We start from the raw sequence: 144,179 nt of genomic DNA, 5'->3' as shown, positions 1-144,179 counted from the left end.
CATGCACATATGTGTATGCCTTAAAGACTACTAGGATATTTTTGATTACAGATTTTGGTTAACTTTCAGAATGCAGCAAGAGTCTCTGTTTTCCCAGTTCTAGTGACCGTCCATCACCTGCGACAGAGCTAAATAGTAGGACTTCTAGAGAAGCATTGTTAAAAGCTGAGCTGAGGATCAAGTTTCAGTTCATCCACAAGTTCCCCTCACAGCAATTCTCTTGGCCTCCACTGGTTATTTCAGATACTTTTGGCCTGTCTTTACAAGTTGTTGTCAGACTTACCAAGGCAATGAATAATCTTCAAAAATGCAAGGACAATTTACATTTAAAAAGGAAGGAGAGGAATATCCCAGATTATTTGTCCCCATGGTTTCTTTTATTCTGTGTCCATCTGAGAACAGAGAACTTAATATGTCTGATGCAGTGACCTTTAATCCTCAAGTGCTTAGGCCACGTAAGTATGTTGCACTTTAAAGTAACACAAAGCATTTTTTAAAGAGTGCAATTTACAAATTTTACTAGCACCAGCAATTTGGGGATGGAAAGAAAACAACAGAAATAATGCCTTTGACTGATCTGCTGTCTTCTCTATTCTCTACCCCTCCTCCTCGACTCCCACCGACTCCCACCTACTTCCGTAAAGGGTACTCTGCCCAGCCCACCCCTCCTGCACTCACGCACTGCCCACACATACATACATCACCACGGTCATAACCACCATCAGTTTGGAAGCTGCCTGCCTGTGCAAGGATTGGGACTGTGCGCCTATGGCTGGACTGCTACAGAAACAGGTAGTGGGAATCCTTCCATCCCTCTCAGCCTCTCTATCAGTGATGGAGAGGCAGCTTGGAACATACCATCTCATGGGCCGGAGGGAGGGGAAAAGCAGCCATCAATGAAGTTCCAGCTATAGATCCGTAGGTGTCTCTTGATTTCGAGAAGTGGGGAGGAGTCGGAGGGATGGACCTGGTTGAGGTGGAGGGTGGGGCAGGAGGTTCAAATTTCTATCATTGGCTTTCGCCTGCTTTCACCATTCCCACCCCCACCCCACCAAGCCGTGGTTCCCCTCCTCTTTCTCCTGCCTCCCCCTCCCCCCTCTGCTGAGATTTGCAGCTGGACCAGTGCTCCGCGAGCCCTCTCCATCCTTGCAGGATGTAGGCGCTGCGATGTCGAGCCGCAGCATCCCCGGGGCTGTAGTCAACTAGCAGCCCCCACCCTCGCCCTCCCCCCCTTCCCCTCCAATCCTCCCTTGAAAGGGGGCAAATTGAGCTGAGGAAGTTCCCCCGCTTCCCCGATTCTCGACTGGATCCGGGCCAAGCTAGAGAGAGAAAGGGGGGACCCCCTAGTTCCACCACCTCTCTCTCTCTCTCTCTTCAGCGGCCGTACAGCCTTCCTGCTCCCCTGCCCAGTTTCTTCTGCTTCTGGCATGGCCCGGTGAGTACCCTGCGGAGAACCTTCCTGGGAGGTTCTCCGGGGGGGGGGGGAGGGAGAGATCGGGATGGAAAAGTCTGTGCGATTGATAGATAGAGGCGTGTATGCAATATATAATCTCATAGCGCCCAGCGGGGTTTGAGGAGACTTCCCCTCCTCCTCCTGAGAAGGGAACCCGGGCAGCCTCCGTCATAGGTAATGCAGAAGGGGGGAGGGGAGCGGAATGCGGTTGGGATGGCGTGGGGACAAGTCACTGCAGAAAGCAAAGCTTGGTGGCCGTCAAATGGCGCCCCTCCCACTATTTTTATTTTTTTTTTTAAAAAAAAAAAGGTACTCTCCCAAATGCAGCCTAAAATTACCAGGGGAGAGAAGCGCTTGGTATACCTGCAGAGGTCCAGCTTTCAAAAACGGCTCTAGGATACTGATTATTGGTATGCCCAATGTGTGTGTGTGTGTATGTGTGTGTGTGAGTGTGGCGGTGGGGGGGGGGATGGTTGCAAAGTCCTTTGGCCGCTTGAGATCCCTTCCCAGTCATCGCCAGCTTTCTTTTGCAGCCGACCTCCTCAATGTCGACTTGCCTTGGCTTTCTCTCTTGCTGCACCTTGCGCGCTCGCCTGCCGGCATCTCAAGGTGACAGCGACGTATTCTTGAGGGGCGTGTGTGTGTGTGTGTGTGTGAGAGAGAGAGAGAGAGAGAGAGAGAGAGAGAGAGACTTTGCGCGCGCGCACACATGCTCAAGGAGATGGAGGGAGCGCCGGTGACGTCCCTGGCCAGATCAGTAAAGGGGTGTGGGTGGGTGGGTGGGTGGATGGGTGGGGGCATATTTCAAAACCAATAGGGCTCTCCCGCCCACCTACCCACTGCAGAGAGGTACCTGCATTAAGTGGGGGGCAGGAATTGGGCTGGGGGGGGGTTAAATCGGCAGCTTTAGCAGCAGCAGCCTTGCCCATCCGCCACGCCATCCCCACCTTCTGCCCCCTTGGTAACTGGGAAAAAGAGGTGGAGAGTCAGATCACCTAGCACGTGAATGTGCGAACATGAGAGGGGTGCGAAAGCGCGAACCTTCCAGCGATCCTCTGGAGTCTGGCAGGACCTTTTCAATGGCTCGTTTCGGGGGGGGGAGGGGGGCAACGGATCCCGGTGTGGACCGAGCGGAGACGGAACGATTAAGACTTTAAGGGACCGGGTGGACAGGCGGCTTGGCGGGATAGATAAAAAAACGAAAGGAAGAGCTAGATTCAGTGGGGGAGAGGGGTGGTGGAGGACAGAAGAAAAGCAGTTCGCTCGAACTTCAGCAAACGGAACCGCCAGGCCTTGAAGGGAAGGACGAGAGGAAAAATTCGGGGAAACTGAGGTCAGGCAAGGGTATTGCCTTGCCTAACCCCAGGGGGAGCGGCATTAGGATAAGGAGGGGAGGAGGGGGCGACATCAGCCTAAGGTTAAAAGAGCCTTGGTGGAGCAGTGGGCTAATGTGCCTCCTCAAGTAACACCAGCTGCCTGCAATCAGTGCAGGTTCGAGTCCCACCAGGCTCAAGGTTGACTCAGCCTTCCATCCTTCCGAGGTAGGTAAAGTGAGGACCCAGATTGTTGGGGGCAATTAAGCTGACTTTGTAATAATGCCGCTTGGGGTGTGTGTGTGTGAAAGCCCTAATAAGCAGGCATATCCATAGAATGAAGGCTACTGCTAAGCACATTGGTTTGTGCTTAAATTGTAAGCCGCCCTGAGTCTTCGGAGAAGGGCGGGATATAAATGGGATTAAAATAAAATAAATAAATAAATAAATAAGGAACCTAACTGCCAGGTCTGGTCTGGGATAGGATCCCAAGGCTTCTTTGGTCCTGCCGTCTGTCTCGACAGTTGGAGCGGGTCAAAGCAGGACAAGAAAAGAAGGGACGGGCCGCCCCATTTGGGCCTTGTATTCGGCGCCTCTTCCCCCTTGCCCAGCAATGCCGCCTCGATATCTGAGGGACACATACACACACACACACACACACACACACACACACACACACAAACACACCCGCAGCGATCACGCCCCTCCCGCGGGAGTCGCCTCCCCGCCCCCAGCCGGCCGCCTCAAAAGCGAAGGGGCGACCGTCACGACCCCGTCGCCGCCTTGAGCCCGTATGGCTCTCGGGAGAGGCGAAGGTCTCGTAGTAGAGAAGCCCCTGGGTGACCGGCAAGGGCTTGGGCCTCCCCGACTGCTCTGAAGGCCGGGAGCAGCGGTGAAGATGAGGGAAGCGGTGGTGTAAAAAGAAAAAAAAAAAGGGGGGGGTGGGTGAGGAGGGCCTCGCGCTGGGCCTGGCGCGGCCTCCAAGCCTGCCCGCGAATCGCCAAGGGCAACCGGGGGAAGCGTCTTATTTCCGCGCGGTCTGCTTTTGGCGCATTGCTCGGGATGGGAAGGAAGCAAGCAAAAGCGCGTTCCGGCTCTGGCTTTTTTTTTTTTTTTTCCAAGGCGACTGCAGGGGAGGGGGCGGGATCCACAGGCTGCCGGGGTGGGGGGTGGGGAAGAACTGCCTTTCCCCCGTTTCTGATTGGTCGAGAGGTGCTGAGTGGCAGCAGGCGCGAGGGGTGGGGTGGGAGAAGAGGCGGAGGAGAGGGGGGGAGGAGAGGGCTCCGCCGGGAGGGGGCTGGGCTTGACCCCCCTCCCCTCCCCCCTCCCCCGGCGGTGGACCGGGGAGGGGGCCGGAGGACCGCAAGACGCCCGGCTGCAGCGCCCGGCCGGTAGCGAAGGGCAGGCTGGGCTGGCGGGAACGATCGCGATGTCACCGTGCTATCTGGAAACCGGATCGAAGGGGGGGTGGGGGAGGGGACTCTTCAGCCCAGGCATTCGAGGAACGCGGGCTTTCTGTGGCACGTACCCCCCCCCACAGATGCTGACCCCCCCCACAGAAAGCCCTTCGCTCGTGGCAAAGGCAATCCGAGTCCTCCTCCCCCGCCCGGCGCCCCGAGTCGTGGCGAGGACATAACTCCGCTCGGAGAGAAAGCTGTTGCGATCGTGACGCTGGAATATTGCGCTTGGAAGGAACCGAGCCTCCTGGCTCAGGGACAGTCTATCTCCAACCGGCAGGGGGCCGAAGACGAGGCTGGGGGAGGTTGGCGGTGGCGCGTCCGCCTCTTGTCTGCTTCCCTGATGGAAACGGGACTAAGCTGGCCCTTGAGGCGGGATGTACAGTAGACCAGCGCCTAACTAGGGCACAGGGATTGCACCAGCACTGCCGCAATCGTTTTGGGGAGGTGGGAGAGAGAAGCAGAGGACGAGGAGGCGAGGCGGAGGGGGGAACCCAAGAGGAAGAAAAATGTAGGCAGAGGAGAGGGAAGAGGGAGGGGCCAAGAAATACTGGCAGTTGCCTCCACCTCCCCAGCAGTAGAAGTTCACTGGGTGATTTGGGCAGCCAGCCCATCCACCACCACCCCTCTCTCCCTCTCTTTCTCTCTGCCAACCTACCTCCCAAGGTTGTTGTGACAAAAAAAAAAAGAAATCGGAGGAAGGAGTGATGTATACACCATCTCGAGCTCTGGAATGAAAGGCAGGGTATTAATTTAATTAACCAATGCACCAGAAAGCTTTATTAGAGCATAAGCGCCCGGTCGACCAGAGACTCAGATTAGTTCATCAGCCTGGTAAATGCATAAAACGTTCTTTTCTAACACCCCCTCCTCTCTTTTCTCTTGTGAACCCCATATGCCAATTTTATTTTTATACATTCTCTCCCCCCCCCAATCTTTGCCTAATGTTCTCTGATCCATCTCTGCATGCTATGGAGCTTTGTTAGACCATTCATCCTTTTCTTCCCCACTGATCTGGGGGGAGGGAGGAGGAGGGAATGGAAAACTCCTCTTGAACAAACAGAAACTCAGCTCTCCCTCCTTCTCTCTCCCTCTCTTTCTCTCCTTATATAACCCTGCATTAAGTAACCTACTCATGATTTCCCACTCATTTTCATTCTTGTGTCACTCTTCCTATCCCACTCCTCCACTCAGGATCGCTAGGTCCCGGAGCTAACCAGGACAGTGCCTCCCTCCCCTCTTCCTGAGAGGAGACCACAGCTGGTTATTCTCTGCCAATATTTCCAAGGCGTGTTCAGCCCTGGGGATGAGGGCAGGCGGTATGATTTGCACCAGGCTGCCTGCCTTTGCTGTGAGTTTGCAAAGAGCTGGCTGAGAGATACTGGGCTTTTTATTTAATCGTACAAAGAATCTTACCCTTGAAAGCAAACCAAACAAAACAACAGGATTTGTGCATCTGGCCTAAGTGGTCAGTTCGCTGGGCTTTAAATGTTTCGACTGGAGTTGTGGACTGTACAGAACCCCAATACTGACAAGCAGCACCAATTCTTCTCCGCAATAGGGACACGCCACCTGAAACTGGAGAAGGGGTCGATGTCTCTGTCCCAAAATGACTCGGGGATTGTTTGTCTCTGCTGACCCCTCAGACCCTTTTGCTTTTCTCTTCTTTCCCTTTTGTGAGCTTTCCCCCCCCCCCAGTGGATCTGACCGCAGCACAAATATAATCTGGCCACTTCTTTTTATTGCCATGACCTCTTGACTTGTCTTCACCTCCCAAGCCCATGAGACAGACAGGCCTAAGCCATCCATAGTTGTACCACTGTTGTAATGGCATTTTCTCCCTCATTCCAACACTGTCCAGCAGCAGCCTACAAGTGTATACCAATCGGTTTGGCTTTGTGCTCTGTAAAATGACTGCCAGTGACCAGGAATGGGAAATTGATGTGGGGATGGGGTTCATCAATAGGGACAGCAGATTTCCTGCTGGTCCCTGCAGTTTTCAACTGATTTAGTGGGGAAAAGTCCCTTGGGATTTCTGTGAACTATAAGCTGCACAATTTACAACCCCCTGCCCCAAACTCTTGGAGGCATCATCCAGAACAGAAACTTTTCATGAGCTTCTTGCAAAATATTAACTTCCAAAAGCAGAGGAATATATTAAGTACTGGGAACAAATGTCAAAGACATGTGCATAGAAATACCAGAACATGTTAATTGCATTTGTTCATCTTAATCACATTCACAAATGAAGAGAATTCAAGGAAATGTTAGGATATTTTTTTAAAAAAAAATTGTCCTGGCTTTGTCCACTTCTTGCTGTGCTGTTCCTGGCATCGCATTTAAGAGCTAAGCACCAAGCCAGACTTATGCTGTATGTCAAAATGAGCCAATTTGGAAGAGATTGCCCTCAGAGCCCATAATCCAGGTCTATACACTTCTGTGCCCCCCAATATCTCTGCAGATCCAAGTGGATCACATTCAGCCCTCAAACTCTCACACTGGCTGCCTGATCCGTATTGGTACAGGGATCCTTTCCTTTCCTTGAGAATTCTCCTCTTCACCCACCTGGGTTCAGAACATCTGGGAGCTTCATTTCATGGTTTCTTGGGGAGGTGAGATGGTGGGGATCTGAGAGTTTCAGTGAGCATGAAGAAGGAGGCAGCCTTTTTTAGACTGGGTTCTTGGCTTTCTTAATTGCCTTAGGCAGATTTTAAGCATATCGTTTTCATGGACTGCCTACCTCAAAATGATGGGATACGCAATTCAGCGGTGCAACCACATGGAACTTCAGGGCGATATGCAACTTGCAAGTTGCCCAGTCCGATCCTACATATTGTTTGCAAAATGCTTTTCACAAACCAAAAGACTTAAACGTTACATCTTGCTATAGTGATGCCTAACAGTATTGCAAAACTAATTTCATTCTTGTTTGCTACTCAACTACCTAAGCCAGCGGTTTGCATATTTTGTTATGTCAAAAGGAAGACCTTTGTTTTTATTTATGTATTTTATCATTCTGAGTTCCACCTTGGTCTGGTTGTCTCAAGCCCCATTTAGGGGGCACCGTAATCTTCTGCTGCAGCCATACAAACAGACAGCCAATTCTGCTAGATATCTCCTAGCTATCTACTGTTGTTCCAGCTGTTGCTCTGATAACTCAATACACACTTTTTTTAATGCAAGTGCCCATTTTTGAAATGCATTTCTTTCCTTGGCAATGCCATGTAGATCTGTAAGGGCAATTGCCACTGGGCCCAACTGGCCCTTAAAGGTGATCCTTGCTGGCAAAGACCTTATAGATTTCCTGTCAGTCTTGACTCCTCTAGATGTATTTGATCACAGTTCCCAACATCCTAGCTGAAAATGATGCTCTTGTAACTTCTCATCCCATCACTGCAATGTGATCTACATGGGGCTGCCCTGGAAAAGCATTCAGAAGTTTCAACTGGTGCAGAATGCAGCTAGACAGGTAGTAACTGGTGTCAGATATTTGACACATGTAACACCACTGCTGTGTGAGCTGCATTGGCTGCCAATGAGCTCTTCCAGGTGCAATTCAAGGTGCTGATTGTCACTTTTAAAGCACTTCATGGCTTGAACCCAAGCTACCTAAGGGATTGTCTTCTCCCGATCATTTTTACTTGTAGAATTTGGTGCAACAGGTTGGACAAATTACAGATCCTGTCAGCCAAAGAATGTTGGCTGGTGGGGACTAGAAGACCTTCTCTGCCATAGTTTTTGCCCTCTGGAACATTCTCCCTTCAGAGATTAGAATGATGTCAACCCTGTTGGCCTTTCATAAGGCTGTGAAGACCAGATTATGTACCCAGACCTGGGTCTACAAGTGTGTTAAGGATCCCATTTCTTGGATATATCAACACCTGCAGCAATAGTTTTACTTGGCAACTGTGTATTGCTTCAATTTTAAAAATTGTCTTATGTTTTTATGAAACACACTGCCCAGAATCATTTGTTCAGATGGGCAGCTATAGAAATCAAAGCAAATCAATCAAATGTCTTTTAAAAGAATGAAATGCAAAGTATCTTGCAGTGAGAAGCATCAAGTCCAAATGATTCCCAGCGGGTTCAATTCAGTCCAGGAAACTGATGCTGGGCCTTCTTCTTGGCGGGCAATGTTGTTGCTCCATCATGCAACTCGCATTCTCTCCCTTAGCATTGGTGATGGGTTTATAGGCAGGCTCGGTGATTCTGGATTTCAACTCCAGGTTCATGCCTTGGCTGAGTACTTCATCCTTCCAGAAAGTGCCTCCATACATTCTCATTTGTCTTGTAAAGAAAATGTTGAATTAGGAGTCCCGTGTTGCCCTCACGTTATGCGTTAGTCTGTAAATACATTCACTCTAAAATGATCTCTGGTCTATCCGCTACAAATGGGAGCTCATTCTACTTCATTGGCTCTTCCGCCCCTTTCCCAAATATTGCAAGTTTCATCCAACCAGATCCACAATAATATAAGTGAAAGACCTGGCTTCAGATGCTATCTCAACACAAACACACACACACCACAAACTGTCCTATTTATGCACTGATGTATTCATCAGTGTGGAAGATGATAATGAAGATGATGAATTATTCCCCACTTTTTATTAAGGAGCTGAAAGAGGCATACATGTCTTTCAAAACAGGAACATCCCTTCCTATTTTTCTGTCTCTACCTTACGGTGTTGAGAATGACCGATCTAAAGTCATTCAATAGGTCTCTGTGGCTGTGGGGAGACTAGAAGCTCAGTCTTCCCTTTCCTAATTCAGTACTTTCACCACTATCATCACCATCATGGTTTTCATCAGGTTGGGGCAGGTCCCTTATGCTTTAAGACACTGCAAGAGGGGGCCAATATTCAGCTTGGCTGAATGTATGGCAAGAGATCATTCACCTCCATCAGAAACCGAGGCAGGGTACATCACTTCTGCCATAAGCGTAGGCGTTCTTTGTCCTCTAATCTTCAAGAATTCTGCTCCTAGAAGCAGAATTCTCTGACCTATTTAGCTTATGCAGATTCATTGTCATTACGTTGCATAATTCATTCTGTTTTTCTTTAGTGAGGGAGAGGAGGGGAAAAAAAAGAGGTAGTTCATTTTGGGACCACCTGCTACCCTAATCAACAATTTATTCAGCTTTTGAGATTTCATCAGACACTGGTCTCATGTTCAGTATAGCCTACAGCTCCCCACAGGCTGGAAGTCAAATTTTACGTTCTGTTTTTACCCTCATGTCCATGAAATGACAGGATACTTTTTAGTCCTCATTATATCATACAGCTGGGTATTATATCATACTGTTGCAGAGTAAGTCCCTGTTCTTCAAATGCAAGCTATGGAGTTTGATCTATAAAGGGCAGGTTGTTCAACCTGATAGTTTCTTGCTTTAATTCATCTGCCTGTGACATAAAATCCACATTGGACTATTGTAAAAGGTAACGGTTTCCCTGTCAGTCATGCCTGACTCTAGGGCAGGGCTTTTCAACCTTTTCACCCATTGTACCCCTTTTAGGATATGGCAACATCCGAGTACCACCAGTCACCTAGCAAGGTGTCAAAAACTTGATGACCAAAAAAAAAAAAGTCCTCAACTTACAACAGTTTGCCTAGTGACTGAAAAAAAGTGCCCCCCAAGCCACAGCCAAGCAAGACACCAGCCTTCTGGGCTCAGAAGTGCCAGGATCAGTGTCAAGCTCCAGCTGGAGCCTGGTGCTGATCCTGGCACTTCCACTGAGCCCTGACAGCCCTGCAGCTCCAGCCGTCTCTCAATCAGGCTTGTGCGGTGTACCACCGGTTCAGCTCATTCCCCTCCCCCACTACCACTTTTCTAGGATGGTCGGGTATCACCTGCCAGGTGCCAATGTACCACAGGTGGTACCCGTACCACTGGTTGAAAAGCCCTGCTCTAGGGCACACTGCTCATCTCCATTTCTTGACCGAGGGAGCCGGTGTTGTCTGAAGACAATTTCCATGGTCATGTGGCCAGCCTGGCTATATGCCAAAGGTGCACGGAACGCTGTTACCTTCCCACCAAAGTGGTACCTGTTTATCTACTTGCATTTGCATGCTTTCGAACTGCTAGGTGGGCAGCAGTTGGAAGCAAATTGAGAAACTCCGTATGCTATTGAACAAGAGCTAACTGGCGTTATCATTCTGGGTAACGATCGAGGCTGATGGAGGTTACAACTGAGTAATATCTGAAAGGTTACAAGTCTGTTACTTATTTACTTACTTACTAAATTCATATGCTGCTCATCTTGCTAGGAAGAGACTTTTATCATAGATATACAAGAAACTGAAATGTGAATCTTGGCCGAAGTGGAACCAGAGAGAGAGCCTCGGAGCAGAGTGCTCTGTGGGCCAGAATTCAAGCTCAGAAATGCATTCGGGAAGGGTGAGAAATAAGATGCAGGGAAGAGAAGTTGGCAGCAGCAAAAGGCAATGGAGCACAGATAAATAAAACGGTGGTTAGCAAGACTGATGGAGACACTAATAGGGCCAGATATGGTGGGTGTTTCCTAGGAAATGATCCAGAAGGATCGACAGGTGCACCATATCAGGAGTAGACGAGAGACAGCTTGGAAATATTGGGGGCAGAACCATACTGGAACCTGAAGCCAGGCCGCAGTGCTGCCAATGGCTTCCTCTCCATTGTGATCTCAAGCAAACCAGCATGCAGAGACTAAAGGACTCCTACTTTTTAATTCTCGGTAGCTCCTAGTAGCCAAATGTTCATCCATCAGATAGCTTCTTTTCTCCTTCTTTCATCTACTGCTTGCTACCATTTATTATTTGACTTACTTTCTGGAAGCCAAGGGGACAATCTATTCCTGATGACTCTCCTTCTCTCTTAGGATAGTCTCGCTTAGGGCTTGCCTAAGCAATCACTGGCATTACTGGTCTTTTTTTTTTCTTCCTTTTGGCCTAATGCAACCGACCTTCCCAGGCTTTATTAACCAGTAACAGTTCATGCGTGATCTAGGCAGGCAGTGCCAATTTGCATCAAAGTATTTGATGTTGGCGAGGGAGAGTAGTTGCTGTCCAGAAGCAATGAGGATAGTTCTTAAAGGCAAGACGGCCATGGAACTATTGAATGTGTATGTGTGTGTGTGTGTGTGTGTGCGCATGGGGTTGGGGGAGCTCCGTCTGCTGCAAGAGGGAGGCTGAAGCAACTTGCGTAGCTCTTCATTAGTTGGCCATGAAGCCTGAAAACAGTCTCCAAAACAACTCCTAAAAATGCTTTTATTTTTTTCATGAGACAACAGAAGAATAAACAAAGGCTCATTTGGTGCCTTTAAAAAGACAAACGCATGACCTTCCTCACGCAGGAAAGAAAGGAGAGAAGCCAGTGATCTACAATCTGAGCTGGGAATCTTCTCATCTGTCCTGAAAGGAACCCAAATGCCCGACACGGGATGGGAGGCAATTGCCCCCTCTTGAAAGGCTGCTCTCTACTCCAGGGCAGGGTCTGGGGAAAGAAGAAGGCTGCTCAGGGCAAATAATGCTTCTCTATAGAGGTTATTTTAAAAGGATGGGCTGGAGAAAATTCCCACACAGAAGCTGCTGTGTTACAGACAATGTGGCAAGATTCTGCTACGCAGCAAGTAAAGACAGAGCACGCCTGCTATAGGGACGTTAGTAGGAAGCAGCAGATGTTTCATTTGTTAATTGTTATACTCTCTCTGCTTTTAATATGGCAGAGGTGTTTCCTTTCTTGTGAAAGCTGGATTTTGACTACAGTTAATAACATTTAAAGCTGCATATGAGTTATGAGAGAAGACAGCATTTGGGGTTTCTGACCAAATAGACCAATTGGGGGGGGCACTCCAGGACAACTCCCCAAATCATCATCTAGCACAGCTATTTGGGAGGCAACTAGCTGGGGAAATCTAGCCTAGGCCCAATTATCCCTGTCAATTACAAGTCCAGTACCAAAAGGCACAATACATTATTATATACACAAAGATGTGAAAACAGAACTGCCAATTCTTTAGCTGGTGTTGGCCTTCATATGTATCGACTACTTCTCAAGAACCTAGGATGTTGTGATGTATGGGTGTAGTATCTCCAAGCAATGGAGTCTTCTGTAACTGGGAGGTAGAAAGGCACAGATTTTTCTAAGTGCCGTCCAAGAATTTTTGGTATGGCACCCAGTGTGCCAATAAACACCAGGACCATCACAACTGGTTTATGCCATAATCTTTCAACTTCAGTTTTCAGATCTTGATGATTTGTGATCTTTTCCAATTCTTTGTCTTCTGCTACCTCCTGGCATTGCCACATCAATTATCTGTTTCCCAACCACAGTTAAATCTGGTCTGCTTAACTAGCCATGACTTTTGTCAGTTAGGATTCAGAAATCCCACAGTATTTAACCTGCTCAGTTTCAGCTACTTTTTCAACCGTGTTCCCACCATTTTTTTTCATTACCGAACATGATAATGTTTACAGATGTTCCAGTGAATCATTTTCATGACTGTTAATATAGTTGCTTATAATCAGTTTTTGTGATCATTATTAAAATTGATATACCGCTCAATTCCCAAAAGTTTTGTTTGGGATTCGTGTGTGAACTATTTCCGTCTAGATGAGTTAATGCCATTGCACATCACTCCTTTCAAAATGCGGTATATGACCCCATAGGCATCTGGTAGAAGCCAGAATGACATGCATCATAACATCATTGCATAAATGACTCAGGTGATGCAATTTTTCAAATTATGACATTATGATACAAATAACATATAGTACTTAATCCATGCCTAATGCACCTGCTATCACTTGTTTCTTCTTAGTACTATTGCAGACACCCATATTCCTCTAAATGCTGTTCTCATGGCACCAATGAGGATGCCAAAGAATGTTTGGCAGGTGCTTAACCCTGATCTCTGTTTTTCAGTTTATGCAAATGAAACAACTTTCCGAAAAGCCTGTTCCTTGTGATGCCTCATGCTTTTCCTCCTTCATCCACGGCTGTTTCAATACTGTCTTTTGATAATGACATTTCTTCATGAAAGTCATAGGGAAAAAACTAGCAAATTGAAATGGACACTGGGGGGCAATTAAGGAAAATTATTCAAAGGAGAATAGGTAATCCATTATTAATCCCCTACTTGTTTTCATTAGGAAGCAAACACCAAACAGGAAGTTTTTCATTAACTTGCCAAAACTCCACTGTTTAATCGAATTGTGCCTGGATAGTACAGTACAGCACTGTAGTTTTCTTCTAGCTATCTAGAGAGTACTATAGAAAATGTTTGCACATTTTTGGTGACTACCATTCTCCTCTGAGCATTCATTAATTTCTTTCTCCTCCGCCCTCAAATACAGAATCCATGAGGTCCATACTGAAGTGGGCAGTTGACCCTGGTTCTTGTCCTATCCAGAAACTTCAATGTTACCCATTGAAAGTCTGTTTGAAAGTCTCTTCCAATCACAGTCTTAATATTTTATAAACTTTTGATTAGCATGCAGAAAATCTCAAGGTCAATTTATATCTTCTCCAGTAAAAAAAAAAACAACACCAGGATTAAGTAGCAAGCAAAGCCATGGAAAGATTTTTCCTTTAGAAGATTTTGGAGAACAAATTCTCAAGCAAAGGTAGAACGTATCCAAATACAAGGCAAATTCCTATGCTCCTCTGAAAAAATAATAATAATAATAATAATAATAATAATAATAATAATAATAATAATAATAATAATAATAAAGTTGGAAGGGACCTTGGAGGTCATCTAGTCCAACCCCCTGCTCAGGCAGGAAACCTTATACCATTTCAGGCAAATGGCTGTCCAGTCTCTTTTTAAAAACCTCCAGTGTTGGAGCATTCACCACCTCTGGAGGCAGGTTGTTCCACTGGTTAATTGTTCTAACTGTCAGGAAGTTTCTGCTTAGTTCTAGGTTGCTTCTGTCCTTGACTAGTTTCCATCCATTGCTTCTTGTCCTGCTTTCAGGTGCTTTGGAGCACATATTTTCTAGTTTCATAACTGAATACATCTGGGTGAAATCAGGGGGAAGGAGACTGTTTTAGGGCCTTTACTTGACTTTTCTGTGCTGATTATGAAGCTCTCATTTGTTCAGCTTCGTCATGCTTTAATGGAGTCTGTTTCCTGTGCCAAGCTCCCATCAAAACCTTGGCACTGCACCCTATGGCCAGACCTCATGGCCATCAAAGGCCATCCGCTACAATTATGGTATGTTCTTTCCTTGACTCATAGAAAATCAAAGTATTTTTCAAAAGTGCAACATCATTTCATGTTAAATAAGAGTATGCTAGATGAGTACAGTAGAACTAGGAACATTACCTCTATCTCATTACATTTTCACATGGTTTTAACAAGAACGAACTATTCCCAAACATCCTTGGAGTGGAATAACACAACAGCAACATATTGGTACATGATAATGATGATGATGATAATAATAATAATAATAATAATAATAATAATAATAATAATAATAATAATAATAATCTGAGCTAACTTTGTACTCTGTGATACTAACGTTATTAACTCAAGTGCAGGTTTTTTTTTTGTTATGCCTACCTTATGGATGCATTAGAGCAAGAAGCAATAGCTGACTTTATATATAGCATACGAAAGCATCTTTCATAATAAAAGATGATTGCAGAATGAGTACAGAATTGCAATTGCAAGATGGGCAGCTCTATAAATCAACACAATACATAAAATCAATATAATGATGCTAATATCTTTTCTGGATGAGAAGGAACAAGACAATGTTTTAAAATAAATTGTAGCAGTTTTATTTTCTTCCTTAATGTAAAAAAATGCCATTATGAAATTTGAAAGTGATGCTAATAGAAATCCTTTACAGTGAATTTATGAAAATCTATGAAATTTGCTTTGAAGTAAGTACCACTTAGTTCAAGTCTGTACCCTCCCCGTGGATTTCGAAAGCAACCCTAAATACTTATTTGGAAGCATGCATACATTGGGTCTACTTACTAAGTAAGGCAGGTATACTTAGGAAATGTCATTTCGGTGATCAGGAAGTTGCAGAGGGAAGTGCTCTAATGCCAACTTTTGCAATTCCACTTTTTTTTTTCTTTTAAAGAAAAAAATGGGGCCCAGGTTTTTCTTGGGATTGATTTTGGGATACCAATATGCTTTTGGTAACATGCTTCCAATGTTGCATATTGATTCTAATGGTAAAATCCCAATCTTAACCCAGCTAGACAGTGTAGCTTTTCTCCCTCCCTTCCATATAAAGTTATTTTGCTTTGCTTTATGCCAATGAAGTGGGATCTGATCAGGATTAAACTGAAGTCTCTTCAAGATGTTTAGCTCCTTGAATGCCACAAAGGAGAAGCAAGATCTTCATTTATGCAGTTACTTTATCCATTTCTTCAAGAGTGAGGATACCTGTGGACCCAGGGATGCCCCGAGTCCTCCTTGAAAGCATTTTGGAGGTCTGTAGAGTGTCTCATGATGCTACTGCTGACTATATTCCCACCCCCATTTTGAGGCAGAAATCCAAGGAAACAATAATGTAAACTAAAAATAGACTTCAACGCAGCTCGCAAAACCGAAGACACCCTCTACCATCATCACAAACTAAGGAAAAGCCAGAAATTCCCACATGCCTAATACATTACAACGCTCTGAGAGTTGCTCTCCCTCCATTAGTCTATCACAAGTATGTTCGTTACTAAATTAATTACTTAAAATTAACTCGGGACAATGTCTCCAAATGGTGAGTGGAAAAAGACATACAGCCTTGCTTTAAATTTGCTAGATGGGGTTGTTTTCCTCTGCTTTTACAAGGGACCAGCATCAGTTTGAATTACGTCGGGTCTTTCAGTGGATTACGTCCAACTTGTCCATCAAAAAGAAAAAAGACTTGTATGCCATCTTCAGTTAAGGCATCCATTTCAGGTTTCTCACATGGTTTGGGAGGAGAGATGGGACTGGAGGGAGCATCCTCTCTCTTCCGAAGATGGGTCCATTTCTAAAGGAAGACTGTTCAGTGCAGAAACATCATAGGCACTCAGTATTTAAACTAGTCATTCCCAAAGTGGGGGAAGGTGCCTCATTGACTGTGCCACCTTGAAAAAGCAATCTGTCAGGCGTAATATGGGATCTGTCCTCCTGGGGCAAGGAGTCATTTTGCCCCTCCCGCTCCTTCAAAAATCAGTGACATCATTCAGAGGGAGGGAGGGAGGGAGGGAGGGAGGACACCCAGGGATTTCCAGAGGCAGCTAACAGCTGCAAGGAATTCCTGCAGCATCACCATTATTAACTGGGCTTCTATCCTTCAGCTGCAGGAGAATATCTGCCCGTTGTACCAGAAAGCGGCCAGGCGGATGCACAAATCAGAGTGGGGTGGGGGGGGGAGGGTTGTTTTCTTTTTTTAAGCACAGGATAAAAGTGCATCACCAGTTTTTATCAAGGAAAAAACAACTCTCTTGGGCTTCAACTCCCAGAAATAATCTTGACTTCCTTTCTGGTCGGCTTCGGCAGAGGAAATGGCTGGTGCTTTGGGAAGGCAGGAGCAAAACCAAAGGCTGTTGCTGCTTCTGCTGCTGCTATCTGAGCCACATCCTGGGGTCAGCAAGCCAAGGGGGTTGGGAGGAATGGCGTGTTGGTCTGCTTCCCCTTTCAAGCTATAGGCAGAGGAGGATCAGGGTGAGCAACCGAGGGGCTGGCAATGAAGGAGATGAATGCTATGGTTCCCCCCCCACACCGCTTTCTGTTCTGTTAGAGCAGACATGTCAAACACAAGGCCCGGGGTCCAGATCCGGCCCGCGAAGTGGTTTCATGCAGCCCGCGAAGCCATCCTGGAAACAGTGAGGGAACGGCCCCCACTACCTTGGCCCTGGCCCAGAGACCCTCCTTCTGCCAGAGACCCTCAGATCTGTCCCACTCCTGCCCAGGCCCCCATAGGCAACCTTGATGTGAACGATGTAGAGCTGGCCACGCCCACCCAGTAGGCCATACGCACTCTAGCCACGCCCACCCAGTAGGCCACACCCACCCAGGCCACACCCACCCGGCCCCCTGAGGGCAACCGCAATGCTGATGCGGCCCTCAGTGAAATTGAGTTTGACACCCCTGTGTTAGAGTATAAATTGGTGCCACCGTTGGAGGAACGCAGGTGGAGCCAAGCCTTCTGGATGTCGCATATACCTCTGGCAGAGGAGACAAGATGACCCACGTCTTGGACTTGAGCCTGATTGGGTTGTAAACCTGTAGTCAGCCCTCCATCCTCCGTGTGGCAGTTTTGATAAAGCTTTCTCAGAGCTTGTTCCTGCTCCTGTACAAAATTTAAAGGACTTATTTCCAGAAACTGACATCATGCATGCAATGATGGCAATTGCCTCAAGGTTGTGTGCCAGTTCAGTGCTGCTCCTAAAATACAGCCCTTCTAACTAAGCATCCACATGCATGAAGTTCCTAATAAGTCCCTAACACTCTTCATTTGCAGCGCAACTGAAAGGAAACCAAAACAGAATACAGTCTGATAAAAGATTACTTCAACCGTTCACACGATCAAATGGTTATCAGTAACAATTCCATTGAAGCTGTTAATGCATGTTAGGGGTGGATCCCAGCATATAATGTCTCCCCTTCCATTTCCACCATGCAATATATTGCCATTCCTATTTTATTAAGGAATTACTGGGCATTCTGCAATTCTCACAATCTTTTAAGTTTCTAGATCAGCATCTTGCCTTCTTGATCTTGAAGTCTTAATCTTCTCCCTTGTTTCTCAACCTTGGCAACTTGAAGATATCTGGACTTCAACTCCCAAAATTACCCAGCCAGCTATGAATTCCTATGCCAGCTGGGGAATTCTGAAAGTTGGAGTCCAGACATCTTCATGTTGCCAAGGTTGAGAAACCCTGATCTATGCTATTTGATCTATTAATTTACTTTGTAAAAACGATAGAAAAGTTCTGTCTGCAGTGGTAGAATTATAATGTTCCATTCATATACACAGGTCGCCAGTGCAATAATTGCTAATATATAAGTAGTTTTACAACAGAGTGAAGATCATGAAACTAATAGAGTCATGCTATTCAACACAAATTGCTTTCTGACACCCTTACGTTGTGAACCGTCATCACCCTTTTAGTGAGTGTGTAAGTCTTCTTATAAAGATAGTGGAACTGAAGCACAGAGAACTGAGAATCTGCATTTTGCTGGGGCTGGCAGAAATGTGTACCTAAATGTAATTCATTTCACCCGTGGTTGCTTCTATATTATTGAATTGCACAACACTTGTAGACTCCACTGCCAGTGTATAGACTGAGATGTGTTGAGCTTTCAAGAGATGTAAAAATTTTTCTATAGCAATCCATAGATCGGTTTCATAATATAGTTGGAATGAATTTTAGGAAACAAGGCTACTTTTTTAAAGCCTTACTAAAATGCATTATTAAATGTGAGGTGGATTTTGTTGACAATTTTCATAACAGTTCAAAGAAACCTATCTGCTGTTTTGCTTTTTTTTTTTTTTACTTTTGACAAAATGTATATAAGGGCTGGAAATATTTGTTTCACAAAGAAAGAATATACAGTAAATCAGAACGAGACATTGAGGTTATTACATATATGTTAGCTATTCCGAAAGGGAATATTTCGGAGGTATTACAATGTCTACTCACTCACTGAAATACAAATGTAGTCTGGTCCATCTTGGCAGGTAACCATACTTAGTGGAGACTTTTTGGGCTGAGGAGGGAACAAAACTTTGAACATGGGTCAGAGTCAGAGGCAGTAATCTAGAATGGGAAAGGAGGTAGAGCCAGCACGTCTGGATTCTGTTTGAACTAGTGCCAGAGCACTTGGGATCTTTGCAGTGTTTCTCGTTTGCTTGTTTCATCTGGCTGTCTTGCACTTTCACTTGGGGACCAGAAATGGTTGTATGGTTTTCTTGAGACTGTGATCCCTTAACCCTAGCTGTCACCATTTCCAAACTTCAGCCAATCCCAACAGGTACAATAGAAGATTGTAGATCAGATTGTGACCTGCTCAGGGTGCAGTGGGCAGCTGGTAATATGAAAGAAAAGCCCTGACCAAGATAGGAAAGGCTTCCTCTTCCTCCTTCTCCCCCTCCTCTTCATTAAAGAATTCAGATTACAACCTTTTCACGTCACTACTGTTGGCATTACTTTTTGGAATATCACTGGCATTGCTGAGGGAGACTTCTCCAAATGGAGCCAAAGAGCTGGAGAAGAGACTGGAAAGAGAGCATTTCAACAGCAGAAAGGGACAAAAGAGTTCCCTTACTATTGAGATTTTGCTGCTTTCCAGATGTGCTGGCCCTCCCAGAATAGAGCCTTGGTGGAGCAGTGGGTTAATCCTTAAGTAACACCAGCTGCCTGCAATTAGTGCAGGTTCGAGTCCCACCAGGCTCAAGGTTGACTCAGCCTTCCATCCTTCCGAGGTCGGTAAAGTGAGGACCCAGATTGTTGGGGGCAATTAAGCTGACTTTGTAATAATGCCGCTGGGGCCCCCCGAAAGCCCTAATGAGCAGGCATATACATAGAATGAAGGCTACTGCTAAGCTTGTAAGCCGCCCTGAGTCTTTGGAGAAGGGCGGGATATAAATGGAATTAAAATAAATAAATAAAATAAATAAATTCCCTTCCAAGGTGGCCACAAGAAGTTGCTGATTCCTGCTCTAATCCCATCCAGATGAGTGTGAGTGGGCACGTGTATCCATAGCACTGTCTACACAGCATTGTGCAATATAAAATATCAAAACTGGGGAGGTTGAAAACTGCTGGGGATAAAACTTAAGGAATGTTCAAAAATATTTTATGAGAACTAGCAGATTGCTAAATACCTGAACGAGCCCTGCTTAGTTTGGTGCCCTCCAGATGTAATGAGGTTATACAGTCAGGAAGAAGTTGCTTAGAAACAGTCCTCTACCCACTATCCTGGCCCTTAGCAAAAGTCATGGTGGCTGAGGAACTCTAGGAATTATGTTCCCAATATGGCTGGGGGGGAAGGCACCAATTATTTAATGATTTATTATTAGTTTTATATCCTATTTTTATTTTGTTCAGCTGAAGGTACAATCTATAACACTCCCACCTATGACTTGAAGGACAAACTTGAGAAGGGGGCAAATCTAAAAGAGAGTTATAAGGATAAAAAAAAAATGTTCATGTTCATAACTTCCTTTCTGAAGATTCAAAGGCAAAACCAATACAATGAAATTTAAATAAATCTATCAGATAGCTTTCTCAAATAAAGGGCTGTCTTTTGTGATAAAGGATGTATGGTCGCTGTACCCACAACAACAATCCTGCAAGGTGAGATGGGCTGAGATAGAGCGACTGACCCAACTCACTCAGCTTGCTTTCGTGCCCAAAGCAGGATTAGAACTCACGGTCTCTTGGTTTCTAGGCCAGCATCTTAACCACTACACCAAAGTGGCTCTCAATTTGAAGATGGCTACTCTGAAGTCAGGGCCTTTGATATATGAGTAGACCATGATGGAATGTTATAAATTAGGAAATTTGGAGCTTTAGTGCTCTCTGACCTTGGTTGTTTGCTTGCGGGCATTTCATTACCCAAATACCATCATCACTTTTCTCCCTTTTCTCCACCAATCCTAAAATTCCTAGTCACCAAGCAAATCAACAACAACAAAAAAGTTTAACAAAATGCCCCCTCTGCACCAAAAGGGGGTGGGATGACCTGAGAGAGCCAATTACCTCAAGGGATCAATTGCCACAGAAGATGAAGCCATCTTTGACAGAGATGATCATGGAGGAAAAGTATGCCTAGCTGATAGAGGAACCTCTACATTCAAAGGCACTCTACCTTGAAATGTGACACAGATGCACCTGCCCATCTCAAAAGAAAGCTGAGATGAGCAATGGAATGTGATGTTTCTAACATCAAATCTGCTGAGGGGCTATTATTTGCCAGCAATGCCTGTGATACCCCTCCCCCCAGCTCCCTTTCATCTCTACCCTGCACACCCCATTCCACGCACTGGGTGTTTTGCCAAGCTGGGGAACGTTGCTGGAAACAGGCAGCTCCATCACCCATCGCTTGGCAACAAGCAGTAAAAATAGCTCAGGCTTCAGAGAAATCTGGCTCCACTGACACTGCCGATTCAGAACACTGGCCTGAAAGTCAGGGGTTGTTTTGGGCTGCAGAAGGCTGCAATGTAGAGCATCTCAAACTTTTTCCTGCCTTTGCCTTTTGGATTTCCCTAATTAGCAAGGAGCAGCTCTTCCTGCTGGGATCTGGGCCTGAAGTGAGCAACAACCCTGCATACAGAGACCTGTCACACTTTGGCCCAGAGGCCCTGTTGTTATATGCAAGACTGGCATGCAACCTCTTGAAGGCAATGTGATCCTTCCCTAAGTCACCACCAGCAATGGTGATTAGATCATAGCCGCAGCACTGGGAAGAGACTTTTGAGGGGGAGAGGGGCAATCCCCACCCCCAAATCCCACAGGATGTTGTGATTCAGGGTCAGCCTGTGGGTTCGGCAGTTGGGTCGGACGACTCAGAGGAGGAGGGGGTGTTGAAGAGCTTGCTGAGGGGGTTGGAGAGCTTGCTGATGAGAGCCCTCAGCCAGGCCCCTCCCACCTGGTCACGACGGAGACCCAGCTGTGTGAGCCTGACAGCGTGGATGAAGATGACCCACAGCTGGCCCTGTTCAAGGATGCCCGACACAGGAGGCAGTCAATCAGGAGTAAACAGAGGAAGGCAATGGGGCACCTCGGAAGGAGGCAGAGAGAAGCCACGCCCTGAACTGTATAAAAGGGGAATGTGTGGGAGGGCTGGTTTGCTGAAGGCAACCGCTTGATTAGTTCCTGTTTCATAGCTCCTGTTTCATGGTTGGTGTCTTGTTTTGCTGTTTTATGTTAATAAATTTGGCAGGCTTAATTCCAGCCTCTTGCCGTTTGTAAAGGGGTTGTCCCTGCCTTTTCTGCAGGGCCGGTAGCAGGCTGGTACAGAACACAGGGAACCATGAGGACTTTCTCTTAGGCACCCTGGCACAGCTGATTAGAGTACAAAGGTCCACTTTGCTTAGGATCTTCTCCTTCTCTGGACTTTAACCCATGTCTTCTGATAAGACTGTGACCTTCCCCAAAGATAGCCTGACCCAACAATTTGAAAACCAACATCCTGAGAAACAGCAAATGAGGAGAGAGTGCCTTGCCTCTGGGCAGAAAATGGTACCACTGCCACGGAGGAACCAGGCCCAGTGTTGTGTCAAGCACATTTCACCTCTCTAAAATGCTTCTGAAATACATTCCACCTTCTTTGCTGAATCTGGCTCAGTTCATTCAATACACGCCCATTAACGAAACCATGGCATTCACTCCAGAATCTCTTTGCAACACCAGGCTGCTGCTGCTGCTGCTGCTGCTGCTGATGATGATGATGATGATGATGATGATGATGTTTTTCTGAGCATGTGAAGACAGTTGCCTTCACCTTTTCAGTATTAGGCACATTCAGAATAAATTTGCAGGGGCTTCTTCAGCAATGCATAGTTTTAAATTTGAAGAAGGTTGTAGGTCAACATTATCCTATCCCGAGCAGACACAAAAAGCATTGCACAGTGAAAAACTTTGAGAAGGAGAAGGAAGTCAAGGGCCATCTTCCTCTGCATGGCTGCCCTAACCAGATGTGCTCCAGGTGTGTTTGATGGCATTTCCCATCATTACAGTTTGGCAGTCAGGAAAGCTGGAAATTATGGTCCCATCAGATGTGGACAGTAGCACAAGGCAGGCCCAGTCAGTTACCTCTTGCAAAGCACCACTTACGGTGTAACCCTCAAACAAGAAGTAGATAAGGATGTCTAGCAACAAGCAGTTTAGAGAGGAATGAACTGAGGCATCTTGTATATCTCATGACTGAATTCTAGCATGGCCAGGGTGAACTATACAAAAACAATTAATAAATGCCATCTGAAAAAAGGGAGATCATGTATGTAATTATGATTTTTAAAAAAAGCAATATAACTCTGTAAGATATAGGATCCATTCTTAGATAAATGTTCAAGCAGAACTAGTGAGGGTCCTAATTTGAGATGTTTCAAGCCTCAGCTATCTGTGGTTTTGTGTGAGCTCCATCACAAATGATGGGAGAGATGGATGTGAGAGCTCAGGCATCTTCTGAATGACTAGCCAGCTTGCCTAATAGTATTCCTACTTGAAGCTTAAGTAGCAGTCTTGATGAAGCTAAGTCAGTGAAGTTAAGGGGCCACTGGGTTTCAATTAAACTCAGATAAATCCTCGTGAATAGCAGCAAGAAAATAGATCTGAGCTGGAATAAAGCTACCATATCTGAGACACACAAAAATTCAACAATCAGCAAAGAGGTACAGAAAATGCTAATCCTCTATGGCCATCTGGATGGGAACATCTGATGGTTGCACCTATGATAGCCTTAAACTTGAAAGTCTATGTAATTCCCTATCCCCTTTCCTATCTCTCGGTCTGATGAGATGCCCTTTTGTCTTCTTTGGGCACCAGAGTCAGTGCATTAAGCTGTTCTGGCCTTCCACCAAGTATCTGCTCTCAATCTAACAACAGCTAATGGTTCCATTAGAAGCTAGGCCTTGAGATTATATTGCCCTTCCCAGCACCTTCTGGAACCACTCAAGGGCTAAATAATGACCTGTATGGGGAAGAGAGGTTTAAGTCACTCCTCCTTTTCCAACTTTCCCATTTCTCTTGGCCAGACACAGTGAAAGACAAATTGTTCAATATAGCAAAGATTTATTTTGGTGCAAGAAGCTATAACTGAGGTTCAGTACTTAGAGCTTTTTAGGATTCCATTTCCAATCAGCCCCATCCTATGTAGTGTTTGGGGAGGGATGCTGGAATAGATTTGAAAAGCCACAGATTTCTCAGCCTGAGGGTAAAGAGTGGACAAGAAGGACTGTGGATTAGCAGTGACACAAAACAGAATCTTGCTACGTGCACCATGGATCCGCTACTGTGGAAGGAAGAGCCAATTTACTGAGAATAAGAGCTGATGGAAGAGGTGGACGCTCTGCTGGGCGCTGTCCTTGGTACTACTCACTGGTTGCCTGATGCTCCTGTGGGGCAAGAACAAAACAATCCGAAGAAGAGAATAGATTGAAAAGTGTATGAGATCAATAAGCAGATTTGACAACAAGAGACAAATGGCAGGGAGCATTAAACCCTAGGTTCAATACCCAGCTTTGCCAGTAAGCAAGGGACAGGCGTTGAGGGCAAGGAAGATGCTTTGGGGAAGAGCTACACAGGACTTAAAATTGGTGGCGGGGGAGCTTAAATATGTGTATGGAGCATACTGAGAACTAAAAGCTCCTGGGTCACTTAAGTCAATGAAGTGGTGGTTCCAGAATTCTTCCATGAAATACTCTCCAGTGTAAATAGAGGTACTCTTGTTGACCACTTTTACTATTTTTCAGTGTTCGCATCCAGATTGGCAGAGAGAGGCCCTTAGCTAATTTGGGTCTAATCTATGCCTCTTTCTATGAATGTTTCCTCCCGAGGAGTATGTAGGAAGCTCCCGTATTGTATTGACCCTCATGTCTTTCAAAATGTAGTCAGACCACCTGGTGACATTGGAAACCTCCTGCTGATTCAGTTTGATGGGTCCTTGGACTGCAGTCCAGAGCCACACTCTTGAGAAAGAGGAAGGATGGTTGTTATTTTTAGATGATGTATCTGGCTTTAATTTGCCCTTTTCCAAGGCTTGACCTCTAGCTGTCCACAATCCAGCCCTCCACAACTGAAGCAGGTTACATTCTGGGCTTTCCACTTGCATCACTACAAGAATGCCCTGGCAAACCCCAAGTTCTTGCACAATAATAACCAGGCTTAAACTTTGCATATCTTCGTATACTTCAAAACAATCAGTTTTTCCTGCTTAAGCTGACAAAAAGATGTGGTGTCTATTCTGTTTTCCCCCATACAAATTGGGAGAGGTACAGTATGTTAATGTGACCAAGCCAACTTTGATCAGTCACAGACTCCTAATGCCTGTGATGGAGGGTGAAGGAGGAATGGCTATATTTCATTGGAAAAAATCATCAGTCAATTATCACATTTGTCATAGTCTCCCTACCAACAATGAGGATAACACATTTTACTGTTCAACAAGAAAAGCAATATAATAGGAGAGGCATCATTTTCAGCCACCATCATGCAACTCAGCATGTCAGTGCAGGTGCAAACGTTTTTAAAAGGCTAAAAACTTTTGAGACTGTCAATTAGCCGCCAAATTAATGAGATCTAGGACTAGCAACTTCATAATGGAACATGAAGTGTGAACTCAGGCATCAGATGAAAAAAATGGCCTATCACAATGATTAGATTCACAATATGAAATGTAACAAACTATACTCTCCTCCTCTTCCCCACTCCATACCTCTTTTAATGCATGTTTGGGTGGTCGTTTGAAGCTAGCTTCATTAATATTTTTCAGGCAGCATCACTGTAGCTTCAACACTTTCTCCAATTCGAATAATGATGCCTGTGGATGGTCTGGACTCTGGAGGAACAAAACAGAACCATCTCAGGAATCGTCATCACTGTTCAAAGATGCTGGAACAGCAAAAAGAAAAGAAAAAACTAAGAGCCACACAACACTGGTGGAATCCAAGTAGCATAGTGAATCTAAGTGGCAGTCATGAATCTATCTTTCTTAAAATTGTCTTAAAAGGAGGAGGACATTTTACTTTCCTTTAGGGATAGGACAATCAGTGCTTTGACGTTTACCTGAAGTTTCGAACATTTTTTCAAGAGATCAGACAGAGCCCCTCTGGCAAAAGCTATTAGTCCTGGCAGTTACTGTGCACTACTAGGAAAGATGAAGAGAGAGTACAGAAGGAATGGTTCTGGATACCTAGCAGGATGGCCCAGCCTTCCAAAATTAGTGAACAACATCCATAGACTTTTTCTCTTATCCGGATGGGTTCACCTTTTCTTTTAGGAACCCCTTCCATGCATTCTTCTGACAGATAATACTAGTAGGAGATAAGGCATATGGGGCAATTCCATCTTTCATGAGTTATTTGGGGATGCAACCAAGATATTAGAGTTATTTGGGGGGTTTCTAGAATGCAGGGGTGTTGCAAGACATATCTGGCTAATAAACAGAGCTCCCCAAATGAAGGTTAAGTAAGGAATTTACCAAACTAGGTGTCAAACTTTAATATGCATGCACTCTGGCTCCACTATTTGATAGCTCTTTCTGAGTTAAAACTGAAGACAATTAAAATTATGCTGTAGGGAAACATATAACCAGGAGGTGAGGGAGGATCCCTTGCAGGGTCGTGCCGAGGAGTTTAGCCAACATCTGTCAGACAAAATCGCTCGGATTCGGACCGGTTTGGACTCCGACTGGGCAGAGTCTGACGATCAGGACATGGGCGGTCTTGTCGATGTTATCTGGGAGGAGTTCGATCCTGTGACTCCGGAGGAAGTGGAAAGGATTATGGGGAAGCTGAGCTCCACCACGTGTTTATTGGACCCGTGCCCTTCCTGGCTGGTTTTTGCGGCTCGGGAAGGGACACGAGGCTGGCTCCAGGCAGTGAGATCTGCATCTTTGAGTGAGGGTAGTTTCCCCACCGCCTTGAAGGAGGCGGTGGTGAGACCTCTCCTCAAGAAGCCTGCCTTGGACCCAGCTATATTAAACAACTTTCGTCCGGTCTCCAACCTTCGCTTTCTTGCGAAGGTTGTTGAGAGCGTGGTGGCGCATCAGCTCCCTTTGGTCCTGGATGAAGCTGATTATCTAGACCCGTACCAATCGGGCTTCAGGCCCGGGTACAGCACGGAGACGGCATTGGTCACTCTGGTGAATGATCTCTGGAGGGCTCGGGACAGGGGATATTCCTCTGTCCTAGTCCTATTAGACCTCTCAGCGGCTTTTGATACCATCGACCATGGTATCCTGCTGCAGTGTCTCAGGGGATTGGGAGTGGGAGGCACGGTTCTTCAGTGGTTCTCCTCCTACCTCCTGGGACGTTCGCAGTCGGTGTTGGCAGGGGGACAGAGGTCGACCTCGAGGCCTCTCGTTTGTGGAGTCCCTCAGGGGTCGGTCCTCTCGCCTCTCCTGTTCAACATCTACATGAAGCCTCTGGGTGAGATCATTCGTGGTTTTGGAGTTGGGTATCATCACTATGCTGATGATACCCAGATTTTTATTTCGACCCCAAACCACCCCAGTGATGCCCTCGACGTGATGTCCCGTTGCCTGGAGGCGGTTCGGGTCTGGATGGGGAGGAACAGGCTTCGGCTCAACCCTGACAAGACTGAGTGGCTGTACGTGCTGGCATCTCGGGAAACTCAGATTATTCCATCTCTTACTATGGGGGGTGGGTTATTACCCCCCGTAGATAGGGCCCGCAACTTGGGAGTCCTCCTAGATTCACAGCTCTCTTTAGAAGATCATATAGTAACTGTGACTAGGGGGGCCTTCGCCTAGGTTCGCCTGGTGCGCCAGTTGCGGCCCTATCTAGACCGGGATGCCTTGCGTACAGTCACTCATGCGCTCGTGACCTCTCGGTTAGACTACTGCAACGCTCTCTACATGGGGCTGCCCTTGAGGATCACTCGGATGCTCCAACTGGTGCAGAATGCAGCCGCGAGAGTCGTGTTGGGAGTCTCCCGATACTCCCATGTTACACCTCTGCTCCGTGAGCTGCATTGGCTTCCAGTTGCCTTCCGGGTGAGATTCAAGGTGCTGGTAATGACCTTTAAAGCCCTACATGGCATGGGTCCGGAGTACCTTAGGGAGCACCTGCTGCCAGCATCATCTTCCCTCCGCCCAGTGCACTCCCACAGAGAGGGCCTCCTCAGGGTGCCACCGGTCAGAGAGTGCCGACTGGTGACCCCCAGGGGGAGGGCGTTCTCTGTGGGTGTGCCGGATCTGTGGAACCGTTTACCGGTTGAGCTCTGGATGGCCTCCGACCTTCGCTCCTTCCGACGTGATCTAAAGACCTATTTGTTTGAACAAGCCGGCCTGGTCTGATGGGTTTTGGGATTTTATCACTGTTTTTATGTAAATTTATCTGTTTTATTGGGCATTATGGTTTAATCTCCTCTTAATTTTTGTATTTCTGTATTTTAGTATTTATTGCCCTGTTCACCGCCCTGAGTCCTTCGGGAGAAGGGCGGTATACAAATTAAATTAAATAAATAAATATATTACAGATATCTTTATTTGCTGGAAGTAAATTCTTCCAGTTCTAGTGAGTTGGGTGAACATATGAATTTGATAAAAAATAAATAAATAAATATTGCAGCTGACATATTTATTCTTTCTGTGCCTCGTGGCTGGTATATTTCAATGTTTAATAATGATGGTTTGATATTTTATAATGATTTTTTTATGTATTATTTGTTTTATTTGATTGTTGTATTCCACCCAGAATCATTTCATGTCAGATGGGCAGTTTATTTATAAAATATAAATAAATAAATAAATACCTGCAGCCTGACTTTGCCGTGCTGCAGAAAGAGCTGGCAGCTTGAAGCTTCCTTCCCTCCAGAGACTTCTGGTCCTAATGCCTGAGCTCCTGAAACTGCCAGCTGTCCCACTTTCAGAAACACCCAGCTGTTTATTTGTTTCTGGGAGAGCCCTTCTTGTAGAAGCCTTATCCTTAAAATGGATGGCGTTGGCAGGGAAATATATTTCAGCTGTTGTGAATGCTCTATTTATTGCATAAGGCTAGACTAGACGTTATGCCTCTCCACTGAACCTCTAGTATCCAAGAGTTCTAAGATATCAACCCAGTATTATTTCCTATGCTCTGGATATCTTGGGGGGTTTGGCAACCCCTGGGCAGTTTGAGGATTTTAATCTCATCATATTTGGAGGGTGCCAAGTTGGGGAATATTACAGGGCTGGCTTTTCTGGATCTCTGCAGACAATGCTGTAAAAAGGCCAGCCATGACCTCCAGGTTATTACTGTATTAGAGGTAAAGGTAAAGGTAAAGGTTCCCCCGCACATGCGTGCTAGTCGTTTCCGACTCTAGGGGCCGGTGCTCATCTCCGTTTCATAGCCGAAGAGCCAGCGCTTGTCCGAGGACGTCTCCGTGGTCATGTGGCCGGCATGACTAGACGCCAAAGGCGCAAGGAACGCTGTTACCTTCCCACCGTAGTGGTCCCTATTTTTCTACTTGCATTTTTACGTGCTTTCGAACTGCTAGGTGGGCAGAAGCTGGGACGAGTAACAGGCGCTCACTCTGTTACGCGGCACTCGGGATTCGACCCGCCAAATTGCCGACCTTCTGATCGACAAGCTCAGCGTCCTAACCCACTGAGCCACCGCGTCCCTTCTGTATTAGAGAAGAGCCTTCAAAACAATCTTCAGAACATTTTTTCTATCTAGCTGACAATGAGCAATTCTTCAGGGAGGCCACCTATGTGCAAGAAGAGATGCCTCATCAAATAAAGAACTAAGGACAGCATGAAATTGCATGAAATATGCATAAGATATTCATCAGGATACGTGTACGTCTGGACATAATTGCTGCAGTTTAAATAGGAATATACTATATCTTTCCATACTGGAAAGCAAATAGCCATATGACCTCCATCTACTCTCTGTTGCAGCTGCTGATTGACTGGTGCTGTCCTATTGCATTGGTTTTAAAATCAGATTTGGACTAGGCTGCATTTCAAACAGCACTAGCAACAGCATTTATATGTCACTCCACAGTACTTTACAGCCCTCTCTGAGTGGTTTACAGAATCAGCATATTACCCCCAACAATCCAGGTCCTCTTTTTACCAACCTTGGATGGGTGGAAGGCTGAGTCAACTTTGGGCCCCATCAGGACTGAACTGCTGGCTGTGGGCAGAGTTAGCCTGCAATACTGCATTCCAACCACTGCTCCACCAGGGCTCTTACTCTTAGTTGGCTTTCAGCCCTCTTAAACAGAGGACTGTCTTAAAAGAAGAGGACACATATTGATCCCAGACCTATGGTTTTGGTGATTGTACATTTAATTATTTCTGAATTAGTTGCTGAGAGATTGAACTTGAGTTTGAAGCAACATAAGGATACTTAATTTACCCTTTCCCTGAAGATGAAAGGAGCTGGTAAAGGATCAATTTCTGAAATAATGTTTTATTCTAACTTGATAGCTTCTTTGGAGAAGAGGCTTTTTGGCATGAAAACGGAGTTGTATTCCACAGAATCCTTCCTTCTCCATTACAGACCCCCTGCCTGAATTCTTAAAAATAGCAAGACTATAGATGGGAAATGGCTGATGGACATGCATGGAAAACCTTAGTGAAGGATGCTGGCTTTGGGGGAAGAAGGTCTTGGCACAGTATATATTTATTGTAGCTTTTCAACCCATTTCCAGTGGCCAGGTTCAAGAGCACTGCCAGGTTCATTTCATACAGAGATTTGATAAAGGCGAGTCAAAGGGCAACAACTAATGAGGAAGCTCTTCACTGTTTTGATTATGAAATCCCCCAAGAGTAGGCAATTAGTGGCCCATCAGGTGCTGCCAAAATGCTGTTCCTACAATTGGTAGAAAGTGTTGCTAACGGTGAAGGCAGCCTCAAGTTGTAATTCAGCAATTGCTAGAATGCCAGAGATTGCCTGGACCTGAGATAGTGATATTGTTATCACTTAGGCCCCAGATTCCAGTAGGTTGCTAGGTAGAGAGCTTTTAGTGGGTGGCATCCCTTCATTTTGTCACTGTCACTGCTGCCACTGCTTTGCCCTCTCTTTTCAGCCCAACCCACACAACTTCCAAAAGAAAAAAGGGGGTGGTGGTGGGGAGAGAGAGAGAACTGATGCTGTTACTCTGTTTTGCCACCCGTTCCAATGCTTTTTTGCTTAAACGCATCAGGGAACTAAAGTCAACAAGAGTGGCAGGACCAGGAAGTACCATGGAAGTGGGGGTGGGTGGGGGTGGAGGAGTGTTCCTTGCAGACATATTAACCTTGGCAGGTGCCTAATTACTTCTTCCATTGCACCATAAAAAACATGCATTTGAACTGCTGTGGGAACTCATTTTGTACCAATCTGAAATAAATCCTTTCTTAACCAAGCAGTATCATGAAAGAGGAGGCTGGATCAGCAGTGTGCAGCATGTTCCTAAATCTCTAGGCAACAGAAGCCCTGGTTGGTTGAGGTATCACATGCTAGTCTAGGGTGGAATCAGGTCCTTATTCAGTTCAGAAGCTGTTGGCATGGCCATGGGCCAAGCATTCTCGTTCTACCCTAATCTGAATCATGGGAGTGTTGTGAAGTGGGGGAGAAACCTGCAGGTTCCATTAGAAGAAAGATTGGAAGATAAATGAGATGGAGAGAGAGAGAGAGAGAGAGAGAGAGAGGGAGAGGGAGAGGGAGAGGGAGAGGGAGAGGGAGAGGGAGAGAGAGAGAGAGAGAGAGAGAGAGAGAGAGAGAGAGAGAGAGAGAGAGAGAGAGAGAGAGAGAGAGAGAGAGAGAGAGAGAGAGAGATTAATGGCTTGATCCTTCAACTAACCTTGCCTTATTTTCGGCTTCCTCTTCTTCCCAGCTTCTTAGCATCATGTCCTGCTGCCAGGCTCTGATCAGAATGACCCTCTAGCCAGCTACACCTGTCAGAGCATTTTAATTCCAAAAGGCATTCAATCTTGAGAGCCTTCCTTTCCTCTGCTGCAGATGGAGCATGCTCTTGGGATGAATTTGGGGAGTCCTCAGGACTCAGCTTGAGCCAGAGGTTTTTCTTCTTTGCATAATTATTTTTACAAGCTTCTGAGAAGCAAAGTGCAAAGGAAATTGAGCCTCAGCAATAAAACAGAAGAGCGGAATTTCCTGCTGACTGTTGCTAAATATGGCCAGGACTCCCAGTGTCCACAGTGGGGTGGAGCAGGTGGGCCAGCAGGCAAATAATCAGGGGGCCTTCCCAGACTATTTCTGGAGTCCGTTTAGCCCAGCAGCATCGCATGTATGAGGAACTATGGCTCCTCTTGAGCATGGACAGCTTGCATAGCTCCTGTCACCCATAGCTGACCAGGCGTGCTTGGAATTGCCAAAGACACCTGGAGATCAGTGGTTTGGTGATGGCTGTTACGGGCTTTTGTATAGCTTTTATATAGCTTTATCACTTAAGTTATGAAGTGATTGGTGATTGGTTTAGGTTTTTCTTTTTAAAGTACCATTCTATAGCTAAGGATCTATACCAGGGATAGGCAACCTTGGCTCTTTTATGACTCATGGACTTCAACTTCCAGAATTCCTGAGTCAGCTATGCTGACTCAGGAATTCTGGGAGTTGAAGTCCATGAGTCATAAAAGAGCCGAGGTTGCCTACCCCTGATCTATACCAATCAAAGCCACAACAAAAGAACAATTAAATGTGAAGACATAGAAGAGTGTAATTGTATGAATTATACAAATCATCAGGGCAAATTAAAATAATTAATAGTTTGAAAAATGCATCTTGAAAATTTGAAAAAAAAATAGAAAAGGACTAGAAAAATAGAAGAGGTAAGATTTAGGTGAGCTTTTCTTTTTTTTATTTAAAAGTTTTACAATACATTTTGACTTTAATCCCCCCCTCCCCCACCCCTATCCAACCCTCCCTATCCCTCTCCCCCATTCCCTCCTCCCCCCCCCGACTTCCCAGAGCTAAATACAGGGTATAAAATCGAAAAACAAACGTAAACACCCCTATGTTATCAACAATAAACTATAAATTCTAACTCCCTCTAGCTCACATAAAATGAATACAAACAATATTAATATTACAAATAAAGTACAAAAGAAAAAGAGGAAAACAGAAAAAGAAATTTACTCAGAATAAATTTTCTTAATCCCAGTCCTTATTCATATTAATTTAAAAAAAAAAAGAAAAGAAAAAAAAACTTTCACCCGCTATTTGCATTCTCCCACCTTTCTCTAATTTCCAAACAAATTCTCAGTTACGCGCCAAAAGCGCCTATCTCTGTTAACCTTAATAATCTCCGGCCAAACTAAACTATGATCAAAAATAGTTCTTGCATGTATCACGCCAAATATCTCACAGTTCCAAATCATCCTTGAGTTCAAATAAAAAGAGTATAAAAAGAAGGTTTAGGCAGTCTCTAAGACAACTTGTTGTTAATTAGGAGCTTGCGTACCCATTCTTAGTTCAACACATACTTTAAGTCCATAACCCTAATATACTTTTCTAGCAAGCAAATAACATCAATCTTAAATTGTGTAAAATATTAAAAAAAAAACTTTCTTTCTCCTCTATAATAATTTTACTCCATTGACATTCTAATTTAAAAATTTAATCAGCAATCTTAACGCCCCAAAACTTTTGGAGCACATCTGTCATGACCCCCAAAACTTCTTTAGACCGCTCCCCTCCCCCATCTTCACTATAAGCACACTTTGGAGATTCCATAACTTTCTGCTGGTCTTGCTCTTGCTCTCGTCTCGCTCTTCTTAGGGTGGCACGCTTCATCTTCTGGCCTCCTGCAGCAACCGATGAGACTGTGACTTGATCCCCTCCAACACCATTGTCCTCTGTCTGTCTATCTGCAACATCTTGAAACTTTCCCACACCGTATCCTTTTGCAGCTTCCAAAAATGATAGGGGGGTTGCTTTTAACACATTACTATAAAAATCACGTGCCTGAGCCACAGTAACCAAACGATGTCTTTTACCTTCGTGCGTCGCCACCAATCCATCTGGAATCTCCCATCTAAACTTAATATCACGTTTCTTAAGTTCCTGTACTAGAAATGCAAAATCTTTCCTTCTCCTTAGGATCTTCGGAGGGATCTCTTTTAAAACCAAAACTTCTTGCTCAGCCACTATCAATTTAGTATCATAAGCAGCTTGAATGACTTCATCTCTAATTACTCTCTTTGTAAAGTAGACCACCACATCTCTGGGTAGCTTCCTCTGTCTTGCAATCCATGAATTTACACGAAAAACTTTGTCCATATTTCCCTCAATTTCAGATGCTGGCTGGCCCAGTACCCCTTCCAGAGCCACAGAAATCAGCTGCTTTAAATCTTCTTTACCATTCTCCTTTAAACCCCTGATTCTAATAGCATACTGCATCTGATGATACTGAACAAGGCTCAATTCTCCGTCCATTTTATCCCTTATATTTTCATTTTCTAATACCCTTGCTTCTAATATAGAGTTCTTTTGACTGAGATCCTCCACTTTTACATCCGACTGTTGCACACATTCAGCTACGGATTCAACCATAGACAAGATGTCCACCCTCATTGCTCTCAACTTCTCTTCCATCTTCTTCTCCAATTTCTCCATTTTCTCCTCCATTTTCTCCTCCAGCTTTTTCAACTTTTCATCCATCATATCAGACATCAATTGTGCATGCTTTCCAAGAGCATCCTGTAAATCCTTAAGCGTCAATACCGGGGGAGATGCAGGAGGAAGCAAAGCTTGCAATGAGGTCTCTTGCACCAGGGAAGACCCCACATTCCGAAGAGCTTTAGAAGTTTTAGCCGCCATCTTCCCCCACTTTCACTTATTGCGCACTTTCACTTTAAAGCTATAAAATCCATTGAGCTAGAGAGTAAAAATAAAGAGTCCACTTCACCTTGACCTCCTGTACCGCTCTGCCTGCATCTTGATAATCAAAAGTATTTCCTTTTGGCAGGGGTGGTTGCTAACGCCTGGCTCTGCTCCAAAAATCCCAGAGCAAAGGCGCTGCGCAGCTCGGAGCAACCCAGGCTTCGGGGGGGCTCATCCTTCAGCAGCCCAAGCTCTCAGCTCAGGCGGCCCCGGAGAGCTCAACCCCTACCTGGGGCCTCACCCCCTCCTCTTCTCCCGAGGAGGGGGCTTCAAATCCATCTAAACAGCTGATCGGCGCTGTTTACGATGGAAAAACACAGCTGCGGAGCGGGCAGCCCGAAAACGGCTGTCTTCGGCGTCGCGTCGCCACTGGAAGTCCAGGTGAGCTTTTCTGAGGGACAGTTTCTCAAGCCCTGAAAAGGCCTCCTTTTGGGTAGCACCCCAAATTTATATAGGTTCCATCTTATAATGCGAGCTTCTATTTTAGCTCAAATTATCTTAAATACAGATTTGACAGATTCCTGAACATCTCAGAATGTATAGCTTTCTGCTTCTCAGGGTCTCCAACAGAAAGAATAAAAGTTCAGTATACCTGTTCTTAATGAAAGCTTTTGCTATCAACTCTTCCCTGCCTCATATTCACGTCATTTAAATTCCCCTCCAGAATCACTAGGCAGACCCATTTCCATGCATGGGCAATTGATGGAATTTTCGGCCTTCCAGATGTTGCTGAATTACAACTCTTAGCAGCCTGAGGTAAAGTGGCTAATGCTAAGGGATGCTGGGAGTTGTAGTTCAACAATAAATGGAAGGCCTCGTTCTTCAGACACCAATCCTATTTCATCAGCCTCAGTGCATATGTTGAGATCTGGCAAACCTACTCCAGGGCTAAATACAATCCACCAGCCCCTGTGCAGCATCATATGACAATGTTTCTGCAGCCTGTTAATTGTGATAATCTGGACTGCCACACAAACAAAATCTGTATGAACATTTTAACCTTGCAAGACTGCCATGTACATTCCAGCAAAAGGCTGGGCACAAATGGTCTATTAGTAACATTTAAATTCATGAATATTTTCAAGAATAAACAGCCAAAAAAAATAGATTGTTTCAATCGAGTGTTTTTTTTTTGTAACGTCCTGTTTCTATTGAGCCTGCTGAAGTATCAACTCTTGTTTTATCAAGAATGTCCAGTTGGTTGAGGATAAAGCAGTTCAGATTAGCTGGGGAGCTGTCCAGCGTGAAGAATAGTGTGAGAGATGTTGCTTCAGCAATGGCTAGGCTCCAGCTGAGCAGTTGTGTAAGTGACTTTGCTGCTTATGTCTTTCTTCCTTGCTTTTTCCTGGCTTGATTGGTCTCAGAAAGGCTATTTTGTCTTATCTTCATCCTAAGAAAATGATCGGGGAAGAAACCCTTTTCAAAAGTGACTATATTTATTGAGGCTTGACACGTTCTGGAAAAGAACAAGACTTTTCTCAGGGCATTCAACAACCTACAAAAGTAAAATGTATTTGTTCGTTTATTTTCTGCCTTTATTATTTTTTATAAATAACTTAAAGCAGCGAACACACACAATGCTTTTTTTCTCCTATTTTCCCCACAACAACTCCGTGAGGCGAGTTGAGCTGAGAGAAGAGTGACCGCCTCAAAACCACCCATTTGGCTTCCAGTCTCCTGGCTTCTAGTCTGGCACCTTAACCATTAGACCAAAATGCCATATGTCCCACTTTAGAGCTATATCACAGAGGCAGCTCAAAGGGAACGAGGGAGGTCTAAATTGCTGCCTGGCTTGGGATGATGTGGAACGAACAAAATACATTTTATCAACTGTAAAAACTAGAATAAGGAGAACAGATCGCGTTAAAGCTGTATGGCCTGTTTTAAAGAGAAACTGGAGTGAGGGCCGACCCAAAAGGCAATATAACAGCCATATTTATTGTGCTGTAAGTTTTCCTCAGAGGCAGGGCATGTTATTTGCTGCTGTGTCAGGGGTGCGTATGTAAGTATATTTGCCAATGTAATGAGGGAGAGGAGTTCTCTGAACAGAAGGCCTTGAAAGGTAAGGGGCCCATATTAGTGCCCTTCCTCCTCGAAGGCCTTTGGGGAATTTCTGTTAAGGGGTGTGTGTTCATAAGCTTCCAGGTTGTACTTGGCTGATCACGCAGAGTAATCGACGATTCAGGCCAATCGCTCTTTCTCATCCTGGCTCAGTGCAGGCCACGGCTGTCACTCATCACTCCTTGCCTCATGCCTTAATGAGGAACAGCAAGGCAGAGTCCGGTCTCCTGAAGTCTCTGAAGGGCTCTGTGCTCTGAAGACAGACCTGATGGGGCTGCCACTTACAGAGGGAGGAATCTCCTTGAGGAAAAGCACCTTTAACTGGAGCATTGCTGGTTTTTCAAACATTTTTTTATTAGCAGACATTTGCCGCCAGATTAAAACAATGGTTGAAGAAAGATCCAGGAGGTACAGTAACTACAGTATTTGGATGGTTGGTTTGTGCAGTTGCTGGAGACAGGGAGTGACCCTTTTTCTCAGTTTTCCAGCTTCGGGCTGCTGGAGGGACACTCCCTGCTAATAAAAATAGCACAAGAGCCAGAAGGCTACGACTTTTCCAGCCTGTTGTTCTTCTACATGCAACAATATCTTCCCTGTGAAAGAATGGGAGAGTACTTGGCCTGTGTTTTTGGATAGGACAATGACATCCAGGACTTGGGTGCCCTTCTTCAGCTGGGCAGACTCTGCAGCAGACTTCCTTGCTGACTGGGCTGATTCAGCCCATGAGCAGGAGCCTCAAGAAGACCACTCAGGTTGCTCCCTCCACATTCTCACCAGGGGTTTCCATGGTTTTAACTCCCGCTATCTCCTAGAGTGAAATGAACTTGAAATACTAATGCGGTCTGCCAAAAGTTAAAAGAACAAAAAAAAAAGGAATAAGTATCACATGATGCACTTCAGTGCAATTTGAAGTTCTCTAAATTAAGCTAATGCATTTTGAATAAAAATAGGAATTGATTGGGATAGGAGAGTCAAGAAGAAAGAAAACAGGTTGTGGCAGCCAAATATGTGCAGCAATAGTTTTTAAAGCCCCTCAGTTGGTTCACAGAATTACATTAATACATTATAAAGCCATCAGCCCAAGATTGACCTCTTAGGCCCTGCACTATGGAGAAAGTCCAGGTCCCTTCTGTTTCCTGTTTCCTCTCTTTGATCATTTGGAAGCCCCTCCCCCAATTTAATAACTAAAATTTTAGACTAGGTAGACTAGACTAGACCATATAATGGAATGGAATGGAATGGAATGGAAGAGAAGAGAAGAGAAGAGAAGAGAAGAGAAGAGAAGAGAAGAGAAGAGAAGAGAAGAGAAGAGAAGAGAAGAGAAGAGAAGAGAAGAGAAGGAGCCTGGGGGCAGAATCAAGAGAGGAATTAATCTAGAGTTGTTAGATTTCCAGAAGCAATCCAAGTCTAATCCCCCCTCCTTGAATTCCATTGACTCTTATCTAGTGCCAATTTAATGCTGAATGCTAATTGATTAGATTCATGTGTATAAAAAGGTAAAGGTTCCCCCGCACATGCGTGCTAGTCGTTTCCGACTCTAGGGGCTGGTGCTCATCTCCGTTTCAAAGCCGAAGAGCCAGTGCTTGTCCGAGGACGTCTCCGTGGTCATGTGGCCGGCATGACTAGACACCAAAGGCGCACAGAACACTGTTACCTTCCCACTGTAGTGGTCCCTATTTTTCTACTTGCATTTTTACGTGCTTTCGAACTGCTAGGTTGGCAGAAGCTGGGACAAGTAACAGGCGCTCACTCTGTTACGCGGCACTCGGGATTCGACCTGCCAAACTGCCGACCTTCTGATCAACAAGCTCAGCGTCCTAACCCACTGAGCCACCGCGTCCCTATTTCATGTGTATAGGCATGCACAATAAAACCTCTTAACTGAAACTTAACCTGTGTGGTCCTGATTATTAGCACCTGATAACAGAATAGAATGAACAGAACAGAATGCTGATGGGACACCAGCCTTGAGAGCCAGAAGCTGAGCAAATCTAGGCGAGTCTTTAAAAATCCTGTCTGAAAACAGAAGTTTTGCTGCTCCATCTAGGCAACCTACTGTAATACAGAACTATGCTTTGACTGAGTGTGGAGCTTCCTCTTATTTTTACTGTATTGGTGATACAGTGGCAACCAGAAGGAGTCCTTGTTCCATATACTTCAGGTGTTTTTCTTAGGCTGGGGGGTTTTTCTTCTAAAGTATAAATAAATATTTAAAGCCTTGTGCAGCTCAGCGACAAGCTTCTCAGTGTCACCATTGAATTAGGCATTGCTTTCGTCTTCCCTCCATTTCAGTCACTTGGTCCACCTTGAAGGCTGATAGAAGTGCTAAAGGAACTAGAAAGAAGAAAAATAACAGCTCTCAAAAGAAACCAGCATGGCTGCATAAAGAACTCTCTGATAACTTGAAAGATAAAAAGGACAAGTATAAGAAGTGGAAAGAGGGGCACATAACTAAGGCAGAATATCAGCAAATAGCCCGAGCCTGCAAAGAGAAAGTGAGGGAAGCTAAGGCTGAAAATGAACTAAGGCTTGCGACTAAAGTCAAAAATAACAAAAAAAGCTTCTTTCAACATATAAAAAACAAGAAAAAAATTAAGGAAATGATTGGTCCATTAGTGGGGGAAAGTGGCAAGAAAGTGACAAGCAACAGGGAGAAAGCAGAACTATTTAACTCATTTTTTGAATCTGTCTTTACACAAAGGGAAAAAACAGTCCAACCTACCCAAAACAGTGCCATAAAAAACAGAATAGAAATGCAAGTTAAGAAAGGCAAGAAAATGGTAAGTGAACACCTGTCCAGCCTAGACAAGTTCAAATCACCAGGACCAGATGGATTACACCCCAAGGTTCTCAAGGAACTGGCAGATGTGATTTCAGAACCACTCAACTATATTTTTCAAAGATCCTGGAGCACTGGGGAACTACCAGAGGACTGGAAGAGAGCTGATGTAGTTCCCATCTTCAAAAAAGAGAAAAAAATGGATCCAGGAAATTACAGACCTATCAGCCTGACCTCAATACCTGGGAAGATTCTGGAAAAGATAATCAAACAACAAATCAGCAAACACCTTGATGAAAACAAAGTCATCACTAAAAGCCAACATGGGTTTGTCAAAAACAGATCATGCCAGACAAATCTCATTGCATTCTTTGACCAAGTGACAAAATTAGTGGACCAGAGGAATGCTGTAGATATAATTTACTTGGACTTCAGTAAGGCATTTAATAAAGTAGATCACAACCTACTACTTGATAAGATAGAAAAATGTGGGTTAGATAGCATCACCACCAGATGGATTCGTAGCTGGCTGACAGGCACCTACATGGAAGTAAGTGTGTAGTGGGGTGCCCCAGGGCTCTGTTCTGGACCCAGTGCTCTTCAACATCTTCATCAGTGATTTGGATGAGGGGATAGATGGGGAACTCATCAAATTTGCAGATCACACCAAGCTGGCAGGAATAGCCAATACTCCAGAAGATAGGCTTAAGATACAGGAGGATCTGGACAGACACAAACGCTGGGCGCTATCTAACAAAATGAAATTCAATGGTGAAAAAAGTAAGGTTCTACATTTAGGCAGGAAAAATCAAATGCACAGGTATAGTATAGGTGGTACCTTGCTCAATAGTAGTAACTGTGAGAGGGATCTCAGAGTCCTAGTGGACAATCACTTCAATATGAGCCAGCAGTGTGCTGCAGCTGCCAAAAAAGCCAACACAGTGCTAGGATGCATTAACAGAGGGATAGAATCAAGATCAAGTGAAGTACTAATACCACTTTATAATGCTTTGGTAAGGCCACACTTGGAATACTGCATCCAGTTTTGGTCACCACGATGTAAAAAAGATGTCGAGACTCTAGAAAGGGTACAGAGAAGAACAACAAAGATGATTGGGGGACTGGAGGCTAAAACATATAGGGAACGGTTACTGGAATTGGGTATGTGTAGTTTAACAAAGAGAAGGGTGAGGGGTGACATGATAGCAGTGTTCCAATATCTCAGGGGCTGCCACAAAGAAGAGGGAGGCAAGCTGTTCTCCAAAGCACCTGAAAGCAGGACAAGAAGCAATGGATGGAAACTAGTTAAGGAGAGAAGCAACCTAGAACTAAGGAGAAACTTCCTGACAGTTAGAACAATTAATCAGTGGAACAACCTGCCTCCAGATGTGGTGCATGCTCCAACACTGGAGGCTTTTAAGAAGAGACTGGACAGCCATTTGTATGAAATGGTATAGGTTTACCTGCCTGAGCAGGGGGTTGGACTAGATGACCTCCAAGGTCCCTTCCAACTTCTTCTTCTCCTTCTTCTTCTTCTTCTTCTTCTTCTTCTTCTTCTTCTTCTTCTTCTTCTTCTTCTTCTTCTTCTTCTTCTTCTTCTTCTTCTTCTTCTTCTTTTTCTTCTTCTTCTTCTTCTTCTTCTTCTTCTTCTTCTTATTATTATTATTATTATTATTATTATTATTATTATTATTATTATTATTATTATTATTATTATTATTATTATTCAATATTCATTAAAGTGCTGTCTTTCTTGCAGGCTTAGACCTTAGTTTTAGCAGGCCTTAAGAAAGGTCTATTTTCACAAACTGAATGCCATCCAGATTATGTTCATGGAGCTCAACAGGGGGAAACTTCTGAAAGTTTTAAACTGGGCTTAAATAAATCTGGAGTGAAAGGAAGTCTCTTAAATTGAGGGTTATGGAAGGAGAGGCACCACAAACACCTTTCCCATTCTTCTCTGAACCCAACTCAAAACTAATACTCTTAAAGGTCAAAGGTATCATATTTTCCTCTATTTTTAAAATTCCAAACTGCCTTGCATTTGCATTCTGTTCAGAAATCCAATTAAATAGCTATTTAATCAAATCACTGAATCTAATTAAATTTCCACATCAGATGGTTGAATCAAATTCGTCATGGCCCTTTGTGCATATACAAGAAAACCTTTTCCCTGGTTAAATCCACTTTCCAAATAGAGTGAAATCAGTTTAAGAGGGATCACTTTTAAGAAATCCAAACATGACCAGTTGAGAAATCAAATCACAATGACTGTGAAATCTGCATCCGAATAACTAAATGGATCTGATCTGTTTCCCAAACCCTTTCCTTCGTATGGAGTAAAAGTAGCTGTAAAGATTTGTAGAGAAAAAATTAGGCAGAGGATGTAATTGCTGACAAAATGGAATCTATGCTGTACATTAAGGTGGGGAGGGGATTTTACATCAGTCTGTGTCTATTCTCTAAAGGCAGGGGTGTCAAACTCAATTTCATTGAGGGCCGCATCAGCATTGCGGTTGCCCTCAGGGGGCTGGGTGGGTGGGGCCTGGGTGGGCGTGGCCTACTGGGTGGGCGTGGCTAGAGTGCGTAGGGCCTACTGGGTGGGTGTGGCCAGCTCTACATCGTTGGCATCAAGGGTGCCTATGGGGGCCTGGGCAGGAGTGGGACAGATCTGAGGGTCTCTGGCAGAAGGAGGGTCTCTGGGCCAGGGCCAAGGCAGTGCGGGCCATTCCCTCACTGTTTCCAGGATGGCTTCGGGGGCCGCATGAAACCACTTCACGGGCCGGATCCGGCCCCCGGGCCTTGTGTTTGACATGTCTGCTCTAAGGGAAGCTTCATAGACTGGATTTGAAAGACTAAAAATCAGCTTGCAATAATCAGCTGGCCGAAAGAGACACTGGGACAGATTCCCCCAATCCCCTTGAATTTTCCAGATGCTGTTGTGCTTTTTGGCCTGGTCCTCTTTTATTTACAGCCAAGAATGCGGAGATGCCAGAGATAGAAGAGGACAGAACTGACTTTTGTCCCATAGCGTCAAAGCCAACTTTTGACTAAGATGCTTTTAATCTTGAACAGTGCTATTATTAGCAAAACACCTTGCCAGGGTGAAAGAAAATGAGCAAAGTCAGTCTCTCTTAGCCAAAGCACTGTCAGGTTAGAGATGTAACAAAATGATGAGATGACAAGCAGCAAGAGGGAAAATTGCAGATACGGTTTAGAAGGAAATAGATGCTCCTCGCCACTGCGATAATGGTGGTGCATAAGCAGGATAAGCAGGGATGCCAGTTTAAATTTAGAAAATCTCTGGAAGAATGCAATTGATTCTGAAATGTGCTTTGATGACCAGACAGACTAGTCCAAAATCCAGAATCAGTTTCCTTGAATTTTGCTTAGTAACTTTAATTCTAAGCTTAAAATGAGGACCCAGATTGTTGGGGGCAATTAAGCTGACTTTGTAATAATGCCGCTTGGGGTGGTGGTGTGAAAGCCCTAACAAGCAGGCATATACATAGAATGAAGGCTACTGCTAAGCTTGTAAGCCGCCCTGAGTCTTCGGAGAAGGGCGGGATATAAATGGAATTAAAATAAAATAAATAAATAAAAATAACCTACTGCAATAAGGTTCTTGTGAGGTTATTCTAAAGGTGGCAAAGGGATAGGATGAATCTTGATGCAAGAAAATTCCTTGGGGGAAGATAGACTAGGCAGTGGCGTAGTGTAGGGGGTGCAGGGGGGGCCGGCCGCACCGGGCACAACATCTGGGGGGGCGCACTCGCACTCGCAGCTCTCTGCCCCTGCCTGGCTCACTCACTCTCTCTCACTGCAGTGCTGGCTGTGCGAATCCAATCCGAGCTGCTGGGTCGCCGCCCTCTGTGGAGGGGGGGGTGCCAGGCGTGCGGTGCGGTGCGGAGAGAGAGCGAGGGACTATCTGGGGGAGGGACAGTGCAGCGGCCGCCCAGCGCAGTGCTGAGCACGGGTTAGGGGGTGCAAATTACTTGCCTTGCCCCGGGTGCTGACAACCCACGCTACGCCACTGAGATTAGGAAAAGGGATGCTAAATTGTTAACCGGTTGAAAGAGAAACAGCCTATCCTTTTCTTTTCTTTTCTTTTTTCCTTTCTTTTTCCTTTTCTTTTTTCTTTTCTTTTCTTTTCTTTTCTTTTTTTTCTTCTTTTCCTCTTTTCCTTCCCTTTTCATTCTGAATAGCAGCACGATTTGCAGAAATGCAAACAATTGGTATGATTTTGGTCAATTCACAGTGATAAATGCAATTGTTGCATTAATCACAATTGCTCTTCTTTTGTAAACGAAGTTTCCTTGCACGGAAGGCTAGAGTGACCTATAATGACCAGCACTTTCTTAGCACAATATTGGGCCCCGGACTTCTTAACTGAATTCCAGGAGTCTGCTCTATCTACGCTGTACTGGTAGTCCTCGGCTGATGGCCAGAATTGAGCCCAAAATTTCCATTGCTAAGCAAGACAGCAGTTAAGTGTGTTTTGTCCCATTTTACGACCTTTCTTGCCCTCATTGTTAAGTGAAATACTGCAGTTGTTAAGTAAGTAAAACAGTTGTTAACTGAATCTGACGTCCCCATTAACTTTGCTTGTCAAATGGTCTCAAAAGATGATCACATGATCCTGGGACATTGCAACCATCACAAATACATGCTAGTTGCCAAGTGTCTGAAATTCTGATCATGTGACCACAGTCATAAACGTGAGAAACAGTCATAAGTCACTTTTTAAAGTGTCATTGTAACTTCAAGGAGTCATTAAATGAAGGGTTGTAAGTCAAGGACTACCTGTATTGATAGTTATTCTAATCACAGGATTTTTGAGAAGTATGGCACCAGAAGCTCATTAAAAGTTTGCAAATATAAATCTCATTTAAAAATTTGCAACCTAAAATGCAGAAGTGACCATTCAATCATAGAACAAAACTCCTTTGGAGATCTTTTAAGATTAGGAGAACAAAATTTCAGTGGCATGACTTTATTACAGATATTCAAAGTGAAGTGCAAAGTTGCATCTGCCAGAAACCCAGTGGCGTAGCGTGGGGGGTGCAGGGGGGGCCGGCCGCACCGGGCGCAACATCTGGGGGGGCGCGCTCGCACTGAGCTGCTCAGGGAGCCCCAAGGGCTGCACAGAGTCGGCTTGGCTCCGCTCTCGAGCTGCTCTTTCTTGCAAAGCAAAATGAGTCCGGCAGGTGAGATGGGCGGCCACATAAACTGAATAAAATAAATAGAAGCGCCCAACTCTCCGCCCAGGCTCAGGCCAACCGCAAGCGCCCCCCAGGCGCCCCGGCAGGCTTGGCCGAGCGAAGACGGACCCGCCGGCCAGCTGGCCTAGCTTCGTGCGCATGCGTGGCTTTATTTAGCGGGGCTCACGTGCGAGCTTGAATGCAGCGGCTCTTGCAGGTCGGAGCCCCGCCCAGCCGCCCTCGAGAGGGACCCGGAAGCATCCCGCATGCGCGCGACTCTTCTTGGAAAGTCTACGACGCTGCGGGGCGCGTCTTTTCGGCGGTGCCATGACGTCACCGGGTTAGGGGGCGCAAATTGCCCCGGGTGCTGACAACCCACGCTACGCCACTGCAGAAACCTATCTCATATAGAAATGCATTTAAAGCTTTACTCAGTGTACCTGAGTCAAGCTGAGAAACACCCAGTTTAAATGTTCTTTTTTCCTTGAATACTGTATGATAGCTTGCTGTTTCCTTTGCCAAAGGATGATAACAACAACAACTGACTTTTTGTGGCTCTTTCAAGGGTTATTAAAAATCATATTGATATATTTGCCTCCCTTGAAAATATATTTTATGCCACCTTCTCTCAGATAAAATCTAAATTTAAAAAACACCATGCAATATTTACCAGGAGATCATATGACAGTCAGAGTGCTCCCTCCACATACACACACCCACTTCAATCAATGCTAGCAAATAATATACGTTGGGGAAAAGTATTTTAAGCCAGTCCTCTCAATGATCAATGTGCAATGATGCTGGGTCAATAGCAGAATATTAACCAGTATTTCTCCTATAATTTTTAAAGTAATGTAGTCATAGGGCACCTAGGTTGCACAGTATATAGGCTCTTTGTTTTGATCTATTGCAGCAGAACACTGGAGTCCAGTGTCACCCTATAGACCAACAAATTTAATATTGTTGCATAAATAGGTTATGTAATAGTGAATACATTAACCCTAAAGGTGCCATAAGATTCTGCTGTTTTTGTAAAGAGAAGATATAGAATCAGATGGCTGCTGTTCTCCCCAAAGTCATGGTCATTAATTCTGATTGCATTTCTTTCTGCTCTCTTAGAGTTTATGATTGATTTTCTGTTCATTATTTTATTTAACTGCTTTCAGCTGAATATTTTAATAGAACAAAATCATTTTTAAAGGATGTATGTCCTCCATAATTGATTGCAATTTCTCTATATTTTGTATCATCCCAAAAATCAGATCTGATTCTTTCTTCCATGTTATTAACAAGTGGCAAGCAGTCCTAAGAGCTTCTATAGAATTCACTTGTTCCATTCTAATGGGGGGGGGTTGTTGACACTGTTTCCAAGGAAGCTGATATGACATACATTTATTTGTTGGACAAAATTCTAGTTGTGTTTGAGTAAGCAAGTTGGTCCAATAAGAGTTTATCAATTTTCCTATTTGTTATTCTGGACAGAACTATTACATACAACAAGTTTAAATATAACTTTCCAACAAATTGTATATCCACTTTATAGCTGAAGCCTCTAACTTTCCTTTCGGTGGGTTATTGCAACCACTACTATATAATTATTACTATTGCAGTTCTTATTGATGATCCTATGATTATTTTTACATAGCCACTGCTGAATCTACAAAGTACTTAATATATATTTTTAACCCCAATATGGAAAAATGAAAATAACACACACTGTCCTACGGAATATATGCCCATGAGATATCCCAGTTGCTGCAAAGATCAAGTGCTTTAAATGGTTTTGTTTAATAGATAAAAGGAAGATTTCCTAACACCTATCTTAGTTTTCAGAGACATCATACCTCTGACTGCCTTCATCATAACAAGGGATGACCTTCTGTCTCCAGAATCATATGTAAAGAAATCTCCCGTGTCATCTGTGTGGCCATTCTCGTGGCCAAAGGGGGAGAAACAGCCAATTGATTGGACTAAGCATTGAGATTTTGGTGGGTGTATTCATTTATCCATTGTAGGGAATAGCCTCCCCAAATGATTTACAGAGGTAAAATACTTCGCCATTCTAAAGACATCCTCTTTTCCTATGGACTCTGATTATCGAGTCTTCTTGCAGCATGGTGGTGAACAGACTTTAAACTGTCTGACCACAATCTAGGCTCAGGAATTCTGGGTTTTGTGTTCCCAACAGAAATGGGAAGGCTGGCTTTATATGTTGTTTTGGAACTGTGAAATGCCACATCCATATATCAATATGTTTATCAAGCAGCTTAGTTCTTCATTTGACTACTCAGATAGCAAAATGGTTTTTGCCTTGCCTGAGGTATAAAATAATCTTAGAACATAGTGTGTGGGGAAATAGTGGCATATATTATCTCTTTGCCTGCCCTCCTTCTCCTATTGCTATGATTACTAGAGGGAGTTCTTTCCTAACAGTAATACTCAGGCTCATCCCATGAAACAAAATTGATGACGAAGAGTTTTAGGACAGAGAGTAGAAGCTTTTCTTTGATTGCTGCTAAGCAAATAGATTTAAAGAGGGACCAAACAAATTCATAGCTGATAAACCACAACCCCTAGATAGAAATCCCAGGTTTTGGGGCAGTATTTTTTTTACACGCTTATTCCTGGAAGAAAAACAGAAGAAGGAAAAAGAGGGGGAAAGAGAAGTGTGGGGTAAGGGGAACAAAAGAAGAAAGAAAATGCATTAATTTCCAACTTTTTTCAGTGCAGTAGAATAAAAATAATAAAAATGAAGCCTTAACTTTTTACTTTTTATGGTACTTAGTATATACTAGAGATGTCTATAACAACACATTTTATCTAATCGGTAAATCCCAAAGTCATAATTTCATTATTTTTCTGTCTTGAGCACACAGTCTAGAAGCGTTTTCTATTTGTGGACTTCTTCAAGGTATTTCGTCTTGGACCTGAAGCATTGCAAGTTTTTTAGGTTCTCAGTCCTTATGCCAAATAGACTTGGAAACCACTTCTGGACTTCGTGCTTGAGGTGGAAAAAAAATGAAAATTTGATTTGAGATTTTACCAATTAATAGGTTTGTTATTATAGAAATGGCTAGTTCATATTACTATGTAACAGTAAAAAGTTGAGGTTTTATGCTATTGTCTTATTCTACTGCATCAAACGGAGTCAGAAGCCAATGCCTTTTCTTTCTTTTTTCCCTTTGCCCTACACTTTTTCCTTTCCTTCTCCCTCTTCCCACTATTTTCTTTTGTATTTTATATTAGGTAAAGGCAGGGCTTTTTTTGTCATAGAACGTTCAGAACGGAGTTCCGGCACCTTTTTTGGATGGAACCTTGTAGGGTAGGCAAGGCGGGTTGTATGACGTGTGAGTTCCGGCACCTTTTTCTTTTACAAAAAAAGCACTGGGTAAAGGTAAAGGTTCCCCCACACATGCGTGCTAGTCATTTCTGACTCTAGGGGCCGGTGCTCATCTCCGTTTCAAAGCCGAAGAGCCAGCGCTTGTCCGAGGACGTCTTTGTGGTTATGTGGCCGGCATGACTAGACGCCAAAGGCGCACGGAACGCTGTTACCTTCCCACCGTAGTGGTCCCTATTTATCTACTTGCATTTTTACGTGCTTTCGAACTGCTAGGTTGGCAGAAGCTGGGATGGGTAACAGGCACTCACTCTGTTACGCGGCACTCGGGATTCGACCCGCCAAACTGCCGACCTTCCGATCGACAAGCTCAGTGTCCTAACCCACTGACCCACCGCGTCCCTGTATTTTATATTAAAAAGTACTTACGCCAAAGAGACTGCCTTATTTCTCTTTGCATTTGCCCTCACAATAATTATCAACCTGTTATGCAAATTGTGCATTAATAATGCCATTTTCCTAGATCAAAAGTGTGACTGTTTATTGATGTGAATTGTTAGTAACTATAATATCTAGGTGTGCCTCTTTTAAAAGAAGGCTTTGTTAAAGTGATGCAAAGGAATGAAGGATTTTAAACTTGCCCTTGTAAGAGATTGTAAGAGATTTCAGTTCCAGTGAAAAGGCACTAAAACTCCTCAGTTTGTATATGTAAGTGTATGTTTGTGCATATGCAGATATGTAGATCTGTAAAAATTAGCAGTCCACAAGAAAAATCCTGCACATGTATTTTGTGACTTGTTATTTCAGGTAGGCTGTTTTGTGCTTCCTAAATATTTAAAAACAAGTTCCTCTCTAACAGGCATGCATGGAATCATATTGTTGCCTGTTTTTAAATATTTATATCTGACTATCAGCAAAAGTTCTAAGCTAGCTGACAGGACATATTTGCGGGATAAAGACTTTCAGAATACATGTAAAGTTTACTTCTAGCTGAGCTTGATTCCCAATGATTTTGTCTTTATGGACATGTCCAGGGCTTTTTTTCTCATAGAACGCTCAGAACGGAGTTCCGGCACCTTTTTTGGAACCTTGTAGGGTAGGCAAGGCAGGTTGTATGACGTGTGGGAGTTCCGGCACCTTTTTCTTTTACAAAAAAAGCACTGGACATGTCTATGTAGGTTCTTGTCAGCAGTTGGGAAGTTTGTTTATCATTGCTTTCTTCTGGCATAGTTTTTCAACCTCTCTTTATAGCCTTCAGCATTGGGATTTCTTGGTGAACAACTAGGACGGAACCTCCTTAGCTTTTTCAAGACCAGTTAAGGATAGGAAATTGATTTGAATTGATTTGAATTATTCTAATCAATATATTTGTATCTCTGTTTCCATATTGCTTGAAGAAAGTTAGGGAGGATTTCTGCCAAATGATCATGACTATCATGTTTTGGGATAAGATAATACAATCTTAATCTAGCCTCTCCTACATTTCCTTGCAATTCTGGGAATCGTAATCTTAGTATATCTGTGTCTCACTCTTTAGGCATGACTTTGGAATCAATTCATTGGGCCCCTTTGAACATTGAGCTAATTAGGTGGTGAGACCAATAATCCAAGTTCCATTGAAGTGGCCTCAGCTAAGTGATTGCATTACACAGATGCATAATGCATGCATAGGATCACACTCCTCTTGCTACCTTATGGCAACTTAAGTATATAAGTAAAATGAGGGAAATTCTTCATGTAATAGGATGGATCAAATATGTGTTGGATTTCTCTGGTTTATGGTTTGGATCCAGTTTAGGCTACCCATGGATTAGATCATACTAATTAGGGCTTTCTGTGAGTCTCAACTTCTAAAGACAGTGGTTATATGATGTCTTGGTGGTTTCAAACTCTTTTTGAGATTCCTTAATTAGCTGCATAGTTGCATAGCTCCCGCATGGTAATTTGGCATTCCAAGCTGATTCCAGTGGATAAGAAAATTAAGTTGGCACAGAAGCATCTATTTGGAAGGAACGTCCTGTTTCACGCAACAGAAGTTTTTAGAAACATTTTTAAAACTACAATTTGGCTGCATTCACACAACACAGTGAACCACAAAGTAATCAACCACTTTACTACTAAGGATCACCTTAATTATCAGTCCTTGCAGAATTATAATGAATACACAGGGAACAGTTTGATAGTTTGTGAATTCAGAAATTCTCCTTGTTGAAATGAAATAAATCTATGATGCCACAATGAGCCAGAGCTATAGAGCCAAAACAACTCTAAACTTTTAATTCTATCATTGACAAATGAAACCCAGTTTGTATAATTGATAATATCAAAAGCATTAATGATTGGCGTACTCCTAAAAGCAAATAATAAATTGCACATTTGACTACAAAATCAGTCTCTTTTGGACATAAATAAGGGAAAGGCTGGTGTCAGGTTTTTTTTTCACTGACATGATTACTGAACAGTACAAGCAAGTTCAATATGAGAGAGGAATCTATTTACAAACCTGTATCCTAAACTTTTTCTAAAGCATCCCTCTTAAAATAAAGATTAACAGTGCAATACAGAGACATGGTATCAACACAAAATACCTTACAATAGATTGCAAAGTAACTTCAAGAATAAGCAGGGAATTTTCTACTGGACTGTGATATGATATTACACTTGTATAGATTATGGACCAGAGCAGATAATAAATCATGGGGAAAATGTGTGCATGGATACTACCATGTATTAGCCACTTGTCTGAATATATTGAAACAGAAAATTGGCTGAAATGTCTTTTTCAGGACCCTGGACAGCTCCATTGCTTTGACAATAAGTTGCTGTACAGTACAATCTGTTTTCTGCCTGTGCTTGGAGGACCACTGGTGGTCCTTGAAGATACTGCAGGTGGTCCTGAGTTTCAATTCCACTACATTTCCCCAAGTGCTACCAAATTTTGAAAGATGTTCCTGGTTCAGCCAGTGTTTTTGGTTGAAATCTTGTAAAATATTGGAATTTTCATTTACATTTTTGCAAGAGATTAGCTTGAAATTTCACAATATTTCAGATAGCAGAGCAACTTTCTCTTGAAAGTTGGATATCTTAGAAAATATTGACCATTTTAATTTTAAAAGTACATTTAATTTTGAAGTATCCATGGGCACCACCAAGAAGTCACATGCATGTAAAGCAACTCACATAAAGGAAATAATTGGGAATCACTATCTTCATGTTATTATGCTGGGTCCAGAACTTATTCTCTCCTAGTATATCTTGCTGTCTTTTACAATATATCAACATTTATTCAGGCCCTTTGGATTTACAAGCTCTTCCTGGGAAAATAGCATTTTAAAGAATATCAACAAATTAAATATGGTTAACAAGGAAAGATTAAGGAAGCTGGATAGAGAGCAATGTATTTTAAATTGCACACCATACTACACCATGCTATATTTTAATCATAGTTCTTGACTGAGGCACAATGATTGAATTAAACCATAAAATGTTGATTGGAAAACATTAATGTTAAACTTCATACAACAAGCTGAGTTAAAATTAAACATACCACATTGGGGCTTAGTGCAGGGGTGCAAAATGTGTGGCCCATGGACTTCATGTGGGCCACCAACATCCTTTTTTGCAGATCTGTGGATTCCCCCAAAATTATTTAGGCGGGTGGGGGGAGGGGAAGGCACATGAAGTCTTAGAGATACTTAAAGGCACCTGTTATACTTCTTTAAACTTCTCACACAGAAAGAAAGATATACATGCCCTGGCCAAGCCTATTTGGGGGAATTAGCCTTTAAGACTAGTGTAACCGTTGTGCTGATGGAAGGTATACATTCCTGACTTATTTCTATGTGTCACTGCAGACATTGGTTGACTTGAGAGCTTCATGCTTTACTGACCTGAATGAGTGGCAGGAGCTTAACTACACTGTTGCTTTTCTAACAGGTTTCCTTTGGGCAGCAGGAATACCTTTTGTGCCAAGCTCTAAGACGGCCTTCCTCTCTACTTCTTCCATGGCTTGGCCCCCTGGCTGGCTGGCCTCTAGAAAACCTTGTGGCCCCACCCCTGAGGCTCTATAGAATGAATCCAGGAGACAGCCGGGACTGAGCAGGTAAGCGAGAAGAATTTGCAACCAGGAAACAGAGGGAATGGATGACATTCTTTGCAGAGATGATCTTTTCTTCCTAGCCAATGTATGCCTTTCTCTGTTCCCCTCCACACAGGTTTTCCATTCCGTCTGCCAGACTAATCTAGCTCAAGTCTACTCTTCATCCCCCACACCTCTGCCCAGTGTACCCAGCTCGGCTGTGGCTCACGTCCAACATGGGAGACATGGCCAACAGCTCTGTGGATTTCTATCCCAAAAACCAGCGGCGAGAAATGAACCATGCAGGTGGTTTTGGCTGCACCCTGTCGGAGCTGCGCTCCCTTATGGAGCTGCGTGGGGCTGAAGCTCTCCAGAAAGTCCAGGAGACCTACACTGATGTCCACGGGCTCTGCAGAAGACTCAAGACTTCCCCCACTGAAGGTACCAGATAAATGACTGGGCAGGCTCCTAATCAGTGAGATCGTCATGTCAGGATTTGGGAGCAGGACCCAGAAACACAGGCAGCAAAATAAATAGGGGCTTCCCTAGTACCCACTACGGATGGAAGCAAGGGAAAGCATGCATAATCATTGGTGTCTAAGGGACATCAGTGGCATGAAATAAAGGAAGTAACATGCATTACTATATAACAAGAATTGCCAGAGGATTGGCTTGCACATTTTAAGGAATGCAAAATAATAAATTTTATCATCTTATGAGGGTCCTTTACAAAATGTTTACATCCAAAGTCTACCGTTCTTCATGTACATCCCTTTCGATAATCTCAAATTATCCTCATTGTTGTTACTATTCGAGTGTGCGTCAACCTCTCTTTATACCTGTAGTCTCAATATCACAATGGAAACTTGCTAAAATGTAGCCATTCCTTTCATTTAAAATGCTTACATTAAAATTGTTCTATGACCTATTCAGTGTAACCAACCATCTCAAAGTCAATTACACATATCTAAGTTCTACACTAACCCATTAACCCACTAAGAACTAGCACTAGTAATCTAAATAGTCTACTGTTATCCCAAGAATTAAACATTACTTCCTTAACAAATTAATCAGACCTACTGAGTTTAGCGGCAATATTTATTTAGGAGCATACATATCTGCATTTATCTTGTGGCACTACTGAAGCCCCCTTCAAAACAAAGTCAATCTCTCTCTCTCTCTCTCTCTCTCTCTCTCTCTCTCTCTCTCTCTCTCTCTCTCTCTCTCTCTCTCTCTCTCTCTCTCCCTCCCTGCCTCCCTCCCTCCATTCCTATCTCTGTCTATCTGTCTATCTGTCTCTCTGTCTGCCTGTCTAATTGGATAAGAATTAATTATATTTTCAGTAATTGAATGCTAAACATACTTAAAATATCAGGTCCTGGCACCTGACGCAGAAATATAATTAAATCACTTATTCCTAAGTGGCCAAGGGGGAACTTTGTCAAGATAGTTAGTGTCTGCCTATATCATTTATTTGTCATCATTTCTAGCAACAGCCTCCAGAGACTTGGGTGGGAGGGTGAACATGATTAAAAGGAAGCAGTTTGAGGCTTCTGAAAATGTGTGAAGGGTGTGATTACGTATTGCCTAAATCTGCCAAGTGTTTTGTGCAATCCTGTTCTGAAATAAAATAACTGGAGTGCTATACATGTGAGGGAGCTGGATGTCTGTGTTAGGAGCCTTTGTCAGAGAAAGGAACAAAGCCATTTAATTTTCCTTCCTTCCAAAGCTACAGACTGCTAGATCAAAGGAGAAAGTCCAATAACCTAGCTACCCTGTATATTTTCCCAGTAGTTTTTATTTAGATCGAAGGTGGGCAATCTACAGTCCTCTGGGTCCTTTTAGTTTAGTTTAGTTTAGTTTTATTAAATTTTTATACCGCCCTTCTCCCTAGGGACTCAGGGCGGTGAACAGGGCAGATAATAAAAGTACAAAACTACAAAAGTTAAAATAGAATTAAATTAATGCCCAAGATAAAACAGTAAAATATACAAATATTTAAAAACCCAAATTAACTCCCCATCAGGCCAGGCCAGCTTGTTCAAACAGGTGGGTCTTTAACCCGCGCCGGAAGGAGCGGAGATCCGGTGCCATCCGGAGCTCCACCGGCAGTTCATTCCATAAGGCCGGGGCGCCCACAGAGAAGGCCCTCCCCCTTTTGTTCCCAGCCTCCAAAGCCCATCCCCGCACTTGAGATTACCCTATCAAAGTCTGACAGCAATCACAGATAACAACAGCAGCACAATTTTCCACAGAATGCACTTTTCTTACTTCTTCTTAAAAAGTGGGAGGAGAGGGAGCTGAAAAATCTAGTGCCGGTCTCCCTGGTGATGACATTGCATCACTGCTATTCCCCCAAAGTCCTCAATTATCCATTAAACATCAGAATGCCTCTCCGAGTCTTAGATGGTTGGCCACAACTCATTTGGACCATGTTCCCCCTAGAGTTTTATTTTCTTGCTCTACTCAGATTACTTGGGGGAAAAACTCCAAATCACTTTAACAAGTGGCACTCTTGGCGAAGCGTGCCATCTCACCACTTGGGTGATAATAGCAACAACCACAAAAGTGACTGTAGCAGCACAAGGCTTTTCCAAAGAAAGCTGTTGGGTGGGAGGTTCAAGCTAAACTAAAAGATGTCCTTCTGCACCCAGAACGTCGTTGCACTGTGGACTCCAACCACTAGAAAAGCTGCAAAGCTTGTCTCCAGATTGGATAGCTTTAAAAGTCATGTTGGAGGAATTTCAGACTATAACTATCCTTCATTATAACTATATGTGAATTCCAGCAGGACAGGCAAGGTGGGTTACAGTGGCTTTATGCTCGGTTTAGAGATTGGCTGGGAGCATTTGGTTGGCCACCATGCTCCAACATATGGTTACTATAGCTGGGTTGCAGAAACCTAGATGACTGCCATATGTCAGCAAAGAACTAGAGATTTTGCTAACCACTGCTAACGTCTTAATGATAGCTCAAGTGTGATAGTCCAAACTTGGTCAGATGGGTGTAAAGATGTAACTTAGTACAGGAAGTTTCTTACATTCCTGACAGGAAAAATATTCTCTTCTGATGCGAGGTATTGTTAAAGCAAAATAAAAGGCCAGAATCCATGACTAACCGTGCAATTCTATGCATATTTGCTCATAAGAGTTATGAGCATACTTTTTAGTTAGTATGCTTAGGGGCCTAAAGGAACTTAAGGAAAGATTTATCAAGATTGTCCAATTTCACACTATTATGAATAGAGTAGTGGAGACAGATCAATCTATATTAACCTAAATCTTCTGGTTTTGATTCCCTTGACATAGCAAGAATTATGCTGCTTGGCTGGAGTTTATACAGACTAAAGCTTGCAAAATTCAGAAGGGCTTGGTTTAGTGATCCGTGGAAGATAGACGGCTTAACACTTCTAGAGGTGGTTTGACCCAGTGCTTTGTGTTCTTCCCTGATGGTTGAACAAAACAGCTCCTTTTCCTTCACTCCGGTTCATCCCCAGGAAAAAGTAACAACCCAACAGGGGTTCTGGCTTTGGGCTGCCCTACTGGATGCCTTTTTAAATATTCTATACAAGTATCAGATTCACACATTTTAATGCCCATCTAGTTGTGACTCTTCCTTCAGGTGACTAGAGCAAGAAAAGAAAATTGTGTTTCCAAGCAGTGGTGAATAACTATGACAGTCCTTGAAGTTCCAAGAAACTGCGACATAATTTTCTCAGCAGGGGCAAAAAAGTGTCTAAGGCTTCTCTTAAACCTAACATCACATGGACACCCAGGCAAAATGAATTTTAATTCCCTCTGTAAAATGAAAATCTTAGTCTGCCCATTTCTGTAGGATCACCAGTCATATAATATCTAATCAAGGTTGTAATCAAGTTGTGTAAGCAGAACTGGTCAATTATATGGTTGTGTACTGTAGCTCAATTGCCTAAAAATTGCCCACTGGTATTCTCAGGCTAAGTATCACAAGGGCAGAGATTGTAGGAGTTCTGAGCTATAGATTTTAGGCATTCTTGATGCAAGTCATGGCAACCTGTCTAAGGATGGTAGAGTCAACATTTCCCCCCTTGACTCTATTTTCTTTAGCTGTTTTCCAAAAGGTTTTTGAAATTTTCTTCTCCTGGTAATGGCAGTGATACATCATGTGCCCAAATTTTTTGCTCAAGGGTGGAAGGGAAAAAATCTTTTTCGCAAAGAAATTACAAGTATGGTTTTATTATATATAATGCATCCATATATTTCTCCAATTTCCTGGTGTGTGGTGCAAGATTTAAGATATCAGTGTTCTTATTCGATTAAATCCAATACTTTCCCAAAGAAAAGAATATTTCCTTCAAGTTGAGCTCAACTCTTGATGAATTCATGGACACAATTGTCTGGACAACAATATAGAAGTGACTTGCCACTGCCTTCTTCTGGGATGCTTTTTTGACTTCCCAGTCTATTGTCGTCAGGCTTAGCCCAAGAATAACATAGAACAACCAAACCAGGGTTCAGTTCTGTATTGTCCTACACATAATAGACAGAATCATGCCAGACTAAAGCTTTATTACTCTCACCCTACCGGATATCCCCTGGGAGATTCTAGGGCAGAGGTCTTCAAACTCGGCCCTTTTATGACTCATGGACTCCAACTCCCAGAATTCCTCAGCCAGGCACACTGGCTGAGGAATTCTGGGAATTGAAGTCCATGAGTCATAAAAGGGCCGAGTTTGAAGACCCCTGTTCTAGGGAATGGCTGTTCGTACTATCTTCCTCTGACTCCTGTCCACATCCGGGCTGTGTTGGCTCTTGTCTTGTTTTCCATTCTGGAATATGTTCCCTCCTTCCTGGGAAATTTCTGCTTTACTGTAATCCATCACACTGCTTCCCTCCCCATAAGCACCATCCCTCACAATTATACAGCCCTAGTATTCTTCCATCCCAGAATTACCAGGCTAGAACCTTAGTCCCAAACCCAGATAAAGTTCGGCCAAATGCTGAACATTGTTTAGATTACGAAGGTGAGAGGGGCCAGCTTGGAGAAGGCTATTGGTTTCTCTTTAGTGAGAGTTGTCTTACTTACGGAAGACCAGACGTAATCGGTTAAAACTGAAAGGGAGCAATCAGGAGTAGGATTAGTGTCCTATTCTAGGATGCGTTGAAAAACACACCCTCAAGCACCAACAACTGGCAAGGATCCAAAGAATTATTTTATTGATTCCATAGTTAGTTATATTGAATCACTGGTCTCTTGCACCCAAGGAAGCCTAGAGCAAGAACCAAAAGCTTGTGTAGACCTTAAGAGATATTGATCAATAACAGTTTGAACATGTACTACTGTAAGCAGATCCCAAATTCAAAAATATATATTTTGTTTTACACCTGACAAGGAAACCCGACGAGAAAGGAAAACATGGACAATAATGTGAAATCATTACAGACTTAAAAGGAAACCCTGTAGCTTTGATATATAGGTTGAGCCCAAATCCTGACATTCTAAGCTAACTATGAATTTACAGGTGGGAAAGAATATATCCTTTGATCCCTTCAGGGTGTAAACTCTATAACCAATTAGTCATTACCCAGCCCAGATTGGCAAAATAAAATTAAAAAAGGGTTCTACTCCCAAGGAGCCACATAGGAGATAGAGCAAGAACATACATCTAGTAACATTCTATTCCAAAGGGTCATTATACAACTGATTCAGTCTGAGTTCTATATTCCAATTCTCAGTGCTTTTTTTTGTAAAAGAAAAAGGTGCCGGAACTCACACATGTCATACAACCCGCCTTGCCTACCCTACAAGGTTCCATCCAAAAAAGGTGCCGGAACTCCGTTCTGAGGGTTCTATGAGAAAAAAAGCCCTGCCAATTCTGCATACAGGCCCAAAGATATCACTGTCTGCTTGCAGAGGCAAACAGTGCTGGACTAGATGGACAAAGAGCACTAGAGCTGCTGGCGCTCTTTGGACCCTGCAGCAACTTAGGAGAGCGAAGCAACCGCCTCGGGCAGCAGATGCTGGGAGCACCTGAAACACCACAGAGTTTCGAGGCCCACTTGGTCTTGACGTTGGGATCAGATGATCTGAAGGACTCTCTCTTTCCCCAATTCATTGCTTTGCCATTCTCGGTGTGGTGCTTTGTTAGGCTTAATGTAAGCCAAGGCCTTCTGACGCATAATGTCGGGATGGAAAGGTTGAATCCTAAGAAGTGGTGTCTCTAAGCATGGGTATTGTACTTCCCCTTCCCCCTTGATAATAAGTAACTACATAGGAATGTAGCAACATTTAGCAACAAGGAACCAATTATTTTGAGGATAATTGTTTCCTTTTTTTTCGGAGTATGTGTGTGCAGGAGGGAAGTGAGGAATGATGTCCTTGAGGTCCCACAGATTCCTGAGGTTTGGACAGACTGAAGTAGTGTCTTTCCTAACCATTGTCTGCCTCTTGAGATGCGGATGTTTCTGTTCCTTCTAAAAGGGCAGATAAACCAAGGGCTTCTCTTCCCTGATTTGCTCTCCATATAAAACAATCTGGGTTTCCAAATGTGGGAAGGCAACAGTGCTCCAGGAAAGCATCAGGGAATTCAAAGCAGACCCATTCTGTCTGCCTGCCTACCTCCACCTCTCCCTTTGCTGCTTTCTCCTTGAATTGTCCTTGAGGTTGCTGCAGCCAAGGCTGGTTCATTCTCTGCTGCAGGGAGATGCAGGCTTTTTCCCATCGCACTCAGAAGGGAAGGGAGGAGGGGAAGCAGGCAAGTGCTAGAAGGAAGGAAGGAAGGAAGGAAGGAAGGAAGGAAGGAAGGAAGGAAGGAAGGAAGGAAGGAAGGAAGGAAGGAAGGAAGGAAGGAAAGAGCACAGCACAGGATAGGAAGAAAAAGCAACCAAAGAACAACCAGGATGCAAAAGGGGTTAGATGATCCATCGAGACACAGAACCCAAGGCAAAAACTGATCTTCATGGCTCTCACTGGCACAAAACAAAACCAACAAGCATTGCTGGATGATCCATATTTCTTGTGTCTGTACCCTTGCCACTCGGCAAACATGCTGTCCCACACCACTCCTGTCCTTTTCTCCTTTCCATCACTTGCCTTCTTTTTTGTCTTTCTATTCATTCCTTCCTCCCATGCATTAGCAATTTTACTGAGTTTTCTCGGCCCTGAATTTGAGGGCTGTGTCTGATAGGGCACCTTAGTGGTGACCCACAGCTCATACTGTATACCTATTTGTTTGGAGGTGGAATTTCGGATGATGCGGTTGTTGCGCTTGTTTTAAATTTCATGATAAATTGCCTGGACTAATATTGTCTCTTTTTTCTATGTGTTAACTGGCTGGACAAGGAACAATAAACTGGAGCTAAATTCTGATCTGATCTGATCTAATCTGACCAAGGCCTTTACCATGAGGTTCAATAAGCTTGACTGTCTAGTTCCTCAACCATGTCATACATTGGTTACAATGGATCATCCTCAGGTCCCTTGTGTTGGATTCCTGTAAGATCTTTTACTGGAAGAAGGATCTTTGAGAAGGATTCTGACTTTTGACAGATTACATTCCTTCCCTATTCCCTACTAAACCCAGGTCAATGTGCTAGATCAGGGGTTCCCAACCCCCAAACTGTGGCCCAATATTGGGCCACGGCCTATTTGGAACTTGGCCCCGCGAGTGTTGGGCCGGTGTGCACATGCATGCGCAACTCGAGTTGCGCATGCAGTGGGCCGGCATAAGTTGCATAAGTTGAGCTGTGGCACATGCACGCATGTGCATGAGCTCTCTGCTCGCCTAAGTTGAGCAATGCACACACACATACACATTCGTGCAGCCTGATTCCCCTTCCCTCCACCAGGCCGCCAACCTACAAAGGTTGGGGACCACTGTGCTAGATGCCTGAGGCCATGTCCCCACTTTTATCTAATATGCCCCGATGACATCTTTCTTTCCTCCTGGCATGGCCTTCAATTTATTCCCAGTCCATGAGCAAGGCAGTCGAGTTATTCTTAACTGTACTAATGTTAAAGTTATGTTTTACCTTATTCAGACACCATCCGAGGGCAGCCTTGAGTCCTATAAAAACTCGTAAGCTTTGATTTTCTGATTATACATCATCAGGTAGGTGTTGACTCTTAGCAATCACATAGATAAATCTTCTCCAGAGTGATCTATCCCCAGCTTGGCTCAGATCTTAACAACACAACCACTACCCCTGTTTTTTAGTCCATCTATATTGCTGCTGGTGATCGTCTTCTCCTCTTCTCTCCACTTTTTCCCAGCGTTATAGATTTCTCTATAGAACTAGGTCTTTGTCTCCATTAATTATCTTGGGGAAGACAGATGGCTAAAGTTATTGGAAACAGACAATGGAGTAGAATGAAGATTGGCAAGGAAGACAGCCAACTCCGTGCTTGTCTAGATTTCTGCTGACTCAGGGGTGGGCGGAGAGCACTAGAACTTGGTGGTGGAAAGGCCCTGAAACTATACCAACCTGCCAAAAAACTGTCATCATCTTTCCTCCCACTGGTTCTTCCCAATCCTGTTCCTCAAGTTGAAAAAGCCGCTGATCTGAAGGTAGGGAGGACCAGAAAAATGACTGAAGGGCAGGATTCTAAGGCAGGAAAGATTCACCTTTTCAAGGAAGACGAAAGTTCAAAAGACTGTTGGAGATCCTTCTGAACCATAACTAATTTTACTACTGCTGTTCTGATCCACGGAAGAAACTGAAATTTTGTTTCTGAGCATTTTCTATAGGCTCACCCTATAGGAACAGAGTTTTGCAAAAGTGTAGATCAAATGCTTTGAATCCAGTGTAATGTAATGTATACAAGAAGGGTGTTAGAGTAATTATTGTTTTGCGGGAAACAATAATGATACTGCTTAGGTTTTTGTTTCAGAAGAAAAGCACATTGTGTTGAAGTGTTTTCCTTTTAAGCATGTTTAGGACTGTAATATTATTATCAGTTGGAGGCATATTATACAGAGGGCATTCCTCTATTTTGTGAAGGCACAAGTTGTCACCCAGCCAGGGGTCAGATTCAGTTGCTAAAAGTTGCGTCAAAGAATCATATTTACAGGTTTTTGGAGGGATAAAATTGATTACACAAAAAAATTATGAACAGGCAGAATAAAGTATAATAGAACATTTAAATATTCTACAGAATGGGTTTTAAACCTGCATGAAACATACACATGCAAGTGTGAATACAGTGAGTGTATTTTGAAATAAAATAAAATAAAATGGTCCCATTCCCTTGGAATTGGTACCCTTGATGGACTGTCCAAAAAGTTGCCCATGTCTACTCTGGGCAAATATTTCTATACTGGATGGACTGTCCATTCCCAGTCAGTTCAAAGTTAGTGCTCTATGTGAAGGGAGAGCACCAAAGGCTATCCGTTTCTGAGGTGACGATTAATTGACCACTCTCGTTTATAACATCACCAAGATCTATGAGGGGAAAAAATAGGAGATCAGTCCATGCAAATGAGTATACAATCTATATGTTTGTCAAGCAAGAGGTGACATCAATACAATGTGAGAAAATGCTGGGTTGTGGAACAAATCGGTGAAACCCATAAGCTTGAAGACAATCTTCTTGGCTTCTGTCTATGGAGATTCTCAGTCATCCAGGTCATAGTTATCCCAAAGGTGCTTTTTTACAAGGCAACTGGACTTTCTTGTTTTTCTTTGAAGACGTTTTGCTTCTCAACCAAGAAGCTTCTTCATCTCCCCACCATCCAGTCAGAACTGAAGAACATTCTTGGATGAGAAACGAAACATCTTCAAAGAAAAACAAAAAAGTCCAGTTGCCTTGTGAAAAAGCAGCATTGGGACTTCTTGCTTTCTGTTGGGCCGTTTGCCCTTCCTGATTTAACTAATAGTAATGCTAGTTCTCAAAAACATTTCATTAGGAAGCACCGACCTTATATGCTCTTTTTATTGCCTGTCATGTCTCCAGGCTCCAAGAATAACAATGGGGGATGCAATTTTTGGAAGAGTGCCAGAGTTGGAGGAGAAATTTTGCCTGTGCTATGTCTATGTTTGCATCTTGTTTCAAAATGCAGTAGGTCCTGTGGCGTATGAGTCTGTGTGATGTGCTTGGTTTTTCATCTGGCTTTGGTGTGTGCGGCATGAATGTTTTGTCTGATTGTATTTGCTAGAGATGTTTCATCTTTAACATATTGGGCCTCTGGGGGGATTACTAGTCCCTGGGCTTCTGAAGTTCATACTCAGCTTCTATTCTGTATTCAGTCAGGCGTTTTGTATCTCTTATATCCTCCACTGTCCTTCTGTGGAATGTGTGTTAGAACAGAAAACAGCAGTCAAAAGAATGGATCTGTATTTTGGCATTTTGATAACCATTGGGGCTCACTTTGGACAAATCCTTTTATCTCCTTAGTTTACATTTTGGGAGTTAAATGATTTGTGGCTGGTAGAAAACACTCTTACAAGTGCATCTGCTCATCAAAACATTGGATAACATTCCACCATATTTTTTTCCTGATTATTAACATCTGATCCCAAAAGACTGAGGTACTTTAATTCCTTTGAGAATCCTGGCATCCATGGTGCTACTTTTTTTAAAAATTCTCTATCTTAATCCAGCAGCTTCTTTACAGACAATAGTGAGCAAAATTATTTATCTTCTTGCCAAATGAACTTTTTATTATCATTCATCTTGTAAGCTGTCAGGAGTTGGAGCAATTCAGGAGCATACACCTTTAATAAATTATATTATCATCACCACCATGTTGGGAAAAGTTTCTGCTTCTACTTGTTTCACCTGAACAAAATATTAAGACCACAGGGGAACAAGCCAGGTTTGATTTTTGGTAGTCAACTGGTAAGCCTAGAAGGCAAAAAGAAATTGCATCTACACATTATAATATCCTGTGAAATCTTACTAGTTAATGAGAGAAATAGTTCCTTTGTGGCTGTGTGCATGCATCACACTGAACCTAGTTAAACAATTAACCCTCTTTCAGGGTTTGCACAATTCACTGAGCTTTAAACTGACCAAGTGAATGAGCCTCACAAGACATTCTCAACCACAAAAATAATAATAACAAAAACTTACCAAGGTTAATATTCTCCAAGAGTAACAAGTGCGAGCAAAATTGATGGATCTTTAACTAATCTGATTATGTAAATACAGTCTTTAAGTAATAAAAGGTGACAAGCATATTGCAAATTATATGTATCATATTCTTAGCAGATAGCTTTTCTTTTTTAAAAAAATAAGAATTTGTGTCCACAAGTTTCTATAACTATTAGAGTGCATTTAGGAAGTATTGCCTGCCACCCAGTGTCCAAAATCAAATTATTTCAACCTATATATCAGATTTAGGAAAGAACTGATTAACACTTAACAGTTTATGTTTAATATAATTTTTTAAACCAAACCAAACCAGGAAAATACATTATTGTTACTTTTATATATACAACAATGTGACATCATAGCTCCCAGTTCTTTAGCTAGTATTGACCTTCTGATACTTTCCCAAGAACCTAAAAAATTGTAATATATCAGTATAATATTCCTGCAAATTCAATGCACTATTTCTAAGTGTCATCCAAATTTTTCTGGGTCTGACACTCAATATGCCGATAACCATTTGGGACCACAACTTCCAGTTTATGCCATAATCTTTCAGATCTTCACACTTTGTGATCTTCTTCTGTTCAATTCTAGTATCCCCTGGTATTGCCACCTCAATTATCCACACTTTCTTCCACAGTTAAATCCGATGTGTTATGAGCAAACATTTTATCAGTTTGTTGTTCAGAAATCTCACAAAATTTTAATTTGCTAAATTTATTTTCAACTACTTTCTCAACTTTGTACGCCCACCAATTTTTCATCACTGGCACATGATAATTTTTATAGATGTTCTAGTAAATCATTTTGGCAATTCTGTTATGTTATTGTTTATAAGCAATTTGTGCAATCTACTTGCATGAGCTGAGTATATGATCTACTGGTTCTTCTGCTTCTTTGCACAATTTGCATTTTGAATCATTTGTTTTTTTTTTAATTCTGACCTTGATTGCATTAGTTTGAACAGCCTTTACTTTCTTTTTTTTAATGTTCCAGTTGTAAGCCTTTGCCAGTTGTTAAGCCTTCAGTTTCTTTTTTTTTAATGATCAAGTTGTAAACCATTGCCAGATTGTATTTTTGTCCATTCCATTATTATTATTCCTTTCAGATATTAGAGGGCTTACTGAGCTGAGCAAACACCCTTAAGCTCACCCAAATCAGCTTGCCAGCCTGACTAAAAATAACACCTTAGTTTTTTTTAATTAACCAAAATACGTATTTCTTAGCATCCAGAGTACCCAGCCTCTGTAATTTGAACTGCTGCTCTGTTGCCTCCTTGTCTTGAAAAGCAGAGGCAGTGCTCTGGCACCCCAGGGCCAGCTGTTAAGGGCATTTGAGAGCAAACTCCGGGCTGTCATTCCTGCTGTTTGCCTGGCTCTCTGGCATTTTTAATATTTAACAAGGACCTAACAAAGCTAAGGAAAGGTAAGCAAAGGAAGAGAAGACACCTGCAGTGCCAACCAGTTGGCCCTTTCATCTCCCAGGAGCTACTGAATCCCAGCCTGGGGTGAAGTCCTCCTCCTTCATTGCTGTCTTTGAAGTGCCAGCCTACACCCATTGGTTTCTGTCTTGACGTTCATAGCTTCCTAGAGGAGGCTGGGGTGGGCTGCTGCCCTAACTTTGCAAAGAAGGAAGCTGAGGGGATAGCAGCTCAATCTGGGGCAAACCTGCCCTGCCTCATTTTACAATATGGTGCTCCTGATCATTCTATTGGTAGACTCTGAAATCTTACCCTTACTTGATCAGATATGATCAGGCTGACCGTGTTGTGAATGAGAAGTTTTTCAGTTCCCTTCCGGACTTCTCCTCACGAAGAGGGGAAGGGTCTTTTGTATAGTTTTGATTTGGTGAAACCAATACACCCAACCTAGCAGCACCCCTGGCTAGGAAGGAGTTTGAAAACAAAAAAAGAAATATTTAGGTGCGAATTGTGCTGAGGAGGATATAGTAAACATGTATTAGACTTCCTTTACAAAGATGATCTATGTAGGCCAGGATGCAGTTTACACAGATTTATACTCTGGACTTAATAGTTTTATTGAGAGGCTGTTTTAGATGACCTTGTATTTTCTTTTATTTTCTTCCAAACACAATAGAAGCCACACTCCCTCTGGGGGAGGGCTCTGTTCTGTACCAGACTGCTACCGGCCCTGCAGAAAAGGCAGGGACAACCCTTTTACAAACGGCAAGAGGCTGGAATTAAGCCTGCCAAATTTATTAACATAAAACAGCAAAACAAGACACCAACCATGAAACAGGAGCTATGAAACAGGAACTAATCAAGCGGTTGCCTTCAGCAAACCAGCCCTCCCACGCATTCCCCTTTTATACAGTTCAGGGCGTGGCTTCTCTCTGCCTCCTTCCGAGGTGCCCCATTGCCTTCCTCTGTTTACTCCTGATTGACTGCCTCCTGCGTCGGGCGTCCTTGAACAGGGCCAGCTGTGGGTCATCTTCATCCACGCTGTCAGGCACACACAGCTGGGTCTCCGTCGTGACCAGGTGGGAGGGGCCTGGCTGAGGGCTCTCATCAGCAAAATCTTCAACCCCCTCAGCAAGCTCTTCAACACCCCCCTCCTCCTCTGAGTCATCCGACCCAACTGCCGAACCCACAGGCTGACCCTGAATCACAACAGGCTCTCCTAATCATTCTGCAGAGTGGGGCCTAGAACACTGTCAGCACCCCTACTGCTTACCCTGATGGTAAAACTACTTGTCATTGGTGATTTGTGATCCAGACCAAGCTGATGAAGAAGTCATGGGAGGAAAATAATACCAGGCTCCACATTTGGACTAAGTCGTTGTGTCTGGTGCATGCTGAAAATGACCACTGTGACCAAATCTATTTTACAATAAATGGGCTTCAGTGACTCTCTAAAAGTCAGAGTTTATTCTTGCTTTGTCAAGATGAAATCCAGAATTCCAGAAAAGCATTAACTATCCTAGTTCTCCTATTCCTCTGAATCAGATTTTAAGTTGGGAGGGGGGGATAATAGAAAGCAGAAATGTGTTGCTTTTTCCTTGCAGTTCTGCAGTGGAAGGAAGAATCTTTCTCCCCCCATTAAGGGCCTACACTGAAACTGATTGAATATACAGGATTTGTCCTCAAAGCCGTAACTGAACACTGTAAGAATGTAGAGCATCTCTTGTTGATTTTTAATCGGGCAAAGCCATTTACTAAGAAGCCTTCTTTAGACTTAAAACTTTACTTTCCTTCTTTTAGTTTGTTCCTTAGGGCTTAAAAGTGTTGGACTGACATCAGGACATCCAAGTTCAAATCTACATCCCAGTTCAATGGGGAAGCCAGAAACACTTGGAAACACCAGAACTATGTTACTAAGTTAACAATTGTAGTGTTAACAAACATGGCAAGAACAATTGTGAAATGGGGCAAGACTCACTTAACAACTGTCTTGCTTAACAAAAAAAATGGGTCAATTGTGGTCATAAGTCAATGACCATCTGTATAAATTAGATATCAATCTAAATAAATAAATGAACGTAGCTTACCCTCCTGTTCTCATGGCATTGGTCACTTCATCACAGATCATGATTTAAGCAGTTTTATACCACTGTTTTCCATATTGGAAATCATCCAGCAATCCCCAAGCAAGAGAGCACCTACATAGGAACCGTAATTTTAATTGCCAGGCAAGAGCTAGGATTATCTGAGGTTGGTTTCTGAGTGCATACCTAAACCCTTCCCTTCATCTGCAGAAATCCACTTAAAACATTAAAAGCATAAACCTAGGTGGTAATAGAATGTCTGGAGAATGTTTGGATGTTGGGAACAGAACAGCCTTCCCCCTCCTCGTAACCTATGGCTGGGGACAATGACATTGTAGCCTAGTAACAAGTTGGGAAAGCTGATTAACACATTTTTCTCCTGGTACATTGACATTCTCTAGCCTGTCACAAACAGGCCAAACAGACTTGCTGCTTCATTCTTACCATTCTCTCTTTTGACCCCAGGTCTCTCCGATAACACAGCTGATCTGGAAAAAAGAAGACAGATCTATGGACAGAATTTTATCCCCCCGAAGAAGCCCAAGACCTTCCTGCAGTTAGTGTGGGAGGCACTTCAGGATGTGACCCTAATCATTCTGGAAATTGCTGCCATCATCTCTTTGGGACTATCTTTTTATGCTCCACCGGGTGAAGAAAGTGAAGGTAAGATTGGATCCCTGCCATCTCTGCCATGACATCCACACATGGGTGGAGTTCCTCATTTCAAGAAATTGTGGAACATTGCTCTGGGGCATTATGGGTAAATATAACTAAGTGCCACTATTGAAACCTCCCACAATGGCCCATGGCCAACCAGTAACAGAAACTGTTTGATTAGAGCAGACATGTCAAACACAAGGCCCGGGGGCCATATCCGGCCCGCGAAGTGGTTTCATGTGGCCCCCGAAGCCATCCTGGAAACAGTGAGGGAACGGTCCCCGCTGCCTTGGCCCTGGCCCAGAGACCCTCCTTCTGCCAGAGACCCCCAGATCTGTCCCACTCCTGCCCAGGCCCCCATAGGCACCCTTGATGCCCATGATGTAGAGCTGGCCATGCCCACCCAGTAGGCCATATGCACTCCAGCTGCACCCACCCAGTAGGCCGCGCCCACCCTGGCCATACCCACCCGGCCCCCCGAGGGCAATCACAATGCTGATGTGGCCCTCAATGAAATTGAGTTTGAAACCCCTGGATTAGAGTATTTATATACCATTCTTATCACACAACCAAGGGCAATTCACAAGACAGATCCCTAAAGTAAATCAAAAGCTCCTCATCAAAACCATAAAATAGCCATAACAACAGCAGCAGCATTTGACCCATCATCAACACTTAAGACATTAGTACATCAGACAGTGTTTGGATTCTGAATGCCCAAAAGAACAACATTCTTTTGATCATCTTCTAAAAGCTATCCAAAGTTGGGGCTGTCCAAATCTTAGCAGTGGGGGAGAAATTGTTCCAAACGGACATGACAGCCATTGAGAAAACTTGGCCTCTTACTCTTCTCAGCTCTTGAAGCAGGAAACCTGAAGGATGTCTTCTTGATTGAGCAGGCAAACTCCCTTCAATGGAGATACTCCCTAATTTGTAGAGGAACCACGGAAGGTCCTTGATGGACCTAGAAAGTCAATTTCCTGAAACTGATGAGCACCTCAATGCAGATGGCAGCCAAGGGATACAAAACTTTCTTTGCTGCCACCTTATGATACATGGGTCAGCCAGTCAGCCAGGCAGCCCATAGTTTCAAGGACTTTTAGTTCAATTAGTCCACAGTATAATAGGAATGGGGGGGGAGGAAAGCACCACAATATATGAGATAAATCAGAACTTTGTAAGTACTAATTTTGGAGGATGTACAGTAAGTATACAACATGGATAGGGCTGGGATTTACATCAAGGAAACCACCAATCATGGCCATTAGAATACAGTTTGTAAAGGCAACAAGATTTAGGCTAGCATGATTTCTTGCTAGCCTCGCTATGGGAGGGGAACAATTGTAGTAATTATGTGGCTATGACATCAAAGCCTTGTCCTAAGATGGTGGATCCATCTTCCTTTGTAGATCAACTGGGAGAGCCAAGAGACATTGATTCTGCATATTAGTCTGCCCAACTTTATCAAATTTCTTCATGCTGGCTCATCCCTATGTCTGCTAGGCTGCTTCATCTTTTTACTTATATTTGTATGCTTATACTATGCAAAAGAGAGGGACGCAGTGGCTCAGTGGGTTAGGATGCTGAGCTTGTCGATCAGAAGGTCGGCAGTTTGGCGGATCGAATCCCAAGTGCTGCGTAGCAGAGTGAGCGCCTGTTACTCGTCCCAGCTTCTGCCAACCTAGCAGTTCGAAAGCACGTAAAAATGCAAGTAGAAAAATAGGGACCACTATGGTGGGAAGGTAACAGCATTCTGTGCGCCTTTGGCGTCTAGTCATGCCGGCCACATGACCACGGAGACGTCCTCAGACAAGCGCTGGCTCTTCGGCTTTGAAACAGAGATGAGCACTGGCCCCTAGGCATTGGAAACAACCAACACGCATGTGCGGGGGAACCTTTACCTTTTTACTATGCAAAAGGGATTGTGCAAATGGGAGTCTACAACAACACTCTGAAATTGAGACTTATTTTACCAGTTTTACCCAGGCAAAATCAGGGTGTTCAGGTTAGTTTAATTCTGTTACCATCCATTTTTTTAAAATCCCATTTATATCCCACCCTTCTCCAAAGACTCAGGGCGGCTTACAATTTTAAGCACAAACCAATGTGCTTAGCAATTTACTTACCTATTAATGAGTTTAATAGGTAAATATTAAATTCCAACTTCTCCCTCAATCCATTTGAAGCAGATAGCAGAAATCATCCAGTTCTATGCAATTTTGCAATGGTCTGTATGGATCAACAGACAAAACAATGAGGTTAATAATATTTATATTTATGGCACCTCATCTTGACAGTTGTATGAGACTTAGGCCTATTAATACTGGAATATTAAGTGGTAAAATCAGCCATCTTTATAGCTGTTGGCTCACTCCTAGGGAATCTAATAGAATAGAATAGGATAGGATAGGATAGGATAGGATAGGATAGGATAGGATAGGATAGGATAGGATAGGATAGGATAGGACACAGGTCTGCAACCCGCGGCTCCGGAACTGCATGCGGCTCTTTCAGCCGTCTCTTGCGGCTCCCAGTCCTCTGCTATGTGTAGTCAAAAAAAAAAAGTGGGACTAAAAAAGTTCAACCAATCAATTCAAATATGCCGGGTAGGTGCATATCTCGCCTTGGCTCCACTCTTCAGTCAAACCCTGTTCTGCGCATGCACACTTGTACGTGCATGCACACACATTTTTTTGCGGCTCCCAGTTTTTCCTTTTGTGAGGGAACCGGTTCCGAGTGGCTCTTGCACTGTTTCAGGTTGCTGGCCCCTGGGATAGGATAGGATAGGATAGGATAGGATAGGATAGGATAGGATAGGATAGGATAGGATAGGATATAAAATATCTTTATTGTCACTGTGTATCTCACAATAAAATTAAGCGCTGTCCACAGTGCACAGTACACACAAGTAACAACCACAAGTAAAAACATACAGACCTGTAGCTACTGGAGAAGGAGAGACGACTGTAAGAAGGAGGTAGGCGCTGTCTACACCAAGATGTTTGGACTTCAACTCCCAGAATTCCCCAGCCAACATGATGGCTGGGGAATCCTGAGAGTTGATGTCCACACATCTTAAAGTTGCTGAATTTTAGAAACAGACAGTTGGACTTCTAATTACCTGCAGCCCCAGATATTGTGGCTGATAGAATCATGGCACCTCTTCCTGATTTAAGGAGAAGTGATGTGTGATCAGAGTAATAGGAGCTTTCCTGTAACCAACGCTTTCTTTTTTTCCTCCTTCCAGTCTGCGGGAACGTGTCTGGGGGCGGAGAGGATGAGGGTGAGTCAGAAGCTGGCTGGATTGAAGGTGTTGCCATCCTACTGTCAGTGATCTGCGTAGTGCTGGTCACAGCATTCAACGACTGGAGCAAGGAGAAGCAGTTCCGAGGTCTGCAAAGCCGCATAGAACAGGAACAGAAATTCACTGTCATCCGCAATGGGCAACAGGTCCAAATTCCCGTGGCTGAGCTGGTGGTGGGAGACATCGCCCAGATCAAATATGGTAAGAGAGAATGCAAAGAAGTGTTCTGTGTTCATTTCAAACAACCTACACAATAGAAACCTACGCCATTTTTCCCATCCATCCAGGATTTAGATAAAGTGTTCTTTCCCTCGTTCACTTCCAATAAAATGGCAGTGGCAAATATGTGTGCACTGCTGTCTTCACATCTATTTTGTTGTACTTCTTTACACTTAATTCCAGAAATATAATTATTGCAAGCACGCATATCTTTTTTTTTTAAAAAAAAAAATTCCCACTGAAATTCTGGAAGCACTAAGAAGCACTGTGTATCGCTGTTTATCAAATAGCAAGCATGCTTATTCCCCTTTTAGTAATTAAGGAAGCAAAATGGGTAGCTCTATGTGACATCCATTGTAGATAAAAAGGGCATAAGATTGTAGGCCACCAGCATTTGTTGACAGAGTTAATTGCTTAACCTCTTTCTCTTCCCTCCTAGGTGACCTGCTTCCTGCCGACGGAGCGCTTATTCAGGGGAATGATCTCAAGATAGATGAGAGCTCCTTGACGGGAGAGTCAGATCATGTACGCAAATCAGCGGACAAAGATCCCATGTTGCTATCAGGTGAGGGACATCTGACAGTCCTCCTAGAATCAGGGGTAGGCAACCTCGGCTCTTTTATGACTCGTGGACTTCAACACCCAGAATTCCTCAGCCAGCATGGGTGGCTCAGGAATTCTGGGAGTTGAAGTCCACGAGTCATAAATGAGCCAAGGTTGCCTACCCCTGTCCTAGATCAACCAGACAAAAAACATGACAAGATGAACTAATTCTACCTTACAGTAAAGCTACATTAACTTTAACAGAACCTTACAAGTCTAAGGACACAAACTACCCACCTCCACTTTTAACTAAGGCCGGTCTTTCCTAAGTTTCTTTCTCTGACATTATGCAACTGTGGGCTCCTACCACGCTTATCCAATTGTTTCCTAAGCAGCATCTCTTCTCTTTCCCCAAAGTCATCCATATATTCCATTACAACTTTGGCTTAATATAGTCACCTGGGACAGTAGGATTTGGCAGGTAAGGCACTGGGCTAGAAGTTGGGAGTTCTAGTTCTGCCTTAGGCACAAGGTCTTCTGGGTGGCTTTGGGCTAATCACTGTCCCTTAGCCCTAGGAAGTTTGCAATGGCAAACCACTCCCGAAAATCCATGCCAAGAGAACTAAAGGAGCTTGTCAAGAGTTAAAACCAATTCAAAGTCACAATATGTATGTCTTCAAAAACCATTACAGTTAACCTTTTTTAAAAACAAAGGTTAAGTATGAGACTACTTCAAAACTGAGTAGCAATATAATAATATAACCATATAAATATATATATCAAATCTACTGCTCTATATGTAAAAAAATAAGGTGAAGAAAATATATCTATTCCTTTCTGTAAGTAACTCCTGCATATCTCCTCCCCTAGGCCCTCTTGTAGCATTTAAAGGATGTCAGGACCTATCATGCAGGGGTGTCAAACTGCCAGCCCGCAGGCTGGACACATCATGACAAAACCGTGCCCACCCCATTGCCAGCAATGGGGAAAAAGGTCCGATATGTCGCGCAACATCACGTGACATCACAAGTTTGACGTGTCTGAATAGGTTTCCCTTGCTTTCTGCACATGTGCTATTATGTGATTTATCATTTTTGTCCAAGATGCGATTTGCACCAGCATAAATTTGTTCCAAACGTCTGGAAATATGTCAAGGTTTTTCCCACTGAAACTGCTTGAACATTTTCCTTCAAAACACCCTTTCCGCCCTCTAAAACTTTATGAGCACATTTGTTGATGCATTGTGGTTATAGAATTTGGCACCATATCCCACACAGCCTTTTTTCCCCTGGGGGGGACAGTATCTTGCTTTCTGAAAATTCATTTTTATGAGAGGTTTTCAGGGAACATCAAGCTTGGCACAAAGTGAGGGAAGCCTATCAAGTCTTAATCTTAACAGGAACACAGGAATGGTGGAAGGATGCTCATTTCTATTTTTCACACTGGGTTCCAAATTCTTCAGAGGCTTCTGGGCCCTGTGAGGCTGTTCTAAGAGTTAAATATTTATTTATTTTTATTTATTTATTAAATTTTTATACCGCCCTTCTCCCGAAGGACTCAGGGCGGTGTACAGGGCAATAAATACTAAAAAACAAAGTACAAAAGTTAAAAAACGATTAAATAATTTATGCCCGATATATACAATAGTTAAAACCATGTTAAAAACCCAACCCCAAACCCATCAGACCAGGCCAGATTGCTCAAATAAATAAGTTTTTAGATCCCGCTGGAAGGAGCGAAGGTCGGGGGCCATCCGGAGCTCAACCGGCAAGCGGTTCCACAGGTCTGGCGCGCCCACAGAGAATATATCTGCAGTACCTGCATTTGGGCTCTGCAGACAGTTCAAATGATATAACAGCAGAAAAGATCTCTTGGCCTTACATCTTCCAACTCCAAGTCCTTTCCCCCCCAAAAAAATCCAAAGGTCCCATACCCCACAGGCATGGAACAGCCAAAGCCCATTAATCTTTTGTTTTCTGCTCACAGCCAGATCACATTTGGATGAATTACTGGGATGAATCATATTATACAGGTTACTGACACTGATTAGAAATATGGAGCTTTTAAAAGCAAGATGCCACAAGAAAAGTTTAAACTAAGCCAAGAGGTACATCTTCATATCGAATCTCTCAGCTCTGGAGCAAATGTCAAAGAGGTTTCATTACTTGCTAAGGAACAATCCAAGGACTGAGTCAGCTCCAAAGAAGCAGGGGCCACATGAGATAGATGAGCTGTATGGAGATAAAACTCAATGCATTTCAGGTGATGCCCACCAGCTATATTCCTTTGTTTTCAAAAAGGAGTACATCATTCTGGTGCTAAGGCATTCCCGATATTTTGGGAAATGCTTTACCTCTATTTTATCACTTTGGGTGCTGAGCCTTAATTAGTAATATCTACACTAAACAGCAGTGTGCTTCATTATATGGTCAAGATGATCTCAGGGCGTGATCTAATGGGGCAAATCTGGTTCAGATACACTAAATCCTAAATTCCAGCCTAATAATGTGTGTTGTGTACCAGGGTCTTTGGCGCAGGAATGAAGACGAGACAACTGAATACAGGAAACTCATGGTTTATTTCGTGCAGAGTCACAACTGGGGAAATGGCTGCAACTAGCTGCAATATATAGTCTAGCCCCTAGGTGGCAGCCAATAGGTTTGAAGCATCCAGTTTTGGTCACCAAGATGTAAAAAAGATGTCGAGACTCTAGAAAGGGTACAGAGAAGAGCAACAAAGATTTTTAGGGGGCTGGAGGCTAAAACACAATAGGGAACGGTTGCTGGAATTGGGTATGTGTAGTTTAACAAAGAGAAGAGTGAGGGGTGACATGATAGCAGTGCTCCAATATCTCAGGGGCTACCACAAAGAAGAGGGAGTCAAGCTATTCTCCAAAGCACCTGAAAGCAGGACAAGAAGCAACGGATGGAAACTAGTCAAGGAGAGAAGCAACCTAGAACTAAGGAGAAAATTCCTGACAGTTAGAACAATTAACCAGTGGAACAACTTGCCTCCAGAGGTGGTGAATGCTCCAACACTGGAGGTTTTTAAGAAGAGACTGGACAGCCATTTGCCTGAAATGGTATAGGGTTTCCTGCCTGAGCAGGGGGTTGGACTAGATGACCTCCAAGGTCCCTTCCAACTTATTATTATTATTATTATTATTATTATTATTATTATTATTATTATTATTATTATTATTATTATTAACCATTGCCGCCTAGGGATAGCCAATAGCAGCACTGGGGTTGCTGGAGAGCCCTTAGCTGCTCCAGCAACCCACATGGTATTACTAATGAGCCCAGTACATAACAATGTGTAATTGCTGTGGCTTAATGTGATGGCCTGTTTCAAATGATATGACTGAGCAGCTGCTAAGATCTTTCAAGATACTGAAACACAAAACACCTAACATGATTTTAGCTCCTCTAGCGATTTATCTGAAACCAGTCATAGAGTGGTAGCCAGGCCTCTCAAGTTCCTCTCGAACTGAAACCGTGTATTCAACAGCAATAGCAAAAGCACTAGACTTATATGCCACTCCAGAGTGCCTTGCAGTACTCTCTAAGCAGTTTACAGAGTTACCATACTGCCCCCAACAACCCAGGTCCTCATTTTACCCACCTCAGAAGGATGGAAGGTTGAATCAACCTTTAGCTGGTCACAGTCAAACTCTTGGAAGGGGGCAGAGTTAGTCTGCAATACTGCATTCTAACCACTGCGCCACCAGGTTTCCTAAATAACTTAAAGAATCATCCAGTAGTTCCCTAGGGTGGCAGATCTCATAGAAAGTTCCAATGTTTTTTTTTGAGAGGAATTAGTCTTAAATTATGGTTAACTCTTCAGGAGGAAGCATAGATCTCTTTAAGACCCAGGCTGACAACCAGCAGCTTACAGCAGCAGATTTCAGATTTGCAAAATCAACACTGTTTTGTCCTTACTGTCGTTTACTAGAATGTTAAGATCTATCAACTGCAGCATATTAGTTCTGGTGAGCACCCATCAGTAACTCCTTCATCCAAATGTCTCTTTTCCCAATGTGTTGCTACAGCCAAGCAATTCAGTTCGGTCTAGCCTGGTTAAAGCACCAGGCTAGAAACTAGGACACTGTGAGTTCTAGTCCTCCTTCAGGCATGACTTTGGGCCAGTCACTCTCTCAGCCCAACTCACCTCACAAGGTTATTGTTGGGGGAGGGGAGAAAAGGAGAAAGAAGTGTTGGATATGTTTGCTGCCTGGAGCTCTTTGTAAAAATAATAAAGGCAGCAAGTAATAAAGGATAGAAATAAACAAACAAACAAATTCTGGGGGAAAATTCTCATCTGCTTTTAAGAGTTGCGACAGGGGCTCCAAAACACTTCCCCCCCCCTTTCAGGTCCCAAGTACTGCACAGCCCTATGAGAACCTTCTGCTAATGTTTTGCAAATCACGCCATCAGTAGATGTCAAATAACACAGTACCTTTTCCAGAGTAGCTCACCTTGTAAATGAATCCAGAAGGTCTAGTTCTTGGGTTCCTAACATTTCCATTTAGTAGTCCTCTGACTTTTCTTTTGATTTAGGCACCCACGTCATGGAAGGCTCTGGGCGGATGGTTATCACTGCTGTTGGAGTCAACTCACAGACTGGGATCATCTTTACTTTGCTGGGTGCTGGTGGGGAAGAGGAGGAAAAGAAAGAGAAAAAAGGTAAGCTTTGCTCTCTGGTCCAGGTAAGCTCTTCCCTGGCATAGCTCTGGATCCATTGTACTGCATGCCAGTCTTCATGCTCCCATCAGCTCTCTTGTTGGCTGAAGCTAGGGCATCAAGGTGCATTTCAGAGCTGCTCCACATAAAACACCTTCCAAAACCATCCAGCATTTGCGGAAGGTATTTATAGTTTCTGCATAACTGGCACAAAGATGACGCCCTCCTCTTGAGTATTGCTTGCTTCCCTTTGTTATCAACCAAGGCTACGGATGTGCCCCTGAGGTCCCTTCTGAATCTTTTGGTAACCATTTTACTCCCCAGCCTAACCACCATTCCCACATAGCGCTGTCTGGGCTACTTCAGTCAGGTAGTCTGCATGATAGGTAGAGTTTGCTAGAGTTGGAAGAGATGTTTATGGGAGATGTTTGCACAGAGTAGATTGGTCATACTCTGGAGCAGTACTTCTCAATCTCGGCAATTTTAAGATGTTTGGACCTCAATCCCCCAAATTCCCTGGCCAACATGTCCATGCACCTTAAAGCTGTCCAGGTTGAAAAACACTGTTCTGAATTATCTGAGGTAGAATAAATATTCCGGAACCATTGCTCAATGCTTGCTCAGTAGGACTTTTCCATACATCTATTTTCCCAGCACAATGTTCCCTACGATTAGTACTATAATTCTGAAATTCTCAAGAGAATCCTGGCTGGACATTTTTGTAGCTATAGTTTCAAAGGCACTAGGTTGGGAAAAGGCCATTTTGGTAAAGCTGTTTTATCATCTCACTCTACCTTACCTTCTTTTAATTGGATCCCGTTCTTTTCCAGAGATGTCTCATTCAGAGTTAGGAATCCACTCATCTTTTCTGCTCTCACCATTCCTTCCTTCCTTGGCTTCACAAGCCTTTCTTCTCCTTACTTGCCAGGGAAGTCCTTGCACTGCATTCTGACTCTTGCTTTGTCCTCTTCTTCTCCCTATGCAATTGGGAGAAGGTATAAAGAATCCATCTCAACCAGTCATAGGCATTGCTCGGGCAAGCCATTCACCCATGTGATCAGTTTATTTGAAATATTCTCTCAGCAATATACAGAAAAGTGACCCCCACACAGTTGGGAGAACACTGAAAGGGCACTACTTGTGCAATAACATTTGAGTCAGTACGCTTGGATGAATAGTGCTGAAGTTTGACTCAGCATGTTGAATTATGTGGTTCATCATTTTTTGGAATCTGCCTCAGTAAGGAACTGGGCACAACTCAAAGCTTTGGTTGTGGGATGGTCTCACGAGGTCGATGGATCGTTAAGGTGCTTCCAAGTAAAAGGCATCACGCAGAGATGCAATCATACGAAGCTTTATTCAATGATAGATTAGAGAGAAAGAATTACTTGGCATGAAGGCATTCATGCCTGCATGTGAGAGAGAACAAAAGAAAAGAAAGCAAACTAGCATAGCATAACTGGAACAGAAGAAGAACAAAACTGAAGAGAGAGGCAGCCCCTTGAGCAGAGGTATTTATGGGGGGTCTCAGCCCCTCCCTAACCATAAAACTCTCTCGCCAATGGGGATGTAGGGGTCTGGGACCCCTGACTCATCAGTGGAAGCAAAGAAGCCTCTTTGCTTCCATCTGATGACCTTTTTGGGGAACTGCCATGGCTGGCACTAAACATCTAACACTGGTATTTGCTTCGTTGTTGTTGCTTCCATATAGCAGGACTTATTAACCATGTTAACTCTCTAAGAAATTAGAAAAACTGCTGCAGCTTCTTTCCCTATCAGTGTAAAATAAATAGCTGGTGTTCAAACAAAAGAAAAAAAACGGTGCAAGAGAAAAGTGTCCCATTCTCCCTAATTTCCCTTTTTTTATTCCATCTGAATAATAAGCAACTTAATTCTGCGTTAGCTTGTTAATTATGTTCAAAATTGTATTGCTTTACTGCTGGCCCTAAAAAATCTACTACAACACATTAACCCCTATTCAAAGAACAATTGAGCTAAGGGGATAGTAGTACCAAATTCTTCGTAGCAAAGGGATTTTAAATAAATGGCATCTTAAATAATTACTTTATTTTGTTATTAACTTATCTAATAGGAAGTTTGGGGGTTTTATATGGTGGGTTTCTATTGTTGTAAGCCTCTCAGAGTTCTTGTGTGTGAGTTGTGTAACCATGTAAATTTGCTTAACTAATAAATAGAATAATTTGTTCGCAGTCCCTGATGGTTTCTACAACACTTCCATATATATTTTTTTTACAAAAAGCCATTTATGTCAATCTAAAACTTCTGCTGGCTGAAGCATTGCCAATATCTCAGTCAAAAACTATGTTAGCCAATCACTGTCACCCAATAAAACTCACAATACTTATTTAACCATCTCTCTCCATAATAAGTTGGCTTCCTGTTTTATCATTTTACTACCTGCATGTCTTCCTAACATTCCCTATTGCCAGGTCATTGTCAGAAGATGCATATTATACTGTAGTGACTTTACTCTAGTTAGTTATTTATAAGTTAGCAGACATACCTTTGGTCAGAATCTGGACGTGAAATCATTTGTGAATCCTATCCTACGTACACTTTGCCTTTAGGTACCCACCACAGTCAATTTAAATACAATGGCAAATTGTCCCACTGTCATAATGCATTAATAATTAGCATAATGCATTAATTCAAGGGCTAAGTGACTGCATCCAAAATGATGCAATATCATCCATCATTAACATCAGCCATGATGAGTGTTTAATGCCAGAATAATTATCCATTGTTTCACTAATATGTTAATAAATGTGGACTGAAGACTGCCGTATTGGCTGTCTTGGAGGGCTCTGAGGTTGAAACTAAGATATCATATATCTGGCAGAGCAGAAACCTCACTCCTGTTTTTCTCTGCATTTTTGACAGAGTAGGGAAATTATTTATAATAGCATCATCTTAAGCAAAAGTAGAGTTGGAGATCATCAGCACACTGTTGACACCCACTTCAAAACTCCCCAGCAGTTTCATATATTTGTATGGGATGGATGTTTTCTCCCATGACCATTCTGGGCAAGAAAGATCTCAAAACAATACCCTTCAAACTCAGTTATGGTATCAAAAGTTGCTAAGAAATCCATGAGAATTGGCAGGATAGCACCTCCCCATCCAGCTTCTGCTTAAGGTCATCCCTAAGCCAGCAGAGTTTTTAGCAGTTGTTAGCTGAAGTTGGCCATCTGTTTAGTCATTGTCTGTGGCCATTCTCCTTACACTGTAGCCTACAAATTATCTATTAACAACTCAGCATCAGAGAAAACTAAGTAGAAATCAGCAATTATCCTAATTGATTGGTTCTGGCTCAACAATCTAAGCAAATGTCTTTACCAATAGTCTTCTCTTTTTCCTATTATCTCCCGTCTCTCTCCACAGTTTTTTTTCTAGCCACCATGCATATTTCAATAAAAAAATCTCCTCCTCCTCCTCCTCCTCCTCCTCCTCCTCCTCCTTCTCCTCCTCCTTCCTCTTGTCTCTGCCTCTGCTTCTTGTTTCTGCTTCTTCTGCTTCTGCTTCTCCTCCTCCTCCCCACTCCCTTCCCCCTCTCTCCTCCTCCTTCCTCCTTCTTCAAGTAAAAGTAGCTCTGCAGTATTTGGTGTTGGTTCATCTTGAAGGATGATACCTCTGTCATCTCAGAAACATCTCATCAAGAAAATCAAAAACGAAAGTGAGAATTTTGGTCTATTTCTGAACATCAAAAAGACCAACCTCATGACCCCTGCAAAGAATGGAAACATCCAAATAAAAATTAACAGTGAGGAGATAGAATGCATGGAAAAATTCATTTTCCTAGGATTGCAGATCATTCAAAGCAGTGAATGCAGCCCAGAAATAAAAAGTCGGTTTGCACTGGGTCATGCAGCAATAATGTACTGTACATGAGCCGATTTTGGAAAAGCAAGGACATCATCCTGGCAATGAAATGTAGCTTAGTCCACTCTAATGTGTCCCCCATAGCTACCTATGGTTGTTAAACTTGGACCTGAAAAAGAGAAAGACAGGAAGAAAATTGATTCATTTGAGCTGTGGTGCTGGAGAAGGCTCCTGTGTATTCCTGGCATGGCAAAGATGACCAGCAAGCAAGTACTGGAGCACGTAACCCCAGACACGTCACTGGAAGACAAAAGTACAAAACTGTGCCTCACTTATTTTGTCCATGTCACATGGGGAAATTCACTGGAGAAAGCAGTTATGTTTGGAAGAGATAATGGTAAAAGAAAACCAGACCTTGCTGGCTGGATACTATCAAAGCTGACACAAGCCAGAGCACAGAACGACTCAAAGAAGTAGCGCTAAGATCAGAAGATGTGGAGACCTGGCCCATAGAATTGCCAAGAGTCGGACATGACTGAATGGATAACATCAGCAGCAGCAGCAGCTTGAAGGGAGAATACTAGGGCCACTGGAGAGAATATATCAGCACCTGCGCCATTTGTTGGAAGAATTGATCTGTGAATCTCCTTTCATACTTGCAGATGCCTATACTGTTGAGGCAGGAAGGTACCTTGGCACAAAGTGGGCAATGTTGTATTGCCCCAGAATACAACATTCCATGGCCAGGCCTGCCCCTCATAATAGCTGCCACTCCAGTTGTCATATTAATGTTGCTTCTGTCTTCCCTGAGTCCCACTAATTTTGGCCCCTGTTGTGCCTTCCCTTTCCAGCATCCACTCTGTGCTGGATCCCTTCTTTCACTGATTCCCTTCTCAAGGCCAGATCAAAGGTTACCAGCATGGAGAGTATAGGAGATATGTGTGCACTGCTATATCTCTGAGTATCCAAAGAATGCATAATCATCCACACAAGCCAGTTATGAGCATCCACAAGAACACAGGAAGAAACTTATTGGTTCATATCAAATACTCATGTAGTATAGTCTCCCAGTATTCCAGGGAGATGACAAGCAGGAGTTGAAAGAAATACTCCTTGTTACCTCCTGACAGTGCTTTTTTTTATAAAAGAAAAAGGTGCCGGAACTCACACATGTCCTACAACCCGCCTTTCCTACCCTACAAAGTTCCATCAAAAAAAGGTGCCGGAACTCCGTTCTGAGCGTTCTATGAGAAAAAAAGCCCTGCCTCCTGAAAACCTAATTGCGAGCAAAACATTCCATCCCTAATGGAAATCTGTGCATGTTCTTGCATGTTCTTTTAATGATGGTTCTTCTACATAGAAAGGGATGCATTCATCAGGCATCACATATTTCAGTTAAGTCTATAACAGTGACATGCACACCACCACTACAGTTGGGCAGCTGATAAATTTTAGTATAATTGTTGTTGAAAAGAAGGAAGTGGATAATTGATCTGGCAACACCAGGGAATATAGAACAGAAGGCAAAGAATTGGAGAAGATCACTAAGTATCAAAACTCAAAATTGAAAGATGATGACATAAACCAGCCAGTGGTTATTGGCACGCTGGGTCCATTCCAAAAAAATTTGGATGGCACTTAGAAAATCAGCACATTGACAACATTTCCATCTTTCAATAGTAAAAGGCCACACTGTTTAGATTCACACATAGAGTATGCTGTCACATTACGACATTCTGGGTTCTTGGAAAGAACCTGTTACATGAGAAGGCCAAAATCAGTTGAGATTCCACCCTTTTTCTTTTTTTACAGGAACTTAAAATTATCCCCACTCTTTTCAATAGATATAGTTCAGTCCGACAAAGCAGTAGATTAAAGACACCAGATTAGGCTCATTTCTTCTAGTTACAGCTATATGTTGCTTGCACCTGCACTAATGATCCTCAGCCATGTGTTCTCCAAATGTGGGACTACAATCCCTGCCCTATCCATCCAGCCATTGGCTGTTGGTTTACAATAATGGAAGCTGCAAACCAATATAATTGGTGGCGATCAGATTGGAAAAGATTGACCATATCCTACAGGGCATAGTGGGAGGAGCTTTACCATGATCCAGGCTCTGCATAGTATGTATGTGTGTTTGAGTGTGTGTGTTTGTGTGTGCGTGTGTGCATGTTGTACTGGTGCTGTGTTGTCTGTTCTCAAGTGTCCTGTGTTTGTCGTTCCCTTTTTCTGTTGTAGGGAAGCAGCAGGATGGGGCAGTGGAGAATAATCAAAACAAAGGTAAATCTTTCCCCATCGTATCTCCTGAGTGCCTACATTTAGTTGGAGGTGCCAGCAATATCAGAAAGACATAACATTCTCCAGAGCTTGATAGTCTACCTCAATATTTTTTTAGTTATACCATAAGTTCTAATGCATTCTTTGTAACATTTTCTCCAATAGTAACAAGACTAGACTTGATGATCTGAGATCAAGATATTTAGAGCTTGTCTATTTATTTATTTTGTTTATATTTCCTGTTTTTTATTTTGCAAATTGTTTCATGGCCTATTAAGCATCTATATATTCCACAACAAACTCTATTTCTCCAAGATTATAGCCCTGAAGATGTTACCTAGATGGATTATAAAAGTCTGCACATGGAAAATGAAACTCAGAGAACCTCTACAACCCATTAGTTAATTAAATGCTATCAAGTTCAGTTCATTTCCTAGGAACTGTAGGAATAAATATGTATCATTTTGACCTGTCTTTTAGCTCTTCCAAGAACATGTCAATCATCCAGTACTAGGACCAAACAAAATACAGCAAACTAGCTTTTATTTAGGGTCATAATATATAGTTAACTTCAGGTGTTTGAATTACATCTTTAGAGGGTGCTGTTGAACCCTAGGATTCTAGGGCATAGTAGCAATTGATATTTGATTGACTGTGAATTTAGTCTTCAGATTTAAATAAAACACTTCTGGTTAAGCAAAGCACAGAAATTTTAAAGAGAAAAAGAAACATGGTGGCTGTTGAGGTTTTGAAGTGGAAATTGATATTGAATAATGCACTTAGGTTAGATTAGTAGATAAGACCTCAATGCATCTTATTCTTTTCAGCCACTGGTCATGCTCACCATAGCTAATAAAGACTGGATTTCAACATCTGGATGCCCACATCCCCACTTGATCTAACATACAGAGTTTAATAAGAGACCTCACTTAAACCTGGATTTTCTAGCAGTTTACAACCTAGAACTAGAGGCATGCAAATGTTTTAGTCAGATTCTATTTTCTTTTCATTTCCGAGCTAAAAGAAATCTGGTTCCATCTACCAGACAATAAAAGAGTTGCTTTGATTAACCAACATTCTCTGTAATATCAGCAGAAAAACAAGATATATGTTATTAAGATGCTATACTAGATGCTATACTATATTATATTTCCTGGACTTTGAACTGCATGTTGAACTTTTTCAACATTGAACCTTTTTGGCAGTAGGCCTGTCAAAAGAGCTTCTTTCCAAGGAAGAATAAAATGCAATATGACTGTTTGAAAAAATAAGCATCTTGTGCAAAACACAGTGTTAGCAAAACTCCTGTTAAAGCATTGGAAAGTAATGGCTATTCAGCCTTAAAAGAGATGAGTGTCTTCTTCAATATATGTTTGTATATTGTATTTCTCTAGGTTCAGTAAGCATTGAATGAATCAGAGAACAGTATGTCCCACCTAAGATGCAAAATTTCTGGACCTATCATGAAAATAAGTTTTGTTCATCCATGGCAGCTGAATGGCTTTTCTGTAACGGGTCCTAATGTTTGTTGAAAATCTCTTTTTCTCTCTCTGGAACTTACATTTCTAGAGCTCACTGGGAAAATCATTGCAGTTAAAACAAACTAAGTTGGTTATAAAGATGTGTTCTATATATTGGAAGAATTTCCATGAAAAGAATGCATGGGAATGATGTCCCAAAGGTGCTTTTTCAAGAGGCATCTGGATTTATTTATTTATTTATTGCTTTCTCTTGAAGACATTTCATTTCTCATCCGAGAAGTTTCTTCAGTTCTGACTGAAATCAGAACTGAAGAAGCTTCTTGGAAGAGAAGTGAAATGTCTTCAAGGAAAAATAAAGAAAGTCCAGTTGCCTCTTGGAAAAGCATCTTTGGGACAACCATGAACTGGATGACTGAGAATCTCCATAGACATGGGAAGGATGGCACTTTTGTTTGATAACTGCTATGCGCATGGATGTAGGTGAAATAGAGGAAGAGCAGTGGTTTAATTACTGATAGTTAAATAAGCCATGGTGATTTAGTCCACAGGTTATAAGTCAAAACCAAATAAAGTCATAACTCATTTGTAGTGGATAAATCCAGGTCACTCTTAATATTAGCAATCAAAATATATTTTACAATAACACCATTTCCCTTAAACAAGTTGCTACATTCAGAAAAAAAAGCACAGAATAGAAAAACACAGCCCTATTATAATGATGTATGATGTTGCCTGGGAACACACTTTATAAAAATCCAGTAATGAATCAGGCAACTTGCAGTAAAAAGTAATTTTGAAAAATTACTGCAGCCCTAACATTGGACAAATTCTCCTTTACCCAATATATCCATTTTGATTATGGCAACAGTTGCAAAATTGCAAAAAGAACAGCAACTTATTATGGCCTTGCTTTTATGCCTTTAATAGAAGACTGAGTTCAAACCTCTTGCTAAGTCATAAGTTTAAAAAAAAAGTACTTTGTTCACTGAGTTACAATTGGCTGGATTCACATTTCACTTTAAACCATAAACCATGGTTTATAAACTGCTCCTGGTATGTCTAGTTTCACGTATCTTGCTAACCCAAATTGAACATCATAGTGGTTTCGTACAAAACATAAATTCAGTTACAGGCAATGAGCAAGTTTTTTTATGGAGATAAATATACTAGGAAATATCTGCCTTATTTTATTTTTTTTGTAGCATACCAGGATGTTGTTTATAAACTGGATGAAGAAAAGTAAAACGCACAGACACAAACAGAAGGGCAAGCATAGTAGCAGAATTGTAACAAAGAGTCCGCAATTCTGGCGAAACCTTATTTGCTTCTTTCTCTCTGCAGCCAAAAAACAGGATGGGGCAGTTGCCATGGAGATGCAACCTCTGAAAAGTGCCGAGGGTGGTGAGATGGAAGAGCGAGAGAAGAAGAAGACCAGTGTGCCCAAAAAAGAGAAATCTGTCTTGCAGGGGAAGCTCACCAAACTGGCTGTTCAAATTGGGAAAGCAGGTATGAGGGCAGTGAGGGGAGCAGGTGCATTGCAGCAATGGTGGACACTTCCCTTTGGAAAGGGAAGTGAGCTTGGAAGCACCATTGCTAATAAATGAATGAATGAATATCCTTGGCTGGGAGAAGGCCAGCTATGCAGTGTGTATGAATCAGGCAAGGATTTTCATTGATTCCATATCAATTATTTCTCCATTGTTACTCCTTGTCAATGTTCTAATTCGGTTTTAACAGTTTTATGATGATAACTTTATTGTCACTTTGAATGTACACCAATCGGCATACATCAAAATGAAATTTCGTTGCATACAGCTCTCAAAGGGTCACCACCTCCGATATATACTTCTTGTTCGTGGCCCGCTCAAATTTCACATTGTCCATTTTAGTCTCTAGGGAGTGAACGATGGCACACAGGACAGATGGAAATGGGGCTCCATGTGGATTAGCCCTCAAATTCGCTTGTATTCTGACAACCTCGCCTTCTTTCCTTTTTCTGATCCTGACTCTTCCACCCTTTCCTTAAAGAGGCCTTGCTTCTTTTCGCCTCTGGAGCACGCTGCTGCCGCCGTCACCAACTCCTCCAAAAGCCTCTCTCTCTTCCTCTGGGCCTGCCAACAGCCTCATCCAGTTCCTTCGCTCCATAAGCTCCAGGTCCTCTCCTCCTCTGCCTCCTCTGGAAAAAGCCCTGATTTGCAATACAATCCATCACTAGGCCAGCAGTCAGATCTTGCTGCTGGTAGAACAAATGCAGCCGCAGCCATTCCAGGCGCCGCCATCTTAGGTCTATAGAGGGATAGAAGGATAATAATAATAATAAACCTTTATTGTCAAAGTACAACATGTGTACATTGAGATTAGCTGAGCCTCCCCCCCCCCCGTGCTCTCTCCCCCCAACACACAGTGACAACAAACCCTCCATCCCACCACACCATGTGAACCAACTACACCACACACCGGCCTCCCAAGTCAATTCTGCATAAGATTATGTCCCATTTAAAAGCCTAACAGCCCACGGATAAAAGCTATTTTTCAGCCTGTTGGTATGGCTGGCTATATTCCTATATCTCCTACCGGAGATGAACTAACCCTGACATTGAAAGCATACTTGGGGTCATGGGAAACCTAATTCATCCTTCTCTCTGCCTTTCAAGAGAAGCATACAGTACACGAAGACTCAGCCATGCCTTAGTCCTTATGAAAGACAGAACTACTGTTATAGTTAAGGCAGCCCAGCTAAGAAGCTGTAATATCAAACAAATAAGGCTATCGTGTAAAGGTGATGTATTTATCTGAATGCTGATTCTTTGTATTTGCCATGTATCTGTTTTATTACTGTATTTAATCTATTTTTTGTTTAGTATTTTATCCTATTTTATTTTACTTGATAACACTGTAAAACTAATCAATTAATAAACTATTTATTAAACGTAAGTCTTTGCACTCAGGAAGATGGAGTGTCTAAATTCATAGTGTTTGGTCGATCATTTTCTGCCGATTAAACTGGAACTTTTGATGCCCAAAGGCTTTGTACCCAGTTTCCCATTATTTATGGTATTAAAAGCCACCTGCTCTTAAATAGGTCTGTCCCTATAGTAGGGAGCAGGGGAGGAAATCCCCTTAAAACCTGGTCCTTTGGTGGAATCAACCTTGTCAAGGTGCCGAGCAGATGCTGCCGAGAAGCTGAATTTCCCATCTCTATGGGATGGAAACAGACACAATGTTATAATGTTACCATGAATCTCTAGTACTCCCTTAGGTTCACATTACAAATATAGTAGAAAGGGGATGAGATTGCTCCTCTTTTCTCTACATACTTGCTTTGTTTCTTTGAGTAGCCTCCCTCAATCGATTGTCCTAAAGATTGAACTTCTTTAACAGGTTTCATTCCTATTCTAGAGACATATGTTGCTGAAAAGAGATATAATCCCGAGGCCATCAGCCTGGAGAAGGCTGTTTAGATAGCAACAACTTCAGTTCACATTTTAACAATGAAAATTTGTGGAATTGACCGAGCCTTGTGCCAAAAGCCCTTTGGGGACTTTTCTTCTCACATTCTGGCTTTTAATACAAAATGTTCTCAAGATGCAAGCTTATTTGCAGGGTGTGTGATTTCACAGATTCAGGTCTTGCTGTCACCTCTGACTGTCTCTTTTCTTCTTCTTCTTCTTTTTTAATTTCGTCCAATCCTGCTAGGGCTGGTGATGTCAGCTATCACAGTCATTATCCTCGTCCTGTATTTCATCATTCAAACCTTTGTTATTGATGGAAAGACGTGGCTGGCCGAGTGCACTCCTGTTTACGTGCAATACTTCGTCAAGTTCTTTATTATCGGGGTCACCGTCCTGGTGGTGGCTGTGCCCGAAGGCTTGCCACTGGCTGTCACTATCTCTTTGGCCTACTCTGTCAAGGTGAGCATTATGTCCTGAGTGCCTTCACTGGTGTTCTCTAAAATACACGGCTGGACCCTTGGCTATGCTCTTGGTGTCATCTATTCCCATAAATGCACTCTGATGGCCATCCCCCTTTGAAGCTCTGATGCAAGTTAACCTAACAGGAAAATCTAAGAAGATTTGCAGACTAGATCACAAGGCAGATCATCACCCATCACCTTCAAAATGATGCACTCATGATTAAGAATCAGCATGCATTTGTCAAGAGCTATTTTCACCAGATTACTGGTTAATTCATTTTCTAAATCAATAATTTCCTTAATAAATTATAGGAATACCAACTTTTGAAGAAGTATCCCTGGTTCAGTGATCAGCAAGCTACTTTAAGCATGGGTGAAATAGGATAATTAGGTAGATTGTCATTAATGGTTAGCTCTCTATTGGATTCTGATCCAACTGGAATAAGATATCATTCCTGGATCTTATGATCTTTAATTTTTGGATTCATAAGTGGGATGGAAAGGCTAAACGGATGCTTATCAAATGTGCAGAGGAGACAAAAGTTTCAGGGATGCCCAACATTTACAGAACACAAATAATATTCAAATAAAACAAAATTATCTTGATAGGTTATAGAAATGAACGTGACAGCATGAAGTGTAACAGAGCAAATTGGAAAATTCTTCAGGAAGGAAACAATAATCAGTCATCCAGATACAGAATGGGCTGTGAAAAAGATCTTAGACTTAGAGGAATTTTATTTTTATTTTTTATTTAGGGCAGACATGTCAAACACAAGGCCCGGGGGCCGGATCCGGCCCACAAAGTGGTTTCATGCGGCCCGCGAAGCCATCCTGGAAACAGGGAGGGAACAGCCCCCACTGCCTTGGCCCTGGCCCAGAGACCCTCAGATCTGTCCCTCTCCTGCCCTGGCCTCCATAGGCACCCTTGAAGCGAACAATGTAGAGCTGGCCACGCCCACCCAGTAGTCCATACGCACTCTAGCCACGCCCACCCAGTAGGCCACGCCCACCCAGCCCCTTGAGGGCAACCACAATGCTGATGCGGCCCTCAATGAAATTGAGTTTGACACCCCTGATTTAGAGTATGGCATCTGCAGAAGTCAAGCATCTTAGAAGAGTTGATTACCAACTGAATATAACAATGTGAAGTGGCTGCCCAAGAGTACAAATGTATATTTTGGCACTTAGAAAGGATCAGGATTTTCAAGGGGGGGCTCTGAATACACTAGGAATTTTGTCCTTTAAATCCTCCAATCCTCCCCCCAAAAATAGACTTGCCCTCGTCTATTCTTGGAACATTATAGGAATGCAAGTGGGTGGGATGCTGGGCCCTAATTTGCTCAATCTTCTCCTTTGGAGAAAAATATGTATAAACTGAAATGTTTGAATCTCTTTTCTTGACTACAGAAAATGATGAAAGACAACAACCTGGTCCGGCATTTGGACGCCTGTGAGACAATGGGCAATGCCACAGCCATCTGCTCGGACAAGACAGGGACCCTTACCACCAATCGCATGACAGTTGTGCAGTCCTACATGGGTGACACTCACTACAGGGAGACACCTGATCCCAGGAGCCTGACATCCAAGACACTGGATCTGCTGGTGCATGCCATTGCCATCAACAGTGCCTATACCACCAAGATACTAGTGAGTAGCAGCCCCTTTGGGGGAGATTCCTTCCTAAGGCTACATTGGGCTAGAAATGCAGTACTATTATGTAACTAGGGAATCTATGGTCCTCAAGATGCTATTGACCTATAACTCCCATTATTATTACCAATGTTGGCTGCAGTCTTGGGAAACGTAGCTGCCTGTGAAATAAATCAGCACATGATAAGCAGGCTAAAGATGTTCAAAAAAATAAGGGTGATATGGGAAGGGGCTAAGACTAACATCTAACATTGGTGTAAAACTAGCTCTGTAATTTGACTTGAAGTGATATTTAAGTTGGGAACAATTAGCAATAAATAAAAAATGCAGACATGAAGAAGAGCTAAAATCCCCAACAGCTGGAATGCTAAGAAGCTGTGCTCTAAGTTTCTGAAGAAAAGCCCAGGTGGAGGAAGATGGCCTCTGGTTAATATTTTGAATGGCAAGCAGGAAAACAGGTGGAGTCTCAGAGAGATGGAACTCACAGAAGAGGGCAGGTTTCTTAAATATCCCCGCAACAGTTCAAGAATATGGAGAAAATCAGATTGGCCATTTAGGAAAAGAAAGCTGAATTCATGCGAAATGGAACTGAAGGTTTTCTGCCTTTAATTCTGGGAGGTGTGGTCCTCCCCCAGGTAGAACTAAAATACAGGTTGGGGGTCTTCCTAGATCAGGGGTAGGCAACCTCGGCTCTTTTATGACTCATGGACTTCAACTCCCAGAATTCCTGAGTCAGCTATGCTGACTCAGGAATTCTGGGAGTTGAAGTCCATGAGTCATAAAAGAGCTGAGGTTGCCTACCCCTGTCCTAGATACTCAGCTCCTGCTTGCAGAGCAGGTGGCAATCTTTGCACAAATCTATATTGTGTGCCAATTGCCCCCATTTCTCTATTGGGAAGGTTCTATTTGCTGTCAGCCGTGCCTTGGATAACTCTTGTCTAGTCCAAGTGGGGACTGCGTGGGGCTGCCCCTGAAGACACCTCACCACTGATCCAAATACAGTCGTGCAAGCAGTTATGGGAGCATCTTGCTATGCCCATGTAACATAACATGGACTTTCAGGTCTGATTGTTACTTATAAAGTGCTTCATGGTACAGAGCCTGATTATTAGTTGAACTGCATGCTTTGGATTACCATCCAGCAAGACAATAATAATAATAATAATAAACCTTTATTGTCAAAGTACAACATGTGTACATTGAGATTAGCTGAGCCTCCCCCGTGCTCTCTCCCCCCAACACACAGTGACAACAAACCCTCCATCCCACACACCACACCAAGATTTAACTGAGTTGGTACCCCACCACTCAGGCGTGGCATCTGGTGGGATTCAGAGATGCGCCTACTCTGTCACCACACCTGCTCTATGGAATAGCATCTCTGGTTCAGAAATTAGAAGAAGAGAGGCTGAACTACATCAAATTCCAGTTTGTCCTAGATAAGTAAGCTTAGCTATTGTTTTTATTTCCTTTGAAGGCTCTAATGAGCTCCAGTTGACAATCAGACCAGTTGTGAGAGCTACTGGATCAGGCCACCATTCAGCAGCATCCACAGAAAGGTCCTGCTACATTGTATTTAAGGAGAACATATGACCACTAACTCTGGAATTACACTACTTGGGATGCAGCTGAATGGAAGCCTTTCCTAGTCTTGGGGCACATGTAGAAAAGATTTCATGTTTGAAGGCATAAGGATGAGCATTGCTAAATTATTTCTAGTCCTGGGACTTACTGCCTGAAGATTGTTGCCCAATTTCCTTCTGATCCAACCAAACTCCAGTGGAGGAAGTCAGCAAAACTTGGAGGAAAGTGAGTGGGATGATAAATCTCTGGTCCTCCAGACGTTGCTGAACTAAAACTTTCATCATCCCTTATGACTCATGGTATTGACAGAAGCTGCTGAAATTGTAAACCAGCAACATCTGAGGACCAACCTCTAGGGGTCTAGGCATACTGGTAGCCTGTGGGCCAGAAGAGTCACGCACACGCCACGCCTACCCCGGCTCTGCAAAGGCAATAATATATTGCAATATGTCAAGATATGTCACGTGATGCGATCAAGTTTGACCTCTGTGGTCTAGGGAGGGTTCCTGATAATCAAGAATCCTAACCTCTTCTGCGAGTTCCGTCTCTTCAGAAAGGGTATCTGTCCAGAATCACATTCCAAATAGGCTACCAAACTGCCATTTTAACAGTTTGTTCTTTCTTTAACAATCCTGGATGAGAATACGGAAAGCTTTTAAAGAGATCTAGACTTCCAAAAGCTCCCTGCTCAGAAGGAGCAATTATTACATCATTTTTTTCTATAGCACAGATATGCCTTAGATCAGGGGTCCCCAACCATGGCCACTTTATGACACATGGACTTCAACTCCCAAAATTCCTCAGCTAGCATGGCTGGCTGAGGAATTCTGGGAGTTGAAGTCCTCAAGTCATAAAGTGGCCAAGGTTGGGGGACCTCTGCCTTAGATTCAAAGCCTATTACAAACCAGAATTCTGGGAGCCAAGAATTTGAGTCAACCAATACACATACACACACACACACACACACACACACACACACACCATGCACACGCTTTTTGGTAGAAAAGTGATGACGTTAGAAGAACTCAATTGGGTGCTTCTTCTTTCTGACCTGCTTCAGCCTCCAGAAAAAGAAGGGGGTCTGCCACGCCAGGTGGGCAATAAGACCGAATGTGCACTGCTGGCCTTTGTGCTTGGTCTGCGACGTGACTACCAGCCTGTCCGTGAGCACATTCCTGAGGAGAAGCTCTACAAGGTTTACACTTTCAATTCTGTCCGAAAATCTATGAGCACCGTCATTTGCATGCCGGATGGTGGCTATCGCCTCTTCAGCAAAGGCGCTTCTGAAATTGTCCTCAAAAAGTGAGTCTGCTCTGCACTGTAAATGGTGAAAGGGACTTTTTCATACAGATAAAGGCTACCGTCTTAAAATGGGCAAGACTATCTCATATTCTGAAACTTGCACCAATTATAAGTGCACTTGGTTCCGTATGTCAATCTTGAAACATTCCCATACATTCTTCTAGGAATTCTCCCAACTGTGTAAAGTCAACCTTGTTATCTGCATGCTATTGAAATCCAAAGAAAGACTTTATTTTAAACTGAGAAGCAGGCTAAAGAAATTTAAATAAATCTGAGTAATAGATTTATTAGGGTTTATTAGCCCAGAGCTTGTATAAAGCTACCTATGTACCACATCTGAGGATACATTTGGAATGGAGATAATCAACAATGAATAAAATGAAAAAAGAGAGAAGCAGCCTAGAACTAAGGAGAAATTTTCTGACAGTTAGAACAATTAATCAGTGGATTAATTGAATGCTCCAACACTGGAAGTTTTTAAGAAGAGACAGGACAGCCATTTGTCTGAAATAGTATAGGGTTTGCTGCCTGAGCAGGGGGTTGGACTAGATGACCTCAAAAATCAGGCAAGAAGGAAGGAGAAGCAGGAACTTATAAATAAGTTTCATCCCTCTCTTCAACTCTTACAATGGTAGTTAATAATAATGTGGTTAAATGCACACCTAGAACAGTGCATGTTGCATCTCTTTTCTGAGAGCTGTATTGGTTGCCAGTTTGCTTTTGAGTCCAGCTCAAGGTTCTGTTTTTTCATGGAACCAGGCTATCTGAGGCACTGCCTCTCCCCAGTTAAATCAGCCTGCCACATTAGATCTGCCAGAGAAGGCATGCTGCGCATACCATCAGCTAGGGACCTACATTTGATGAGGTCCAGAGGTGTGCCTTCTCTGCTGTGGCATCTAACTTATGAAACATTCTTCTCCCCCCCCTCCCCCAAAAAAATAATTAGATTACTTCCATCCTTTTTGATATTCTGGAATGCCCTCCAGACCTGGTTATATTATCAACCCTGGTGCTCCCAGGGAACCAGATATATGCTTAGATGCCTCTATTACTGAGCTGGCTATTTTTATTCCCTCTTTGCCTAGGGTTTGTATCTTTGTTTTTATAATATGTATTGTTAATGTGCTTTTTATACTTCTTTATATCATTGGTTCTTATAAGTGGCTTAACCCACTGTGGACCACCTTTGGTGAGATGGGCAGCTATATACATCTGATTAAAAAAATAAACACATAAACAGAAACACTGTGTGACCGACCACAATCATAAAATCATCAGTCAATTGCAAAAGGCAGCTTTAGTCGGAACAGCTTACATCCTAGGAAGATATCTCTAACCCCATCAAACAATGACATCTGCCTATCCCAGGTCCTTGGGAAGAATGCGAGAGGTGGACAAAAATTCGAAATCCAGTTTAAACATCTGGCTGACTGTGCGACCAACCTTAATAAATTAAACCAGTGTTTCATGAAAACAAGAAAGCAACAGAGCATTATGAAGTTAACAGAGGCAATGCTGGCTTAATTAAAACTGTCAGGGTGATGGCCCTTGGAGAAGCTCTGACATAGCGCAGGAGTCAGAATTAACAGAATTCCTAAACTGAGTTTTCATTTCTCTTGACCTGTCTTTAGCTACCATTACAGCCTTTTGCAGAGATTTCTTTATAAAAGAGTCAATTTGGTATGGTGGGTAAAGCCTCAAGCTAAAAACTCCTCCTAGCTTACACAAAAAAATGGGCAGCTGGGTTACCTTGGGCCAATCACTCTTTCTGAGCCCTAAGAAAGAAGCAAGGGCAAACCACTAAAGAAAATCTTGCCCAGAAAACTGCAGGAACTATCTCAGGCAGTCACCAGGAATCAATAATGGCTCAGAGGAACAACATTTTTTTTCTTTATCAAAATGAACCAATTTTGAAAAGTTACTGTCTTTAATAAACAACCTGGATAAATGAGTCATTGCATACCTTGCATGGCAGAACTGGTACCAAAGCAGAAAGGATTCTGTATAAACTTCATTTGGTGTATGTGTGTATATATATGTGTGTGTGTGTGTGTATCCCTCTCACAGGTGCACAAATGTTCTAAATAGCAATGGAGAGCTTCGTGTCTTCCGGCCCAGGGACCGAGACGAAATGGTAAAAAAAGTGATTGAGCCCATGGCATGTGATGGCCTGCGAACTATCTGCATAGCCTACCGTGACTTTCCAGCAGGGAAGGAGCCTGACTGGGATAATGAGAATGATATTGTGATAGACCTGACCTGCATTGCTGTGGTGGGGATTGAGGATCCTGTGCGACCAGAGGTAATGGCTGGATAGAGGTGGATTTTCTCGGAACAAACCTACCTTTGTGCCCCTTTCCTAGTCCCACCCTAGTGGGTTTTTTTTGTTTTGTATTGTTTTGTTTAGGGGGGGTGTTGAGATAGGTGAATTCAACTCTAGGCTTCCAATCCCCCATTTCTTCCCAATGACTGATCAAAGCTGAAATATTTTCATTTTTATTTTTTATTTTAATTCCATTTATATCCCGCCCTTCTCCGAAGACTCAGGGCGGCTTACAAGCTTAGCAGTAGCAGTAGCCTTCATTCTATGTATATGCCTGCTTATTAGGGCTTTCACACAACCCCCAAGCGGCATTATTACAAAGTCAGCTTAATTGCCCCCAACAATCTGGGTCCTCATTTTACCTACCTCGGAAGGATGGAAGGCTGAGTCAACCTTGAGCCTGGTGGGGATGCGAACCTGCACTAATAGGACAGGGCTATGGGTTCTGTTGGCTGATAAGATCTTGACAGACTTGAACAATGGGCCCTATCCAACCAAATGAAATTTAATGTGGAGAAAAGCAAGGCTTTACACCTAGGCAAGAAAAACCAAAGATAAAAGTACAGATTAGGCGAAACCTGGCTCAAAGATATGAGGGACCTTTGGAGTTCTAGTGGATGCTCACTTAAACATGAGCCAGCAGTGTGCGGCAGCAGCCAAAAAAGCTAATACAATCCTTGGTTGTATAAACAGAGGCAAGATCCCACGAAGTACAGTATTAGTACTGCTTTATAAAACCTTTGTAAGAATACTGCATCCAGATTTTCTCACCACCTTACAAAAAAGAGGTTGAGACTTTGTGAAATGTGCAGAAAAGAACAACTAGCGTGATGAAAAGCCTGGAGACTAAACATATGAAGCATGGTTGTAGGAACCGGGTATGGCTAGTCTAGAGAAAAGAAGGACTAGGGGTGATATGACAGCAGTATTCCAGCATTTGAGGGGCTGCCACAAAGAAAAGGGGGTCAACTTATTTTTGCAAAGCACCAGAAGGCAGGACAAGAAACAATGTATGGAAACTAATTGAGAGAAGGAATTAACGAGAAACTTCCTAACAGTGAGGACAATTAACCAGTGGAACAGCTTTGCCTTCAGAAGTTGTGGGTGTTTCAGAGAAGAGACTGAACAGCCACTTATCTCAAATTATATAGGGTCTCCCGTTTGAGCAGGGGGTTGGAGTAGAAGACCTCCAAGGTCCCTTCCAGCTCTAGTCTGATTAAAATGATGGCAAAATGATGGTATAGGGCAGGGGTAGGCAACCTCGGCTCTTTTACGACTCATGGACTTCAACTCCCAGAATTCCTGAGTCAGCTATGCTGACTCAGGAATTCTGGGAGTTGAAGTCCATGAGTCGTAAAAGAGCCGAGGTTGCCTATCCCTGGTATAGGGTCTCCTGCTTGAGCAGAGGGTTGAACTAGAAAATCTCCAATGTCTCTTCCAACTCTGTTATTATGTTATTCTGCTTTCAGCAGCTACTATGGCCTAGCGGATAGATTGGTGGATTTGGATCCAAAGAGAATTTTGCCAAACACACAGAGCTGCTTCAGTTCTGTAATATAGATAAAGTCAGAGTTGTGTAGAACAGGGCTTTTCAACCAGTGGTACGGGTACCACCTGTGGTACATTGGCACCTGGCATGTGGTACGTGACCATTCTAGAAAAGTGGTAGCGGGGGAGGGAAATGAGCTGAACCGGTGGCAGCACCGCACAAGCCTGAGTGAGACATGGCTGGAGCTGCAGGGCTGTCAGGGCTCAGCGGAAGCCCCAGGATCAGTGCTTCTTTCCAGCTGACCGGTGCTTCTTCGGGGCTGTCAGGGCTCAGTGGAAATGCCAGGATCAGTGCCAGGCTCCAGCTGGTGCTCGGCGCTGATCCTGGTGCTTCTGCTGAGCCCTGAAGAAGCGCCAATCAGCTGGAAAGCAGCATTGATCCTGGCACTTCTGCTGAGCCTAGAAGAAGTGCCAATCAACTGGAATGTTGCAGCATCTCCAGGGTCTTGTGATTTATATTCAGACACTTGGCAACTGAAAACCTCGGACAGGAAGAAGAGCGCTGCCAGGTGGGCAGGCAGGTGTCTTGCTCGGCTGTGGCTTGGGGGGCACTTTTTTCAGTGCCATTGTAACTTCGAACAGTCACTAAGCAAACTGTTGTAAGTCAAGGACTACCTGTACTTCATCTCTTTTTTTCCTTTTTTTTGTCATCAAGTTTTTGCTAGGTGACTGGTGGTACTTGGGTACTGCCATATCCTAAAAGTGGTACAATGAGTGAAAGGTTGAAAAGCCCTGGTGTAGAAATAGAAAAAGGGGGAATCATGTTTTTAATCCTTTGGCTGCGAAGACAAGTTTGGCAAAGCCTAGTGCATTTTTAGAAGCCAGAGAGAAGCTGGGGAAGCTTCTGGCTAGATCCACTGGGGTTTCTGCGCTAAATAACAGCTCCCCCCCCCCTTTTGCTAGCACTAGTAAAATAAGCATAATTGCTTCAGCTTTTTAAAAGACATGAAGCACTTTACATGATAAAATATTTGGATGTTAGTGCAGAAAACAAAGAACTAAGACATACATTTTAATTATCCTGTGCAAAGAAGTATTTTTGTTATTTTGTGTGAAAATAAGATAAAGCTTTGCATCATGGATGGGCAACATGATTAAATACAGTGAAGCCAATGAATAGTTTTCTTTCAATATGTACATATATAGATAGATTGTTTTTATCCTCAGTATAATGACAATGAATTTCAACAAATCTGGCCTTAGGATAAAGCTTTTTAAGATGAAGAATATGTTTCCTATGCAGGATTGTGTCCTCCTGAGCACTGAGCATTGTAACTGTGACATAATATTAGGATATATGTCTATGGAGATTCTCAGTCATCCAGGTCATAGTTATCCCAAAGAGGCAACTGGTCTTCCTTGTTTTTTTCTGAAGACGTTTCACTTCTCGTGACAGAAGCTTCTTCAGCTCCTACTGGATGATGGGGAAGGATTTATACTCCTTGCAGACTCAGGTGATCCTGACGACACAGATAAACCTCCAGGTGCCTCAACGACTCTCTAAAACAGGGGAGTCAAACTGCTGGCCCGCGGGCCGGACTCATCATCCAGAAGCCACGCCCACCCTATTGCCGTCACGTGACATCACGAGTTTGACATGTCTGCTCTAAAAGAATACAAATGACCGGCTGTCTGCAAGGAGTATAAATCCTTCCATTCCCCAATCAGAGCTGAAAAGGCTTTTTGGATGAGAAGTGAAACATCTTCAAAAGGAAAACCAGGAAGTCCAGTTGCCTTGTGAAAAAGCATCTTTGCGATCAGCATATATGTTTAGATATGTCTTAGCAACCTGAATGACAAAAGCAAAAGTATGATGAAGCTGTCCACTTTTATTTTAAAGAAAAAGACTGGGTTATGATTTGGGGTTTTTTCCCTGGCTTCTACTTTCCCCACATTTGCTAGATGCTTTGGGGGTGAAAGAGGGATTAACTGATGACTTTGGATATGAATCCAGCAAGGAAATCTGATTATGTTTTGGAAATGTAAAGCTGAGATTCCCAATCTGGATATCAGATTTAATACTGAGGTGGAAAACCAAGAAGCACGCTATGTTATGAGCAATCAATGTCTTTAATTAGATATGCCATGTGTCCATTTTCCAGGTGCCAGAGGCCATCCGCAAGTGCCAGCGTGCTGGCATCACTGTCCGTATGGTGACAGGAGACAACATCAACACGGCTCGGGCTATTGCTGCCAAATGTGGCATCATCCAACCAGGGGAGGACTTCTTGTGTCTGGAGGGAAAGGACTTCAACCGAAGGATCCGCAACGAGAAGGGAGAGGTATCAAAGAAGCTGTTTTAAGTTTTTGGAAAGGTGCAACTCCTGCAATTCCAAAGTCAGGGAGATAAGTTCTGAAATAGTAGCTTTCCTCCTAAAAGGGCTTACTCAAATGGAAGTTCATTTGGAGATAAGGAAGAGGATCCCCCTAAACAAGAAACCCTCAATTTGAACAAATCTCAGTTTTTCATGAACCCCAATCATTAGGAACATTCTGAACACTCTTCACCTTTTTTTAAAAAAAAATCCCCACAAACAAAAAGTTGTCATACCAGAGGGAAAGCTCTGTTCCTTTTTACTGATTGCCAAGCTATTCCTAGACTACCTATGTCAGGGGTAAACCTCGGCTCTTTTATGACTCATGGACTTCAACTCCCAGAATTCCTGAGCCAGCCAAGCTGGCTCAGGAATTCTGGGAGTTGAAGTCCATGAGTCATAAAAGAACTAAGGTTGCCTACCCCTGACCTATGTCATTCAACAGTATATGAGAAAGGATGTCACTCTTCTTACCTTCCATACTGTAATCGGCAAAAAATGACGATGAGTGTCAAAACTGGGAAAAACTGCGTAAGTCTCAGCCCTGTTTGGAGAAAGGCCACAGCCCAAAATTTGTATGCAGAAAATAGGTCCACTCCATCCAGAGAGTATGGAGGGCAGGGGAAGATCTATTGCCAAAAACTAAAGAACGTATATAATGAATGGCCATAATTTCCAGACCAAGCACTTATAGCACCTCCAGAGTATTACCCGGCCATCCTAAAAGTGATATAAAGCCTGATTGCATTATTCTGGCTAATGATGGTTGGATGGCTCCAGAAGGTGCTATAAATTGACAGTGCAGAAATGAGCTAAGGCAACTTCCTATTGTTCTCTTGTACTACACATGAAAGGTAAAGGTTCCCCCGCACATGCGTGCTAGTCGTTTCCAACTCTAGGGGCCAGTGCTCATCTCCGTTTCAAAGCCGAAGAGGCAGTGCTTGTCCGAGGATGTCTCCGTGGTCATGTGGCCGGCATGACTAGACGCCAAAGGCGCACGGAATGCTGTTACCTTCCCACCATAGTGGTCCCTATTTTTCTACTTGCATTTTACGTGCTTTCGAACTGCTAGGTTGGCAGAAGCTGGGACGAGTAGCAGGCGCTAACTCTGCAATGCAGCACTCGGGATTTGACCCGCCAAACTGCCGATCTTCTGATTGACAAGCTCAGCATCCTAACCCACTGAACTACACATACTACCTCTCTATGTTTATAGATAGAACAAGAACGTATTGATAAAATCTGGCCAAAGCTGCGTGTTCTGGCTCGATCCTCACCTACCGATAAGCACACCCTGGTGAAAGGTAAGATACCACCAATCTCTTCGTCCTCGGTCAAAATGGGGTGGTGGGGACCAGAATTCCCAGGATTTGGATTTATTTACCTGTTCCAAATCAAACTCCAGATATGCAGCCCAGAATGTCTCTGAAAGCATGTCCACCTAAAGGTGCAAACAGCCCTGGGATGTGTTTGGACGGTAGCCCACTCGCCACTAGCTAACTCACATTCTTGACCTTCAAGGCATCATTGACAGCACTATTGGGGACCAGCGCCAGGTAGTCGCTGTCACTGGGGATGGAACGAACGATGGACCCGCGCTCAAGAAGGCCGATGTGGGCTTTGCCATGGTAAGAGGAGTTGAACTGAATTCCCTCCCCTGTGTCCACAGGGACATCCACTTCACAGGGAACTAGGGTGAAGAAAAACATAATATAAAAAGAGAGCTCACAGCATGTCCTTCATCTGTGGGATGAGCCCAGCATCCTCCTGGCGTCGCAGCTGCAATGACAGATGTACGTACTAGTTAACTCAAAGCTGGCCTGGCCGCCATCAGTCCTTCCTCTCCCCTGTGCTTGGTACAGGCGGTCTGCCTTTTAAAAAAAGCAAGCAAACGCTGTATGTATGATTATCTGCTTATTGCCATTTTCATGGAAATGAATACAAATTGCATGAGGGACCAGGGGGGCGAGGGAGGTGCCAGGGAGACATCATAGACATGAGTTAATGTTGCTTGCATAAGCAATTTCTGCAGATTTGCAGGGGGTTTTTTTCTTCAGGATTTGACCTTGCAGATGAGCAGGTGACCTTGAACTGAAAAGAGAGGGCCCAAATCCAATGTAGCCTGCTACTCTGTATCAGCATTGATGCCAAAGTTATGAATTAGATGGATTAAATCCAATTTAAGGCCCTCAGCCATGGGAAACTATTAGCTAATTTGAATGTCAACCAATACTTGGAGCTGAAACTTTTAAAAAGCATTAATGACTATGAGCTCAATGACACCATTGCACCCCATTCCTACTGACCGTCAAAACAGTTCTTGATAAGCAGTAGCCAGTCTGCAATACAAAAGAGGAAAGATTGGAAAGTGTAGCTCTGTAGTTGTTGTTTTTTTCAGATCAGGAGCTGTGGTGTCATTTGCAAAATAAATGCTGGTCCCTCCTTTCTCTGCCAAGTAAGCGAGCTGATAACAAGCATTTCAGAATTTCTTATTCTTTTGTGCCAGATATTCATACAGGAAGTCAAAAGAATAAACAGGGCAAGTGTTTATGAGATGTTTCTTTTCTTGCATGGGATGTCTACTTCAAACTGGATCCTTTGCAAATTATTTAGAAATCTAGCAAAAACCCCTAAAAGTTTATTTCAACCAGCTGAAGAACTTAGTTTTTTTTAAAAAAAAAAGTCAGAATATGTTATCAGCTGAACCAATTCTATGGGAAACGAGCACCACTGATTTCAACTGAGTTTAGTCTGAGGTAAGTATGGATAGAAATACATACTTCATTGGATATAAAGAAGTACATACTTCATTGGATATAAAGAAGTACATACTTCATTGGATATAAAGTTGTTGTCTATTCATGGTCAATATGAGCTTATGTAGTTCCAAATTTACCACTTTACTCATGAGTGCTGAGTGAATATATTCAGAATTAACAAGATTCCAATGCTCTCTGAGGCCTTTATTGATCTTTTTCATTGGTTGATTAATGGTATGTGAAAAGACCTTGGTATAATGGGAAACAAGAGACTCCATAGCTGGGTACTGGGAGGGACAAGAGGCTCAGAAAAAAACCCCTCCCTAGCTTCTGAGGTTTTAAAAGAGATGGCAGGAGAATTGATACTTGCAAGATTCTGTTAAGTTAGCTTTACAATTAAGGCTGACTGTGTCACAACTTTGTACATACTGTATATCGCATCCCAGCAGTCTATGCTAACAATGCTTTAGGATAGTTTCATTTAGGGCTGGGTTGAAAACAGTTGCCTTATTTGTATACAAGAACAAAACATCAACATCCAGTTGCCTTATTTGTATACGAGAACAAAACATCAACATCCCCGCTCTGATTTGTCTTTATGATATTGTGACCTGATTGACTATACATTGATGCTGTGACACCGTCATGTAAGTTCTAGGAATTCTGACTGAAATCTCTAAGCTAAAAAGAGGTACAAACATTTTTATTTGTTTTAAGGTTCCAAAAAGGCTGCTGACTGAGAACTGTGATAAATAGGAAGTTGGGAGGCAGTAACTTATTCCAGGAATTATTATTATTTTTTTGGTTATTATATATTTATAACTCACTCCTAGACAGGATCAGCAGTAAAGACATGTTGTTGTTAGTTGTGAAGTCGTGTCCGACCCATCGCGACCCTATGGACAATGTTCCTAAAGACATAGAAATCTTCTAAATCTGATCCCTGGTATGCCAAAACAACAATAATGACACTGTTTCTTCCCCTCTTATGAAAGTGAATTGATAGTATCTCAGAAAGGGGTCAAGATTGGAATTTTAGCAGACATTTATTTTTATTGGGGGATTTTTTTAGTGGGCATTTAAACTATCAGTGCAAAATATCATGCCAAAGGTCATCAACACCTGTAGACTAGTTTATTTTCCTGGGATTTAGAATAATCTCTTTAAATAGGATTCATCTATATTTTGTACATGAAAAGGAATTCCCAGTAAAAATGCCAGGAGTAACTTTAATTTTTATTAGTTTTTTTAATCCCACCTTTATTACTTTATAATTACCTCAAAGTGGCAAATATACATAAAACTCCTTCCTCCTCCAATTTACCACACCATAACAACCCTATGGAGTGGGCTGGGCTGAGGGAGAATGACTAGCCCAAAGTCACCCAGCTGGCTTTCATGCCTAAAGCAGTATATTAAAGTATATATTATGCTGTGTGGTTGTTCTTTGGAGAGGTGAAATAGTTTGATACAACACTTTATTTTCCAGTCCACTGAACAACTGTACCTTTTCACTTGACAAATAGGCTCCAGGAAATTAAGCCCTTAGGAGATCATAAGATGAATGATGAAGGAGAATTTGTGTAGTTGCCCAGCAGATCTTTCTTCTCTGCGTCTTTCTTCCCATTTCACTTAGCCTGATAAAAATGTTTGGGGAAACGCAAAAACATGCGGACATTTTTGTGCTATATTATTTGGTCCTGATTTCTTTAGTGACTAGAAATTCTCCAAAATGCCAGTAGGCTTTTTTCCCCCCCCCTTTTGCAGAATTGTCTGAATTCTCAACTCATTAGTACAAAACATATCAGATTAGGAAGAAAGAGTGATATGGAAACATTTCAGGTGGGGGACAATGAAAAACATTCCTGAAGTGTTTTAGTGGCAACTGTTGAAAGCTTTCAAAACTATCTTATACTAGGATCACTTTGAGAAATACTCAAGGAAATAGAATTTCTGTAATTACCATATAGCAGGGCTAGGCAATTTAGTGGGACTGTAGAAGTAACCCTTGAGAATCAGATGCTGTGTAGCTGCACAATACCAGAAACAGACCAGCTGGTGGGGGGGGGTCAAGAAGGCTTGAAGGAACCAGGCTGACTGCATTGGTAGTGGATGTGGGTTTTAATGTTGACTTTAATTTGTTTTGAGTGGGGTGAGGGGAGTTGGTGGGTATATAGGAATGGCATGGACCTGGAACAAAGGGAATGGAGAACTTGGGGGAGGGAGAGAGGAGAGGGAAGGTGGTATGATTGAAACTGGGATATGCAGGGGTAGATATCTTAGGAGGTGACTATACTTATAGGTGTTGTGAATGCTGATCTCTTAGCAGCTTTTAGTACCATTAAGCATGGTGTTCTTCTAGACCAGGGCTTTTCAACCAGTGGTACGGGTACCACCTGTGGTACATTGGCACCTTGCAGGTGGTATGCGACCATCCTAGAAAAGTGGTAGCAGGGGAGGGGAATGAGCTGAACTGGTGGTAGCACTGCACAAGCCTGAGCGAGAAACAGCTGGAGCTGTCAGGGCTCAGTGGAAGTGCCAGGATCAATGCCAGGCTCCAGCCGGAGCTCAGTGCTGATCCTGGTGCTTCTGCTGAGCCCAGAAGAAGTGCCGATCAGCTGGAATGTTGCAGCATCTCCAGGGTCTTGTGATTGACATTCAGATGGTTGGCAACTGATTCATATTTATGACAGTCACAGTGTCCCAGGGTCATGTGAAGTGATCAAAACCTGCTGCAACCACCCAGCAGACGGGGGGGGGGAATAAAAACCAACCCACCCCCCACCCCACCCCCGCTGCCAATCCTCAACAGAAATGCTCACAACAATGAAAACCTCAGACAGGAGGAAGAGCGCCGCCGGGCGGGCAGGCAGGTGTCTTGCTCGGCTGTGGCTTGGGGGCACTTTTTTCAGTGCCACTGTAACTTCAATCAGTCACTAAGCAAACTGTTGTGAGTCGAGGACTACCTGTACTTCATCATTTTTTTCCTTGTGGGAGGGGGGGTCATCAAGTTTTTGACACCTTGCTAGGCGACTGGTGGTACTCGGATGTTGCCCTATCCTAAAAGTGGTACAATGGGTGAAAAGGTTGAAAAGCCCTGCTCTAGACTGCCTGTGGGGGTTGGGAGTGGGAGGCACTAGCTGTTCACTTCCTTCATTCCCTAATTGGTGCTAAGAACGGGGAAGTCATATCTGCAGCTCTCACCTATGGGGTGTCTCCAGGTTCAACCCTCTCGGCTCTCCTGTTTAACATCTACATGAAACCATTGGTGAAATCAGATGTCAATTCGGAACTTTATTTCAGTCATTGACCAATAACAGTGCATTTGTCATTATGCCAGTGATACCCAATTGTACATCTTAACTTGAAGCTGCCAATGTAGTGTCCCTGTGTCTGGAGGCTCTGGATAAGGAGGAACAGACTCAACCCTGACAAGAGTGAATGGCTAAGTCTGAGTTATTTTCATCTTTAATCTTGGTTTGGCTTGTACTTCTCCATCCAAGACTATTGTGCAACTTGGGGAGAGGGGGTTCTCCTGGAGCTGCATCTTTTCTTTGACCAGAAGACCCTTCAGATGGTCACTCATGCCTGGCCACCTTGCAGTTGAGCTATTGCAATGCACACGGTTTTCCTGAACACCATCCAGAAGCTGTAGCTGGTCCAAAATGAAGTGGTGCAGGTGGAAATGGATGCGTGCACTACACCTGTGTGTCATCACTACCTCAAGAGCTGCATTGATTACCAGCTGGCTTCTAGGTGCAATTCAAGGTGCTGCACATCGCCTATAAGACTCTTCATGGCACTGGGCCTGGTTATTTGTATCTATTTAGTGCAATTGGGCAAAGTGGGCGTATTCCAGTTCTTTCAGTTAAGTGTCATCTTGTGGGATTTAAAATGCATGCCTTCTCTGTTTTGGTGCCTCTCCTCTGGAACATCATAACCTCAGAAATACATATGAGTCCCACCCTTAAATATTCTCTAGGTTTCTGACAACCTGACTCTCTTCCCAGATGTGGGGTTAGAGTGGGACCCCTGGCCTTATTTGGTTATTTGTATGGTTTTGTCTAAGCTTTCTTGTTTTCCTTTTATGTATACTTTTAAAACTGTAAGTCACCCAGAGTCATTTTGGAGTTGCTACTCTCTAGAACACAGAACTGGGTCCTACAGTTCCTGAGACATTCAAATGTATGTGTATGCATGCCTGTGTATTTGTATCAAGGGTCCTGTTTCTCTTCTTATTCAGGTTCTCCTGGCTGGCTGGCTGGCTGACTAGCTAGTTATCTTTCTTAGCCTTGCAGAAAATAATGCAATTTTATCTTTTTTCTCTTAAATATTTAGAAACTTTCTGGCGAAACATATATCAGGAGAACTCTGGTAGTATCTTTTCCAACTAACACATTTTAAAAAATCAACTTTCATAAACTCTAGCTCACTTCATCAGAATAATGGAGTAACTAAACTGATGTAGAATTTAAATTGGGGGGGGGAGGAGGAAAGGAAGCTTCACCCCTATTTAAATGCTACATCTGTTTAACCACTCCACACTTCTGATGAAATAGCAGACAAAAATGTACTCTTTTTAATAAAATTTCTTAGTTGGAAAAGGTGCTACCAAATTTCTGATTTTTAGTTGCCGTACATTAATATAGTTGTCCTCCTACGGTGTTTACTAAATAACATAAGGAAAGAAAAGCAATAAATAAATCAGAAGCTGATGTTTATTTCTCCTAAGGAAGAGGGTACGTCGGTAGAGAGATCAGAGGAGAGAAAAAGAATGTCAAAAGGAATGACTTTGGGGATGCTTAATTTGGAAGATCATCTAATGGCCGTGACCAGGGGGGCCTTCGCACAGGTTCGCCTGGTGCGCCAGTTGCACCCCTTTTTGGACCGAGGTGCCCTATGCACGGTTACCCATGCCCTCGTCACTTCTTGTCTGGATTACTGCAATGCTCTTTACATGGGGCTGCCCTTGAAGAGCACCCGGAGTCTTCAACTGGTGCAAAATGTGGCCGCGCGGGTGCTTATGGGAGTATCTCGGTACTCCCATGTCACACCACTCCTGCACGAGCTGCATTGGCTTCTGGTTACCCTCCGAGTGTGATTCAAGGTGCTGGTAATAACCTTTAAAGCCCTACATGGCTTAGGGCCAGGGTACTTGCGAGACCACCTGCTGCCATTGTCAACCTCCCATCGCCCGGTTCGCTCCCACAGAGTCGGCCTCCTCAGGGTGCCGTCGGAGCCTTCTCTGTGGGCGCGCCGACCCTCTGGAATGAACTACCCCCGGAGCTGTGGACGGCCCCTGACCTTTGGTCCTTCTGCCGTGACCTGAAGACCTGGTTGTTCCAACAAGTGGGCCTGGACTGACTATGGTTTTAATTAGGCTTTTTACTGGGTTAAATTGTCTTGTATTTATTGTATCTATTGTTTAATTCTTTTTTTAAAAAAATTACTTTATGTTTTTTTAATTTTTATGGTTGTGAGCTGCCCTGAGTCCTCAGGTAGAAGGGGGCATATAAATTTAATAAAATCAAAATCAAATCAAAAGAATCAGGGATACCCAGGAATACTTGTGGGGAATCTCTAGCAGGTATCTTTTATAAGACCAATCAAACTTAGCTGCCTTCTCAAATGGAAGGAGTATACAACCAATAGTATGTTACACTGCAGAGTCTCAACCCACACCTTATTCGTCTTGGTCCAGAAAAAGCTCTGCTGATGTTAAGCAGACAGTTCTTGATTTAGATGTACATAACAAGTCAAAAACTCTACCACAGTTCTAGAGAGTTTGGCCTCCAAACATTGTGATCATTTTGTCCCTGCTCCTCATAAAAGGGAGTTCACATTGGCAAGATCACTACCCATGTGTTGAGTGACGGAGGTTGACGCACTTGTGCATGTTTTATTGAACTACCCTTTATACCTGACCTGGTGTGCAGAGTTAATTTCTCCCCCTACCTAGCCAATGCTTGGGCTGGTCCTAATAAGAGATTGCAAGTTTTTTAATTAAACAATCAGCCTAGTGAAATCTCCAGGTACATTCCCATTTTCTCCCCTTACTGTTAGGAGGCACCTAGTTTGAGCTCTGTCAAGAAAATAATAGATTTTGATAAACATGCTAGCTTATAAAGTTTGATTCTGTTATGATTTCTCTCCTGGCTTTATTGCTTTGAGCAATATTGTTCTGTTATAATGTAAATTTCCAGCCTACAAAATCAATAAATAAACCTAAATAAATATGTGTGTGTTTTAATTTGCATAGGGTTAGCAATGGATGAATTAGATCAATGAAAATACTATTAGAATACACAACTGTTGGGATCATTATAGTCCTAAGAGAAAAAGAGAGGGGGTTTTTTGCCCATCACAAAAAGAAGAATGTACCAACCATCTACTTTTCTGTCATCCTCAGGGCATAGCAGGCACTGATGTAGCGAAAGAGGCCTCTGACATCATCCTGACTGATGACAATTTCTCCAGCATCGTCAAGGCGGTGATGTGGGGTCGCAACGTTTATGACAGCATCTCCAAATTCCTGCAGTTCCAGCTAACTGTCAATGTGGTGGCCGTCATCGTAGCCTTCACTGGGGCTTGCATCACCCAGGTGGGCTGCATTGCAAGATGGAGCAGTAAATGGAAGAGGAAGGCCTAGATGGTCTAAAAATTGGAAAAATATACAGTGGGACATTTGGAATTATCTGTTCCAGCTCTTTCTCCCATCCAGGGTGGAAAAGTATGTGAGTGTGTGTCTTAGATGACTGAATAGAAAATAAATATTCAAAGATGAGAGAGATTAAAAGAAGGAGACAGAATCCTTCATCAAATCATGATAAAATGTAAAAATATTTATAACCATAAATTTAGAAGGAGCCACTAAGCCAAGTAGTCCAGAACTCTGCTCCACGCAAGAATACAAAAAGATTTCCAAATGAGGGTTGTCCCATGCAGGTCCCATTACCTCCCTGAGTAATTAGTTTCACCACTGAACTTCTCTTACTGCTAAGAAGGGTTTCCAATTGTTCATTAAATTTGTCCTCACAACTTGTATTATTGGGTCAGTCCATTTAATGATTATATACTGGAATTTGCCTTTCTGTAACTTAAATCCATTAATCTTCCCTCTGAGATGACAAAAACAAGGCTTTAGTATTCTTCTGTGCAACATCATTTGGAGTGTTCCAGTCAATGAGAATAGAATACATTGAACAGCAACACATTTTTGGGAGAAACCCTTGGAGTTGGTATGGCAAGAGTTGGTACATTCCAATAACTCTTTGACTCTGTACCTAACCTATTTCTTTTTTCATTTTGACTGAAAAAGTTATTTGGATGAGTAGCGTAATGTCTCAGTTTCATAAATTTCGGTTGAGTTGCCATGATTTAACTTTTTTAGATCCTTTGGCCTGGATGATTGAGTCTTCATTTACACTGTGAAACTACATTCTCATATTTGGCTGAGGGTGGGGGACTTATAAAGCCACTCTAAAAAGGAAGTGCATATGTCTTTTGTGATATACATTCTTGTAACCTTGCTGGGGGAATTCTGGGAGTTGAAATCCACCCATCTTAACCCACCTTAAGGTTGAGAAACACTGCTCTATGGTAAAATTCCCTGATGTCAAGGGCCATATAGGGTCTGACAAACAGGCAATGGACAATGCAGTTAGATAAATCAGCTTAAAATCGTGCCAAGACTTGATCAGTGGATCTTGGTTCAATCCACAAAATCAGTGATAGATACATGAAATTATTAGGTGTGTGTGTGGGGGGGGGGGGTTATTGCCACACAATCTGCTATTTTCTGCAAATGACAATCTTGAGTAAATGGTCAGTAAAGCATTTCAAGCTAAGAAATATGCATGCAGGAATATAAAAACCAGCTACTTCTCACTCTTTTTTAGATGTATTTCTTTCTTTTAAGTTTAGGTTACACCTACAGTCAAACACGCTTCAGCTCCAATTATTCACAACTTGTGTTATTGAGTCAGTGCATTTAATGATTATATACTGGATTGAGGAACACACAACAGTGTAGAGTCAAATAATCCTCATGAAACTTAAAGCACAGATGAAAAGGGTTTAAAAAAAAGCCTTCATCTTTCCCTGCTTTGATTAGACTTGTGATGAAGCTTGACTCTATTTTATTTTATTTTTTATTCCACTTTCTTTCCATACTACCCTTCAGTAAAGTTTCCAGGGCAATTTACAAAACCTATTTAAACATAAATAATAAAACATGACAACATGTAAATAAAACTGAAAAGAAAGCCTGGGAAAATTAAAAACTCAACACGGTCTCTTTCAGGTTGTCCTCTAGCTGATCTCAGATGATAAGGGCAAAATAGGTTTATTTATTTTATTTATTTATTTATTTAATTTATATACCGCCCTTCTCTCAAGAGACTCAGGGCGGTTAACAGGGCAATACGTAAAAAAACAAGTACAAAAGTTAAAATTGTTAAAACATGATTAAACAATGCCCATAGTACAAATAGTACAAATTTAAAATTAAAATCATAATAACAAACCCACCCCATCCCATCAGGCCAGGCCCGCTTCCTTAAAGAGATGGGTTGTAGAAAATGTAAAGAAACAGGATACAGATAGTCCTTGACTTACAACAGCTTGTTAAGTTACAACAGCACTGAAAAAAGGTTTTCACACTTACAACCTTTTCAGCATTCCCATGGTCCCGTGATAAAAATTCAGATGCTTGGCAATTGATTTATATTTATAACAATTTCAGTGTCAGGGGGGGGGAAGGGGGGTCATGTGATCACCTTTTGTGATCTTCTAACAAGCAAAGTCAATGGGGAAGTCAAATTCATTAAACATCCGTGTTACTAACTTAACAACTGCAGTGATTCACTTAACAACTGTGACAAGAAAGGTCAAAATATGGGGCAAAACTCAATTAACAAATGGCAACAGAAATTTTGGGGTCAATTATGGTCGTAAATCGAGAACTACCTATACATTTTATCCTTAACTGACCTCACCAGAATGTTGGGTTTTTTGTTTTGTTTTTAGTAAACCAAGCAACATTTTGAAATATAAAGAATTAATAGTTTTCTTCCTGGTTGCAGTGAGACAGATAGTAGCAAGATCCTGGAAATCAGGAAAGGATCTGAATAGCTCTATATGATGGCAGAGATGCTAGAAAATCACTCTAATGGAAAATCCAACTTAAAAAGATGGTAGTGATGTATGATGATAAAATACAAGATTTTTTTTTTAATTTCATCTGGTTTAAACACAGGCATAATGACTGTCTACTACCCAAGTCCAGAATTCTAAATAATTTAATTAAATAAGGCTATTTGTATTTTGCCTGTATATATACTCCACAGTATTATCATTTGTTACTTGTTCATAAATTTAAATTTAAAAAAAAATTAAACAAATGGTGAGGGCAGCTGGACAAGACCTTCCAACATTATCATACTGTAACTATACAGGTAGTAAAGCAGATTTTTTTTTTCAGATACTTGATTCCTAAATTTCCTCCACTGGTCATAGCTTTCTCCAATTGAGTATCTGTACAGGTGTGTGACAAATCCCAAAATTCGGTCCCCAGATATAAAGATTCAGAAGAAGGCTTCAGAAAGAGCCGCCTGGCAATTCCATCCTTACCAGTGAAAAGATCTGGCTGTTTGCTGGTTCATGGGAATACAGTCAAAACTAAAACTTGGACTCCTACATAATGGGGTGTGTGTGTGTGCGTGTGTGTGTGTGTGTGTGTGTGTGTGTGTGCACGCGCACATGCCTTCAAGTCAGTGTTGACCCCTGGTGACTGCCTGGACAAGACCCTGTAGTTTTCTTGGTAAGATTTTCACAAGTGGCTTGTCCTTGTTTCCTTCTTAAGAGACAAGAGTAAGTGACTAGCCTAAGATCACCAGGCCAGTTTTGTACCTAGGGCAGGTTCAGAATTTATGGTCTAACCTAGGGTGTTAACCACTACATCAAACTGGCTTTTCCATACTAATCTATTGGGATATAAAGTGGTTGGATGTTGGGAAATAGTTGAGTTACTGGAATACTTCCAACCCTGTCCCTTTCATCTCAGCACATCTTGCCAAAGAGACGGCGAGAATTTTGCTTGGACAGGAAATTAATTTGGGTTTAATCAGAAGCCAGGAGCCTGGCACCAGCCAGCATGCAGTTCTAACACAATCTGGAGGGCACTGAGGTCAGAAAGTTCTTAACATGTTGGCATGTATTAAACAGAATGGAAAATGACTTTTGAAAGATTCCATCTGTCATGTGTAAAATTTTACTGAAAATGAGGTTGACCCCAAATTCCACCTCAATTTAGCAATTTCTTTTATAGCAATGAACTAGGGTGATGGGAGGATTCAAGAGTGGGGTTGACAGTCACCCAGAGACCCACACATACACACCCTTACCCACACATACATACTTCATTCCTATAACTGTCTGTTGCCTTAGTAGTTGTACAAAGATATATATACTGTATATCCACAAACATACATACATACACGCATACATACACACACACAGTGTCCTCTGGAGATATCCTGGATTATCCACTTACCTCCCCGTTAGTAGTACCTCTCATAACTTTAGACTCTGAACTAAATGCATTTATTGCCTTTTCATCTAAGAAAAGTGTGTGTGTTTGTATGTGTGTGCAAAAATAATTAGATGAACATCTGTTAATGTATATTATTAATCTAACTGTAAAGCATTTTTTAAAAAGATAAAAAATATGCTATATTAGAATTAGCAGAATGAGCCCCAGCAGCCCCCAATATTAATAGTGGGTGTATTGGCTACTCTTCCCAATCATTTGCCACACTCTAGGTCAGGGGTCTTCAAACTCGGCCCTTTTATGACTCATGGACTTCAACTCCCAGAATTCCTCAGCCAGCATGCCTGGCTGAGAAATTCTGGGAGTTGAAGTCCATGAGTCATAAAAGGGCCGAGTTTGAAGACCTAGGTAGTCATCTAAAAAGTTGAATCATGGCAACTGGACCAAAATTGGTTAACCTGAGATGTTTCACTTCCCATCCAGGAAGCTTCATCAGTCAAAATAAAAATATTTTTTTTAAAAAAAAAAACTGCCTATTTTTTTTTATTTTGACTGATGAAGCTTCCTGGATGACAAGCAAAATGTCTTAGATTAACCAATTTTGGTCCAGTTGCCATGATTCCTTTCAGATACCTTTGACCTGGATGATGGAGTCTTCATTGACATATCTAAGTAGTTATCTTCTTCTTCCTCCTCCCCCCACCCCCAAAAGCATCCTTAGCCCTTCTGCTCTACCACTCAAGGAAAGGAGCACAAGGGTTGTGCTAACAAGGATAGGCCTTGCACCCAATCCTCCTGTTTCTCCCATAAAAAGGGAAAAAATCTGCTTATTAACACAGTGACAGAAACATTCTGCAAATATTGAAGTAGAGACGTTCTCGTTTGCACTGTTGTTGTACTGAATCCCTCTTTTAATCCAGAATATCAGATCCTAGTTAGATTGTGAAAAGCAGACTGAATCAATAAACATTTGAAATCTGTACACCAGGTCATAGCTCCGGCTAATCTAGCCCAACGATTTATATTCTGATATCAGTATATCTCACAAATCTCCAGAGTAGAGTGAGAGTGACTCACTTCAAGGCAGACACACGGTTCCCAACTCCTTGTTAATTTTAGCGCTACTGCAGAGATTTCTAGAGGAAAATAACAGGCAGGAGATATCACAGGTAAAGGAGTTAACTTTCTCCCTACCTGTCAATTGTACCTTGCAAGTTAATCCCAAACTGTACAGTACAGTACTCTGTTCGCTGTCATCTTCCATTTAAAGGACTATCCAATTCAATCCAGTTTAAAATAAAAGAATAATAATGGAGCACAAGGACGAGTCTTTGGAGCTGTCCATCAACAGGTAAATTCAGGAAAGCAAGACGTGTCTTGTTTTGTCCTTTCGTTCTTGATGGATTCCTTCTCCTCCTCCTTTTGATTTCAAGGCAGCTATTCGTAAGCTCAGCTCTTGGCTGAAGCACAGACCCAGGCTGGAATTCAAAAGTAGTCTGACAGCAGCTTTTTTGCCTTACAAGCCAACCAAGGTGCTACCAGATACCTTCTGAATTCTGATTACCATAGAGTAGCATGGCTGCTTTCCCACAAGGCCTCAGCCTCTCTTGAGATCTTCTGCCTGGAATTGCCCCTTATGATGATACATAGATGAAAATATTGATGATGTTCACCTAATATTTTTTATTTTTTTTTTATTTTAATTCCATTTATATCCCGCCCTTCTCCGAAGACTCAGGGCGGCTTACAAGCTTAGCAGTAGCCTTCATTCTATGTATATGCCTGCTTATTAGGGCTTTCACACACACACCCCAAGCGGCATTATTACAAAGTCAGCTTAATTGCCCCCAACAATCTGGGTCCTCATTTTACCTACCTTGGAAGGATGGAAGGCTGAGTCAACCTTGAGCCTGGTGGGATGCGAACCTGCACTAATTGCAGGCAGCTGGTGTTACTTAAGGAGGCAGAAGCCTAGTACTGACTTTTTTTTAAAGCCTGGATTTGTGAATTGACCCATTGTTGGTAGCAACAGAAAGTTTGTTCATGTCTGAGCAAGTCCATTGGTATAATGTCTTAAGGTGGATAGAGTATGCTTAGTATGCCTGGAGGTGGATGGGTGTATGCTTCCTTCACTTCCAGGAGATGTTACAATTTTCCTTCTCGATTTCTCCTAAAGGATTCTCCTCTCAAGGCAGTACAGATGCTGTGGGTGAACCTCATTATGGACACATTTGCTTCCTTGGCCCTTGCCACCGAGCCCCCAACTGAGGCCCTGTTGCTGCGCAGGCCATATGGACGCAACAAACCCCTCATATCCCGGACCATGATGAAAAATATTTTGGGCCATGCTGTGTACCAGCTCATTATCATCTTCACTCTCCTCTTTGTAGGTGAGTTTATAAGTGAACTATAGAAGAGCAGAGAGTAGAAGGTTGGAGATCTCCACTGACTGTCCCAGAGGTTTTCTGGATTTCTATGGACTAGTTTTGCCTCATCATGGCAGTTCAATAGTTATGGCTATTCACATCTCTCTTCCAGGGGTATCTTATCCCTAGCTCTTGGCACGTGAGGGAGAGTTTTACAACCTGTGCTACTTTTTTGGCAAATTTAAAGGGAATAAATGAGAGAAAGGGGAGAAAAATAATTCAATAGAGTCACCTGTTTGTCCTGTAGCATTAGGGCATACAGATGAGGTAACCTGTCCTCTATTTTTGAGGGGGGGAAAGATCAACTTCACAAGGTATAAATAGAATCAAACTTTAGTTGGGGGGGCGGGAAGCAAGAAATAAAAAATTCTTTTCAAACTTTAACAAAATTAGCAATGGGGGGATTCAAAACAGAGTATTGCTAAAACCAGTCAGCATTTGAAAGAGCTACTGGAACAGGGTAAGCTCTGATGAAGAGGCTGCTCCTCTAAACTAGGAAGCAGTAAAGATATTCCAAGTTAAAAAGTTGATGCAAAAATGTTCCAAGTTCCAAGCCCTAAGCGACTGAGCTTGTATAGAAACAACGGATACCAGAGATGATGATGAGAATTCACGAAAACTAAACCTAGCAGAATTCTTAGCTAACCTTTTCCCCATTTCTCTAAAGAATAGACTGGGCTTGAATCAAATTCTTTTAGATTCGACTGTTAAGTGGAAATTCCACTCTAATCAGAGCTGGAGGAAAAGCTTCGTTGTTCCTTCTCTCCCATCCACCATAACACACGCCTACACATTCCTTTTCTCCTGGAGTACTGCCTGCCCTTTCCAAGAGAACCAAAGCTCTTCCCTCTGGAAAGGGAGGAGTTGAGGGAGAAGCCCCCTTTGTTACATGCTATAGTAAGTAAGATCCCTCCTGCAAGAAGTTGTGCATCCTGCAAGAAGATCTAGGATTCCAATCCCAACACATTGATTTGGATGCCTGAGCTGGCAGCTTGTCATCTGTCATGAGGGGCTGATAGATAAGCAGCAAGAGTGAATATGGGGTGGGAGCTTACCTGTCCATTCAGTAGAAAGCCAAACTGGAACTTTGGTGGAGAGATGAATTTGGCTGGTTGGATTGGGCATTCTCGGTCCATGATGCATTGCTTTACTCCCTTTCCTTACCTGCAGGAGAGGTTATATTTGACATCGACTGTGGCCGCAATGCTCCCCTGCATTCTCCGCCCTCGGAGCATTACACCATCATCTTTAACACCTTTGTCATGATGCAGCTCTTCAATGAGATCAATGCCCGCAAAATCCATGGAGAGCACAATGTCTTTGATGGCATTTTTGGCAACCCCATCTTCTGCAGCATTGTTTTGGGCACCTTTGGCATACAGGTATAAGCTTGCTGCAACCAGTTGTGAAAAGATGGATGGAAGTAGAAAAAGATGCAAAAGAGGCGTGTACTTCCTCTTTCTGTGGACTTCCACAGCCTGGAAGTGCTGAGCAGGCAACTCTCCGATTCTTAGCCAGGATGGTCAATGCTCCCATCCTAGTTAATCCCAACACATTTAAGGGTAGCTAGTCAAGAAAGCTGATGTATAACTATAAATGAATAGTTCAGTAGCTGTGTGTGTGTGTCTGTCTGTCTGTCTGTCTGTCTATCTGTGTCTGGATCTGTGTCTGTATGAAATGTGAATGTTTATGCATGCTTCAGTAGGTCGTGGTTTCACATTTCACATATCGACAAAGTAGACATATAACTGCCCTAAATATGCCTCCTGACAGTGAGGACTACAACTGGAAGGAAAGACAGGGAAGACAGGGAGAAGTAAGGTTGACAAAAGATAAATATATTAAAATACAAGTTATGTATAGACACACGGATAGTATAAAGAGTAAAGATTGTCATCATGGAAATAGTGCACAAATGGTTATCTGGACAGACACTGAGACATTTTTTAAGCCCAAAGCAACAAGATAACATTGGGAAGAGAATCAGGCAAATGCTTTCTTGACTCACAGTAAATATAAAAAGTGGGAGGAGGGGCAGCACAACCAGACTTGCAAGATTGTTATTACACCCGATGTCTATTAAAGTAACTTTAACATCCATCTGTGCATCCAAGCATCCATGTATCCAGCCATCTACCAGCCTCATTAGGTAGACTAGAGCAAGAAATGGATGCATGGATTATTTGTATTTAGATAGTTTGTCTCAGAGATTTTACTTGCACTGAGCTTTATGGTATCCTCCTCAGACCACAGGTGCTTCTTGCCCTGCAACACATAATATTTTGGCTCTTTGGACCTTTGTTTTCAATCCCTTTTCTTACATTTACCTGAGGATTTGGTTCCTCAGATCCTGGATATGTTCTGATCTGTTCTTTGTCCTGCACATGACCCTGATTTTCCTTCTGTCCTGTTCAGGCAAGCCTCTTCTAGTACTAAAAAGTTGGCTATCAACTTACCATCCCTCTCTTCCCCCCCCACCCCCATCCCACAGATCGTCATTGTGCAGTTTGGGGGAAAGCCATTCAGCTGTTCTCCACTGAACGCAGAGCAATGGCTGTGGTGTCTTTTTGTGGGCTTCGGGGAACTCGTCTGGGGACAGGTAAGGAAATCATTTTCATTTATGCCGGTATATGCTCTACCTTACTTCTCCATCTGTACTGGTGTTTCCTTCCAGGTCTTGTTTTCAGATTTATGCCCCAAAAATATGAAACAGGAGAGAAGAAAAACTTCTCCTAATCGTTTTTGCTGCACCATTTACAGAACTGTATACCTCTCTCTTTCCTCCCATACTTATCTATCCCACCTTCCTTCTTCTTCTTTTTTTTTCAAGTGGAAGCTTTACATTTCAAATTTGTCCATAGATAAGATGCTCCAGACTTGTAAAACTGTTGCTGCTCTTTTTCACCCTTTGCCCTATAGATTTACATAAAATTATTATACGACTTTATTACAACTGTATGTTTTTGTAATGTGGTATAACCTAGAGTGCTTCCTAATTACCCCTAGCATGGAATGTGTCTTTTCCACATCCATGGCCTATTGAGCTGTTGTTTTCATTAAGCAGTCTAGGGTTGCCCCGTGGTCCATTCCTATTGCTATTTTTTGTTTCCTGAAAAATGTTGAAACTGAGCAGTGGATTTCTTCTACAGAGAAAAGTCTGAAAAGTAGCCTAGGTGATTTACTCCCCCCACTGCAGGTCATTGCCACCATCCCTACCAGCCACCTTAAATGCCTGAAGGAAGCAGGACATGGTCCTGGTAAGGATGAGATGACAGATGAGGAAATGGCTGAGGATGAGGAGGAAATTGACCACGCTGAGCGGGAGCTGCGCCGTGGCCAGATCTTGTGGTTCCGTGGCCTCAACCGCATCCAGACCCAGGTATGAGACAGTAAGGAGGAGCCTCCTTGCCTATGACTCTGACCAGTGCTTCCCTCCCCGCCCCCTTACCCAATCCTTCCTTTGCTTTAGCGGTGACTTGAAGACCGATCTTTCATCTGGTTATCTCCTACCCCTTCCCAGGACATGGTGGTTTCACCCTGATGCTCATGCCTGGTGGAGAGAGAGAGAGAGACCTTTAATGCCAGGCTTAATTTCCACACTGCCTTGTTTCAAGAGAATAAACTAAAGAATGCCGTGCTTGGATGCATGAACAGGGGCAGCGTATAGAAGCAGAAATGGGATGGTGATTTTGTTTGTTTGTTTATTTCTTCGTTGTTGTTGAGCTACTTAAAAATTGTCCGAGAAAAAGAAAAAAGGAAATCCGTAACTCAGACAGTAACAGCAATTGTTACAGTAATGCCACAGCCATTGTCGTACCAGTGCCAATAAGGAAAATTGCAGCAAAGTTAGTGGTAGTAATTTCTACAGTAGAGAAACTAGCTCCTGCTAGTTTCTCATAAGATAAATGGAGAAAAGAATCTGAAAAAGATGCCTTGTCCAAGGACAACCAGTATGAGTATGGCAACAAACTGACTTAGCTCTGACCTCTCAGTTATTAAGCCCCACTATGTGGCTTGTCCATTTCCATGGAGAAATATGGTGATAATGGTAAGAGCTATGTAACATGTACTGTCCAAAGCACCCCAGATATAATGCTGGTTATGGCATGTTGTATCTGTTTTTGGGGGAGCTTGATCCAAATGTCCAGGATGATACTGGAGCTGAGGGATCATGCATAAAAGCCTGCTGAATCTTTATTCTATTACTTCACTCCTTGCTCATGTGCAAGTTCAGGATGTCACAAACAGCAGGCTGGTGTGTTAGTTCACAAGGAGACCCACTGTTGGAAAGAAGCCCAGTTTGCAGCTTGTATCACTATAAGTACCTAGGACAGAATTGGGCATATTCCTTGCACAAGTGTAGTGAGACAAAGTGAAGTGAGTTTAGGCTCCTTCAAAGTCCTTCTTTCTTTGGCTGAAATGGATTTTAAGAAAGAAATATTTGCATTATGAAAGACAAATCTATGTTTATCAGTTGAAAATGAAAGAATATTGGGGAAGGTAAAATATTATAGTTATATCCTGACTGTCTTCTGGGTAAAAAAAAAGTTGGCCACTCAATCAACTTTTGGTTGAATCCCTGAGAGAATCCCTGAGTATCAAATGAGAAGCAGGAGAAATCTCCGTGCATACACAGTATTTCCTTTTGTGGTGATGAGCTTCATGGAATACAATATAATGGATTAAAATGTAAGCATGGGCTTTGCTCTTTCAGTAAGACAAACTCCAAAATGTCTCAACTTTTCCACAAGAAGTCTGGGATTAGATGCATGCTCCATCGGGCACTTGTAACTTGTCTGACGCAGCGAAAGCACACTCCATTTAAGAGGAAATGGCATTTTGACAGAAAGAAAAAAGGAGGGGAAAATCTAGCAACTAAAGGAAAGAAGTAGGTCTGTAAAATGTAAAGGATAGCACTTCCTCCCCATTGGAAATCCTTCTGTTCAGGGTGCTTCCCCACTGATATTTATTTTGGAATTCATAGAGTCGAACTTTACTAGCTGGGATGAAGATGGGGCAGTTATCAAATATCTATATCAAATTCCTGCTGTCGTATATTTTTCTCATGCCTCTTTTATGTTCTTTTGAAAATTCATGAAATGTTATTTTATTCTTTTTGTAAGGAGTGGAACAACAGCACAATCTCTCAAATTCCCCACTTGTTTTTAAAGAGGTGTGCCTTTGATGAGTGCAGTGATGCTTGGGGTGCAGAAGTTAATGCTGCTTTATTCACTATTATCTTCTCAGATAGCTGTTTTGGCAGTATTTTATTTTTAGCCTTTACATTTGGACTAAAATCCATTTCAGCTTTTCTTTTTTTAAAAAAAAATACAATTCAATAAACTTGAAACATTGTGTCAGTCAGCATGCTAAAAATAATTTATAAATACATGACTTAAATTGGCCATTATTCACACAGTTAAATTACATCTTCTAGTAGATTGGAAAAAAATTGAAATGTCTCCACATACAAGTATTGTACTGCCTGAAGGTAAAAAATCAATTGCCACTAAGTATATAATTTATAGCAGAAAAATAATAACTGAATAAGTTTAGAATCCTGCAGATTGGAAGCACCCCAAAATAATTCTAATTAATTAGTAATTAATTTGATTTACCTGGGCTTATAAAGATCTGCATTATATGTTCCTTTTAAACAAAAATTAAACCAAGGATTATCAGGTACATAAAGGTTGCACTCATAAATTTGTGGGGAAACTCAATGCAATTATAATCCTACAACAAGATAAGGTCCCTGGAGGATGGGTGGGACACAGAATTCATCTGAAGGTAGGCTATTTATAGTATTTGTACACAGGTTCGAGTGGTCACCAGTGGTCCATGTGAGCGGCATGATTCCAAAGACACCCATGTCTGGCTTCTATGTTCTAATTACATGCTTTCTGGTTGCAGCCTTTCCCCACCCATCCCTTCCCATTGCCTCCCATTGCCTCAAAGAGGGGGTGGGACATGTGCCTTGTTGCAACTCTTTTTTTTCTTTTAGCATGTAAAAAAATGTTCCTGCCTTAAGAGTTGATGCTCTTGGATCAAGGAAGTTCCCTGGCCAGGAGCATGATGAGAAATGATCAATAGCATGTGATGTATAAAAATTGCTGCTGAATGATTAAAATGAAATGACTGCTACTCAAGCATCATGTCTTCCAACCCTTCCCCAACAACAGCTCTTAATCAACTTACACTGATGAAGGGTGCCCATCAGTGGTGTGATTCAGCCAGTTCACAGCACTTTGGCAGAACCGGTAGCTAATTTTTTGTTGCCCAAAACCAGAATGGACTTCCGGAAGCAAACCGGACAGCCACACAGAGAACCAGTTGTTCACATATTTGAATCCCAACGCTGATGCCCATGTGCCCCATCTTTCATGACAGAACCCAGGAATCCGGCTCCCCTCCCAATCTTCCCCCTCGGGGTAAGAACCAGGGCTTCCAGGATGGAGTGTAGAAATTTCAGGCAAGCTTAACCCCCAGTTCCTTTAATTCTAAGAACTTCAGTGCAGACCCCTCATCTCAGCCTACTTAATCAACTTCATCCCCTTGAGATGTAAGTTGTAGCAATAGTGCCACACCCATCTGAAACATATGAGTCAAAACAAGAAGGCTGATTAACCAAAGCAGAGGGGAGCAGAGAGGTTTCTGTAGTTCAAAATGCCTTGCACCAAACCTACTGGTATCAAATTGGAAATGTTCCTGCTTCTGCCTGCTCATATCATTTGCACCAGCAGGAGATCAAGAATTCAAAACTGGTTAGTACCTATGTTATATCTCGATTCGACCCAAGCTGACTGATTTATCTGGATCTATATGTCTAATTTAACCAGTGCTTTTTTTGTAAAAGAAAAAGGTGCCGGAACTCACACATGTCATACAACCCACCTTGCCTACCCTACAAGGTTCCATCCAAAAAAGGTGCCAGAACTCCATTCTGAGCATTCTATGACAAAAAAGCCCTGAATTTAACCATCTTGTGACCTCATAAAGAGGTTTTGGGATATGCCAATATAAGTGACATTTTTCCTATTGCAAAATTGGGGCAATGAAGCTCAAAGAGTGATTTGGCAAAAGCCATCCTGGTAAGTTCATGGGTCTTTCCCCATTTCTGATGTGCTATTCAGCCATCTACAGTACCAGTCAGCAGACAACAATACTGGCATGATATTTGCTGAGCCCTTTGTTAATTCCTATCTTATCTCTATTCCCAGTCTCTGCCATTACCTCACTTTCTTCCAAGGTAAGGGGTGGGAAAGCTTAATGAATTTTAGACACCTTGAGGCTATCTGTGTCAGAATAAATATACCTTAATCCTACTTCACACATGGGCTGGGAACAAGATGAGCTACACGGGGACACAGTGGAATAAAAAGAAACTGTCAATGTATGTTTGTACCATGGATAGATGCAGGCCATATCTTACAGAGGCAACATTCATTCCACTCGACTAGGTTCCCTTTGGGCCATGCCGATTTTGTGATACTGTCCAAATACTATTGGTAGTCGTGAATTATATGGAATGAGGAGACTGCAATACTCCTCAAGGACAATTATGTTTGTAACAGAATATATCGTATAAGCTTTTCTTTTTTGAGAACTTCTATGATCTTGGATTAACAATAATGTGTAAATAACAACAACAACAACAATAGAAATGGTAATAATAATTCCTCCCCAAGCATGGTTCCCTAAGAAAAGACTTTGCCCCTTCCCAGCTATTTCTTCCTCTGTGACATACCTGATCATTGTTAAAAACAATAAGTTGGGGTTCCTTGATATAATACATCCTGTTTATAAATTCAATAGAATTCACATGAAGAAGCTTTTCTATGAACTACATAATGTCCCATTGCAAGTAATATTTACATATTCACACTGGAAGTTTTTTTCATGTGAAACATCACCAAAATTTCCTTGCACATTAAGAAACAGTTTTTCCTAAGCCATTCCCTCTGACATGCTGATCTTCTACTCTAATTTTTTTTGGGTGGGGGTGGGGAGGATACATGTATACACATAACACACACCCTTCCAATATAAAAGTTCCAGGGGTAGTTTTATGTGCTGATCCCACTGAATATATCAATATCCTGAATGCATAAATTTGCTTCTTCTTTTTCTTTCTTTCTTCCTTCCTTTTTTCTTTCTTTCTTTTTTTTTGCAGGGAGTGAGGGAAGACATATAATAAACGGGTGTAAATTCATGCTTAGAATTTAAGGTAGAGTCTGACAATGGACATGCTTCAAGGTGACAAAGGTGGATTCTAAATTCCTTCTTCCCCTTCACATTTCCTTTTCACACGGATACAAACATATACAGGAACATATATCTTTCCAACCAATCTATTTCAGGTTTATTTACCCTTTCTTAGCATGCCAAGATCTCATACTTTCCTTTGTCTCGATAATAATGCTAACAGAGAAGCCCACCCATTTAATATCCTCCTCAGTTATTCCCAGTTACAATCAGCTTATGCTTATACAATGGCTGGGACTATACATCACACTACGCCATCCTCAGGTTTCTTGATTTTGGCTTAGAACAATGAGTGAGCCAAACTAGTGTGATGCAGTAGGTCCTTTTCATCACCCAAGAACAAGAATCTGACATACAGACATAAATAAGAGAGAAACATCACCAAAAGGATTGGTCCATTCATTTTTCACAATTGATATTACAGCATAAGAAGGAATGTTTGTCTCAGTATTTATATACATAAATTATCACCAATAATACTATGCAATGTTTCACTGTACTGTATGGTGAAGCCCAAAAGTTCAATTACACACTTCATGTATACATTCCAACCAACGCATCTGCATGAATTAGATATAATAGCTAGATTTAAACGTGGGGGTTTCTTTTTTAAACTACACAAAATGCATCATGGGTTTCAAAAACACATGCTGGTTTGATTTCTTTTAAGCTTTTATTGAAATCTTTGCAGGTTTCTCTTGTGCACTGTCTGATGTAATGTGGCCATCCCTCTCTGTCACACTTCAGATAAGTTGGGACTTTCCAGAATTTCCAGACAGAATGGTCTTCCTGGTTTAGGGAAAGACAGGGCAGGCTTCCTGCTTGTGGGGATGTCTGGTTCACTTATCATACTAAGTCATAAGACATGGCTTACTAACCAGGTTGCTTAGTTTCATACTAAGCCCAAACCAAACATTTTTGCTTAGTGGGCCACATAGCATATATACCGTGTTTCCCCCAAAATAAGACTGGGTATTATATTAATTTTTGCTCCAAAAGACACATTAGGGCTTATTTTCCAGTTAGGTCTTATTTTCAGGGAAATACAGTACTAAATGTGTCCGTCTGACTGACGATCTTAATTGGGGCTTATTTTTTGGGTGGTGCTTATATTATGAGCATCTTTAAATTTCATGCTAGATCTTATTTTCCAGTTGGGTCTTATTTTCGGGAAAACATGATACTCGCAGATAAGGAATTTATGGTGCCAAAATACACCCCCCAAATTGGGTTCAGTTTATCTGCAGATGGACTTATCTGCAAGTATATAGAGTAGGCTTTCCCTTCAACTTTTAAAAAGTACCTGTATATCTTGTATATATTCACCGATATATATACAAGCCTATCTGTGAATAAGCTGACCCTCAAAATTTATGTATGTTTAATTTTCACAATAGACTTATCCCTAGTGGCACATTTTTTCAAAATAGTTTGGTTAAAAATTTGAGGATCAGTTTAACTGTGGATGGGCTTATCCACATGTATATACAGGATTCCCATTAGAATTATTTCTGGGATTAAGAAGTAGTTTCTTAAACTGAGAGGAGCAAATTAAGCTTTTCCCAGTTCTGCAATTCTGTAATAAAGATGGGCTCAGCTGCAAAAGATTTCAGTTATATCAGGTTAACTATTATTCATATTGATAATTTTACAATACTTTGCTTTTCCTCCAAGCTTGCATCCATACTTGCATAACCTAATTTTGAACCAAGATCGAATATTTTTTCTACTGTATCAACACCATGGCCTATTATTTCCTCATCTTTTCTCTTATTTATTTTCTAAGTGACTGTATAACTGTACACTATACAAAGCTTGCACTGCAATGATTTTTGGATCCCAGAAGGTTCGTGCTATTTACCAAGTAGTGTATTTAGTAGGCCTTCTGAGTTAACATGCTTATTCAGGTTTATTTCAGGTAATTTTGAAATTAAACGTTTATTTGAAAACACTGTGGAAACATCACAAAAGAGAAGGATTAGATTTTATTTTCCTATACATGGGAAGTAGATCTCAGTGTTTAGTTATAGGGCTGGTCCTATCATTAGGCAGAGTAAATTGGTGCTTTGAGGGCAGAAGTGAAGAGATAGTGAGCAGGGAAGAGAGAGCTGGGAGTGCTACTCAGCTTGTCCTAAGCTATTTAGGACAAGTTATGGAAGACCTTGTTTTATTTTCAGGCACAAATTAAAATTCAACTGCCAGTTCAATCTATTGCTGTACCTGGAAGAACATGTAGGATGGAGTTCATGGCCTCAGAAGAAGCTTCAATCATATTTAAGTGAAAATATGTACTGGACTCAGCAAGTGTGTATTTTCACAAGTAGGAAAAGTTAGAGTGTTGTGCACATTGTAAGTGTAGCCTTTTATATACTGTAGTAATCCATGCTTGGAAAGAGTCAGACAATTAAACACAATACCATCCAAGGGTCTATCACTGTGAATGGAGAAATTGTAAAATTCAAGGATTTCTGGATGTTGAATCTTTCTTAATGCTTATTGAACTCATGCAGACTTATGACTGGAACCCTGGGCACAGATCTGTCTTGATAGCTTTTCGTTTTTCTTTTGAATTTGAAAACAGGAAGGAATAACACTAATATAGGATAAACTGAGATCCTCTGAGATACAACCAAGTTGATGCTCAAGCTTCTTCCTATCCTTGGCCATCCCTTTTATAAGGAATCCAGACTGATTTTATTTGAATTTACCTTTACCTACTCTGTATTGTTTGCTCTTCAATACGTAATTCCTTAGTCATACTAAAAAAAAAGATACCAGTGAAAAGGGAGGGAAGGGTTTCTGAAGACCAAAATTATAAAGTAATTCAAACACAGCAATTTGAGATTTTTGGAAATGTTTTATAACCTTTTCTCCTTGCCTGAAGCTGTCCGGTGATACTCAGAGGTGGAATCATTGTTTTTATTATTCATCTTAAAAGTCCTTCAGCACATCTTGCCGGCAGTGAGTCTGACAGTTGAGGTGTGCCTTGTATGCTGTGCTTAATAGGAGGGTTGGCCACTTTTTATCGAGTGATTGGTTTTCCCCTGAACAATTCTGGGGTAACGTATGGTGGGTTTGTACTTTGTGTAAATGATCCAGAAATGGAGCCTTCGGGTGACCAGTTTCCTCGATCTTCTGCTGGTGCAACTTGCTTTCTCCATCAAAGAACATCAGGGTGGTGCCAACTCCCACCAGCTGGTCTCTGGCACATAATGCATCAACAGTCTTTGGCAGGAGGCCAAATACCCAGCATGGCCAATTTTGGCTGGCACGGGCTGTTCCATTGCAGCCACTGTCCGCTGCCACCCAAATTTTCTATCTCATTTTCTCTCCTGCAGATGGAGGTAGTTAGCACCTTCAAGAGAAGCGGCTCCTTTCAGGGGGCTGTCCGACGCCGCTCTTCCGTCCTCAGTCAACTGCACGATGTAACCAATATTTCTACCCCCACTCACGTAATTCTCTCCGCCGCCAATGCCAGCGCCGGTGCCGGGAGTGAGTCTTGATTTCCTCTTACTGCTTGTGATTTAAAAAAAAAAAAAAGCAAAACAAGACCAAAAAAAACCCCCCCACCCCATTCTATTTCTGCCCCTCCTACAATATCCCTTCCCTTCTCTCTATCCACCCACCCCCATCCCTCAGTCCCGCGTTGCTGCAGCCACCGTTGCAATATTATTTATTTCAGTTTTTACTCTGTCCGGTCTCAGCCAGGCCGGATTTCCAACTTGTATAAAGCCATACAATTTCTGCGCTTTGCCTCTCCTTCTTTAACCACCTGCACACCCCCTTCTCTCCTTGATTTGCTCGTCTCGTTCACTTTCTCTCTCCGTGGCTGCTGGTTTTTAATGGATTGGAGGAGTCAGATCCCCAGCTGGTGAGGTGGGGCTGGGCCAGGGGAGGGACCGAGTGCTCAGATCAGCGGGAGCAAGGGGAAACAATTCCAGCTGGGGATCCAGCCTCATTTTTATTTCATTTTTTAATCTAGCCACGCACTTTGACAGTGATTGGTGTTTATTGTGTTGTTTGGTGTGTGTCACTTGCTGTTGCATGTAAGAGATGGGGAGGGAGGCACAGAGAGAGCAAAAGGGCAACTTCCAGATCAGGGCACAAAACATTTGGAGTAGATTTTTATATTCCAATCCTGCCTCAATCTGAAATGATCTGATGAAATGATCTAATAGTAAAGTCAAGGCAGTTCTGGTCTGGATTAAATTTGGAGGCAACCGCAACACCCTTTAGAATAAACCAAAATTGCTCCAAAACAGATTCTCATGAAGACAGCTCCAAGAGTTCAAATATAGTTTGCCATCCACGCTTCACATTAAATTGCCATGAAAACAGGTTTAGAGATAGGCATGCCTCCAAAGAATCTCTGGAGTTATATAATTTTGCTCCAAATGTTTTCTTTCTGGAGAGTAGGGGAATGAAAATAGGAGAGCTGTAATAAATCTCTGCTTCTGGGCACATCTTCGCTAGAGACAACTGAAACAGCAATCTCCCTCATTCCGATGGAGCAGATGAACTAAAGTAATGAAGGTTAGTAGTAGAAAGTGCAGATCTCTAAAAGAATTCTGGTCTGAAGCCATGACAATTCAAATAGCATTAATTCAACCTTAAAGTGAAAATACGTTCTAAGGTCCCTGATGGATGCTTGACAGTGAAATGGGTTCAAAAAACTGGTTCAGATTCGTAATCTACATAGCAGATAGGGTGGAAGAAATTGCAAAGGAGATACTAGTCATCTAACAAAAGGGGCTAATTGTAGGAAGTTTCTGAACAAAGGACAATCATCTTCTGAGAAAAAGAATGCCTGCTCTGTAGATGGAGATGCTGCCTTGGGTGGGACATCCGAGAGTTTTAAAAAGTGCCTGTGGAAAAGGCTAAAATATTGATATAAGTGCAGGGAAGAATTCTGGGGATGGGTAGTCAGGAAAGTGGACCTCTTCAGTGAAAGACAAGAATGTCTTTCTTGAAGGCACCTCTGTGATGTCATGGATCAGTTCCCCTGTATGTCGGTGAAAAGAAATGGTTCCCCTGCTCCTTTTATCCCCCTTTCCTGTTCCCTCACCCATCCCATCGTTCATCAGGAACTGTACCAATTCTTCCTTGCCTACTTGAAAAGAGTTATTTCTCATTTTTTTTGGCACAACAATGAAAGATCCACAAAGGTAAGCCACCTGTTCTCCAGCTGCCGGTCCCAGGTATTCTTGGCAAGTTGGTTTGTTTAGAATATTTCAATTATTTCTTTTATTTTGGTTTTTCTTTTAACCGGTCAAAGCCATGCTGGTGGTCATGCCGGCATTGTGGTGTGGTGTGGTAGATTCATGGTGCCTTTTGGTATGACATGCACTGATCTTGCTTTTCAATGGGGGCATAACCTACAATGTAAACCTTCGAGTATGGCCTTGTCATCTTTGCTGCACTTTTAGCAGCGCTCTCTCTCTCTCTCTCTCTCTCTCTCTCTCTCTCTCTCTCTCTCTCTCTCTCTCTCTCACTGTCTCTCTAAAGGCTGCCTTTATATTAAACTTTTTTCCTCCCTTCCAGCGAGCTGCTGTCGCTCTTTGGGCAATTGATATCCATCACTGTAATGTCCTTGGGAATCTTTCCCCACCTTCTGCATCTTGGAAATGCCGTTGTCTGTTTTTGTTCCTTTTTCTTTTTGTTTCTGATGATTGTATTTCTTTTTTTAGGAATCCATGTTATGGATGGCAAATGGGTTTCTCCTCCCCAAATATTCCACAGGGGAATCTTATCTTTTCAGGCTCACAGAATAGATTGAAACATTTCTGGTCCGTGAAACAGAAAGCCCAATTAGCAGCTTCCGCTGTCCAAATGCACTCTTATTAATACGTTCTCCCAAGAAAGCCCTCTGAGGCCAAAGACCCTGTGTAATGCTTTATTTCATTGCAGTTTCAGCAAAAAAAGAGCTTTCCAGCAGGCCTATCTAGTAACACTATTTTGGCACCTAAGATCTGACTTTATCTCTCAGCCAAAGCATATCAGCCTCACATATAAATTCCCCCTCTATAATCTGACAGCATAGGAGCTGGATCTCTGCTTCTCTTTCTGGGTTTTTTTCTGTTTATTATCTATCTATCTATCTATCTATCTATCTATCTATCTATCTATCTAATCTATATCTTATCTATCATCTATAGCTCTATCTATCTATCTATCTATATCTATAGCTTATGTATCATCTACATGTCAAACACAAGGCCCGGGGGCCGGATTCGGCCCGCGAAGTGGTTTCATGCGGCCCGTGAAGCCATCCTGGAAGCAGTGAGGGAACGGCCCCCACTGCCTTGGCCCTGGCCCAGAGACCCTCCTTCTGCCAGAGACCTCCAGATCTGTCCCACTCCTGCCCAGGCCCCCATAGGCACCCTTGATGCCAATGATGTAGAGCTGGCCATGCCCACCCAGTAGGCCATACGCACTCTAGCCACGCCCACCCAGTAGGCCACGCCCACCCTGGCCACACCCACCTGGCCCCCTGAGGGCAACCGCAATGCTGATGCGGCCCTCAATGAAATTGAGTTTGACACCCCTGATCTTATTTTATTTTCCTGGGCTCCAAGATCACTGCAGATGGGGACTGTAGCCAAGAAATTAAAAGACGCTTGCTCCTGGGGAGAAAAGCCATGGCAAATCTAGACAGCACACTAAAAAGCAGAGACATCACCCTGTCAACAAAAGTGCGTATAGTCAAGGCTATGGTCTTCCCAGTTGCAATGTATGGCAGTGAAAGTTGGACCATAAGAAAGGCTGAGCGCCAAAGAATTGAGGCCTTTGAACTGTGGTGCTGGAGAAGACTCCTGCGAGTCCCTTGGACTGCAAGGCGATCAAACCGGTCAGTCCTAGAGGAGATCAATCCTGACTGCTCTTTAGAAGGCCAGATCCTGAAGCTAAAACTCAAATACTTTGGCCACCTAATGAGAAGGAAGGACTCACTGGAGAAGAGCCTAATGCTGGGAAAGATCGAGGGCAATAGAAGAAGGGGACGACAGAGAATGAGGTGGCTGGATGGAGTCACTGAAGCAGTAGGCATGAGCTTAAATGGACTCCAGAAGATGGTAGAGGACAGGAAGGCCTGGAGGAACGTTGTCCATAGGGTCGCGATGGGTCGGACACGACTTCGCAGCTAACAACAACACCCCTGATCTACAGCTCTATCTATCTAGTGTATCTATATCTTATCTATATCATCTATAGCTCTATCTATCTATCTATCATCTATTGTATCTATATCTGTTTTATCTATCTATCATCTCATCTATCTATGTTGGTGCTTAGGAAGCCCAGCTTTTCCCACCCAAATAAAAACAGAACCACATTTAACATATACTGTATGCTGCTCATGCCCTGCTAGAAAGAAACAAGTTCATTCAGTGGATCTGAGAATATTTCAGTCCATTTTTTAAAAAAAACTGAAGGAAAAATGAACTCTTATCACTTAAGCAGAATCTGGTCTGACTTCCAGCTACTTCCCTTCCTCCCTCTCCCTCTTCTTTTTTTCCGCAGTTTCTGCTGAAATTTTGTTTAAGGCTCTCTTTAAAGAGAGTCTTCTTTGAGAGTACAGATGAAGCCTGTTTTTCCTTGCTGAAAGAAGCAGGCAAGACTTCTCAAATCAGAACTTATTTGCAAATAGCCTTAATCTTGATAACCCTACAGGTTTGGGTAGGGCTAGGTTCTAGCAGACGTTTAATATTTTAGACTTTGTTTATTTCATAGCCTTTATAGATTTTAACACATAAGCCTGATTTATTTTAATTGGAAACCTTCAGAAGCCATGAATTTGAAAGGCAGTGGCAGCATGAGTCTATTCATTGCAGAGTAAATCCCTCTTTTAAATCCTATATAGACTGTGGACTGTGATAGGAGTCACACCAACACAGTGAACAAAGTCACTATTGTGAGAGGGGCAGCTACATAAATTATCCAAATGAATAAATATATCTTTCATTAGAGAAATTTCATTTGTTAACTGAGTTATACACACTTTAAGTGTACATAGGTGAAATAACTTAGCTCTCCCATTGCATTCACTTTACTGGCAAGATCAAAGAATGATTTAAGCATAAATCCCCCATCTCTTCAAAAAATATATTTAAAAACCCCAGGAATTATCATTTGTTTGTTGTTCAGAGTTCATTTTCATTTAATCAATAAGCAGTATCAAGTTATTATAAATCGAAGGAATTACATAGAAAGGTTAGGGGGAAGCTAACTATTTCTCTAGCAGTGGTCAGTTGGAAGACTGCAACTGCAATATGTAAACTGCAGATATAAACCTATTCAAAAAAATAAAAAAGGCAGCCATAAGACCTACAGCCTTGGCTTATAGTTTTGTCAAATTAAGGTACTATTTTGACCTGACACAACAGCTGCTGTCCTAATAGTAACCAGAATTTTAAAATATCTTTTCCCTCTGGAGCCTGAAATGAATCTCCTGTCTTAGTCCCTGTACTGGGTCCCCTCCCCTTATGAAGTTCCCCTTCCTTTTTGCTTTTCAGCTTCCAAGATGTCATGGATGGAACCACCTCTATACCAGTTGGAAATTTCCTTTAATGTTTAATAAAAACAAAACAAAACACTCCCTCCCACCCACAATTCCTTTATTTATTTTCTCTTCTCCTAAGTCATCCCATCACTGCTGCTTTTTGCTTATTCATGGGGTTTTGAGCACTATATGCACCAAAAGGATCTAGCCTAGGCAGAGTTTTCCCAAATTCCATCAGGAACAGAACCCCTAATTTATAATTTGTGAAATCTTCTCTCTACACAAGGCCACATTTTCCACAACAGGGCCTCATTTGGAGACACATACCAAAGAAAGTGATCTAATTTATCTCCCTTGCCCCCCCCCTTTTTTTTGCAGTTCCAGAAGTTTAAGAAATTGTGCAGCCAAACTGTTAAGAAATTGGGATGAAACTGCTTAGTGGTTTCTAGTGGTATAGTGAATATGGGGTTTGAGTTTTTATTTCACCTTAATATGTGCCCCAAAGGAGCACCTCTCGAAAAAAGAAAAACACAAAACCAAAAGCTACAACTATATAAACCACTTGGAAATTCTATTCTCACCCCCTTGGTGTTTTTGAAGTACAGGTAGTCCTCAACTTACAACAGTTGATTTAGTGACTATTCAAAGTTACAACACTGAAAAATATGACTCATGAGCATTTTTCTTATTTACGATTTTTGCAGTATCCTCAAATTCAGATGCTTGGCAACAGGTTCATATTTATGACTGTTGCTATGTCCCAAGGTCATGTGATCACCTTTTGTGACTTTCTGACAAGTAAAATCAGTGGGGATGCCAGATTCACTTATCAATTGGGTTACTAACTCATCAACTACATTTATTCACTTAACAACTGTGGCAAGAAAGATCATAAAATGAGCCAAAACTCACTTAACAAATGTTACACATAACAACAAAAATGTTAGGCTCAATTGTGGATGTAAATCGAGGACTACCTGTATAGCTCCTGTCACTGAAAGATTGCTCACTTAATCTTCAATCATTTTAACTACTGATAATTATTATCCACTGATAAGTTTATGAGTGTGGTAATAAAACCGTAATGAGAATTTAAGCAATAACATGCCAGATTCCCATATTTAAATAGCTTTACCTTCTTTTCATTTTTCAAGAGTTGAAACATGTAAATATTGTAGCACTGTAATAGTAAAGAAGAAATATCTGTTTTCTGAAATCTATGTCCGGTATGCCTCCTATAAAATTTGGCTCAGTGGTGAAGTGCCTTGTAACAACTCCTAAAAATGTGTGTTCAGCTTATCTCCATTCCAGAGATTTGCTAGATCCAGTTGTTACAGTCTAGTTATCACTTCAAAATAGTGACAAGCTGTATCATTTAGGGATCTTTGCCTATAATTTAGGGATTTTAAGGAAGAACTGGACACACACAGGTTTTGATTTATTCCTGAGGAATGGCAGCTATTTTTGAATCTGAGCTAAAGGAGAAATATGAACTCATGCAATTGGAGTGAGGCAAAAATTACTTGCAAAAATTGTTATTTCAGATATGAGCTCACGCACTTTGGGTTCAGGAATTCAAAATTAATCAACCTCTGTTTGCAACAGTCCTGTTCTTTAATTTGCCCACAGTTCTACTTCTGAATCATGTTAGATCCTAGCAGCTAAAATGTGGCAGATTGACCTTTGGCTTTTAATGAGAGATGGGAACAAGATTTTTTTCCCCTGGTTAAGAAAAGGGCCATAACTTCATGCAAAAGTCCCATAATTGTTTAAACCCAGATCTATAATTTCAGCTAGTTAACAACGCAGACACAGATAGATCTTTCACCATACATCTTTGTCCCTTTGGGAACATTAAGCAAAGCTGGTGGCTCCAAACTAGTTTTCCTGGGAAGGAATGCCTATTAAACCAGTTTACCTCTATAGCAGAGATATAAACATGAGGAGAAGAAGGTAACACTTCCACTCAGTTTTTCTAAAAGCATCAGTGCTGGGTAATATTGAAGAACTGAATGCCAATTGTAGAGAGCACCTGAAGATTAGATATCCTGAAAGGGTTTCTCCATCACCACCTTGTGCTTTTTCACCTCAATTTGCTGGCTCATCTTTTCTCTTGTGTCCTACCACTTGCTTCTGGCCACTGCAGGGACAGGAGGGAAGCCTGTGAGGCATGGACAGAGAGCCCTATGGCCGAGCATGAACTCATTATCCCCTCTTCCCTCGTCTCCTCCCCCAAACAGCAAGGATGGGCCTCAATACTCGAACGTTTACTGTACTGTTGCAACAATGCATGGGTCTTTCTTTTCTCTTCCTCTCCTGCGGCTGTAACTGGAGGCGTTTTCACTGTGTGTCTGTGCCGTTCCGCTTTTCTGAAGTCTCCCTGGGACTTCCTGCCCTGACTTTCTTGCAGCATGAAAGCCACCTCTTCCACCCATCTCTGCTTTTGCCACACGCACCTTGAAGTCTCCCACAGGGCTTTTTGCTGTATGTGTCAGCAGCTGTCAACCATTATGCACTTCCATTGCACAGCACCATGTGCTTCTTTCCAAGAGGTCAGCTTGCCCATGGGGTCCATGGCTTGATTAGGGATCAAGCCTGATGATGTCAACAACAAAAAATAAACAGATACCTGGGGAATGATGATTTTGGTTGGTTTCTTCTCCTTCCCTCCCTCCCCAGAATAACAATTATTTCATGCTTCCAGTCATTTTAAGGGTGAAAAAGGGCATTCTTTCATGTTTCCTTCAGTTCAGCTTAACTTCTAAACACTGAGATGTTTAGCCCAAATGGGTAGCCTATCAACCATCTATTGAGTTTGGTAAGGAATATATAACAAGATCATACCAAAGCCACTCCCAAATGGAGACTGGCCTAGCTGAGGTGGCATATATGCAGGTTCGCAAACCAAGATACCTCTGGAAAATAAATAGCATGCACTTCTCTTTCCCATTTTGAAAATGAAGAACTGAAGCATATCATTAATAACTGACAGATGCTTCTCTCTCCTTTTGCCCTCTGAGTTGTAGATCCAAATACACTTGATGTCAAGTCATATCCAGCTATTTTTTCCTTTTGTACTTAAAATAACCTCTTCTCCATCATCCTCAAAGAGGTTGTATGATTAAAGGAACTGTCAGCAGTTTTGAAAACAAGAAATATTAAGGAAACCAAACAATAATATTTAGGGTAAATAAAATTGGAAGAAGCCATTTTGAGTTTAGGCAGAAAATCAAAATGGCTTCCCTTCCAGAAGTTAACAGTGGACGCTTCATACCAATCCTCTTGAAATGAACAATTTACTAATCAGTGTCCTAATTTACTTTAATGATATCTGTGCAGAAAACTGGGAATAGATCACAGAGCAGATTATTTCCAGCTTCACAATGTGGAATATAAAGTCTACCTGGTCAAGGCACTGAACTGAATTAAAGCAAATATGGTTTAGCAGATATTGTCAGAAGCAGCAATCTCTATTAAGGAATTATGAAGTTAGCAAGACACTTAGGATTCAAACCTGACATGATTTTGGTATCAAAATAATTTTCTGTGATTAATTTGAGGCCTCGACTAAAAGCCAATTATTTATTTATTTGTGCCTTTAAGTCACAGTTGACTCTTTGTGGCTACCTGGATAAGTCCCTGAAATTTTCCTGGCAAGATTTCATAAGTGGTTTGCCCTTGCCTCATTCCTAGGCTGAGGATGTGTGGCTGGCCCAAGGTCACACAGCCATTTTTGTGTCTAAAGAGGACTAGAATCATAGTCTTCCATTTTCTATCCTGACACATTAACCGCTACATCAGACTGGCTCCCCCATAATATCTGTTAGGAGACATATTGGTTGTATCTTGGTTAAGAATTGCATTGCTGGAATTCTTGTAACGCTATCACTTTCATCTCAGCACCACTGGCCCACAATCACTCTGCTGGGCTGCATACTTAAGGCAGGATTAGAACTCACCATCTCTTAGTTTCTAGCCTGGTGCCTTAACCACTACACTAAACTGGCTCTAAAGGCCAAAACAGTCATTCCAAATATGGTGCAAAGTAAACTGAATATCTTTCCATTTCCTAAGATCCTTTGGCTAAAGCTGAGGGAATGTGAGCTTTGAGATCCAAAGTCTCTGTTGAATTCCAGCTTGAAGGTAATGTCTCTCCAGTTTACAGGATTGCATAACAATCTGCCTCCTTCCCTCTCTGCAACATCCCGCTCCTGCACACATACATCCATATAGAGATGCCAACCAGTTGAATACTTTTAGAATTAAATGTTTTTATTTTATTTTTATTTTTTTTATTTTAATCCCATTTATATCCCGCCCTTCTCCGAAGACTCAGGGCGGCTTACAAGCTTAGCAGTAGCCTTCATTCTATGTATATGCCTGCTTATTAGGGCTTTCACACACACCCCAAGCGGCATTATTACAAAGTCAGCTTAATTGCCCCCAACAATCTGGGTCCTCATTTTACCTACCTATTTATTCCCTTGTCTTTTCTCATATCTCCCTCTCTCTCTCTCTCTCTCTCTCTCTCTCTCTCTCTCTCTCTCTCTCTCTCTCTCTCTCTCTCTCACACACACACACACACACACACACACACACAAACACACACACACTCATTCACATATTTCTCTCCAACAATAGGAGATATAATTAAGGAACTTCCCATCATCATGTTCCTTCTTGCTCCATTATTTATCTTATAAATTGCCTTTGGGAATCTGACCCCACATTTTTGCCATTACTGCATGCTTCCAAATTGCTTTAGTTTGGGAGTTTCGTTCGTTCCTCATTTGGTTTTGTGTGTAATTTGTTTTGTTTTCCTAATTTTCGAGGGCTTTGCCTTTCTCTTTTAGACTCTCGCAGGTTGATTCTCCCCAACTCATCATTTTGGTAAAGGAGCTGGATCCTGGTCCCCAAGCATGATGTGGCAAGAAGATAGTCAAATGCATGCAATTGCTTAGGATTGCCTCAATCTTTCTCCTCCCCATTAAGCATGCAACCCAATCAACATTTATGTATCTCCTCTTCATCATCAATCTTCTGGGCATTCGTCAAATGGGCTAGTCTTATCCAAGAAGCATGAGAGAAGTCCCTCCTTCTCCACACCAAAATCCACCATAAATTATAAGATAATGACACCCATGCTATATGCAAAGCACCCAGAGATATTTATTCATGAAGCACTACAGCCACAATGTCTTAAGATGTAAGCTGGCAATCAGGTTCACTGGGATGGAGGTAGGGTGAAATTTTCCCAGTATTTCCTTAAAAGAAGCAGCAAATACATTTCTTTTGATGAAAGAAGCCAGAGAAAGTCAGGCTTGACTCTTAGTGACCATTTGGTTAGATCTTTCTCTATGTTTTAAAATGCTGGCATCCATTTTAAAGCAAGGTTCAGCTCACTGTGAAGAAACCAGCATGGAGGAAGTAAGACCAGCTTACAATAAGCCACAAGCAAGTATGAAATACCATTCCCAATCCTTCAGCCAGAACATAAATTTCCTGAATGAGGTTAAATCCTTCATTTTTCATTCCCATTGCTTTATTTAGATTGAATTCATGTCTACTACCACTGCCAGCACATACCACACATATACAAACAGTTTTCTACAATTCCTAGATTGTCACTAAGCATAATATTTAGTTGCGCACATATTCCTCTCATTTCCTATGCCTGTTTTTACCATTCATGTCTCATTCATTTAAGTTCTGCACCCATTTTTATTTTATTCCTTGTGACCAACAAAGGCTCCACTCTCCTCAGCTAGACGTTAAGCAATTTGTCACAGGACCAATACTGATTAACCCAACACAAACTATGGACAATAAAAAGGGGGTGCTGGACAAACATCAAGAATAGGGAGAGGAGGCAGAAGGGCTGGGTAACAACACAGTATTGAGAATCTGGCATGGCAGTATTAAATTGTCACCCATGGCTCAGCAGCTGTTTCATAAGCTTATCTTAGTAGTTTTAGCTTCGCTCATAATAATCTTTGGAAGGTAGGTAACCTTAGAGCTTTCAAGTATTTCTTCAGTTGCTGGCAGCCTTAGTAAAACGTTTTTCACACATGTTGACACAATATTTATATTGGGTTAATAGTCTTTCCTTATCCCAAGGGAATTGCAATGCTTTAAATGGGGAAGGCAATTCTAACAAATTTTTAGTCCCATCACTAAACTACAATCCTGCAGGATTATATCAGAAAAGTCACAATTAAAATGATGCAGATTTAACGCATATTTGTAGTGTCAGCCTGCCCTCAGAGCAGAAAATCGCTTTCCTAAGATATTTGCAACAAAGTGGAGAAACACTGATAGCACTTGATCAGCACTGCCTTATGTCTAGTGGCTGGAAATTATATTTAGGATTAATGGTTCCTATCCCATCTCTTCAGCCTTCTCCTAGATCAAGCTGAGATGGCAAAGGATGACAATTAGCAAGATCCACAAAAGTGGCCTGGCATCGGGCAGCTCTAAGTCAACCTTTCATTCACTCTCTTTTTCTTCCTTTTGGCCTTCTCTGCAGATCCGCGTAGTGAAAGCGTTCCGTAGTTCACTCTATGAAGGGCTGGAGAAGCCAGATACCAAGACCTCCATCCATAATTTCATGACAACGCCTGAGTTCTTGATCAACGACTACATCCACAACATTCCTCTCATTGATGATACAGACGTGGAGGAGAGCGAGGGTCCCCTAAGACAGCACTTCAGGGCCAGCCCCCCACCATCTCCCAACAAGAACAACAATGCCATTGACAGTGGCATCTACCTTAGCACCGATGTCAGCAAGACACCTACCTCCTCATGCAGCCCAGTTAGCCCACTCCACAGCATGGAAACCTCCCTCTAACACAACCCTACCATGCAGCCAGTTGAATTGACTGTGTCCACAACAGAGGCTAGCTAAGGAAGGATGAAAGCCGACAGGAGATGACCCTTCACCTCTTGACTCAGTGGAGTGGAAAAGGACAAGGTTTCTGCCATTGGATGGCTCAGACAACCAGAGACATGCTGACTTAATGCAAGGAAAGCAAACCACGGAGGGGGAGAACAGTTTTCTTCAATCACTCGAGAGGTTTGGGCTGAGTCCCAGAGAGTGTACAGGAAAACCACCCATTTCTCTAATCTGTTCTTTGGGGTATTTTTGGACGCAACCACACTCACCAAACCCACAATGATCCTACAATTGGGGGGGTTGCTTTGATTTTTCTTGTGGGACCTCTTTTTTCTCCTCTCCCCCCAATGTTTAAAAAAGAAACTATATTTGCACCAGACAAAGGAACAAAAACAAAACAAAAAAGGAAAAAAGAGGAATAATCTAGACAACTATTATCCATATATATATATATATATATATATATATATATATATATATATATATATATATATATATATATATATACGGTATACACACACACACACACACACACACACACACCAACCAACAGATGTATTAACGGATTTTCTAACCATAACGCATGCCTGTTATCAAACTCTCCTTTCTACTTCCCCCTCCCCCAATGGAATTTCAGTTTGGGGCAATTTTGTTTTTTAAAATAAGAAAAAAATACATTGTTTGCTGGAGCTTGTATTTTATATCAGGATTTGCCAGGAAAAAGAAAAAGATTCCTTTCTGTTAGGAGGGGAATTGACTGTGGAACAATGACTGAGTAACCAAAATGATTTTTTTGGGGGGAGGGGGGTTGGATAGTGCAGATATAGTGTGACTGAAAATAGGGTGTGATTGCAGTGACACAAATTTGCGCCTTTTCAACTAATTTCACAAAAAGTGACTAAAAGTGAAGTCCCTTTTTTGGGGGGGGCACTTCTCTTCCTCAACCAGTGCTCACAATCCATATGCTTCCTATAGGTAGTGATTTAACCAAATACCCAATAACTGAACAGTACAGAGAATGTAGGGTGCAAAAAGAAGATAAAGTTTACACTTCCTGAGAAAGAACAGAACATCTTTCCTGTTGCATAAGATCACTAAATTAGAGCATGCATTATTTGATAGATTTGTCAGAAAATTATATTTCTGAAAATCATTTAATTTTCAAAACACCAATGAACCATCACAAAGATTTCTACCCTCGTGGTTGTGAGGAAACCTAGAAAAATATACATGCAGTGATTGCATAAGACTACATGGCCTATTATGGCTACTCACCTCCACACTGCAGCTTGACCTTACCACTTTAAAAATTACGTTTATATTGTATCTTATTCCAGAGACTAGTTAAGTTACTACGACTTTGAAATGCCTTCTTTGCACTGATTGGGAGGATATTTCCCTTCAGCCAGTATGTGCTAATTCTGAGATTCTAAAGAGATTCTAAACTTTCATGACAAAACTTGCCTTGGGTCCAATTCTTTATATATGGGGAACTGAACTCAGCCTTAGCAATTCTCTCAATCAAGCAAATTCAAACTGCATCTTGGAGAGGGGGAAAAAAGGAAACCCTGCCAATAAGACAAAATACAACAGTCAATATTCACAGAGGGTATGGAGGAACATTACGGAAAACAGATGTAGTGATCCATAGGCAATACTGAAATAAACTCCATTTCAGGGAAGCTGCCTTGGAAAATTTCCAGTGCCAATACTAATGTGTGGAAGAGTGCATATTATGAGTCCTCTATATCTCCTGTATCAAATGCTCAAGACAACTTTGAAGAGAACAGAAATAGCTCCTGAATATGTTATACTCATCCTCTGAGTAGATTAACCCTTCACTTATATCCTCCCAGGAGCTCTGAGTAGCCTGATATGGATCATTATTCCATGTTAACTTTACAATAATCCTGTACTGCCTGAGAGGAAATTAGCAAGTTGTCTAAGGCCACTTGTGGTTCAGTAAAGACCACCACAATTAAAAGCTTCAGTAATATAAGTAAGGCCAGTTAAGGAGAGACATACTGAAAATTACCACACAGCATCAACTAGGCCAAGGGTAGGCAACCTCGGCTCTTTTATGACTCATGGACTTCAACTCCCAGAATTCCTGAGTCAGCATAGCTGACTCAGGAATTCTGGGAGTTGAAGTCCATGAGTCATAAAAGAGCCGAGGTTGCCTACTCCTGAACTAGGCCATATTCTGATCAAAAGTCAAGAGAGTACCAGTTTATTGGATTTTGTCACACAGAACTATACAATTATTTTTATCCCCAAAAGGGCACTGGGTTAAACATGATTTCAGCATTCCCCCCCCCCCAACAATACAAATCTAAAATAACTACACTAACAGTAAAAGTTGATGTCATGGTAGGTAATAGAATGCTCTAGCCAGGGACAATAATTATGTATGGTCTTAAATGAATATGAGGGTCCAGATCCTTTCAACCTGAAAGTTTGCTAAAATCTTCAGTACTAATAGTTTTCAAACATGGAGTGGCACCAGCTGCCACCTGAAAGGTGTTCCTGGTTCTCAGTCAGATATGATGACCAAGCAGTACTTGGTGGTTAAAAGTGGATTGGGCAGAAATCAGGCCACAGAGGGGTGAGGGACACACATCCTCAGACTGCTTGACTTAGGCTGCACAGGTGAGACCTCTAGAACTCTGGCAGTGTCATCTTCCTCCACCCATGACATTACAGCTGACCCTTCATCATGATTCAATATGTTACATGTTTTGTATTTCCTAGGGCAAGCCTGCTTGAAAATACCAGCTACAGCACTATCAGAGAAGCCATCCCTCCTTCGGAAGGGCAAATGCCAAACCCATCTGTAAATCTTTGTTGCCGTCTTTTCTTTCTAAGAACAAAAATAACAAAAGCAAGCTTTTTTCTTCTTTTTTCTCATCTGAATGTTTATAAAAAAAAATCCAAAATCTTAAAATAATTTAGTTTCAGGGAAGGGGAATGGAGCCAAGGAACACTTTTGTCTCAACCTGGGCTTCTTTTCATTCAATATTGTAGATATTATTGATAGAAACAATTATAAATATTTAAAAAAAATATTCAGAGAAAAGGTCACTTTGTCGCTGTAAATTTGCCAGCCATTTACAAGTAAGTTTTGTTCACAACTTGGGAAGGGAAAGGACGTTCACTCCAAAGGGGAAGAGGGGAGAAGAATCCATTCTTGCTGGGGACATTTCTTTTCTAAACCATATTCTAATGGGAAGAGGATGAAGGGTTTTTTAAAAAAAATAATAATAATAAATAAGTTTAAAAAACAGTGCTTGTACATTTGTTCTAATGGAAGAGACCGTGCAAAAAATCCACAAGCATTAAGCTGGAAGTAGCCAGGAAATGGTTTTATTAAAATCGACGTGGTTATTACAAAAGCCGTCAGATTACTTGGGGAAGCTAGCCTCATTCAGTAAAAGAGCCTCACATGAACAAAATCTATCACTTCTTATAGTAGTTTTTAAAACACTCTTTTGTTGCACTTAGCTCCATCCTATTCTTATTTCCATATAGCAATCCTTATGCAGATTATCTGTAATTCAATATCAGAGCCAAGCTTTAGAAGCTGAAAATCTCAGGCATAGTCCTTGGCATTAAAAGGAAGGACTAGGAAAGATCAACACCAGAAAGTCTGGAGCATAATGAACTGCCAAACAATGAACTAGTAGGTGTTACCAAATTACCTGAATCTGTTCCTATCATGCCTCTTTGTCGCTGTTCCCTCCTTTCAATGCATGATGTATTTATGTATAGCTCCTTAGATCCAGAAAGAAAACAGGATCTGCTGGTAAATCTCTGCATAATCCAAAATAGATTACTAAACATTTCTGAGTTCCAGCTACTTAAGAGCACCAGACACAAAATGATTCTCCATCACTATAGAATCTGGGGCAATAGATTTTTTTTTTCATGGAAAGACTGAAAAGTTCCATTTAAGTTCTGTCGTGCATCTGGAACAAATTCCCAACTCAATTTTTGAATTCCACACCAAATTCTAGTCTAGTTGGTGGCTTGCACGGATGTATGTATATGGTTTGTGTGTTTGCATTTGTGCACGTACTCTAGCAAACATCAATTTAGAAATGGCTGGAACAAAGGGCTTCAGAATTCATGAATGGCCAACTGGCACAGACAAGCAAGCACCAGAAACAGTGGGCCATGTCTAAATAACAGCTGATGCTCCACGGAGACTAGCTGCAGCCTAATTAGGATTCCATTAATATCTATCTCTAATTTATTTATTTATTAGATTGATTTGTCACCCATCTCACTTCAAGGTGACTCTGGACGACTTACATTAATACATTGTTACCCAACTCCTAGAGAGAAGGTGAAATTAAAGAGTAGCTGACTTGTAGAATATTTTCTTTACAAGTTGAGTCAATTTTACTCAGATTGCCAACACATTCTCTGCTTCTTTGCAGCAGAATAGCAGTCGTAGTAACTAGATCTGGCTATTCTGTTAAGAGAAGAAATATGAACGCAGCAACTGAATTACATGAGCTACAAGAACTGTTGTATGGATGTTTGGAGGGCTGGGGGGAAAAGGCTACAAAGTGTATACAAGAACTGTTTTGCAGGATCTGATTGAAGATGAGTCTCCTTCAAAATTTTCTCGCCAACACAAATTAGGCAAAAATTAAAGATATTTTATAATAAGATATGGGCAACGTGATGGCTCAGCAGTTAAAATGCTGGGCTTGTCAGCTGGAAAGCCAACAGCCGGGGTTCAAGACCCAAGCATCGTGTAACAGGATGAACTTCCATCTTCGCCTAGTTCCTGCCCACCTAGCAGTTTGAAAGCATGCAAATATGAGTAGACAAATAGGTACCACTTCAGTGGGAAGATAACAGTGCTCTGTGATATCATACTGGCCACACGACTGCAGAAACGTGTTCAGACAGTGCTGGTTCAATGGCCCTTGAAACAGAGATGAGCCCCTATAATTGTTACAACTAGCAGAGTAAAATCCACAGGAGATCCTTTCCTTTCCATAGTAAGATACAGTCAGACAGATGCCCCATGGCTGTCCCCAAGAAATAGTGCTCAAATGTATACCTAAATATGGAAAATCCCTTTACCATCATTACTAATAACTGAAATAATTGGCCTCCAAGAATTTACCTAGTTCTTTTTAAAAGTTGCATTGTCTTCCATTGAAATGTGTGGTAACTATTACATATCATGACTTAGGGTTTCTCTACCCTAAATCCACCACTATTCAGTATCAAACTGGATCAAATTGAAGCTTCACAATGTTTCAAAAGTATAACCCATTTTTTCCTCTATTTAAGCTTTTCTCTCATTTTTCTAAAGTTCTAATCCTGCTACTATTTTTCTAAACTAATGGTGCAATCCTGAACAGATCTATCTGAAATCCATTCGAATGAAAGTGGGACTGAACCAACACCTACAAGATTGCACTATAGAAATGCTAAATTCTTAAACCTCTGTAGAAAACTATTACAGCAACAGTCTTTTTTTTTCTTTCCAAGTCAGTGCAATGCCAAATAGAAATTATGAAAGGGGGCTCAGAAATCTGTTCATATGTCTCTCTGTCCATCAGCCAATTCTCTGAAAATCGAACAGAAGGAAGCCAAATGTGGCATGACAGAGAAAAACAACAAAAAGATTTGAAAATAGATTGAACTTGGTCAGGGTATAAGAGGGAAAACATTCCAGGGAGAGAGAGAAAAAAAGATGGATGAGAGACATAGTTGGGCAGAAATCCACAATTTGTTAAACTCCTCTCTCTTGTCCCTTTTGGATACAGATTATTTATTTATTTCTATTCCTGCCATTCCACAGTTTACAGTAATTTCAAGCAATCCAAACATTTATATAAAATGTCCATGCCAGGGGCTAAAATATGTAAAATTCTAAAACCTCAAAACTGTAAACATTACAAAAACAATCGAACTGAGTATCCTTTTACTCATCACAGGCCCTCCAGAAAAACTTCAAAAGACCTAAATTTATACAGTGGAACGAAAGTGTAAACAGAGAAATTTTTGTGGCGCTGAAACATTCTTCTTTTGTTAAAAAAATAAAAATAAAAGCTTTATTCGGGAAAACCCAAATTCTTTAAATTTAGCTGCAGGAAAGTATCTCAAATGTTCTCTGTTCCATTAGAGCAGGGGTCTTCAGACTTGGCCCTTTTACGACTTGCGGACTTCAACTTCCAGAATTCCTCAGCCAGCGTGCCTGGCTGAGGAATTCTGGGAGTTGAAGTCCACAAGTCATAAAAGGGCCAAGTTTGAAGACCTCTGCATTAGAGGCAAATCTGTAGCTACTTTGAACTGCCCATTCCTCAGTCAGAAGAAAGTAACAAACTGAGTGAGAAGGGAAGTGATGGAGAAATACAGCCTAACAACTGGAGGCATGTC

The 144,179-nt window shown here is 42.3% G+C and overlaps 1 protein-coding gene and 1 long non-coding RNA gene across 18 annotated transcripts in view; one reads left to right on the top strand and one right to left on the bottom strand.

Annotated features, from left to right (window-relative positions):
* LOC310636631 overlaps positions 1-948 on the bottom strand; it is a 1,866-nt gene extending 918 nt beyond the window's left edge. Inside the window, exon 1 of the long non-coding RNA XR_014491756.1 lies at positions 859-948. This is a non-coding gene — a long non-coding RNA (uncharacterized lncRNA). The remainder of the gene's footprint in view (positions 1-858) is intronic.
* A 51,453-nt stretch (positions 949-52,401) lies between these two features.
* ATP2B3 (ATPase plasma membrane Ca2+ transporting 3) lies at positions 52,402-137,732 on the top strand (the record flags this gene model as incomplete). Of its 17 annotated transcripts, XM_083355764.1 has the most annotated exons (21): positions 52,402-52,606; positions 67,205-67,402; positions 70,644-70,901; positions 71,359-71,484; positions 76,022-76,147; positions 82,226-82,267; positions 85,087-85,251; positions 87,442-87,656; positions 89,069-89,311; positions 91,959-92,200; positions 94,268-94,502; positions 98,174-98,353; positions 99,603-99,690; positions 99,908-100,014; positions 107,555-107,746; positions 113,871-114,084; positions 115,291-115,502; positions 116,612-116,719; positions 117,317-117,499; positions 125,724-125,810; positions 137,409-137,732. In XM_083355764.1, 21 exons carry the CDS (start codon positions 52,402-52,404, stop codon positions 137,730-137,732), a joined length of 3,750 nt encoding a protein of 1,249 aa, XP_083211890.1. The 17 variants fall into 17 exon arrangements, with proteins under 17 accessions (XP_083211890.1, XP_083211900.1, XP_083211899.1 ...); XM_083355774.1 differs by lacking the exon at positions 125,724-125,810; XM_083355773.1 differs by lacking the exon at positions 125,724-125,810 and having other exon boundaries at positions 76,022-76,170; positions 82,237-82,267.
* Positions 137,733-144,179: the final 6,447 nt, after the last annotated feature.

Source organism: Vipera ursinii, assembly GCF_947247035.1.
Source record: "Vipera ursinii genome assembly, chromosome: 2".
Classification (NCBI taxonomy): domain Eukaryota; kingdom Metazoa; phylum Chordata; class Lepidosauria; order Squamata; family Viperidae; genus Vipera; species Vipera ursinii.
This window is presented reverse-complemented; position numbering and strand designations above follow the sequence as displayed.